Here is a 144,179-nt window from a genome sequence, read left to right as displayed (position 1 = left end):
GCTTCTAGAGCATCAATGCTGCACCCAGGAAGCGCAGTATGATTTAGACGCACTCACTATGATTTAGGCGCATCAATTCTGCACCCGAAATGTGCATAAAAGGTCCGGTTAAGTGCATAATTCCCAAAATAACCATCTGCACACTAAAGCTTTTTACTGTGACTTTTTGCGCAATTAAGAAAAATATATTTAGCATACTTATTTGATCAAACGTGTCTATTTTATTTTCTCCTAAACACTGCATGGTTAATAATTACTTATGTTCTTGTAACTTGTAAATCATTTTAAATTATTGGTTTTTACATTTAAAAGTATAATTATATATAATATAATTATATTATGCTAGATTTAGCAGAAAGCACTATACACATTTATATAGTGTGTGTGTGCGTGTGCATGTGTGTCTGTGTGTAATTTAAATTGTTCAAGAAAAATACAGTAGTATCGGATCGGCAGATATCGGAATCGGCCGATACTCAGAATTCGGGTATCGGAATCGGATCGGAGATGGAAAAAGTGGTATCGGTGCATCCCTAGACACAAGTCGGATCTGGGGCATTTTGAGTTATTCATAGATTCTGAAAGTGCAGTTTCTAAGCTTTCTAACGATGTGTAACACATGGAAATCTGATAAGATTTGGAGAAGTTGTGGCCATTTGAATGTAACACATTCAAGAAAGAGAATGCTGAGAAATTTGAGAAAGAAAAAAGTTAACACTTTCCCTTTTCCCTGGCTGGAGAGACAATAGGGCTCATTTACATCTCATTTAGCTAAGCCATACCCCCTGTAAAGTCGTTTTGAGATACAGATTTCTAGCATCATATGTAGTATGTTATTACAGAAGTTCCGAATGAACAACATGCAAAAATAAACAGGACTTTTAACTTTGTGGGGATCACAAGTCGAATCCAGTCTGTTTCAGATGTGTGAATCATCCAATGATTTTTGTCCACAAATGCGTATAATCCGTGAAATATAGATATATAGTCTATTGTTTACATCAGATTTCGCATGAACTTCTGGTACAATATAATATACAATTTGAGGACTATTTACATCGTAACATGTAAGGGTATATCAGATTACAGTCGGGTATTTGCGTTCCGTTAAACACATGAACCCGCCTTCAAATTTTGTATTTAAAATAGGGTCTCTGTGTAACTTATGAGTTTGACTTCATGCTGCGCTGCAAGACGTCAAAGTACTTTGACGTCATCCGACTGCGGCGCCCCATAAAGTCAGTGACGCGGCTGACGTACGATGCGGCTGACTGTTATTTGTTCCGCCCCAGCTTCTTTTATCTTTCTTTTGTTTTGTGCACCCGAGCTTCATTTACAGTCAGGGGAGACGCACACTACAAGTTTGAAAAAATAAATAAAACTAAGCAAACATGTCTGAGGAACAGGGCAGCCGCGTCACTACAAGTCACGTGACTTCACGCTCGAGCCGGAAGAGAAGACAATGCTAAATAAAGTCGTAATTCTTGCTATTTTTGGACCAAACACATTCTTACTAACCTACTGATGTCACATGGACTACTTTGATGATGTTTTTATTACCTTTCTGGACATGGAAACCGTACATAGATTTTCAATGGAGGAAACAGAAAGCTCTCGGACTAAATCTAAAGTTAAAACATCTTAAACTGTGTTCCGAAGATGAACGGAGGTCTTCCGAGTTTAGAACGACATAAGGGTAAGTCATTAATGACATTATTTTCAGTTTTGGGCGAACTATCCTTATTCAGTAGTCACGCTGTTCCCTTTGGGGGCGGAGGCGAAAACACAAGCTTATCCAGTATGTAAATATACACACAGACAATGACGCCCCCTGCTGCACGCTAGAATCTCCGGAAAACAAGCCTATTTCAACCGCAAAATGTACGCTTTTAAATATACATAAACTGCTATCTCAAACATGGAGAGGCTTCTTCGTGATCTCAACTAACAGATTCTGCAATAAAACGAAAATCACAAATTTTGAAAAAAAAAACTTTGATTCTCATTTTCTCGAAACTTGTGCTGCCGACTTGTGTCCCTGGTTTCTGTGACGGGTCACATTTTTATATGCTTTGTCATTGCGGTTGTTTCCAGAAGTTAATAAGGGCATTGCTGAATATTTAACATTGCTATTAAAACAGCAAAGTGACATCAACCCCTTCTTGCCGGCATAACAGTGATTAAGATGACTGTACGTGCAATGCGCATTTATACTAAGTGCAACAGAGATTAATGTGACCCTAATACACGTGACTCTTCCTGCGTTCCAGGCAGGTTTTTGAGCACGTAAATTACAACTTCAAAACCACGACTTGTGACTCTGAACTGGGAGTATGCATTTCCCGGCAGCCTGTAACCCGTGTTTTTACAACCTTCTACCTGTGAAAGTGCACTGGAACGGCAGTCAAACCCGTAACTTCCCACCCGTGAACTCGTACTAGATCGATGTACTCCCAGTTGAGAGTCATGAAGTCGTGGTTTTGAAGTCGTGATTTACGGGTTACAGGTTGCCAGGAACACAGCATCTATTTACAATGAATATCTTAATTATTTGTGTGGTTGAATTTTGACACCATTTCATTGTTTGTTCATAATATTTATAATTATGTCAGTTTTTCTAAAAGTATCAATATTTTAAAGAGATTAATGTGGTATAAAAAGACATATTTTAAAGTTAAAAAACAAAAATTTTGTAAAAATATTTTAGTATTATTGTTCTTAATATATTAAGAACAACAATATGACACATTTATATTGCGCTAAAATGCTTTACATATGGAAAGAGGAATTCTTCTTAACCACCACCAATAAAGTTTAAACATTATTCTTTAGAAAACTGATGTTTAAGCGAACAAGAAACCATATGCTTACATACTGTACAGTGGGCATATGATATTTTTATTTAGTTTTACATATTAATATTTATAATACTTTAAATAATACCTTTCTTGAGCATATAGACCAGGGGTGTCAAACTCAAGGCCCGCGGGCAAAATCCGGCCTGCCCCCTCATTTCATCTGGCCCGAGAAAGCTTACAAATTATGCTTATTATGTGGCCCGCAAGAGTTTACAAATTATTTTATTGTTATTATAAGTTTTATTTTTTGCAGGTTATTTCCTACATTGATTTTTTAGCAGCCACCAAAACGTATTTTTGTCCCGCCAAAGTATATAATGTAATTATAGTGAAAATGTTGATGATTGCAGGAGAGAGAACGAGCTGTGCCCCACACGCGCGCAGTCTACTTGAGTGGCCGTGTCTCAATGCGAAGGCTGCAGCCTCCAGAGGTCGGATTTCTAGGCTGCATACATCATCAAGATTTGTCTTGTCTTGATTCAGAATATTAACAATTATAAAGTTGATTGTTATTCTTAGTTAATAGTACATTGTTGTAATATGCTTATGACTTGCTAATGTAATTGTCAGTTAACTTAAATAAACCAGGCTTAATGACGTATGCACCCTGCGACCTCCACGGGCTGCAGCCTTTGGATTGAGAAACGGCCAGTATCTGCTGCTCTTTCTCTCTCTCCCGCTTGATCATCAAAACATATACAGGGTGGTAAATGATCGGAAGACCAAATCCTATTCAGCGAAGAATTGTTTTTCGTCTCGTTTACAGAAATGTTTTGCGATGTCCGGGCTTAGTTTACAACGCGTCTATTTTCGCTAAATATGCGAACCACTGATCTGTACAACACTTAAAGCAACACTAAAGACTTATTGCTCTTTGCTCCCCCTACAGGTTAGAAGCGTAATTGTTCATTACGACTGTTGTAAATATTGCAGCATAGCTGGCTCTGATTGGATTGTAGGTCTGCCGTAAAGCAAGTTTTTGTAGTTTTCACTCGAACTACAGGACCACTACCCGACGGTTGGAAACTTCTTTAGTGTGGTTTTGGCCGATAGAGGGTTGCAAAGCGAATGTGAAAGTGCCATTCACCCTGTTTTGAGTGAATGAACCACTGAAACTTTTTTGGAAACGTTATTTTAAGGTAAAAAAAACTCTTTGGTGTTGCTTTAACTCATGAGACGTCAGTAAATTAGTCAGACACTCAAAGCCAGGTAAAAAAATCAAAGTTTTTGCAAAGAGAGCAAGAAATGATGACAGCGAGATTATCTGTGTCTAATAAATGCATATTCTGGTAGAGATTGTAAAACTCTTTATTAGTATCTAAGAATGCCTATCATTTCATTACCTGCACAATGAAGGTTAACACAAAATTTTGAGTGTGCTCATATATAACATGTGTTTTTGTTACCACATTTATTTTTAAATAAATTGTACAATAGTTATACACTTAAATACATTTTGTCATTGCCTGGGCTTCTAATTGCAAAACTATGTATTAATTGAGTTATTAACAAAACCAATAGTAATCAAATGCAGAGAAAATTATGCAGTGTACAGTAATAAAAGAGTTGATTAATATATTCTTACAAGTACAACCGGCCCTTTGAGAGCAACCGTAATGCTGATGTGGCCCGGGATGAAATTGAGTTTGACACCCCTGATATAGACAGTGAGTGTTATGACTGTTTTAATCCTTTCAGCCGTAATTCATAACTGTAAAAAATATTCAGTGGCTTTGTAAATATCACTAAAATAATTGATTAAAGTAACTTAATAAAATCTCTTTATGTCATTTATGTATTTTTTTAGTTAGCCAAACCAAAATAAATTGAAACAGATATTTTTATTTGAACATATATTATATTCTACATCTTATAAAATAGCGAACAGGGAAACTGCACCTTTTATGGACGAAAAAAACCTCTGAAGTGTTGCGTTTATGAATATTTACACTTACAATATGTACTTTGTGAAATGTGTTTGTAAAATAATCAATTTAATAACATATGGCTGTATAGACAAACATGTCGCGTCTCCTTCCAGGTCTCTTATCTCACACATTCGCATTCAACACTTTTCAAAACTTATTTATATAAAATCTAACTTATAAATAAAAACAGAGTTTTAAGTTAAGAGAATAATAAATATGTTTATCTTTATTGAAAATAAATAGAAATAGAAAATGTTAGTTTGGGTATAGTTGATGCAAATACAGTGTAAATAATGTGCAGTATACAAACAATGCAAACTAATGATTTCTCAAAGGAGCAATATTTTAAAGAGATTTATGTGGTATAAAGAAAGAAATTAGAAAATTAGAGGAATGCAAAAGAGCACATTTCAGATATTGTTAATTAAAGCGGTTTTTTACACCTTTCTGCTTTGTTTAAATTGACAAGCATTTTATTTGCCACTGTCAACACGTTTTGTGATTGATTTACTGATTTATTACAGAAACTTGTCAGAAGCAAAGCTATTGTACTAAGCATCTTTATATATATATATTTGTTTGTCATGTCATTTGGCTGTGTACTGAACCTATTCACTGCTCCATGAATGTTTTATGTCAAATCATTACATTTCCTTGTTAAAATGTAGGTACAAGATGCCGTTCAAAACGCGATAAGCGCCGAGCCTATTTTTAGCCTAAACGCGATTTATCCTCTCGACCAATCAGAACTCGATGAGCGTTCGACGCAATCCAATGGCGGCGCTATGAGCAGTTGTTTGTTTATGTTCATTCATTACTCAAAATGAGGATTAATGTCATGTTAATACATCACCCGGAGAAGGTACCCGTTTGCAAGGCGATCTTCATCAAAGTGTTTGGTATGTACAACTTTCGTTTCAGAACTGGCTCGTTTAATACCGTTTTGTACGTTCGCGATAAAGTTTTTTTCCTGTGAAGAAGCCTGCTAACGTAACATGAAAAGTACTGAATAGTTCGATAGCCTGCTGATAGACAGACATGGCGTTTGATACATTGACCAATGTTGTGCAAAAGTACAAAATGTGGGTAGTGAACAAAGCAGGGACATCTGTAAAGTTGTGCTTTTTGGATTGGACATTATGAGCGCGTTGTTACATGGTATGTCATTAAGAACAGAACGAGCCGAGGGGAGCTCGCTGTGTGTGCGTGTGAGGTTAATACAAACTGTGTGTAGACGAGAGAGAGAGAGAGAGAGAGAGAAGTTTAAGTTCACCTTTATTTTAACAATTTAAAAAGACGTAAAAGCAGACATTTACAATTTACACTTTTTCACATCATCCTTTTAAAACATCAAAACCAACTCATCTTCATATAATGTACACAATATTTCATTTATCCCCCATATTTCCAAAAACATTGGCAAACCTTCTACTGATTTATAATATGCATACTCAACTTTAAAACGTGAAGCTACAAGTCCCAAAAACATAGGCAACACATTCATTGCTCCCTGCCCTAACATTCTGTTTTTTCTGGTTTTCCAGATAGCCAGTTTTGCAGTGCCAGATAAAAAATTTATTAAAACCAACACATTTTTTCTCTGTACTGAATATTTGGGTCCAAAAATAAACAACTGAAGAGAGAACTCTTCTCCCAAAGACAAATACCAATTACTTAATAAGTTAATAAGATCAACCAAACGTGAACATTGTGTAAAAAGATGAAAAACAGACTCAATCTCGGGACAAAAAGGGCAACCCACCCCAACACTAGGATTGAGGTGCACCACATGTCTGTTTGTAGCTATTGCTCCATGTACAATCCTCCACTGGAGGTCACCCGTCCGTTTATCAATCGGACGTTTGTACAGAGCACGCCAGCAGCCTTTAGGGGAAGAATTCAGTCCAAAAAACTCTGTCCATCTTGTTGAAGGAACCCCATTCAACAATTGTAGATTAGAGACCTTAACACATGTCAAGTAAAGAGACTTCTTTCCAGCCGTCTCAAAGTCCTCCAAAACTGGGGTACAGAAAGACAATAAACAGTTTTCATCTTCCTCCCAATCTTCTACAGCTGGGCTTACGATAATTGAGGGGAAAAAATAATCATGTCCTTCTTTCCACTGATTTAAAACAGCTGGGTTTTCCAAAAAAGCACGATAATCTGCTCTCAACCCCTTAGAAATATCTGCAACACTGTGTTGTAAAAAACGGACAGACTTCACCCCGCTTCTTTGACATAAGTCTTCCACATCACTTGTCAGTATATGTCCAAGCTTACTGCACCCAGCTGCCAACAGGCGTCTGCGCACATATTCTGAAGACAAAAGTCCAGAATATAAAAAGGGGTTAAAAAACAACGGTTCCTCCAATAACCAGACACCAGCGGATGTATCTACTGGTCTTGATATGGAGAAAACTTTCCAAGCCTCCAAAACAGACCTGTAAAACGGGGTAAGATCCACCATTTGATTCTCATGTAATTTCATTAAAAACAAATGTTTATCAAAACCCATTCCACCAGCTTTTTTTAAGAGAGTTTTTGCTGTGTCCATCCATGCAGAATTATTTCCATATAAAAGTCTTTGAGCTGTTTGTAGTCGAAAGGTCATGATTCTCGACTTGATGTCCACTAAGCCCTGTCCCCCTTCTTGCACTGGAAGGTGTAAAGCAGCTGATCGTATCCAGTGTTGTCCTGACCAAAAGAAAGACACCAATCTTCTTTGAATAGTCTGTATCAGTCCAGCAGGTGGCTGCAATACTCCTAATTTGTGCCAGAGCGAAGAAGCCACCAAATTATTCGCAACCAAGACCCTTCCCCTGTAGGACAACTGAGGTAGCAACCAATTCCATTTAGACAATCGGGTGCACACCCTCTCCTCTATACCCTCCCAGTTTAGCTTTCTGAATTCATTTGAACCAAAATAAATACCTAAGATCTTTAAACCATCTTTCTTCCATTTGAGGCCGCCTGGCAAATGTGGAAGAATATCAGATGTTGGACCTGCCCAATAAGCCTCACTTTTGCCCCAATTAACCTTCGCCGATGAGGCCTTTTCATACACATTTAGTATATTAGACAAAGCCAATGCATCCTGTTCATGTTGAACAAACACAGTCACATCATCAGCATAAGCACTAACAGTGATTTCAGAACTTTGAGAATGCCCAGGAATAAAAACTCCAGATAAAACCTTGCGTATATTAAAAAGAAGGGGCTCAATTGCTATGCTATACAACTGTCCTGATAAAGGGCATCCCTGTCTTATGCCCCTTGAGACTGGAATTGGACAACTCAGACCACCTCCTACCTTAACAATGCAAGTAGCATCTGTATATAACAATTTGACCCATTTTACAAAGCTTTCACCAAACCCAAACATTTGCAGAACATTGAAAAGATAATTATGATCAACTCGATCAAAAGCTTTTTCCTGATCTAATGATATAAGACCAGTATTCACATTATAATCTTTACAAATATCCAAAATGTCCCGAATTAAAAACAAGTTATCCATTATTGTCCTCTCTGGAATGCAATATGTCTGATCTTTATGCACAATTATATCAATATATTCTTTAAGTCGATTGGCAAGACACTTAGACAAAATTTTATATTCTGTAGTTAGCAGAGCGACCGGTCTCCAATTGCTTAAAACAGATAAATCACCCTTCTTTGGTAACAAAGATAAGACAGCACGTCTACAAGAAACAGGTAATAAGCCATCCTGGCTACATTCACAAAAAACCTCATATAAGTCTTTTCCAATACAGTTCCAAAAACGCTTATAAAATTCAGATGGCAAGCCATCAATGCCAGGAGATCGTCCAGTTCCAAGCTGACCGACTGCAGCAGTAAGTTCATTAAAGGACAGTTCCATGTCCAATGCAGCCTTAGATTCAGTGTCTATTTGAGGCAGATCTTGAAATAATTGTTTAGCACATTCAGTGTCACATTGATCAGCAGTATAGAGAGAAGAATAAAAAGTCACTGCGTGTTGCCTCATTTCTGTAATGTTACTCGTCACCCTCTCATCAGGAAGACGGAGACATACCATTTGCTTCTGCTGAGCGCTTTTACGCTCTAAGTTAAAAAAATAAGCAGTTGGGGCATCCATTTCAGTGACAGAAATAAAACGTGATCTTACTAGAGCCCCTTTCACCCTTTCATTCAAAAACAAACTTAATTCTTTTCTCTTTAGCTCCAAATTATATTGCAAATTAGGATCATACTTTTCTGCCAATCCCCTCTCTATGAGAGAGATATCCCTCTCAATAGAAGAAATGTTTTCTCTTAACTTAGTGGTAGAATTAGCAGTATGTTGTTGACAAAACAGCTTAATATTTGTTTTCCCTATTTCCCACCACTGTTTTAGACTTTCAAAAGTACCTTTACACAACTTCCATTGTTGCCAAAACAATTCAAAATGTTTACAAAAATGTACATCTTGAAGCAGTTTAGTGTTAAAATGCCAGTAAGAAGATTTCTTAGCACTTTTGGACATGCTTATAACAAGAGAAACCAAATGATGATCTGTAAAACCAACAGGAGATATAAAGCAGTCAATAATCCGACTGCTAAAATGATTGGAAGCATAAATTCTATCCAACCTTGCAGCACTGACTCTATTATTCAACACTTTAACCCAGGTATATTGTCTTAATTGTGGATGTTTGATTCTCCACATATCTAACAAGTCTGTCTCTTTAATAATTCTTGATAACTGAATTGAGGAAATTAAATGAGGTTCTTCAGTGGTACGATCCATAGTAAACTTTTCAGTACAGTTCCAGTCACCTCCCATAATTATATTGCTATCATCAGGACACTGTTTTAAAAGAGTACTCAAAGTTCTGAAGAAAACAACTCGATCATGCCCCACATTGGGTGCATAAACATTTAAAAAATAAAAAAGAATTCCTTCAATTTCAGCCTTAACTAAAACAAGTCTACCGTTCACAGGCTCTTCTATTTTTAAAACATTTACTTTTATATCTGGAGAGAATAGAACAGCCACCCCTGCGCTTATATTAGTTTTATGACTAAGCACATATTGTCCTTTCCACCCCATTCCCCAATCTATTTCATTGGCTGAATCACTATGTGTTTCTTGTAAAAAAGTAATATGTAAATTCTTCTGCTGTATTACTTCAAAAACCAAAGCACGTTTTTGTGCATCTCTCCCACCATTAATGTTGAGAGAACCAACCCTTAATGTTTCCATCAAAAAACAAAAAGGAAGAATAAACAGACAGACTGAGACAAAACAAATGAGAAAAACACCGTGATACATGGTAGGTCAGTTATAAAGGAGATTTTGACCTTCTCTTTTTTCCAGCTTTTCTACACTTTCGGATTGCGGTTAGATGTTTTTTAAGACGAAACCGCTTTTTCTCACTTAAAAGATCAACTCCCACAGATTTCTGAAGAAATGTCACTGACTTCACAAATTTCTCAACATCTGGAAAGAATTCCTTAACATCAATTTGTTTTCCAAAAGTATCATCCAAAAACTGATTAATTTCATCCAATGTATACAAAGACGGATCATTTTTTCCTTGAGAATTTTCCTCAAAGTCTACCTGAGAACAGGAATCATTTTCCTGTAAAGAGGCAGTGTCATCTGAAAACGCATCATCAGCCTCTTCCACCACTACTGTTTGCCCTTTCACTATACTACACACAATCTGATCAGCACTACTTGACATCACATTCATTTCACAATTGTTAACTTGTTTACACGCTGGAACATCAGTACTCATACCAGCATTGTTATCAATCTCAGTATTTGAACTCGTCGCGGTTACTGATACTTCAAGAGTATTAGCTGGTTCATTTAAAGACACATTACTCTCTGTGTGTCTTACCTCAGAGGGCCCAGCTCTCTCATCCGGCCTCGCGTGTATAGAAACAGAGGGAGTCTCAACATCTATCGCCGCATCGGTATTTTCGTTGGCTCGCTCTTTATGTGGGCAAGCAAGCCTTTTATGACCCACATCACCACACTCAAAGCACCTCAAGTTTCCGGTAGTTGCGTAAACCATGTACGAACCTCCCTCATGTTTCACGCGAAACGATACATTTAGTGTACGATCTGGCGACTCTAAAAACATAAAAACATGTCTCCTAAAGGACATGACATGTTTTAGCGCCGGGTGTTTACACCCCAGAGAGATCGCTCTAAACGGACTCGCAATCTTTCCAAAGCGCATTAACTCACGCTCTAACAACTCGTTAGAGATAAACGGCGGTACGTTTGAAATCACAATTTTGCTAGACATGTTATAAAGCGGCGTGACTTGCACCAACTCACCTTTAATAACAATGCCAGTCTCAATCAGTTTATTAACGAAATGCTGTTGTTTCAAAAAGACGACCACGGCTTTATTCATTCGAGAAGCAGATGAAATACTTTCATGACCTACCTCTTCTGCTACAGCAACCAAAACATCCTCCACCATAACTCCGTCGTCCGGCATGCATCTGAAACCATTCCGTAAAGAGAGCAACGGCGTCTCCACATGAGACGCCATTCTCCTAACCAACCACACTCGCAAAATGTAAACTAAAACCTAACCATGCAAAGATAATTCATGAAAAAGAAAAGTGAACATTCACAGCTTCACTCTCACCCAACACCACTCTCACGCACAAACTCCCAGCATGCACCACGAGAGGGAGAGAGAGGGAGAGAGAGGGAGAGAGAGAGAGAGAGAGAGAGAGAGAGGTGAAATATATTAAGCAAAAGGGGTTCCTAACGCCCTGCTAAGGAGAAAACTGAAATGGTGGAGGGAGTAATAGCAAGTAAGTTATGTGTAATTCTGTTTATTTCATACTGGCTCCAATGTATATCACAATCTGAATAATTTACTTATTCATTTATAGTATGAAGAGTCCCTGAGTATATGTTGCATATTCTCTTATTTGTTTTTTTGTTTTTTAAAGAAAAAACATACATTTATGGAAAAAATATATGGATTTGTAGCGTTTTGAAAAAAAATTAAATTAACTTTGAATTTATAATCAACAATATTGTTGTTTGATTTAATAATCATTATTCAACATGTTCAGATTGAGCAAAAAAAAAACATTTTAAAAGAATAAATTGAATAATCACAAAATGTGTGGGTCTAGGTAAAAAATGTACTTTTTCTGGAAACTATTGAAATGGATTTATAGCGTTTTGGAAAAGAGCTCTTCATATATATATATATATATATATATATATATATATATATATATATATATATGTTTTTAAGTTAAAATATTTTGTAAAAAATATCGTCTCGGTTACGTATGTAACCCTCGTTCCCTGAAGGAAGGGAACAGAGACTTCATGTCGTGACAGACGAATTGGGAACTCGCTTAGAGAGACCAATCTGCTTCGAATACTACTAAAACGCCAATGAACTTGGCATTGAGATATTTGCATAATGTTGGCGTCGCCCCGCCAGGTGCGTATATAAGCAGCAGGTGCAAATATGGAAATTAGCTTCTTTTTCGCTGAGAAAGCCGGAAAGTGTGACTGGCCGTAAACAGCAGGGAGCAGCCCTGTGGCGACGGGACGTGACGTCTCCGTTCACTTCCTTCAGGGAATGAGGGTTACATACGTAACCAAGACGTTCCCTTTCAGTCGGCCACTACGACGTCACGTCGTGACCGACGAATTGGGAATCCCTACCAAAACGCCACTGAGGGCTGACCTCTTCCAGTGTCAGCGTAAAGCCCTCCAGTTCCACTTAAGGAGAAGGAGAATTAGGTTTTAAAGGACAAGTTCGGTATTTTAGACTTAAAGCCCTGTTTTCAGATTGTTTATGGTCAAATAGAATGGTTTTGACTGAAATTTCGACATTTTCGGCTGCCCTGAGAATTTTCGCGTGTTTGTGTTTCAGCTCAGACCTCTACAATGGGTTTAATGGTGCACTGGAACAATCCTTCCTAAAATGCATTAATCTTTCGTTTACAAAGACGTGAAACTCATCCAAGTGGTCAGGGGTGTTCACTGATATGCTTACACAAAAATCGCTGCAAAAGATGCTTTCCAACAGCTGTTTTAGCATTCGTTGTTAACTTGTGGACCTATTTTCCCAAACGCCTCACACCCGTACATTCTTCCGCTTAGAGCTTGAATAATAAACACTCCAGCCCAGGTGGTGGCGCTAATCCGCCTTTGCCAATTGCAAGAATAGAAACAAAGTTCCCGGCGCAGAGTAATACCGTACCTCACAGGACATCTAATACAAGTCCATGGAGCTGGTAAAAACTACGATAAAACCTGTTGGAATGCGTCTTTTGGAGCGATTTTTGTGTGAGCATATCAGTGAACACCCCTGACCACTCGGTGAGTTTCACGTCTTTGTAAACGAAAGTTTAATACATTTTAGGAAGGATTGTTCCAGTGCACCATTAAACCCATTGTAGAGGTCTGAGCTGAAACACAAACACGCGAAAATTCTCAGGGCAGCCGAAAATGTCGAAATTTCAGTCAAAACCATTCTATTTCACCATAAACAATCTGAAAACAGGGCTTTAAGTCTAAAATACCGAACTTGTCCTTTAAGGCAGAAGGCCGGGCACTAGATGTTCCTTTAACCCCACAGTAGTGCCAGCGACTGGGAAGCGCCCTATCTGAGCGGGATAGGAACGCTGCGGAAGCCCCTTTAAGGGCTGTTGGTGGGCGAAAGTCAACCGTAGTTGAGAGATAAAGACAGCCGTGGCTGTGTAAGCAAAGCAGTGCTCTGCTGAGGGAAATGTGGGCTAGTAGGATTAACCCCACGGAAAAATACTCACAAAGGAACCCGGTGGGACGCATTGTGGATGCCCGAGTCAAACACATAGGTTCGCGAAGATGCAGCTAGTGAAAGGCTGGCAGCGGATGCTCCGCAACATCAGGCTGCCAAGGCAGCGGAGGAAAGTCAATCAAACCATTACGCATTTTGACTGGATGGCCTTCCATACTGACACTTATTGTATAGCGTCAGTCGGAGGCTGCAAGCCGACCTGCGAGCCTGTTCTCTGTGCTTCCCCTAGCGAGGAAAGGACACGAGAGGAGTCAGGCTCGACACGAACACTGTAAAATCTAATGAACGTATTAGGTGTCACCCAACCTGCAGCTCTGCAGATGTCTGTTAGCGAGGAACCACGAGCGAGTGCCCACGATGAGGCAACACTTCTAGTAGAGTGCGCTCTCAAGTTAAATGGACAAGGAATGCCCTGCAGATTATAAGCAAGGGCGATAGTATCAACTATCCAATGAGACATCCTCTGCTTAGTGACAGCTTTCCCTCTTTGCTGACCACCGTAACAAACAAAGAGCTGATCTGAGGTCCTGAGGCTTTGTGTGCGATCCACGTAGAGGCGCAGTGCGCGTACGGGACATAATAAAGCCATGGTTGGGTCTGCCTCCTCCGGGGGCAGCGCTTGCAAGCTCACCACCTGATCTCTGAAGGGAGTGGTGGGAACTTTGGGCACGTAGCCTGGCCTGGGTCTGAGTGTTACGCTCGAGACAGCAGGACCAAACTGAAGGCACGAGTCGTCGATGGAGATTGCATGAAGGTCACCTACCCTCTTAACAGAGGCCAATGTTAGCAGGGTCAGAGTTTTCATTGATAAAAACTTCAGACTCACAGACTGCAAAGGCTCGAACGGGGGTCCCTGCAGGGCTTTCTGCACCATGGACAGGTCCCAAGGAGGAATAGAGGGAGGGCGCGAAGGATGTAGCCTCGTCCTGCCTGACCTTGCACAGTGTCTGTGCGATTATGCTCACTGGTGGAAATTCGTATTTGCGCATCCCCCACGGCCAGCTGTGTGCCAACGCATCCACGCCGAGGGCGACAGTGGGTATCGTCCGGCGACGCAAACAGATCTATCTGTGCACGACCGAACTTCTTCCAGATAGACTGAACCGTCTGGGGGTGGAGTCGCCATTCGCCGGGGCGCGCAGCTCGGTAAAGCGCGTCTGCCGCTGTATTGAGCGAACCCGGGATGTGAATGGCACGAAGGGAACTCAGATGCTTCTAACTCCAAAGGAGGAGATGACGGGCGAGATGGGACATGTGACGAGAGCGCAAACCGCCTTGACGGTTGATATACGCAACGGTCGCAGTGTTGTCGGTGCGTACTAGTACATCCTTCCCTCGCAGCTCCGTAGCGAAGCGTACAAGTCCCAGATATACAGCCCACAACTCGCGGCAATTGATATGCCAGTGCAGCTGGGGTGCTGTCCACACCCCCGAGGCTGCAAGCCCGTCATACGTGACTCCCCATCCCGTGTTGGATGCATCTGTGTGTACAACAGCATGCCACAAGATCTGTTTCATGAAAAACCCTGCTCTCAGAAACGCAGGGTCTGACCACGGGGTGAATGTTAGACAACACGCAGGTGTAATGGTTACACGGTGAATGCCGGCGCGCCAGGCTCTCCTCGGAACTCGACCATGAAGCCAACGCTGAAGCGGTCTCATATATAGCAGCCCGAGCGGTGTCACAGCCGCGGCTGCTGCCATATGTCCCAGGAGCTTCTGAAATTGTTTCAGAGGGACCGCGTTCTTCCCTCAGAATGAACCGAGGCAAGCAGAATCGACTGGACGCACGCTTCTGTTAAACGCACCGATAAATCGATTGAGTCCAGTTCCATCCCGAGAAAAGAGATCCTCTGCGTGGGGCAGAGTTTGCTCTTTTCCCAGTTGACCCGAAGACCCAGATGGGCGAGATGCTGAAGCGTTAAGTCTCTGTGCTCACAAAGCGTCCGCCGAGAATGCGCTATTATAAGCCAATCGTCGAGGTAAGCCAATATGCGAACACCGCTCTCTCTCAGGGGCTTTAACGCCGCTTCCACTACTTTCGTGAATACACGGGGAGAGAGAGACAGCCCGAATGGTAGTACTTTGTATTGGTATGCCGAATGCAAAGCGGAGAAACGTCTGTGGCGAGGGAGAATGGACACATGAAAGTACGCGTCTTTCAGATCTATTGCTGCAAACCAATCTTGGGGGCATACTGACTGAAATAGAGCGGGCGTGGCGGGCTGCCAACGGCTGTTCCTCCTCCGATGCCTGGATGACGTCCTGGGGGGGGCGGAGGCAGCCGCGGCAGGGCGCCCTCGGTGAGGAGCAGACTGGGCAGCCGGTGCTGGTGGACGAGAGGCAGGCCTCTTGCGCCGGGGCATGATCTTGGAGATCGTTCAGTCTGCTTCTGATCGGCGGTGAACTGCTGAGCAAATGACTCCACCGACTCGCCGAATTGGCCGTTCTGTGACACTGGAGCGTACAGGAACTTGTTCTTGTCCCCTTCCGTCATGTCAGCCAGACACAACCACAGGTGGCGTTCTTGGACCACGAGTGTAGACATCGCACGACCAATCGCCTGCGCCATCACCTTCGTTGCGCGGAGAGCCAAATCAGTGGCAGCCCGGAGCTCCGAGAAGACGGGTGAGTCGTGTCCTCCCTCGTGCAGATCCCGTAAGGCCTTCGCTTGATGGACCTGCAGCAAAGCCATTGCATGCAAAGCCGAAGCCGCCTCTCCACAAGCCTGATGGGCAGCGCCCGTTAAACCGGACGACTGTCTACAAGCCCAAGAGGGAAGGGTTGGGCGGTCCTTCCAAGAGGCAGCGGTGGCCGGACACAGCTGCATTGCGACCCCCCGTTCCACAGGAGGGATCCCCGTGTAACCCTTAGCGGCTCCGTTGGTGAGGGGGGAGGGCTGAATCGGCCGTAACCGGGTAGAGTACGGCAACTTCCAAGTCCGTGACAGCTCCTTGTGCACCTCGGGGAAGAAAGGTCCTGGTGGAGAGGGCTGTGAAGCCCGGGCAGCTTCGAAGAACCAATCACCCAGGCGGGACGGTTCGGGCTGAGGGGGGTTAACCCACTCTAACCCTATGGTCTCCGCCGCTCGAGCGAGCACGGCCACCATCTCCGGGTCAAACTCCAGCGTCATGACCCGACCAGAGGGAGGAAGTACGTCGGAGTCAGCTTCGGAAAGAGGGGCCCCACCCTCGGGTGTTGCGGTCGAAGCGGATCCAGAGGGAGGCACAATGGATTCTACAGCCATCGTAGAACACGACGCTGCAGTCTCCATAGGCACCTCTACCGGCTGAGGACGGGAAGGCTGAGAGCCGAAGGACGAATCCACCGACCGGCTCAGCACAGTTAGACGCAGATCGTCCTTAGAGAGCTTCACGGCCGCTCTGTGGCGGCGGTCAGAACTCACCAGACGCGGACGCCGTTCCCGTAGAAACGACAACCGCCTGCGTAAATCCAGAAGGGACATCTCCTCGCAGTGAGAACATGCACCCCCAGCGAACGCAGCCTCCGCTTGCTCGATGCCCAAGCATGACAGACAGCGCTCGTGACCGTCCTTTAGACCCATGTACTTGCCGCACCCAAGAACACACGGATGAAAAGCCATTCTGAAAAGAACGCTGATCTCCGGATATACGATAGAGTGGCTGTCTTTAACAAGACACAGAGCTCTCTCGTATCACTCTTTTAGGGAAATTCACTCTAGATGCTCAGTTGATGATGCGCACAGGGATCAGCAACCCACTCACAAAAACTCAAAACAAAAAAGATGCAGAGTAGTGGAAAAACTGCGGCGTCCGCTGTGGTACCGCTAGTCCAACAAACTTCAGCAATTGTTTCCCACCAGAGCAGAAAGTAGCTTCTCAGTAGCAGATACTTCCGGCTTTCGAAGCGATAAAAAGCTAATTTCCATATTTGCACCTGCTGCTTATATACGCACCTGGTGGGGCGGCGCCAGCATTATGCAAATATCTCAATGCCAAGTTCATTGGCGTAGTATTTGAAGCAGATTGGTCTCTCTAAGCGAGTTCCCAATTCGTCGGTCACGACGTGACGTCGTAGTGACCGACTGAAAGGGAAATAAGTATTCTTATATATTAAGAATAACAATATGATACATTTATATTGCGCTTAAATGCTTTACATATGGAAAGAAGAATTAATCTCAACCACCACCAATAAAGTTTTAACATTATTCTTTAGAATGAGATTTTGGTTACTCAACTGCTTTTTCCTATTTTCAAACAATTGTCGCTTCGGTTTAGGGTTAGATTTGGTGTTTGCGTTAGTAGGTCACTTTAAGTATTGGTTTATACTGTTTTTTCTGATGTATTCTTTTATATTTTCTTAACTTTAAACAATTGTCGCCTGGCGTTGAGGTTAGAGCTGGGTTTGGGTAGGGATGTAATTTTATGTAAATCTAACCCTAAACCGAAGCAACAATGTTAAGAAAATAGGACAAAACAGGTGAGTAACCAATCCGTGAGAATGCCTTGGAAAAATGAGCAAAAATTCTGTGACTATCCCACGGAACTTTGTGAGATCATGTTAGTTGGCACTCATTAGATGGGCCTGACATATAGGAAACCATTAAAAAGTCAAGAATGAGGAAAAGCACAGTGGCTGCTGCAAAACTGTGTGAAATGTAGCAACGTGCTGGAACTCAATGTTTTACATGCTCCAGTACATGGTAAAGATCAAAGACCTTTGGTTTCCAATGCCAACATTAACAATCCAGGAGTGAGAGACTGTGATGTCCTTCAACCTTTTGAAGAAATCACGACTGAGATGAGCTCAGAGGTGTATACATATCATTTTAAGTCAGTTTTTTTCTACACAAACTAAGTGAATATCTTCAGTAAAAAGTCAGTATTTGTTAAAATAACTTTTTATAAATATATTTAGTAGAAAGTTGAAATTGCATAACAATAAATAAAACTCACTGATTATTACTGACAAATAACCATTGATTATTTTCAATTTTCTCACAGTTTATGACAGGCTCAAAAGCTATCCTGATTGCACGAGGGCTACAACGATTCACTGCCCATAAACAGTGAACCCCCCAAACAGTGTAACAGTTTTGGACCTTATAAATAGGCTTGCACCCGAAATGGATAAAGACTTTCACTGCTGGAAAGGGTCCCAGTACTGGCTAATGCCACCTTTTTGGACCCAAGGTTTAAGTAGCATTCCTTTTTTAATGACAGGTATGCAGGTGAGGCTCATGCTAGAGTGGAGATGGCCACCACATGTGCAGCAACACCATCATCAGCTGAAGTTGAAGAAGTTGAAGCTGCCACCCCAGCTGCAGCAACTGCAAGGACTTCAAGTCAGCCTGTGTCTTTGATTTGGGCTGATTTTGAGGAGAGGGTGACCAGTTTGAGGCCAAATCTTCAGAACCCTCATGCAGAGTCCTTGCTTGAGGTCAAGGGTTTTCTGTCAAAACAGCTCATTTCCCACACAGCTGATCCCTTGGAGTGGTGGAAGGTGCAGTCACTGGTGTACAAAACTTGTGTGTGATGAAGACCAGGGGCCCGTTCTTCCTACGTCGCTAACTCAGTTCAGCTGGATTTGATTGTTGAGGATTTGGCATGATCTTGGATCGTTTGGTTCTTCGAAGCTCATCCTAGACTTGCTGTCATAGCAACAGGTCTGTAAACTCAAAACTGCTTGGGAGCAGGCTTATTTCATGTAAACAGGATTAGATTGAGGCTTTATAAGCGGAGGAGATAGGGAAGTCTGTCGCAGCCATGTCTTGTCCGTTTTTACGCGAGCAACCTGTTGCGGAATGTGGAAGCAAAATGTCCAGGATCAGTGCATGATTCCAGAATTTTCAGAGTCACATTTATGCACATTATTTGAAAGTGGTAAGGGAACATAAATGTCAAGATCACAGTATTACACACACACTTATGCTGAGCCTAACAAAACTGCATTTTGATGGGATCCTGCTTGGAGACAGGGGCTATGCCTGCAGGCAGTATTTTATGACGCCCTTCCCTGACCCAAACCCTGGACCACAAACCTGTTACAATGCAGCTCTAGCCAGGACAAGGGCACACATTGAAATGACCTTTGGGCAACTAAAGGAAAGATTTCAGTGTCTGAAAAGTCTGAGGGTTGCACCTATGGGCTGAAATATGTGCCACCAGAAACTGAATTTCAATCATTTATATTTGAATTTGAATCGCTAAACTTGAATAATTGCATTGAAAAACTGAATTTGAATTGTATCATTTGAAATTAAATTTATTAGTTTGAAACTGAAGTCTAATAAAATTTGATCCTCACTGAAAATTAAACTCTCTATATATCTTCACATTCACTTCTCATAATTCAGATTCAGTTCTCAAATTCAATTTTAAGTTACTGAGACAGACATCCGGGTAGTTGGAGAATGAAGGAAGAGCAATCGAGCACAGATCGATAGATAGCGTTCATTGGCGCACAGGACTCAAAGAATAAATGATAGAAACATCTACTATGGACAGCACTTACGCATTTAATTTGTCTGCTACTTTTTGCCAGCCCACTCTCCTGGCTTTTGCAGACTTTGAGGTGTTCCCTGTCATTTTAATTAAAGGGACACAAGGCAGCATTTTTATGTTAATAAATCATCTTCGTAAGTCGGTATATGGTTAAATGACTCATTACATGACGAATGAAGACTCTCATGCCCGACCCTACCGTCTGTAGGAAGAATACCCCACTTGCAAGTTCGCTGTATCCGACCCGGTGTCCTTCAGTCTTGTAAAGTCTCAGATGTAGAAAGCATTTACTCCCAGACACTAGGGGGAGCTAGTAGAGAAATAATACTTAGACTTGCCTTGTGTGCCTTTAACAGCATAACCTTCCATTAAAAGCTCATGTTCTGCTTGTGAGAAAAATTGGGCACGTTCTTTGGCCATGCTGAACAGCCAATAACAGCGTTGCTGATCAATGTTTCTACTATCAATACATATCCCCTTTTAAACCAACACATGAACGCGCAATTATCTCAGATAACTCAATCCAGCGATACTAATCATACACAACAGGTGTGTTCGATGAACCCAATTAGCCGGATCATGATTAGCACAATGATATCATCTTGGATGTGTCATTTGATCTCGGATGTGATAAGCGACGTACGAAGAACGGGCCCCTGGTTGTGCATAGTTGCAACGTCAGTGCCCTCAGAGAGTTTTTTCTAACAAAAGGGCAAATCCTGTCAGAGAGGAGGAGCAACCTGACCACCACCAAAGTTAGTCAGCTGGCATTTTTGAATGGCAACCTTAAACACACAAAAAAGTAATCTCTACAGGGATATTTTTTCATACCAGCGACCTTTTAAGTTTAATCATGTTCATACATTGCTGGTACATTTTGCATTTTATTTGATCATAGTTGCCATTATTTTACAAAAAATACCATTGTGTTTTATTTTTGCCTCAAACCCTTGAGGGATTTGCACATTTTGTAACAAGTTTTGTTTGCAGTTTTTTATTATTATTTACTTAAAGAGGCTAGTTTAAAGTTCATACAGTTTACCTTATATAATTTGGCTATTTAATAGGATTTGTTTACATTTGTGATATTTAAGGTGTGCTTATTAATGTGTGTCAGTGTGTGTGCCATTTAAAATTAATATGTTATGCATAACATAGCATAAGACTCAGAACTCATCTTTTGATCTATTAACCACTCTTCTTTCATTTATGGGAGACACTGACTCACCTAGGCTAAAATAGCAGGTGAGGGCATGGCCTGTGTATAAGAAGTTTTTATTATTATTATTAATGTCATTGTTAAAGGAATAGTCTACTCATTTTCAATATTAAAATATGTTATTACCTTAACTAAGAACTGTTGAATCATCCCTCTATCATCTGTGTGTGTGCACGTAAGCGCTGGAGCGCGCTGCGACGCTATGATAGCATTTAGCTTAGCCCCATTCATTCAATGCTGCCATTTAGAGATAAAGTTAGAAGTGACCAAACACATCAACGTTTTTCCTATTTAAGACGAGTAGTTATACGAGCAAGTTTGGTGGTACAAAATAAAACGTAGCGCTTTTCTAAGCGGATTTAAAAGAGGAACTATATTTTATGGCGTAATAGCACTTTTGGGAGTACTTCGACTCGCCTGAAAAGTCCGCTCCCCTTCTCACTCTCATAATGGGAGAGGGAGGGTGTTACTGTGCCAAGCCGAAGTACTCCCAAAAGTGCTATTACGCCATAAAATATAGTTACTCTTTTAAATCCGCTTAGAAAAGCGCTATGTTTTATTTTGTACCACCAAACTTGCTCGTATAACTACTCGTCTTAAATAGGAAAAACGTTGATGTGTTTGGTCACTTCTAACTTTATCTCTAAATGGTACCATTGAATGAATGGGGCTAAGCTAAATGCTATCGTAGCGTCGCAGCGCGCTCCAGCGCTTACGTGCACACACACAGATGATAGAGGGATGATTCAACAGTTCTTAGTTAAGGTAATAACATATTTTAATATTGAAAATGAGTAGACTATTCCTTTAAGTGGAAACACATGACTAGGAACAAGTTTCTTTATCACTTGGGAAATTATGACCAAGTGAATCAAGTCACTCGCACAACCCCATCACATTAGTGAGTGACTCAGAATAACCTGAATCCTTAAAAAGATCTGGGTTGACCATCACTACTAAATTTATATTTAGCTGCTGTCGTTTTTGTCCATGGGATTGCATCTGCATTAAATATATATAAGGTTCAGTAGAGTCCTCAATTTATTTAGCTTTTATATTTTTACAGTGATAAAAAATTAAACGTATGTATTGACTCAACCAGCAATTTCCGACAACAACTCTTTTCTTTAAAATATAAGTGTATTAAACGTTTATAAAAGATAATGAAAGTTTTTATAATCTATCGTCCTCCTCGTTTTCCTGCACAACATAAACGTAACAGAAGATTGGACCCAAACAGTGTCCTGTATCAGTGTTTTTTGTTTTCCATCTACAGTTATCGTGTTTAGTTTTTGCCCCTTACTGTCATGGACATCCCTGCGGTGCAGTTATAGTGTCTGGAGAAGGGAAATTGCTCCCTCAAAGAACACAATTTAGACTTTCTAAAGTTGGTTCCATTTACCACCTTTCTGGACAGCTGCCTCTGCACTTTTTTTGCTCGCTGGACTAAACACCACAATATGAGCTCAGCTGTCCGAGGAGGCCTGGCAACTCCACCCTGGGGCTTCATCCTGGCTGGTCTCTGGCTGTTCATCAGTCTCCTCATGGTGCAGGCTCCTCCCACCTTCGTCACCACCTAGGTTCCATTGTCTTTTTCGTTGTTGTTTAGTTTCCCCCCTCCAACCACTTCGGTGTAGTTTAAGTTACGGTGCGGGATGCGCCTAGGGACACGGGGGGAAGTGTTAGATTATAGTCTTTGTTTAGTTTTTCCTCATATATCATTGTTTGCACCTGCTCTTAATTAATCATCCTCACCTGTTCCTTTTTTATCCTCATTTACCCTTGTGTATTTTTACCCTTGCTTTAGTTCAGTCCTGGTCTGATCTCTGTTTGCATACAGTTTGTATCCAGTTAAGGTTACACGTTTGTTTGTGTGTATTATCATTAGTAGTTTATTAAAGTTATATGTTTTTGTAATCTATTGTCCTCCTCGTTTCTCTGCACAACATAAATGTATAAAATTTAATGAGGCATGAATGCTTCAGGACCAATGCTTTGTCAATTTTTTCACTGGGGTATGCTGGAAAAGTGTATATGGACTCATTTTCATATTTTTTCCAGGATGCCAATCTTCATTTCACGATTGACATTTAGAGAATGTTTTCATTTTTTTCATATTCTTCATTTCCTTTTCTTAGAATTAGTTCAAGGTCATAGGAAAAGGTTGAAATAGTAAAGTTGGCTGGCCATTGCTGTGAACGTTGACACTGGTTGAAGGAAGCTTTGGACCCAGAAGACATGCTGGCAGTGTTGAAATTGAAATCAGATATAGTTTCTTCTTGAACTGGCATTAATCCAATCTCCCAAAACACTTTAAGAGTTGTTTTGTCTTTAAGTAGGTAACTAATGTCAATCAGATTACAGAGTTGACTGTCAAATGCAGGGTCTTCAAACTAAAGTGTAAAGCCATGGGCAATCTCAAGTTTGTGACAGATTTTGTCCTTCATCTCTTGCAGTGATGATTGCTTTCCAGGAAGGTCAACCCTCTGAATGTTGTTTTGGTCCAATATCAAAAGGATTGCACAAGGATACCTATAGAAATATAGAAGACAGTATCAAAGAATTAAATTAATTAGATTATCATCTAATCATAAATAGCAGTAGTAGTGTCTTGGTGTATATGTGCACATAACTTACTAGCAATGGATAAACCTCTTCAGACACACCAGAAGCCTTCTCCCAACTGTATACCCAGTAAGAGGGTAGACATAATTTACTTCTTTAAAATGTTTTACACATAGTTTTCTATTCTTCAAATAACCTCAAAGGCACGAAAAAGTTCAATGTACCATAATGCCATGCTTTTTAGGATCAATAAAACCTCACCATAAGTGATCAAAATATTCTGAATCATGCTGAACTCTGGTAAACCAGGACATGAATCAACAGAGACAATCAATCCCTTTGTGTAAGTTGTTCCATGGACAGTGTGTCATAGCAAAATAAAGTGTTTAGACACCCAAGCTTTCGTTCAATGGCAGCCTTCAGGTTTGGTTCAAGTAAAGCTGCTCTAATGGTTTTCACCTTGTTGACTTTTATCATTGGTTTAAAAAGGTGAATCTCGAACATACGGTGAGGAAAATAAGTGTTTAAACACTCTGTTATCTTGTAAGTTCTCCCACTTAGAAATCATGGAGGGGTCTGAAATTGTCATCGTAGGTGCATGTCCACTGTGAGAGACATAATCTAAAAAAATCCAGAAATCACAATGTATGATTTTTAACTATTTGTATGATATAGCTGCAAATAAGTATTTGAACACCTGTCTATCAGCTAGAATTCTGACCCTCAAAGACCTGTTAGTCTGCCTTTAAAATTTACATCTCCACTCCATTTATTATCCTAAATTAGATGCACCTGTTTGAAATCATAAGCTGCATAAAGACACCTGTCCATCCCATACAATCAGTAAGAATCCAACTACTAACATGGCCAAGACCAAAGAGCTGTCCAAAGACACTAGAGACGAAATTGTACACATCCACAAGGCTGGAAAGGGCTATGGGGAAATTGCCAAGCAGCTTGGTGAAAAAAGGTCCACTGTTGGAGCAATCATTACAAAACAGAAGAAGCTAAACATGACTGTCAATCTCAATGCACTACTCAATGATCATATGAAAGTTGAGAAATCAGCCCAGAACTTCACGGGAGGAGCTAGTCAATGACCTAAAAAAAGAGCTTAGACCACCGTTTCCAAGGTTACTGTTTGTTTGAAATCATGGTTTGAAATCATGCATGGCACAAAAGGTTCCCCTGCTTAAATCAGCACATGTCCAGGCCCGTCTTAACACTCTGGGGTCGACGGCGGCGCAGGCGCCGCAAACTCTTTATTTTTCAATCACTCCACAAAGAGACTTAAATTACTCTGCTGATTTTTGACAGACAGATATGATTTATACATCATTTAAAACGTTTAAGTGTCTACTTTTTTTCTGTCCACTCCCAATAAAAACAGAATGTTGTGCTTTTCGCAAAATTAAGAAAATAAACATGATGCGCATTTTGTTCTCTCTCCCTCAGTGAAGTCCTTTCAGAAACGCGTCAGAAAAATAAACTGTAACTTAACGAATACTTGTCGTAGAAACAAAAGATAAATGTCTACATAATGCTTGGAATGTCTCCTTTTAAATTATGTAAGTGAGATTGAAAACAGATATTGTCATTCGGTGTAAACTGTATGAAAAGGACGAGAAGTACCGTATTTCTCCAGTTACCTCATTATCTGTAATGAGAAGAGATCACCACACCCCCGCGCCATTGAAGTGAACGAGCAGAAACATCCATATGCATGACTCGTGTCTCCTGCAGTCAATGGATATGCAATCCACAATCCAGTCTCTCCATTCCTTGTATTTCCATCCGATTGCACCAAACATGACATCTAAATCTTTATTTACTTGCGTATGTGTGTCAGTATCTCCAGACGCGAGTGTTTTCTTTGTTCTTCCGTCAAACAGTTCACGCGATTGGAACGCACATACACAAACACGCGAGTCAGGAAACTCAACACGCTTTTTGGTATTCTTATAAAATACGCGATTGCAAATAGTACAATCCTTATTTAGTTGAGTCTAAGCGCATATCTCCGCACAGCAAGTTTATTAAACACAGGATCACTCGCATGTGCACACATTCACTGCTTTCATGATCAACACGTGAGGTAATGGCGGCAGCTGTAAACAAACATTGATAAGTTTATCACGCGTGTCCCTTGTTGTGTTTCTACTATAATGATTACAAAAACACAAATAAGAGTCCAGACAACGATAGGCAGTTGTTCTTTTGAGCTTTTTACTGCACAAAAGGAAACCTCTCGCTGGCCAACCAAACACAAACCCTGTGTTCACTTTAAGATGGCCAAACAGTACCTTTACCATGATTAGGCTACTATGGTTTTTAAAAGTTAACTTATACTTGTGAAATTAATAGAAAATATTTCAATAGAAATTATATATATATATATATATATATATATATATATATATATATAATATGTGTGTGTGTGTGTATTTACATTATATTGAAAAGTAAACCTTATCATGGTTTTACCAAGAGGAAGTTACATTTCTGTTGAACATCCCCACAAGGCTCATTATGTGGCTCATTATTCAACTCTTTTGTCTCTCAGCTGTCAATCACTGATTATTCAGGAGCTTTCCCGCCTCCACGCATACAGCCTTTCCCAAGCAAAAGTGTCTTAGAAATTGTAAATCAATATCTTGCTTTATGTGATTGAGTAGGCCATATGATTTTCACATCATTTTGAAGAAAAAACTCTAGACTACTAGATCCTGTTTTGAAAAGTCTTGGGAAAACATGTTTAGAATGAGTTTTGTGGAGTTATATCAGTGACTTAAAAATGTTGCTTTTTCAAAAACCACGCATAAACATTTTTCTCTCAAAAATACAAACATGTATATACATGTTGATATGATATTGTAGCCCAGTTTGTGATGAACACAGTGTTATGAGACTTTTGCCATTAATATGTTTTTAAGCAACTGAAAAAAGCACAAATGTCAGTGCATGTCAAAACTTAGACCCCAGAGGGTTAAGGTTGCCAGTGACCATTTGGATGATCCAGAGGAGTCATGGGAGAAAGTCATGTGGTCAGATGAGACCAAAGTAGAACTTTTTGGTCATAATTCCACTAAACGTGTTTGGAGGAAGAAGAATGATGAGTACCATCCCAAGACGACCATTCCTACTGTGAAGCATGGGGGTGGTTGCATCATGCTTTGGGGGTGTTTTTCTGCACATGGGACAGGGCGACTGCACTGTATTAAGGAGAGGATGACCGGGCCATGTATTTTGGGGAACAACCTCCTTCCCTCAGTTAGAGCATTGAAGATGGGTCGAGGCTGGGTCATGACCCGAAGATCACAGCCAGGATAACCAAGGAGTGACTCTGTAAGAAGCATATCAAGGTTCTGGCATGGCCTAGCCAGTCTACAGACCCTAACCCAATAGAGAATCTTTGGAAGGAGTTCAAACTCCGTGTTTCTCAGCGACAGGCCAGAAACCTGACTGATCTAGAGAAGATCTGTGTGGAGGAGTGATCCAAAATCCCTCTTGCAGTGTGTTCAAACTTGGTGAAAAACTACAGGAAATGAAGTGTTTCTTTGCAAACGAGATAAATCTGTTTTTAAATTTTTTGTCAAAACATGTTTATTATTATGTTATCATGCTAATATTTTTGTTTTATGGTGCTTAGTGGCATTCTTTACGTTATGAAGGTTTAAATCAAAACAAACCAACTGCAGTTGAATTGATATTAATTGGAATGCACAACCAAAAAACAAGATTTCTGAAAAATTAAAAAACAGAGTTATCTCGTTTTGCAACGAAACTCTTCAAATGTCTCACCTCTATATTTGCAAACAAAAGCTACTGTACCAAATATTAACATTCGAATTGGGAACGCGTCTTGCGGGACCAATCTACTTCAAGAAACGTCTAAAACGCCAATGAACTTGGCATGCAGGTATTTGCATCTGCTGGTGCCGCCTCGCCGTGCGAGTATTTAACGAGAGGCAGGTGCGAATATCAAATCACTTTTTTCGCTGAGAAAGCCGAGCATCAGTGCCCGGCCAGTATCAGCAGTGGAACAGCAAACTGTGGCGACGGGACGTGACGTCTCCGTTCCCTTCCTTACTTCAGGGAACGAGGTTACATATGTTACCGAGACGTTCCCTTTCAGTCGGTCACTATGACGTCACGTTGTGACCAATGAATTGGGAATCCCTACCAAAGCGCCACTGAAGCTGACCCTTCCAGTGCCTGCGTAAACCCTCTGACCCTCCTTTTTAGGGAGACAGAAATGGGGTTGGAGCAGAGGCCGGTCACAACTTGTTCCATAACCAACGATAGTGAACTAGGTGAACTGGGAAGCGAACTCGTCAGACGGAACTAAGATCGCTGCGGAAAGAGTACCCTCTAGGGGTCAACCACTAAGATGATGGTTTAAAGACTCACGGTCATAACATGAACTCCATTAGTAATATCTCGTACTAGAGAGGCGCGGAGCGAGCTCCGCTAAGGGAAACGTGGTAAAAAAAGAACTTTCCACAGAAATACTCACATAGAAACCCTCAAGGGGGACGCAATGTGGACGCTAGCCTCACCCAGGTTGGGAACGCGTCTTGCGGGTCTGATCGAGCATTCCCGGGGGTCTTCTCATTGAGAAGTACACCATTCAACAAACAGGTTCCAATTCAGCGTATATGCCTGTCTCGTAGACGGTGCTCGCGCTGCAGAGATGGTGTTAGATACCGCCTGGGGTAAATCACCTAGAACCTCCTCGCCCTGTCCAGAGACCACACATGGAGGTCCCACAGATCGGGTGCGGGTGCCATAATGTGCCCCCTTCTTGAGAAAAGAAGGTCCTTGGGGAATCTGCCAGGGAGGGGATGTCGTGAGGAGGGTGAGCTCTGGAAACCAACTCCTAGTGGTCCAATATGGAGCAACTAAAAGAATGTACTCCTCGTCCTCCCTGACTTTGCACAAGATCTGTGCAATGAGGCTCACTAGGTGAAAGGCGTATTTGCGCAGACCCCGCGGCCAGCTGTGTGCCAGTGCATCCACACCGAGTGTTCCCTCGGTTAGTGAATAAAACAGGCGATAATGGGTTGTCTCTGGAGATGCAAACAGATCTATCTGTGCTATGCTGAAACGTTTCCAAATCAGCTGAACCGGCTGGGGGTGGAGTCGCCACCCACCGGGGCCCGCTGCTCGTAAAAGGCACGAAGAGACCTCAGATTCTTCTGACTCCAAAGAAGGAGAAGACGGGTGAGATGTGACAGGTGATGAAAGCGCAAACCGCCTTGGCGATTGATATACGAAACAGTCGCAATGTTGTCGGTGCGAACTAATACATCTTTGACTCGCAACTTGCTGCTGAGATGGACGAGAGCAAGATATACAGCCCACAACTTGATGCAGCTGGGGTCCCGAGGCTGCAAGCCCACCGTACGTGGCCCCCCACCCTGTGGTAGAGGCATCTGTGCACACAATGGCATGCCTGGAGACCTATCTCAGTGGTACACCTGCCCTGAGAAATGCTGAGTCTGACCACAGAGTGAAAGTGAGGCGGCATGTCGGTGTAATTGTTACCCGAAGTAACCTGCTGAGCCACACTCTCCTCGGGACTAGGTCGTAAAGCCAATGCTGAAGCAGTCTCATATGGAGCAGACCAAGCGGTGTCACAGCCGCTGCTGCAACCATATGCCCCAGGAGCCTCTGAAATTGTTGCAGTGGGACCACTGTCTTGTCTTTGAACGTATCCAAGCAAGTCAGAATCGACTGGACACGCGCATCCGTTAGATGTGCTGTTAGACCGACCAAGTCCAGTTCTTTACCGAGAAAAGAGATCCTCTGCACAGGGCAGTTTGCTCTTCTCCCAGTTGACCTGAAGACCGAGACGGGCAAGGTTTTTGAGCACACAATTTATGTGAGTACAAAGCACCTGACAAAACTGTGTTATTATGAGCCAGTCGTCGAGATATTCTAGGGTGCGAACACCACTCTCTCTCTCAGGGGTCTTAAAGCCCCCTCCGTGACTTGTGTGAAGACACGGAGAGAGAAAGGAGCCCGCCCCTTGAACACCATGAAGAAACGTTCTGTGTTGGGGAAGTATGGAGACATGAAAGTATGCGTCCTTCAGGCCGATGGCTGCAAACCAATCCTGTGGGCGGATACATAGATAAATGCATTTAAAAACAGCATTCTAAAGTGCTTGACTCAGTACACGCAGGTCCAGGATCGGCCGCAACCCGCCGCTTTCTTGGGTACAATGAAATAAGGGCTGTAAAACCCTGACCTCATCTCGGTTGAAGGGACCGGCTCGATCGCGTCCTTCGCCAGTAGGACAGCAATTCCTGCACGTAGTACATGCATGTTGGGGCTTTTACCGTAGTGAAGCGTACAAATTTGGGGTGAGCCGGGTAAACTGAATTACGTAGCCGAGAGGATCGTACGTAAAAGCCATTGTGACAGGCTGGAAAACTGTTTCCAAGCCTCCAGACACCGGACGAGAGGGATTAATGACACAATCGGTGTACCTGCGGCGAGCGGAGCAGAGGTGAACGCGAATGAATGCTCTTTGGCCACATTGACAAAAGTGTTGTATAATGCAATACTCACCTGGCTCCGCTGATGGGTGGCAGAGCTGGAGAGACTCCATAGTATGGGTCCCAGGCAGCTGTGACACCCGCTGGCGGTAGGGGAGGACGTTGGGTTATGAGCCGGTCCGTAGCTCCCGTGTACCTCTGAAGGCCTGGAGAAGAGTTTTTTTGTGATTCTATGGCTATGATGTTGCTGTACATGATAACACATTTTTGTATGACTGTTCCTTTGTATTTTATTTTGTATGGTGAAGCACTTTGGTCAGCAGAAATGCTGTTTTACAGGTGCTATATAAATAAAGTGACCTTGACCTAACTCCCTGAGGGGGCAAAGGAAAGCTCCTGAATGACGAACAGGAGTTCGCTATTGGCAACATGGTGATTACTGACAATGAAATAAAACTGAAGGACATCCAGTCTAGAGTTATAGAGAACAACAGTGTCTTTAGGAACATTGCAGTAATCAGCACAACATCCATTTCTCAGACTCTAGCTAAACGCAAAGAGTTCAAATGAAACAATTACAGTTTTTTCAATTTTATAGCCGAAAATAAAAATAATAAATCATTTTACTAAATCATAGCTGAAATTCCCCCCAGGTGTTCTGTCTTAGTTATAGTAGATTTAGTAAAATGGGATAGATTGGAACTGAATTTGTTGGCAAATATGGATCAAAGAAAATGTTTTCCTCTTTTTTCACCTTTTCGTTACAAATGATTTCAATAAGGTGAAAAGGTGCTACAGTATTCTATACAAAGAACTGATTTATGCAGAGAATCATTCGAATTTAAAAAAATAAAAGTATAAAAGTAGATCATGTATGTAATGCATTTTTAGTGTGTTGTGAATGAAATGAGTGTTTCTGAATGAGAATTGTTGCAGTGTTATGTTAGTCTGAGTGAGTTTTGGAGGTGAGAGTAACTGTTTGATCAACATTAATGCTGGTAATGCAGACTTTGTGAAGAGTTTTAAAAACATGGTTTCAGTATTGAACAATGCTTGTTAGCAACTGAAAACTGTATAGAAAGTTTCTTTTGAAAAGGAATGGTGAGCACAAAGAACTCCTTCACAAATATGTCGAGTTAAGTTTATGCAATACAGTCATTACTTTACTGTACATTGTGTGTTTTGCAGTAAACTACTCTATAAACATGGAGTACTTTAGGACATACAGTAGATATACAGCAAAGCGTTTACTTACACTGTCTGATTACTTTCAGAGGGTCATGGAGTTGGAGACCAATTAAATCCCACATTTAATTATCTATGCTGACAAGGCTGGCTTTAACTTAGCAAAAAGGTGTCTGCGCAGAAGAAACATAATTGGCAAAAGGGCCACAGTTACTGTGCCGGGCCAGAGAGGAGCCAACATCATCATGTGCGCCACAATCTCCAGCAATGGTGCACCCCTATAATACCGACCGCCTTCTCCTGTTTTTAGAAGACCTTCACTAAAAACTTGTACCAGAGGTAGAAAGGGGACAGGTGAGAGACCACTTGCCAATATACATGATAACATGGGACAATGTGTCATTCCACTATTCCCGTGCAGTCACAGCATGGTTTGATGCCCATCCTAGGATGATGTCCCTTTTTCTTGCTCCTTCTCTCCTTTCCTCAACCTCATTAAGAAGTTTTTCTCATCCTGGAGATGGAAAGTTTTTGACCATCATCCACATGACCAAATGTCCCTCCTGGATGCAATGGATGCTGTGTGCCAAGACAACACAGCTGAACATTGGCAGGGGTGGATAAGGTATGCCAAAAGATTCTTTCCACGATGCCTTGCCAGAGAAGATATCAGGTGTGATATGCATAAGAACATGTTGCCAAATGCAGAAGACTGGGCAGATTAGATTTTATTCTTCTTATTGTTCTTTTTCCGTTTGTATTTGTTGTGTTTTCAAATAATATATGGCAGTTATATTGCATTTTTTTGTTATCTTGCAGTAATATCCTTTTGCAAACAAAGTCAATTGCAGCAATTCTATCTCCATCTTCGTTTTATCATTAACCGTAATTTCTATAAAGCACTCTGAGATGGGTCTTTTTATTAAATTTCTGCAGCAAAAGACCCCTAATCCCAACAAAACAAAAATGTAGAGAGGCTTCAAAAGAAACTGCAGTGCAAAACACATCTGTTGTCAATGCAATATACTGTCTGGACACATATAAACTAATGCAGTTTCTGTAATTACATCTGATGTAATTGCATCAATTACAGAACCTGCAATAACAGTTTCTGTAAGTATTGCGACTCGGATCATGGATGGACTGCAGCGCGAGAATCGGGCTGCATGTGAGTGCCTTGGATGAGGCGATGCATGCTTTCATGGCAGTTTTCGAAAGTCTCCAACCATGCCAGAAAAGATCGCTAGATTTGTCCTAGTCGCTTTTTTAATAAAGTCGCTAAAGGGGTCTAAAAAGTTTCTTAAAGAGCACCTATTATGATATACATGTTTTTAAACATCCTTTTGTGTGAAAGTGTGTATTAGTACATGCTAACGATATTCAAAAAGCACATACCTCAAAGAAAACGATGACGCGAGTTATCGTCTCTAACGTTCGAGGACTACAAAAAACACTCGGATTGTAGGCAACAGTTTACTTCCTGGGATTAGTGACGTAGATAAGACCAACATTATCATAGTTCAGCCCTCTCTGCTTTGCTTGGGTACGCCCTCAAAGACGAGGGTGGGGAGCGCCGAGTCAGAAGAGAGCTAAAATGGCGGAGGTTGGGAGTCCCTGCTTTGACTCTGTTTGCAAACTCTTGTTTCATTGTTTAAGCGATTAAATCTCTCGAGTAGACGCTGTCTCTTTAGATGCAAGGGCAAAATAGCACTTTATGGACTTACACAGAGGACATCATGTTTAATACGGTTCCGGAAAAATCCAGTCAGAAGTTGTTCACGGAGTTTTCACAATAACTGCTTCTTATGAACCGAAGCTGGATTTGCGCGACGTTTCCTCCTGAAAGTTGGATTACCGTGCACTTCTGGATCACAGGCTGTAAGTATTCATGTTTATTATTTGCCTTTACTGTAAGTTACGTTACCGGTAACCAGAGCTTAACATTATGTGCTTGTAGAGCTCAGATATATATCTATGTGTAGAGCTAGAGCTAAGCTTGCAAGCTAATTGTTTTGTGTTGTAATAATGTATTTCATAAACAACGTACCATATTTACACATGTGTATGTTGAATTATGCAGACTATCGTTTTTATCGATGTTTATTTAGATGTGTTTACAAACTTGCTAAGCTGTTCCAGCTAAACTGTTACCGGTAAAGTTTGTTCTCATGATCAAACTCAAGAAACTCTAAGTACAGATGATTTGTTTAACGTTATATGTATTTTACTGTTGTTTTTACTTGAAGCTTTCTTAGATTTTGAAACGAAGTAAACTCGTAATGTGTGTTGCTAATGTTGGGCCATGTAATATGTAATACATTAACGTTTTAATGAATAGTCTAACGATTTATAATCGTTGTACTCTATTTGTTAGGACTCTGCCATAATCTTGTTGGTAATTATATCTAGTTTTGTATGGCAGGGTTCTAACAGTACAATGTTTTGTGTGGGAGAACGTGGTTTTGGTATTGTCATATTAGACCACGTTTTTCCCGTGTCTTGTGACTTCTTCCCCGCTCCCTTGTATTCTCTTGTCATTGTGTGTTATTTTTTCCCCGCTCCCTTGCATTTTCCAGTCTTTGTTTTTATGTCTTGTTTAGTCGAGTGTTCTGTTCATGCATATATATATTTATATATATTTATATATGTTTATATATATATAAATATATTTCTGGTTTTGTCTTGTTGGTACTGTGGTTGTCTGGTGTTTGTATGTGTTTTACAGGTTCACGTGTGCTTCCCTCACAGGTGTTCCTGTTCAGTGTGATTGCCTCCTCTCGTCTTCCTCACCTGTTGCTTGTTATCCTCTCGTCTGATCTGTGTATTTAAAGGTGCTCTAAGCGAATTGAAGCGTTTTAGACCATAAAACATTTTTTGTTACATACCGGAAACATCTCCTCACTATCTGCTTGCTGCCTGTCCGCTGATCAAACTGTAAAAAAACGCGATCTCTGTAGATAGCCCAGGCTTCACAAACGGCAATATCAACAAATGGGCAAACCTAGCCAGCACAAAACAAAACAAAGTATTCCAGCCAATAAACGGCAAGAAGGATTTGGGGGTGGGGGTTGGGCGCGTTCATGAAAGCACGGAAGGGAGGGGGAGGGGAGGAGTTAGCTACGCTCTGTCTGTTTGAAAACAGTTCAAACATCAACAGGAAGTGACGTCGCACATTATTCGCTTAGAGCGCCTTTAATCCCTGTGTGTCTAGTGTGTCTTTGCAAGTTCGTTTGTCAATATCAGTTTGTCAATGTCAGTACTGTGTATTAGTGATGGGCAGAGCGAGGCTTCGTGAAACACTGAAACAGTTGAATCAATTGTGTCGAGGCTTCGAAACATGGATCGAAACCGCCTCCACAGTGACACCTAGTGGTCATTTGCACGTATTGCCATAGAGCAGCCTTGACAAGGTTTTAGACGAGCACTGACAAATTGTATCCCACATGTTGTGTAATAGATATAAGTGATCAGGTGGGAGAGTGGATAGTGTCCTAGACTCTCATGCAAAAGCCCTTTGGATCGAACCCCGGGAAACGCATTGTTATTACCGTCGTCACAATTAAGTTACATATTTTTTGTTGTTGTTTTAACATCTGTTTGACAACTACATGAGCTTTTAGGCTCATCATTGTCAATAACTATAAGCTGGTCTATTTAATAAATAAATTGAATAGAGATAAATACCACATAAACAATAAGAAATTAATAAAATATATCAAGCCACCATGTCACATATAAATATCTGCTGTGTGTGGAAGGACTTAGCCTACTTCTTTTTTACAGATAATTTCTCCAGCCTTTGAAAAACTCCTCTCACAAAAACCCACAAGGTCAATATGCGTTTATTTCACTTTTATACAGATGTGCGATTGTGTTGTCTGTTCCCGACCGTGCCAATCAAACGCTGATTCGGCAGACCACACCTGATGAAACATTTAATGAAACACTTCGAGGCTTCGTTTGGTCATAGTCACGTGACATGGGTGTTTTGAATCACGCTTCGGATCAGTGTTGAGACACATCTGCGCTTCGGGATCTCGCAAAGCTTCGGAACGACTGTTTCGCGTCAGCCATCCCTACTGTGTATGTACTCGCCCGTTACTAGCTTTGCTAGTTTCTAGTTTAGTCTTGTTGTGTGCTTTTGATACGTCTAGTTTGTTCATTTATTGTTTCCCTTATTCTGTACTCACTGCTGCCCAGGAATCATTCTCTAGATACTGTTTCTGTGATCGCTGACTGTTATAGAGACTGCTTTCTCCATCTTCCTGTTTAAGGACTGCAGTGCTATCTTCCAAGTTGTCCACTGCTCTGCTCTCCTCCTCAGCTCCGACTGCCAGTTGGTTGGGCGCTGTCCAGCGTACCCATTCAGGGCCTGCAGCCGCGGTCCAGCTTGGCTGGTGTATTCACCGCGGCATTGGTTCATCTCACCCTGTTTCCCCTCAGAGGATCATTTACCCCGTCAGTAAGCAGTGGAACATTTTGTGGTGTTGTGGAATTAATTAACTGTTGTACTATACTCTCTCCCACCGTTCGTTTGTCTGGCCGGAGCCCGAACGTGTGTGGCTTGTCTCCCCAGTGTCTGTGTGTGCTCCTCGCCCTAGCCGTCTGCCTCGGAGTGGCCTTTGCGCCCAGACGTGCCATTGTCTGTTTACATTCATTTTCTGTTAAATAAACATTTTTGTTATCCGCACTGGGATCCATTTGCCTGTTTTCCCCCACCCTAACACTATTGTTATAATATGTCTTTTTGACTGAATACATGTTTGTTTTATTTGTCTATATCCTAGATTCGCAGCTGGACACATCCTTCTAACTAACACTGTATGCAAACATGCAACATCATTACACACAGTACAAGCAGGGTTGCTGCAGGTTTCACCAAGTCAAATTTAAGACTTTTTAAGACCTTTTTAAGACCATTATGAGTGAAATTTAAGACCAATGCGACACAATGATCTCAGAAATTCTCAAAACATATTTTTATTTTATCTTTTTTTTACAAATAAAATCCACTAATATGGGAAGATCAGTATGGTCAGCTGCTGCTATGTGCCTTGTTAACCTGTTATAAACTTTCTCCACCCATACGTTATATGCATAAATATGCGCTATACCGCCATCGCATTTATTCGCCTCTCTAATTAAAAAATAATTAAATGAAAAGGAAATTTACCATTTAAAGGCTGTTCGTGGTTTGTTTTGTGTTGCTAACAAGGCCGTTTCTAAATCCGAAGGCTGTAGCTCCAGAGGTTGCATTTGTAGGCTGCATGTGTGAAAACTGTGTAACACTAAAGTTGACTTCTTGTTGGTGGCTCGGGACTCGACAGCTGACTGTTTAAGTTGATTTTCAATAAAGCAGTGTTGATTTTTTCGCAGGTAAGCCACGGGCTAGTTGGTTAAATTAACACAGAAAATATTTTTGCTTATAAAAAACTGCATTTAAGGTTTGTTTCTCGCCAAACCTACAGTATACAGTCAGATCACAACACCTGAAATATAGCTTATGGCATGAATTGCGTGGATTATAATAGCCTACATTCGTATCCTCTTTAAAAAATAATGATTAAAAACTGGATTGAAGTGACATTCAGTGACACGCGAAGTGCAGAACATTTCTTTTTAGAGGCCCACCCATCAAATACTTTCTTCCTCCGTCACTGATTAGTTCTACAGCATTTTAATTTACTATTTTATTTTTTTTCAGACAATTCTTTTCGGGAATAAATGGAGGTAAGAAATTTAAGACTTGGGTTAATTAAATTTAAGACCTAGGATGAAAATCTGGCCATTTTTAAGACTTTTTATGGCCTTAAATTTAACTTTCTAAATTTCAGACTTTTTTAGACTTTTTAAGACCCCGCGGGAACCCTGACAAGGAGTCAGACTGGCATATGAGGAGCAAAGTTGTGTAACACATATGATGTATTTAACTAGTGATACCACTACCAGTCTTAAATGTATAACTGATGATGACAAAGTTTTTTTTCTCTGCATAATCATAGGAACCCAGGCAGTAGCATCGTTTCACAATGTTTCCATCACCATCATCAGTGAATGCCTTTGCCGTCCGTACCCTGAGATTTCAGATTTGCAGCAAAAAAATTGACTTTCCCATTTATTGGAATGCTGTGCAGGTATTTAAGTATTTTAGTAACTGTGTTAAATAAAGTAGTATTTACTTTTACAATAAATGTATTGCTTGTTTATATTATTAAAGGTTGTACCTTGCAGCCATCCATTACAATGTCACCAAGCCGTAACAAAAGCAGGAGAGGGAAAGTACAAGGCTATGTTCCCAAAACACACAAGTGACATACCGTAAGCAGTAATGTTTTATTTCAAATACATTCATATTTAAAACTTAATGTATGAAGCAGGGAAATAAATGATCAAAACAAAAGATTTATTGACTGCAATATTTCTACAGTTATGTGGAGGATGTGATCAGGCTTGTGTTTGATGAGGTATTTGAAGATAAGCTGAAGGAAACCCCGATTCCAATGGACCTGGCATCACAGTTTGAGAGACCTTCAAAGGAGGACGTGATTGCATGCCATCTTCAGTGCAGGGGTCGTCGGAAGCCAACATTCCGATCAGGAAGCTCCAAGCATATCTGGAGAACAACACACGACAGGATGATAACCCTAAAGTGTCGTCTTAGATAGCACCAGCTGACAAAGCTTTGATATGCCATTTATCTGAATAGATGGCTGTAAGAAGTGAATTGAACAATTTTTGAAAGAAGAGCACAATATGGTTACTAAAGTATGTTTATTTGTATATTGTTTAACATTTAAATATATATTTGTAATAAATAAACTTTTGACTGACTACTATATTTTCTTTAAAGTTACATCTTTTGTTCTTTTGGGTACTTTGTTACTATAATAATACTTTAGTGTTATTGGTTTAAAAATGTAATAAAACTTACTCTAGTCCTGCGCCTCAAAGGCTTATAGTCGGTACAATAAATGTTCTGTGTGTAGGGATTTAGACAATTTGTGCAAAACCTGGATGATGAATCACGCAGGTAAGAAGCCCTGGAACCTGTTGCATTCTCCTTAAAACCTAATAAGTAAAAACATAGCACTTTTAAGTAAGCAGTCTTTCATAATAAAGTTTACCATAGTAAAATAATGTAGAACTAACATTCATTGCAATTAATAATTTTTTTGTGCTACATTTGGTGTTTCCATATAGTTTGCACAGTAAAATAGCATGTAAGCAGTCTTTTATAATAAAGTTTACTATAGTAAAATAATGTAGAAATTACCAAGTGAAATCGTTTAATAATCATTTCAACAAACACTTTCTATGTGCTACATTTCGTGTTTCCATATAGTTTGCACAGTAATATAGTATGTAAGCAGTCTTTTATAATAAATTTTACTAAAGTAAAATAATGTTAACAAGTGAAATAGTTTTATAATCATTTCAACAAATACTTTCTATGTGCTACATTTGGTGTTTCCATATAGTTATGTAGTACGTTATAATTACCTTTTGGATTTTCGTCGTTTAGCATTCTGGCAGAGCTAAGGACACCTAAAAAAGTTAAATCCAATCGCATTCATTGACGGAGATCGTTTATATCGTAACGGCCTTCTGAACTCTCTGGATCGAGCTCGAAGTGGTAAGGCAGTACAGCCACCATCGTTTATAGAGAAATATAACGCTTGTTTACGTTGCCTCTGAGGCGGTGACTCTCCCACGCGTAGTCAGGGGCGTAACCTTTCAAACACATGCCGAACCCAGCTGACCAATAACAGTTGAGTAGTCATCTGACCAATCCGATTACACTAGACATTTTGGGAGGCGGAGACAGGAACTAAACCGAGCGTTTTCCAGACAGTGGGAAATCGGTGAGGTATGTAAGCAATTTATAAGACTCACAATGCATTAGTTCAAGTTTTAATAACATGTATGTACTATGGGATATTGCAATAACGTGCTAACGTGCCAATTTATTAGCATAATTGGTGCTCTTTAATCTAGCGACAAAATCACCAAGTTGGCAAGACTGCGCTGACTTTTTAACACTGTTGAGACTTTCTGCTCGGACTGACTGCGTGCTTGTCTATGAGCGGGTATGAACTCTGCTACCTCTGGTTGGCTAATTATGGAAATTAAGCCAATCATCATCAGCTATGTGGTTGTCCCACCCCCTCTAAGACACACACACCAATCATCATCAGATATGTGTCTCCCACTCCCAAACATTGCCTTTCTGGCTAAAATAGCCTACTCGGGTATATATATTGGGATACCAGCGCTGGGGTGGCAATGCTTTTTTTAGGGTGGCAACTGCCACCCCGGTAGAGCCGCCCCTGCTCCCAGTCCCACAAGCACTGCACTATTGCATTCCCAGTCAGCACTGCACTCACAGTAATTTCTTTACACTCATTTGGGGCATTCACTGTTATCACTAACCCAAAGAACGTCTCGGTTACGGATGTAACCCTCGTTCCCTGAAGGAGGGAACGGAGACGTCACGTCGTGACCGACGAATTGGGAATTGGGAACTCGCTTAGAGAGACCAATCTGCTTCGTATACTACTAAAACGCCAATGAACTTGGCATTGAGATATTTGCATAATGCTGGCGCCGCCCCGCCAGGTGCCTTTATAAGCAGCAGGTGCAAATAGGGAAAATAGCTTCTTTTCGCTGAGAAAGCCGGAAGTGTGACCGGCCTTAACAGCAGGTGGCAGCACCTGTGGCGACGGGACGTGACGTCTCCGTTCCCTCCTTCAGGGAACGAGGGTTACATCCGTAACCGAGACGTTCCCTTTCAGTCGGTCACTACGACGTCACGTCGTGACCGACGAATTGGGAATCCCTATCAAAACGCCACTAGGGGCTGACCTCTTCCAGTGTCTGCGTAAAGCCCTCCGGTTCCACTTAAGGAGGAGGAGAATTAGGTTTTAAGGCAGAAGGCCGGGCACTAGATGTTCCTTTAACCCCACAGAAGTGCCAGCAACTGGGAAGCGCCCTACCTGAGCGGGATAGGAACGCTGCGGAAGCCACCACCCGTCTTAAGGGTTAATGGTGGGCGAAAGTCAACCGTAGTTGAGGTAAAAATGACAGCCGTGGCTGTGTAAGCAAAGCAGTGCTCTGCTAAGGGAAACGTGGGCTAGTAGGATTAACCCCACGGAAAAATACTCACAAAGGAACCCGGTGGGACACAATGTGGAGCCCGAGCCAACACGTAGGTTCGCGAGGATGCAGCTAGTGAAGGCTGACAGCCAATGCTCCGCAACAAAGGCTGCCAAGGCAGCGGAGGAAGAACAATTCAAACCATTACGCATTTTTGTTCTGAAGGCCTTCCATACTGACACAGTTATGAAGCATCAGATGGAGGCTGCAAGCCGACCTGTGAGACTGTTCTCCGTGCTCCCCCTGGTGAGGAAAGAACACGAGAGGATACAGGCTCAATACGAACACTGTAAAATCTAATGAACGTATTAGGTGTCGCCCAACCAGCAGCTCTACAGATGTCTGTTAGCGAGGAACCACGAGCTAGAGCCCAAGATGAGGCAACGCTCCGTGTGGAGTGCGCTCTCAAATTAAAGGGGCAAGGAATACCCTGAAGATTATAAGCCAGGGCGATAGTATCAATTATCCAATGAGACATCCTCTGCTTAGTGACAGCTTTCCCTTTCTGCTGGCCACCATAACAAACAAAGAGCTGGTCTGAGGTCCTGAGGCTTTGCGTGCGAACCACGTAGAGTCGCAGTGCGCGTACGGGGCACAACAAAGCCATGGTTGGGTCTGCGTCCTCCGGGGGGCAGCGCTTGCAAGCTCACCACCTTATCTCTGAAGGGAGTGGTGGGAACTTTGGGCACGTAGCCTGGTCTGGGTCTCAGTGAGACAGCAGGACCAAGCTAAAAGCACGAATCGTCAACAGAGAATGCATGTAAATCCCCTACTCTTCTTCATGGAGGCCAATGCTATCAGGGTCAGAGTTTTCATTGATAAAAACCTCAGACTCGTAGACTGCAAAGGCTCAAAAAGGGAGACCTGAAGGCTTCAGCACCATGGACAGGTCTCAGGAGGAAAGAGGGAGGGCGCGAGGGGTTTAGCCTGCGAGCGCCTCTTAAATGTAATAATTAAATCATGCTGGCCAACTGATCTGCCGTTGATAAGAGAGTGATGAGCAGAAATAGCGGCGATATCAACTTTAATGGCGGAGGGACAGCCTACCATCTAACCTATGTTAAAGATATAAAAGCACAATGTTAATGGGCATTCTCTGGGGTCCTCGCGTTGCGAAGAGCACCGGGTGACGAGAAAGGTTTCTTTAAGCGCGTAAGCCCGTCTTGTGGACGGTGCTCGAACCGCGTCGATGGTGTTAGATACCGTTTGCGATAAATCACCTAAACCTTGCGCGCGCTCAACGACCATACATGGAAATCCCACAGGTCGGGGCGCGGGTGCCATAATGTGCCCCTTCCTTGAGAAAGAAAGTCTTTCCTCAGGGGAAATCGTCAGGGAGGGGCTGTCGCGAGGAGCATTAACTCTGAAACCCAATCCAGTACGGGGCGACTAATAAAAGGCTCTCCTCGTCCTGCCTGACTTTGCACAGTGTCTGCGCAATAAAGCTCACTGGAAGGAATGCGTATTTACGCACCCCCCGCGGCCAGCTGTGTGCCAACGCATCCACGCCGAGGCTGCCCTCGGTTAGTGAATAAAATAGGCGACAGTGGGTATCGTCCGGCGACGCAAACAGATCTATCTACGCACAACCGAACTTCTTCCAAATTAGCTGGACCGTCTGGAGGTGGAGTCGCCATTCGCCGGGGGCGCAGCTCGGGAAGCGCGTCCGCTGTATTGAGCGAACCCGGGATGTAAATGGCACGAAGGGACCTCAGATGCTTCTGACTCCAAAGGAGGAGATGACGAGCGAGATGCGACAGGTGACGAGAGCGCAAAACCGCCTTAACGGTAAATAACGCAACAGTCGCAATGTTATTGGTGTCGGCTAATACATCCTTCCCTCGCATCTCCATAGCGGAGCGTACAAGTCCCAGATATACAGCGCACCGCTCGCGGCAGTTGGGGTGCTATGCACACCCCTGAGACTGCAAGCCCGTCATACGTGGCGGATCATCCCGTGCTGAGGGCATTGCAATATACAGAATGCCAGGAGACCCCTCAGGGGCATATCTTCTATCGGAAATGCCGGGTCTACCACAGGGAAAAATTTAAATGACACGCAGGTGCAATGTTTACACGGTGTATGTCGGTGTGCCACGCTCTCCTCGAGACTCGATCGTAAGCCAATGCTGAAGCGGTCTCATATGAAGCAGCTCGGGCGGCGTCACAGCCGCAGCATGCTGTCATATGTCCAGGAGCTTCTGAAATTGTTTCAGAGGGACCGCGTACTTCCCTCGAATTAAACCGAGGCAAGTCAGAACTGACTGGTTGCGCGCTCTTGTTAAACACGCCAATTAGTCGATCGAGTCTTATTTCCATACTGAGAAAAAGGATCCTCTGCACGGGGCAAAGTTGCTCTTTCCCAGACGACCTGAAGACTTAAACGAGCGAGATGCCGAAGCATTAACTCTCTGTGTTCGCGCACGTCTGCCAAGAACGGGCTATTATAAGTCGACGTAGAAAAAGCAGAATGCGAACAACGCTCTCTCTCTGACATCTTAATGCCGTGACTACACATGGAGACACGGAGAGAGAGAGAGACAGCTCGAATGGTGTACTTAGTATTAATATGCCCACCCCACGACGCAGAGCGAAAAAACGGTCTAAAGCGAGGGGAGATGGACACATAAGTACATGTCTTACAGGTCTAAGGCTGCAAACCGATCTGAATATTGAAATACGAGCCTCGGCGTTATCATCCAAAAAGAACACCTTCGTAGAGCCGGTGCGTAAATCAAATCGATCGTAACCCGCCGCGTATTTTGGGTACTATGAGATAAAGGCTGGAAAAACCCTATCATCATCATCATCTCGGTAAGAGGGACCGGCTCGAACATCCTTCGCCAACAGGATATCGATTTTTGCACGCAGTACATGTGCATCGGACGCTTTCACTACAGTGAAACGAAAGCCCGAATTTTGGGGGTGTGCCGGATTCGTAACCGAGGCGGATCGTGCGTAAAACCCAACGAAACGGGCTGGGAACTGAAGCCAAGCACCCAGGCACCGTACGAGGAGAAATAACGACCCTACCGAAGTACCCGCGGTGGGGCAGCGAAGCGAGACAGGTGGGACTGCCGGTGCGTCTGCTGTGACAGCATAAACATCTACAGTATGTGTGTGTGACACTGACCTGAGCCCGCTGAGGGTAACGGTCATCTGGTCTCCTCTACGGAGAGCGCAGACTCCGATGAGGGTGCTGGTGGTCCGGTCTCCTCAGCGGAGAGCTCGGACTCCTCAGGTCACCCGCTGGCGATAGAGGAGAGGTAGGGGAGCTGGTGTGTACCCGCTCACGGCTCTCTCGATCCTCCGGAGACCTAGAGAGGGAAGAGGAATGCACTCTTATGTGTGGTTAAGTGGGTACCGGCGAAACAGCCGGTGGAACATATGTAAACCAAGGATTTTCCACCCGACCCTCTATCGGGGGAAGGAGCTCCATCTCCTGAAGAGTGATCCTCTGCCAATCCGGGTCGCCCTTCACTGGCCACTTAAACTCCCGAATTTCACGGGAAGCGGCTAAGCGGGCGGGGCGAGCTGCTGACGACCGGTTCCCCTGCGCTGCCGAGATGGGGTCCGAGGAGGGGAACGGAGGTGGTCGCCGCAGGACGCCGGCGGCGAGAGGCAGACTGAGGAGCCGGCGTGGCGGACCAAGGGCAGCTTTCCTTCGCCGGGGCATGACCTAGGAGATCGCCTCAGTCTGCGCAGCGGAGCTGTACGACTCCACGGCCTCGCCGAAGAGGCCGGTCTGTGAGACAGGAGCATTAAAGAAATTGTTCTCGCCTGCGTCCGTCATGTCAGCCAGACACAGCCAAAGGTGGCGATCTTGAACCACTGTGGTGGACATCGCACGACTGAAGGTCGCGGCCTCCCTCGTAAATCCTTGGTGAGCCTGCAGCAACGTTATTGCGTGCAGGGCCGAAGCCGCCTCTCCGGCATGCCTGATGGGCAGCGTCCGTGACCGGACGACTGTCTACAAACACGGGAGGGAAGGGTTGGGTGGTCCCTCCAGGAACGCATCCCGCTCCACTGAAGGGGTCCCCGCCCTTAGCGGCTCCGTTGGTGAGGGAGGTGAGGGGTGAAGCTGAACGGCCGGACGGCCGCAAATCACGTCAGCTCTTCGTGCCGTCGGGAAAGAAAGGCACAGGAGGAGAGGACCGAGAGGCCCGAGCAGCTCCGAAGTACCAATCATGTGGGCGGGACGGTTCGGGCGGAGAGGGGTTAACCTTTCCAACTCTACCGTCTCCGCCGCTCGCGGGCACGGCCGCCATCTCCGGAACGACTCTGCCTCGGAGGAAAAATGGACACCCCTCTGATGCTGCAGAAGTGACGGGACCAGAAGGAGGTCCAATGGATTCGGCAGACATCGTAGAACACGACTCTGCAGTCTCCACCGGAGCCTCAACCGGCTGAGGATGAGAAGGCCGGTAGGTGGAGGACGCATCCTCCGTCCTACTCAGCGTAGTGACGCGAAGGGCGCCCTGCGAGCGCTTGACAGCCGCACCATGGCGGCGTCAGCACTGCAAAGGCGCGGACAGCGTTCCCGTAGAAACGACAGTCGTCTCCGCAATCCAAGAGGGTTATGCTCTCACAGAGAGAACAGAAACTCTCCACGAACGCAGCCCCGGAGTGCTCGATGCCTGAGCACGAAGACAGCGCTCGTGACCGTCACTGGAACCCTTATACTTCTCGCATCCAAGATCGCACGGCGAAAAGCTATCCTGAAAAGGACGCTGATCTCCGCATATACGAGAGAGTGGCTGCCTTTAACAAGGCACAAAGCTCTCTCGTATCACTCTTTTAGGGAAATTCACTCAGATGCTTAGTTGATGAGCGCACAGGAAGGCAACGCACACACTAAACTCAAAACAATAAACAGATGTAGAGCCGTGGAATAAGCGAAGCGTCCGCTGTGATACTGCTAGTTCAACCAACTTCAGCAATCAAATCCCAACAGAGTAAAGTAGCTTCTCAGTAGCAGATAAAGCCGGCTTTCGAAGCGAAAAAGCTATTTTCCCTATTTGCACCTGCTGCTTATAAAGGCACCTGGCGGGGCGGCGCCAGCATTATGCAAATATCTCAATGCCAAGTTCATTGGCGTTTTAGTAGTATACGAAGCAGATTGGTCTCTCTAAGCGAGTTCCCAATTCCCAATTCGTCGGTCACGACGTGACGTCGTAGTGACCGACTGAAAGGGAACTACTGAATAGTTGAACACAAAGTTGTGTATGTGTGAGTTGTGTGTACATAGGTTAACACAAGCAAAGTAAAATACTTTATTTAATACACAGGCAATAGAAAAAGCCCACACCATGACAATTTGGTTGCTCAGAATGAATAGATTTGTGTGCGATACATTGCTTTGCACAGCAGGTGTCACTAGAGAACACACTGTTTCATGAGGCTTCGGGTAAATTAACCTTTTGGCAAACCAATGGGCTGGAAAGCCTCAGTAGTTCAGGAAGGCTCAATTGGCCATCACTAACCAGGTGTTTCAAAACTTCTTCTAAACCTTCACCAGTTTTATTGGTTTTAACTAATGTTAACAAGATTTTAATAAAGTATTAGTAATTGTTGAAATTAACATTAACAAAGATCAATAAATGCTGTATAAGTGCAGTAAGTTCATGTTAACTAATGTAGCTAACTAATGTTAACTAATTAACCTTATTGTAAAGTGTTACGTAATATTTATATCACAACAGTTAGACTATATATTTGTCAGCATGGCACATTCAAGTACACAATGACACTAGACTAAAATTAAATGGGTTTAAATTTAATGTAGATGTTGTAGGCTAAAATCTCATGGCATGTAGTTGAATAAAACTAGACTAAAACTAAATCAAATCAGATGACAAAAATATGACAAATTAAATAAAATTATAGTCAAAAGAATGTGACTATGTTTAATCTGTGTTTGTGCTGCCAGGTCAAAAGTTTGAGGTGTTTGATTTCTTTTCTATATTAGGAAATAAACCTCAGAAATAAACTTTCTTGTTTTTCAATGACCTACAATATATCTTTGTGTTGAGGACTAGTGCATCTTTGAGCCAACATTCAGTATGAGTAAAATACTTAAGTACTTTAAATTGGGTTACTTTAAGACTTTTACTCAAGTCGTATTTAAATTGGTGACTTGTAGCTTGTAGTGGCGTAATTTTTACAGTAAGGTATCTGTACTTTTACTCAAGTATGGCTTTCAGCTACTCTTTACACCTCTGACAGGAATAAACACATTACATTCACATTTAAATACACAGACTAATCAGGGAGAACAAGACACACCTGGGGAACAATCAGCACACAGACCAATGAGCAAAATAACTACTCAGGACTACAAAAATGGAAGACACAGACAGAACTTCAAAATAAAAGACAAGACTAGGGAAACACAGAATAGGATTATGATCACTGATCTATATAAATGACTGGATTGTGCATGACGTCACAACTGTGAGGCCCCCGCGCCGCCATGCTGGTATACCCAAATATTCTATTAAATCAATGGACGTGATCAGATAATGATAAAACATGACTTTACTAGTCTCTGTTTTTATGTCTGAAGTCTCCCTGTACATTATTACAACGCAAACGTCCTAAGCATGTACATAGTTATTTACTGAACGTTGTACATTTTGCTTTTTAAACAGTTAATATACATTCATCTTTGATGCAGTATCAGATCAGCAGACAGACCGCAGCATATTTAGTATAAATGACAAACGTGCTTATTCTGAAATCTAAATAAATAATCATGCTTTGTACTATATGTGCACGCAATAATTTAATGGTTTTGTAATTATGTTATCTTTACAAGTTACCTAAACTTATTCAGAGAAATAACGCTGACCGTGTAGCTGAATGTCAAAAAAACGTTATTTATACCCATGTCATTAACAGAATACAGCAGAATTAACTATTATTTTACGTACTCATATCTTAAAAATTAACCTTGTGTGACTGATACGCTGTAAAGCGGGTGAAATTAGATCATGATTTTGAATGGAAGTCAATGATGCCCTCTGCCGGTTGGGTATACCAAGATGGCCGCTCAAACTCTGCACTGGCTTCACCTCAAGCTGTCACGTTATGTGTTCTATGCGCAATCCAGTCATTTATAAAGATCATTGATTATGACATTAGTGATGGGCAGTCAGACTCTTTTCATAGATTCTGCACTTCTGGCTCTTATGCTGCGTTCCAGGCAACCTGTAACCCGTAACTTACGACTTCAAAACCACGACTCACGACTCTGAACTGGGAGTACATCGATCTAGTACGAGTTCACGGGTGGGAAGTCACGGGTTTGACTGCCGTTCCAGTGCACTTTCACCGGTAGAAGGTTGTAAAAACACGAGTTACAGGCTGCCTGGAACGCATAGGGTCGTGAGTCGTGGTTTTGAAGTCGTAACTCACGGGTTTACATCCTGCCTGGAATGCAGCATTAGTATCACCGGGAGATTTATTTTTTAGCCCAGTTTAGCAATTGTGAATGGTTTTTGTGTTGGTATGCAATTTTTGTATCAATAGTTTTTTTTATAAAAATAAGGCTTTTATGAGTTTTTTGTTAGAACAAAACATACAGTTACTATTATTTAGCATTATAATAAAACTTTAATTACACAACTGAACAATGAACACAGAACCACAGCAAACAAACCAAATAAAGGCAAAATTTTTCGGTTTTCACTCATGACTTTCTTCTTCTTTTTGTAAATGCCTTAAAGGATAATTCCGGTATTTAACACTTTGAGTCTCATTTCTGGTTTGTTTTGGATGAACTACAGTGATGGACACTGATATTTTGACAATGGGTTGTGTCTTTACTTTTTGACTCGTTTAGAAGCGTCTCTTGACTGCTTCAGAATGGAAGTCAAGGGCCATGCACAAACATGTCATTAAAACAACACTTAACGTTCATTTTCAAAACTGTACTACTCACCGAGTGGTTTGTGGTGTTTGTTGATGGTTAAAAACAAAAATATCGGTGCAATGTATGGTTTTGATCTGTGTTATTTGCTATAGTGGATCTATTTTTTCACTTGATGGCGACAACCACTTTGCCGTATAAGGACGCTAAATGGAACTCGGTGTCTAGCGTATAGACAGTCACAATCGAGCTCAACTTCAAACCTAAGGCTGGTCACTGAGCCATCAAATATTGGAAAAATGTCCTTCTGAGCCTTCTGAGAGAAACCGAGCGAAAAAACTACAACCACATGTAAACAGACCCCTTTTCCGTTTCCGGCAGCAGAGTGATATATCAGCGAGCAATGAGTCTTCCAAGAGAAGTCAATGAAATTAACAAAATGCAAAATAAAAACCAGACAGAAATGGTATTTTGCTACACTACTTGTTTTTTATCATCAACGAACACCACTACACAGTGAGTAGCACAGTTTTGAAAATGAACGTAAAGTGTTGTTTTAATGACATGTTTGTGCATGGCCCTTGACTTCCATTCTGAAGCTGTCAAGAGACGCTTCTAAACAAGTCAAAAAGTCAAGACACGACCCATTGTCAAAATTGTCATTGTCCATCACTGTAGTTCATCCAAAACAAACCAGAAATGAGACTCAAAGTGTTAAATACCGGAATTATCCTTTAAATTTCTCCCAACGCACTTACATTAACATCCATCTCTCTCTATCGCTCTGTCAACCTGCCTTGTACACTGGCTTTTTTGAGTGTCTATCCCCCTTTCTTCTTTTACATGATGGTATAATTCTAGTCTGTCTTCCCATTTAATTGGATGCATTGTGTGCCACATACAAGTCCTGCCCCAATTGTGAAAATCAAATGAAAAGTTTCATGCTACCATGCATGCTGGGTATCAGCATAGTACGAACTCTGTGGGCTTGTTCGACTTCATGCGGCGCCGCAAGAACCGACAGCTGGATTATGTCAAAGTACTGCCAGAATGATTCGAGAAATCATACAAGTCTAATTTTCGTCTCGCTCTCGTGGTACTTTGACGTCATCCGCCTGTCAGTTCTATCGCCGCCACATAAAGTCGAACAAGCCTAATCATGACTCACAGCATGCATTGCATCATAAAATAAATTATGCACATTAACTATTTTCCCATTTTCTTTGGTCGCCATAGTTAAAAATGTATACATACAACATGAAACATGAATCAAGCATCCTGGTTTTCTAAAAAAGATCCCCGACACGCCCCCACTTTTGTTATGCCCCGTGAAAAAAAAGTATATTTCTGGATGTAAAGTAAATTATATTGTACTTCTATTATTGTTGGAAACAAGTTTTAAAATGAGATGAACATTAAAAGGTCAGTCTACATCACAAAATGTTCAATAATGTGATTTCAATTTAAAATTCAAATAGCTTATTTACATTGAAGAATTGTTTTACATCACTGGCCACTGTATAGGGCTCTGTGTTTGTGTATTAAAATGTGTCTATGTAAATGAGCATTACTGATGTCATGCCACATACTAAGTGTGTCCACTAAACCAAAACACTTATAATTACTTAGCAGAATCTAAATAAAGAAAATCAAAATAACATATCAGACATGTTTTAAATTTCTTTAATTCAAAGACTGTCCATTAAAGATGTGTTTAAAAACATAGATAAAATTGACAAAGTAATTAAAAATAACAAATGTGTCAAGTCCAAGCAGTTAGTACATATGTGCTAGTATGCACATCTTGAAAAAAGTGAGAAGCTCATGTGCATTTCAACAATATCAAATCCTATTTGAACCTTGTGCCATGAACACGCACATCAGTCCGGTCACATTATTAAATGTTAATGTAAATGCTATCTTACGACTTATCTGAATAATTTAATTTTGATTGCGACAAAAGGTTTCCATGTAAATGTAGTTACCGAGTGCACCTTTAAAAAATTATTTTGTTTCCCCACTGTCAGTGTCCATGTAATTCAGGATGACTGTGCATTTTTGTGTGCCTGAGACACTCTAGGTCTATAAGAATGTGTTTACGCACAAAAGGTTTTAGCATTTTAAAACTTTTCACAAACACACAATTCAATTCAATTTGTGCATACACAATACACAGGCATCATTTCCAATTTAGACTCCTCCTTGAAAATGTCTTTTTATTGTGCACTGTATTTGATTATGTTTCCACATGCCTGCTGTAAGGCTGTGGATTTATTTAATAAGACTTAATCCCTTCTGTGGTTTGTTTTGCTTCAAAGAATGCAAATTCATGCTCCATTTCCATTAGATTTTTCCTCAGGCACATGAGGAGTTTGCATTACACTAGCACAAAGCACAACATGTTCTGTTTTTTTAACATGTTGAGCTATCTTAGTCCCAAACTGAAATGCGTGTTTAACATACCTGTCAGTATTTTTTTTTAAGTTGCCATCAAGCATTTTTTTGCGATTTTCACAGAAGTTTCACAAAAAAACGCCTTCCAGGAAAAAAATATAAACATATATATTATGTAAATACATCAAATGAAAGAAGAAACCCTCTGCTTTCAAACAAACAATAAACAAACAAACAAAAAAAGAGAAAAATTCATTCTATCTATATTTTTTTTTGCATAAATATTTTGTCGTTGCATGCGATTAAAATAGGGATCACAAAGACGGTAGGTGAAAAAAACCACAGGGATTTAACAACAGGATAAATTCCCCACACAACAATCTACAGTAAAATGATAATAAATACAAAACCTTAGCATAAGTAAAGACATAAAACATTACAAAATAAGAACAGAGCGGGCTAATTTGCATAAATGTAATGACGTGATGGCCCTTGCCGAGGTGTGTCTCATTGCGCATGCTTGCAAATGAAACGTTCTGGATTATGGGTAATGTAGTATCGTATGACAATGCAATGTTTACGTTACATCTTTAAATAAAGATACAAAAAATACTTATTTTAGTGAGGTTGCGGAGGTAGGCTTTGGCAAACTATGGCATTAAAACGATACCTTTTAGGAGCTGAAGAGAAAAAGAGGAAAGCAGAGAAAGAAAAGCAATCACAAGGTAAAGGTTTTTTCTGCTTTACATTGTTTAATGCCTATGCTAATTTAAAAACATTAGAAAAATGTCCATCACCCTTTCTAAACTAACCCACATTAAATAAAAACTATTATACTATATCATTTACTGCAGTGAACTGTATAGTAAAATTCTTAGATACTAAACATATACTATAGTAGGGTTCAAAAACAGTATACAGAATACTGTATCATCATATAGTAATTATTTTGTATTAATATTCATGATATTTGTATTGACACATACAGTACTGTAGTTCTGATGCACTACCGTTGTTGCACTAACAACATTGCTTAATATGTTTCACTTAATAAAAACTTCTACACTTAAATATATACATTTTAATTTTTGTCTGTTTTAATTTCACTTGTCAAAATTACATTGCTATGAATTTTTTTTACACCAGTGGGGTGTTACACCATTTTCAAGGTCTCGCCTAGGGCCCCAAAACCCAAGATGGAGTACCATTTACTAGACAATTCCGTAGTTCACTGACAATCGGGGCAATTTCACATTAATTATTGCGAACGTATTGCCTGCAAGTCCTGCATTTTATTTTCAAATTATTGCATGTTTTAAAATCGAAACCAAAAGGTCAAACGTGCATGTGGATGGACGCGCATCTTTGTAGTATTAGGTTAAGCATTTCGGATGCCCTTTCAGAAAACGTACAAATAAAGATAGTTTTAGATGTTTAATTACTTATCAGTAGCCTGCTAACTAAATAAATGCTTTGCTTTAAACAAATGCATCTATTTTTAAATGTTTTTTTTAATGATACCCTGTGGATATGGTGAGATGAGAAACATTTTCAGTAATGCTTTTTAAAAATCCCATGGCACTGTCCGAGTGCTGAAATGCTTCGGCTCTCCGCACGTTTGTAAATTCTTTTTTTTTTCTTGTTTGTGGTTAGGTCAGGCTTGTAACCCGAGAATTGCTGGTTTGAGACTCACAGCCGGTGAGTAAATAAATGCTTAAATGTGATGTACAGTATTGTCCGCACTCTCAAGTTTGTTAGTTTAACGAGCTGCAATACAGTGATGCATAGGACTTAGACTCAAGCTATATGGGGCTTTGAAAATGAGAAGTGTGTTTACTGTATTAGTAACAAGAATCAAGTTAATTGTATTTTATTAACATTTTGTATTTTTTATGATTTTTTAGAAAGCAAATTTGCATTTAAAATGCCATTTTCTTGTAATTTGAAAACTTCCGGTTTAAGCCCCACCACTTCTGATTCCGTCCAAATACAAATACAGATACAAATATTGACTCCACAGCACACCCCCATTCTATATGCATAAAATTATAACTATACCTTGTATTTTTAAAGATATTAAGCATGTTAGAAAAAAGGAGAAGTATTCTAGCATTTAAATGATATCATTGTCACATTTCTGCATTAGTGAAAAGAAATATTGTTTTGCTTATAAACTTGAGCACAGTTAAAACAAAATTATGTGACTTTTTTGTAATATTATTATTGGAGTATAGTTTAAAGTTCAATTTTAAGAAGTACATTTACAATTAGTTCATATTACATTTGTAATTTCGATTTGCTGTGCGTTTGCCAGTCAGATGAGAAATCTGTCCAGCTTCATCCTTTCTCCAGTTTATGCTCTTAAAGCCTTTAAGCCCCAAGGCCTTAAGCTTTTCACGTATCTTAAAGGCCAGAAAGAATAAAAAAAAAACACTATTAATTATAGTTTATTTATAGGCTTTATATCATTCATAGTACTCCTCAATTAAAACAACAATAAAAAAAAAATTTACATTAAAGGAAAATGATGCATATCTTTGCAAAATTCACACAATGCTAGGAGTTGTGGGTGGTTTCTAGGCAGTTGCTAAGGTGTTACTAAATTGGACAAGATCAGTCTCTAAAGAAGGCCCCAGACACATTTTGGGACCAAAATACCCTTAGAAATTTTGATATAAAGAGAATTATCCTGTGTGTTTAATTATTGGTTGATATGTATTAAAGGTGCTGTGTTGCTGTTTTAAGCCCTTAGATGCATGACAGTTTAAACACATCAAAAGCTGTTTACTAGACTGAAACCCTTAAATTATTAACCCAGGGGCCTCATTTATAAAGCATGTGTACGCACAAAATGTATATTAAATGTGCGTAAGCAATACATTTTGACCGTGTCTGTGCCAAACAAATACAGAGCACCATTTACCTCATATCGAACAAATCTTACTTTTATAAAATTATAAAACAATATATCAACAAATGTTAAAATTTGATCTTCTTAACCCTCTGGGGTCTAAGGGGTTTTTAGGGCCCTGGAGAAGTTTTGACCTGCACTGACATTTGTGCTTTTTTCAGTTGCTTAAAAACATAATGGGCTCTATCATACACCCGGCGCAATGCGCGATGCAAGTGTCTTTGCTAGTTTCAACCCGGCGCAATGATAATTTTCATAATTTTCACATTTAGGGACATGTTGTTTAAATAGCAAATGCATTTGCGCCCATGGGCTATCTGGACTGAAAATTAAGTGTGTTCAGGCGCATTGTTGACGCATTGCTATTTGGAGGCAACTAAAAAGGTAAAACGTAAAAAGCTGCTTCACCTGTAGCCTGGTAAGTAAATAAATGCTTTGCTTTAAACAAATGCATCTTTTTTTAAATGTTTTTTTAAATGCTAACCTACGAATTTACTGTATTCTCCTTCTAATACAGTTTACACAAAATGAGAATATTTGTTTTTTATTTCACTCACATCATTTAAAAGTAGACATTTCAAGCATTATTTAGACATGTATCTTTTGTTTGTATGACAATTTATTTGTTAAGTTACAGTTATTTTTTCTAAAGCGTTTCTGAAAGGACTTCACTGAGGGAGAGAGAACAAAACGTGCCTTATGTTTATTTTCTTAATTTTGCTAAAAGAACAACATTGTGTTTTTATTGGGAGTGGACAGAAAAAAACTAGAAACTTTAATGTTTTAAATTATGTATAAATCATGGCCCGGTTCCCCAAAACGTTCTTATCGCTAAGTAGTTCTTAACCTATTCCTTAACCTCTCTCTTAACTCTATGGCACGATTCCCAAAACGTTCGTACGCTAAGTCTATCTTCTGTAAGTCACATTTTCGTAAGGTTGGTCTGCACCATTCGCAAGCACTGTCTTAGTGTTGTTTGAGTGCAAAACGCTATTGCCACCACTCTGCAGAAGTCTTTAAAAATCAGCGCAGTATAAGTCAAACTATGTTGACAATGATTTTATGTTACGAACATTTTAAGACTTATAATAAAATATGTTTGCAATGGATACAGGACTATTTATGCAGTTGACTTTATTTGGTATCAGAACTAATGAATAAAAGACGGCGCCGGTGTTTGTTCCCCATCGAAGTCTGTTTCCTCGTTTCCTCTATGTATATATCGTTTTCATCATGTTACATTTATAATTTATTTAGAAAGATTAAAGGTTTAAATTGGTTATACTAAAAAGCAATAATATCATGTATTCTATAATACAATGTATTTAAATATTTCATACATTTGACAGTTTTATACTAGGGTATGTCTTTTAACATATTATTACATTATACTGTTTGTTTTAAAAAGTTATGTTTGCATACATAATACATATATATTATACATATAATATGATTCAGTCTGTAAAAATAATTGAATTATCATAAAGAACAATAAAGATACATTACATAAATGCACACATATACATCTCAGTAAGTGCGCTAAGAGTGAGCGTTATCATGGAACCGGGCCCATATCTGTATGTCCAAAATCAGCAGAGTAATCCAAGTCTCTTTGCAGAGTGATTGAAAAATAAAGAGTTTGCGGCGCCTGCGGTCGACCCCAGAGAGTTAACTTTAGATCGCTTACCAATAAAGAACCTATAATCAAAAATCATTACAGACCAAAACTTGGATGTGCTTTGCTTAACAGAAACCTGACTTAAAACGATTACATTAGTTTGAATGAATCCACCCCACAAGACTATTATTATAAGCACAAACCTCGCTTAAAGTGTAGAGGGGGTGGTGCTGCTACAATCTGTAATAAGATATTCAAAGTAAATCATAAATCTTAACAAAAATGTACTTCATTTGAACTGACTTATCACAAGAAACAGCTTTCTTTCGTCCTAGCTACTATCTACAGACGATCAGGCCACCGCACAAACTGCAGATTTCCTGTTTGAGCTACACTGTAAAAATTACTCGGGAGGGTGTTAAATACTACCCATGAAAAAAGTTATAGTTAGCTAGCAAGTAAAATACAAAATAATGGTACATTCGACCTACGTTATCTATTAGTAACACTTAAAAAAGTAAAATATACTCTTAAATTTGAGCTTTGGCACAGTAAAGTGCGCATGCGTCAACATTCAGGCGGAACTCGAATCACCATTTTTCATGTCATTGACACGGTGGATCATGAATGGAAATGTTAAGTTGTTTAACGGTAAAATCTAACAGAAGATTAGTCATTTGCCCAGGTATTATATATATATATATATATATATATATATATATATATATATATATATATATATATATATATATATATATATATATATATATATAGGGCTGGGACTCGATTAAAAAAATTTATCTAATTAATTAGAGGCTTTGTAATTAATTAATCGAAATTAATCACATATAAATATTTGACCTGAGAACATTAAGAAGTTATTTTTTCACATGGATTTTTAGTATATCACGAATAATGACTGAATACATAAGCTTAAGCAACAAAATATTGTTTATTTTTGTTCAACCAAGTCGTTGTACCCGGAGTCGGGCTAACGTCCACGCTAGCTGCTATATGTTTTGCAATGAGATGATACTTGAGGCTCGATGTGCTGTGGGTGATATGTGAATTCCTTTTTGCATAGATTACACACAACCATGCTCTTATCGACGCTTCCATCCGTTCGTTTTTTATAAAAAAATGTCCCATCCACGGGGCCAACCAAAGCGATCTCATCAGCTTCTTCGTTCATGTTCACTTTGTTGTCTAAAGTCATGAACGCTAGTTGGTGCTTCAGTATAATCGGTCCGCCGAAACTCATCCAATGAGAAATGTTCCGCTGTAAAAATAAGTGCGATAAAAATGTGTACGCGTTATTTTTTGTGTAATTAATTAATCTTAATTAACGCGTTAAAGTCCCGGCTCTAATATATATATTTAACATGAATGTATTCAGTGTTTCAGGAATCATTAAATGAGAAACTCTGCAATGAGTCCCGCCTCGGTAACTCACATCGTAATATGACTTAAACTGGCTTAACTTTCTTGAGTCCCGCCCCCCTAACCTACGTCACATTATGATTGGTTTTGTCTTTACGTGCTAAACCTGTGATGCAGGTGTGACATAAGCTCCATCCGCTTGTAAGAAAGCGGCAAAGCTTAGTCTGAACATGACGCAATGTGAATGATTATGCAGGCAGGCTACCGGTAAGTGAGTGAGGAAGAAAGCATTCTTATATTAACAGTTTAGCCCAAAATACGGGACACTTTGTGTTACATAATGATTCAGGGACAGTGTTTTCCATGACAATCCCATATTAACCTGAGTTGCAAACTTGTTACAGTATAGTAGTGTTCATTTCGTCAGACGACCTTTTTATTTTTCCATGACTAAGACGAGACGATGACAAGACTGCACCGATGTCCAAAAACGCTGACTAAAACGAAATTAACATGCATTATTGTTGACGAAAAAGCCTAGACTAAAATATTTTGCTTAAAATAAAAACTAAGATAAAATCTCTCTTCATTTTTGTCTACAATCGTCTATTAGAGATAGAATATTCAGCCGTTAGGTTACGCCTTAAAATAAACTGAATGAGTTGCGCTGTTGCTCAAGTTAGTACAGGTCTCAAACTCCTGTTGTTGCCAGCCTTTTAACTTAAACTTGGGAGATATATTGAGTTTACTTTTGACTAAAACTAGACTAAAATGACGACACTTAGTCGACTAAAACTTGACAAAAAAAAAGATATGTGAATGACTGAATATGACTAAAACTAACAAGGACATTTGGCACAGGACTAAGACTAAATTAAATATAGGTGACAAAATTAACACTACAGTATAGTGCACACTGAGCTGTCTGTATGTAGTTTTACTAAAGAAAGCACCAACAACAAAATAATAGCGAACTACAGTAGTTAATCATTATAGTACATGTGTAACTTTAATAAATGACACCCAAGAATAAGGTAATGACATTATTTAAGTACCACCAATGTCAAAATGAAATTTACGCCCTTGCCTTAGCTAATTAACTGTACTCATTATTGTTTAAAATGTTTATTTGTAGACCTGTTCGAGTCATGACTCACTCGGATCTTTCACCCGGATCTTTAAATTAACTCATGAGTCGCGAGTCTCTAGTATCATTAACCCGGATCAGTTGAGTCCTACCACAATTCAATGTAAAACCATAAACAGCGCCACCACACACACAAACCTCTTTCAACATTATTAATGAGACTTCGCTCGCTCTACAGATCCACCTGTAACCGGCTGATCTGCGCGAGAACTGACCCGAGATGCTCACTCAGAGCCGGAAACATTGCAAACTCGAAAGACCTGCTGATCTGCGCGAGCCGCGAACTGACCCGAGATTCTCACTCCGAGCCGGAAACAATGCGGACTCGAGAGACATGTGAATCTGCTCTGACTCAAGAATCTCTCAACTCGTAACCGGCTGATCCGCGCGACCTGACCTGTCTCTCGAATCAGAGCCGGAAACACTGCAGATTCTCAGATCTGCCGGAAACATTGCAGACTCGAGACTCTCCGGCTCGGGTGGCTACATAATCAGGACAGTTTTTTTCTATATTTTCTCTATATTATTATGCTATTATTATTAGGCCTATTTTTTAAATGGTCGACCATACACACCAAACCTAAAACCTATAAGCATGTTATTTCAAAAGTGAAAGGCTTTTGTTGTGGATTTGCTTTTGAGGAGACTAGTCGCTCTATAGATCCACTAACCGGTTAGTGGATGTGTAGACCGAGTGAAGTCTCATGAGTCCCATGGTCTGTGAGTCTGCAATGTTTCCGGCTCTAAAAATCTCGAGTCGCGTGGATCAGCCAGTTACAAGTGGGTCTGTACTGAGTTTCCTTGGCGATTTAGCAATACTGACTCAAGTGACTCACACAACCCGGATCACTTTAGTGAGTGACTCACAATAACCCGGATCCTTTAAAGGAATTGAGTTTGCCAGGCCTATTTATTTGCAAAGGAAAGTTAATGATTTTATTTATTACTGTGTTCATGTTCATTTAAAGAGGACTTATTCAAGTAGGTAAATTCAGTTATTTACTTATGAGCAGTTTGTGGCCTAGCTGTATTTCAGTTTGTTTGCTTAATGTCAGCTTGATAAAGTTTGGCCCTCATAAGGGGACATTTTTTCGGATTCGGTCCTTAGCCTAAATGATTTTGACCCTGCTATAGAGGATATATTATGTACTATGTGTCTGGCTGTCTTTCAAGGGTTTTTTCTCCCAAGGATTTTTTCCCCTATAAGGGGGCATGCACACCAAAACTTTTAAACTTGGCTGAAAACGCCTGGAGGACACAGAATGCCAACTGTTTTTCAGCTGAGTGCTTTGGTAGCCCTAATACTTCAGCTGTTAGCCGGTTGGTTGTTGTGGTAATGTCCCGCCCCTCCTCCACTGTGATTTAATTTACATTAAATTAAATGTAGACAACACTGTCTTAAAGCCTGTGAGTAGCACTTTGTCTTTTAGAAACTTTGTTTGGCAAAATAACAGAAAAATCGAAGTGTCTACATCACTACAATAAACGTTATAACCAGTAAGATGATGAAAACTTAATGTGATGCTTTAGGACATTTTATAATGTATGCATTTTATGTGTCCTAGTTTTCTTATTTTCTGATTTCATATTAGGAAACACTTAATGTAGCTCCCTTAAGCATGTTAAATCTATATTCATCTGCTTGCCTGTGAATAGCTTTATTTTTTGTGCAGATGACAATATGCATAGTAAAACTCGCCGTTGTATGCTCCATATATGGTTTTTTCAAGGAGGAGATGCATCTTCCACTAACTGGAATTTATAAAGCGAATTCGGGCAGTTTCTGGAATACGCCTTGTTTTGTAAATCCAAAATCTGCTTTATATGCGTACACACACTTTAAGGACAAAATATATGCAAAGTTTTATAAATGAGACCCCAGATCATTATTCATGAGGATCCTAGCACAACCAATCACATGACTGTTGTTATACTTGACTCTTGACTATAGAGTTAATATAACTACTGAGTGTTTTACGAACAGGCAACATACTGCAGACTGAAAATTGAATGATGGGTATTCAACATATTAACATGAAGGTAATGAAAGTATTTAAGACAAAGACAAACCTCATTCAATGTGGCGTTCTGTAGTGAAGGATCATTTAAATTGTATTTTTCATCCTGGGCCAAGTTTAATCTGACAATCTGTCTTTTTACAAACTTGTCCTCTACAGAAATACAATTTGATATTTATTAGTCAATTTCAATAATACACACCAAATGTGATTATTTGCTTGACATAATTGATATTAATGCATTAGGCAGGCTTTATTATTAAAAATGTTGTAGATGCATTAAAAATCAACTTTATTAAATAGTTTTGTTCACTGGGCTTCATACCCATGACTTTTGGGCTACTAAGTAATTAATTTGTTAAACTTACCTCCATAGCAGATGAAATGGTACTGTTGGTTACAGCTGTATTGAACCCATTTCCCAGATTCAATTGTTGACATGGCTGCACAGTCACCAAAACTTATGAATGGATGTCCTGCTGCCCAGTTTCTAAAGGTGAGGTTCCACTGATCAGACCACTGCCAAGAGTCTGAGTACAGACCGATCCAGACCCATGCCCACTGATCTACAACAGCTGCATATAGTTGCTTCTGCTCTTCAGAGTTGTGGATGGTGGCCAGATCAGTGTGATACTGTCTGCAGTAACTCTGAGCATCTGTCCAGTTTTTCCATACATATATCCTGATGTATCCAGTGCTGTCTATTAAGAGATCCAAAGAAAATCTAGACTCAGATCTTTGCAGTTAGACAGAATATTAACAGTCAATAAAGTGACTACTTACCATTGTAGCACACAAAGCGATACTGGTTTTGACAAGGAAAATCGTACCAGACATTATAGGCAAAAAGTACACAATCTTGTCCAAAAGGTCTTCCTGTGGCCCATGCATTGTACTGTGAAATGTTATCTTCACCATTTGACCAAACCCAACGACTCTGTACTGCCTTCTGCAGTCCAATCCACACTGATCCTCTGTACCCATCCGTTTCATTCACTAAATGTATCATCCTGTTCACATCATCCATTGAGTCTACAGTAGCCAGATCAGTGTATTTCTCTCTACAGTAACTCTGAGCATCTGTCCATGTCATACTAATGTTTATGTACTGATACTCTCTCCAAAGACCAGAAGCACTGCACAGAAGTCCTGTTAAAATAAAGATGTTTAAATATATGCATGTGTACACATATACTTGTGAAAACAGATTTAAATTATGACACCAACCTGACAGCAGCACAAACAAACTCATGTTCATAACTGCTGTCACACAATCTCTCTGATGTTTCACCATCACTGCACACAGATCTGCTTTAATAAGAGAAGATCAAGAATTCAATTATGAAATGATTTTCTGTAGCGCAGTGTTGAAAGAAATGGTTGTGGTAAATGAGGACACTACGCTTCAAATTTACTTACAGGCACAGGTTTTTATTTTTGGGTTATTCAAAATAAACTCAAGGGTAATGAAGAAGCAGATTTATAACACTGATTCTTTTGAAAAGTGACAAACAAAAAATCGATACTACATTAATTTGAAGTGGATATCTTCATGAACACTGGTCTCATCTATCATACCATGAAAAGGAACAGTTTTTTTGTTTAACCACTTTTTATAAAAAATTTACATTTACTCATTTAGTAACTTGACATTTGTCAACTCTGTCTGACACATGAAAATATGTTTTTTATGTGTGTAATCAATTCAACAACACTGTGGGCTCTATCTTCAACCCGGCGCAATGTAGCGCAATGCGCAACGCAAGTGTCTTTTGCTAGTTTCCACCCTGCCCAATTATAATTTTCAAATTTAGCGCCACGTTGTTTAAATAGCAAATGCATTTGCGCCCCCTTTTGCGCCCATGGGCGTTCTGGTATGAAAAAACGATGTGTGTTCAGGCGGATTGTTGGCGCGTTGCTATTTTGAGGCAACTAATATAGGCGCAATATGTTTTTTTGTTATTTAAAGAGCGTATTTAAAGATAGTAATATGCGCCTATAAACAGGACGACAACGCGGGTTTGCTTATCACATACATGAATGCGCAGCAGCACAAAAACGCTTTTAAATATGAAAGATTAAAGGATTGAATGTAAAAGATTATTATTGAGTCTCTTGGACATAAATGAGGACCAATAATGAGACGTTAGAAGGCGCAAATAGCTGCTTCACATGCAGCCTGGTAAGTAAATAAATGATTTGCTTTAAAGGGGACAGAGAATGAAAAACCATTTTTACCTTGTCTTTGTTGAATAATTGTAGTCTACCCGCATTCACAAACATACAAAAGTGCTAGACATGCTAAACATCTCAGTCTCATAGAAATTCCTCTTTTAGAAATGTCAGCCAGAAAACTGCCCAATCTGAAAAACTGATGCTTATGACATCACAGGCATCTAACTGCCCCTCCACTTTAAAATAATTGGCTACATTTTTTGAGTGGCAGCAAAGTCAGCCAATCAGTAATGAGATTGCAAGTTAAACCAGTAGGGGGAGCCAAATAGGTGCAAAACCACTTGTTTAAAATTCCCCACCCTAATAGAGTTATTTGAGAGAGGTATTTAGGAAGCTTCTAAGGCATTACAGACCCAAACAAAATTTTTTTGGTCTACATGTCACATCACAGAACAAGGATAAATACCCCGTTCAATCATTCAATGTCACCTTTAAACAAATGCATCTATTTTTAAATGTTTTTAAATGCTATCTTACGGATTTATTGTATATGATGACTCTGTACCTGTGGATATGGTAAAATGAGAAACATTTTAAATAATGCTTTGTAAAAAATCCCATGGCGCTGTTCTAGTGCTGAAACGCATCGGCTCTCTGCACGTTTGTAAAATCTTTATCTCTTATTTGTATTTTTAGAGTACAAACCTTTCCTTGCATATATGCAAATTATTTTATGAGATTACAGTAATGTAGGATATCAATACATTTACAGCAATTCAAAGCCTGTTATTTGTACTTCTATGACTGAAAGAAAAAGGCTTTTAAAGGTTTTAATAAAAAAAAAAAAAAATGAAAACAGCAAATTTTTAACATCAATCCTAAACTGGTGGTCTTCTTCCTCCGCTTAGTTTTTCAGTTTACAAGGTCCTTCATCTAAATAGGGATTACGCACAGCCCCAGCGCAACTGGCTTTTAAAGGGCATTAGAGAGATAAGAGGGGATGAGAGAGATAAGAGATTTTACAGTCGTTAAATTAGCAAAAGTGGCGTTGGACACGCCCATTTAGACCGTGCGCTTTAGACCAGTGGTTTTCAAACCCTGCGGAAATTAAAAACTGGGTCGCCAGAAAGATTTCAGAAAAATGTTACAAAAATAATTAATTCAATTTTATTATAAAAATAATAATTAAAAAAACACACTTGAATAAAAGCACAGTGAAAAAATCTTTTAAATACACGAAATAAAAATATACTCCACAGCTTGCTGTATTAAATTGCGCGTGGGGTCACAGCCATTTTCAAATTCCCCCTTGAAATGATGCAAAGACTTCAGTGACATTACTAGACCATCTTTATTTTATCGTGAACATGAGTAAGCAAAAACATACAATTTATGATTTTTTTCGAAAAAGAGGGCCTGAAACCGAGACACATTTAAACGAAGCAGCAGACAATTCCGTCAGCCGTCCAACCCTACAACCCAACAGTTCAGTCAAAACGGCAAAGACGAGGCATGCGAACAGCTGAGCAGTACGGCCCAGCAAAGAAAAAACAAAAATCTGCAGTAAGGCCATATAAAGATGATTTTTTGAAGTTTGGGTTCATCAACTGTTCTGATGCAGCCCATGTTGCAATACCAATGTGCTTAATATGCGGTGAAAAGTTGGCAAATGAAAGTTTAAAGCCAGTGAAGCTGGAAAGACATTTAAGTACGTGCAATGCCGATCTGAAGGACAAACCACTAACTTTTTTTTCAGAGAAAGGCTCAAGAAATTCAGTCATCCGCTCAGGTACTCAGCAAAAGTGTAACACAAAATCACAAATTGCACTTGGCATCTTATAAAGTTTCATATCTTATTGCCAAAGAGAAAGTGCCATATACAATGTGTGAGAGATTAATATCGCCTGCTGCAATAGACATAGTTAATACACTTCTGGATGACAAGGTATCTGAAAAGCTCAAACTAATTCATCTTAGTGACAATAATTGCTATTCAGCTGGATGAGAGCACCGATGTTTCATCAAGTGCTACGTTACTAGTTTATGTTCGGTACATTTGGCAAGGGGAATTTGTTGAAGATCTTCTGTGCTGCCTAACATTGCCTTCTAGCACGTCAGGAGCTCATATTTTTGAAGAGTTAAATGCGTTCATGACAAAATGTGATCTGGATTGGGCCAACTACAAAGGCATCACCAGCGACGGAGCGGCCAACATGACTGGCAAACACAGCGGAGTTGTCAAACTCATTAAGGATGCAGCAGGACAGGACATCGTTTGGAATCATTGTTTTATTCATCGCAAAGCTTTGGCATCAAAAGGAATCCAACCTGAACTTGAAATAGTAATGAGAGACATTGTGAAAGTTGTGAACTATATTAAAGGCAGTGCACTTAATAGCAGACTTTTCGAGGCATTGTGTACTGAAATGGGAGCCGAGCACACACATTTACTCTTTCATACAGAGGTGAGATGGCTGTCGAAGGGCAGGGTGATCAGCCGAGTGTACGAGTTAACATTGAAAACTCGTCACAAAACAGAAAAAATGTCTTCATTCTGGATTGGCCTCTCCTCCGAGTATTCCATGTTGAGCAAAGCAAGCATTTTATTGCTATTACCCTTCACCACTATCTATGTGTGAAACTAGATTTTCAGTTTTAACCAAGCATGCGTGTTGCCCTTTCATCTTGTGAACCGTCTTGGGACCAGATTATGCAAAATAAGCGGGCCTGCCCTGTGAGTCACTAGTGCCCTCCCTGTACGAGCCTGCGGTCTGCCTTCACATGTCCACCAGCTTCATGTCATGCACTTTTTTATCAATAGGCTATTGTTATTAAAAGTTATTGTTTTGTGTATATATATGTAAATAACTCCTAAATAAAAATAAAAATGTGTTTGGTCTGATTAATATATATATATATATATATATATATATATATATATATATATTTTTTTTTTAAAGGTATTTGATTGGTTTGTCGATAGTGAGTGTGGAAATGTTTGGTTGTTTGCTAAGCATAGCGCCACCGCTTAACGTTAAGAGACGACTTGCTGCAGTGAGACGGACACGTTATTGTTCTGCTGTTATCTTTGAACTATTTTCGCTGCTTAAACAACAAAAACAGATAACATTGCGTCTAAAATGTAAGTGACTAAATATTAATTGCTTGTTTAGTAAACTGTCATATGAAATCTGTAAATTTTCAACCGTAATGTGATGCTGCTTAACTGTATCATGTTATTAAAAACTTCACATTTTTACCGCATTATTAACCAACTTTGTAAACACACTGTTAACTCATTTAGTGTTTGCTGCGCTTATTTGTTTAACTTAGCGTTATTATGGACTTTCGGTTGCCATTAAGCCTAATGCAGAATCATTATCGTGTTTTGGCGTTATTGGCGTTTTAATCTAACACTTGTCCCTGATAAGCGGACAGCGTTGATGTCAAGCCCTGCGATGTGTGTTTTTAGACTGCTAGGCTAGGTCCAATCTTTACGACGACTTTGTTGTATTGCGTATGTTCTTCCTCGTTTTTTGTCCATTATCATAATTAATAATATTATTATGCATTGCAGTGCGGTTGATCTCATTTGTGCCCCTGCCCCCCTGAAAAAATGAAATGCCTGTCAGTGAATTTGGGTCTGCTCATTAGGTAAGTTATATATACATAAAGAGGCACGCGTGCACGTTTCACCGGCCTCACTCCACTCTGACGGCCCAGAGTGTGTATGTGAAGTTTTAGCTCAAAATACTCCACAAAAAATAATTATAGCATGTTAGAATTACCACTTTGAAGGCCTGAGCAAAAATATGTCATTTTGGGTTGTGGTAGTGGCAGTGATGTGGTTGTATAGTGCAGATTAAGGGACGTTATTATTGTAATAAGCCTTGCTACCTACCTCAAAAAACAGGCACAATCTGACTGAATTTTTTCACATGCTTACAAAAGCTTACCCAAACAAAGTTACTGGGTTGTTTTTTTTTTTTTCACGTTTTCTAGGTTGATAGAAGCACTGGGGACCCAATTATAGCACTAAAATATGTAAAAAGTCAGATTTTCACACTATTACCCATTTAAGGCACACATGAACATGTCAAAATGTTCCTGGTAAAGAAAAAAGCAAATGTAACTGGAGCTTATCTATATTTAAACCAAATTGTAATTGTTTCCAACAACTGATTTGAAAGAGGACTGAGAACTAACTTAGAAAGTATGTAAAGTGTTAATAGTGCAGGGCTCCAGACTAACTTTTTTCACTAGGAGCACAGTGGCCCCCAACTGAAAATTTTAGGGGCACAACCAGAAATTTTAGGGGCGCACATGAGTGTGTGTGTGTGTGTGTGTGTTTGTGTTTGCGTGCGTGTGCGCTCGCATCCCATTGATTATTTCATTGCTCATTTTATTGATCATTGACGTGCCCCTTCCACGTTTAATGTATAAAAAAAATACGAAGGGTGGGGGAGGCAAATTTACTGGTCGCACATGTGCGACTGGATGTAAAATTCAGTCGCACACTTTCAAATTTTGGTCGCAGTCTGGAGCCCTGTAGTGTACAAATGTTAAAGTGTAACAGGATGCAGAATTCTTCCCATGCATTTCCTAACTACTTCCAAAAGCTTACTGAAAAAATTAAAAGTGAATAATTTTAGTGTTACTTAATGTTACAGTGTTAATATATCATATTATCATGTTATGTTGTTGTTATACATTACTGAATGAGTATTTGGGAGCACTTTTTCACTCCGTCAGCTTACATGTCAACACTGTCAGACACAATATCTGACAAAGTTGACATCTGACATGATCTGCCACTAAACTAAACCAAAATACCAACTTTTATTTCAAAATTCCTGATTAAAATCATCCGTGCTTTGAAGACACTGTTGACACATGCAAGCTGTGACCACAGAAATTTTAACTTGTTTGCTAAATATAAAAAAAGTTAAACTTATGAGGCCATGTATTGGACTGCTGTATCAATCAACAGAAAAAAAGTCAAAGGGGGTCCTCAGGGTTAAGGCTGACCAAAATATGCCTGATTTATTTCAAATTTGAAAAATATCTGACAGAGTTGACGTGAAGCGATGACATATTTTAAAAGGCTGTTGTTAATGTATAAAATAATGCAATGTTCATTTTAAGTATTTTGTGATAATTTATTAAGTCATCCAATTAACCTCATATTGTCACTTAGTGAACCTCCTGCAATGCTCCTCAATCACTAATGTTATCATTTGGACTTCATTTCCCAAAAGCCCCATTACTGCAATATAAAACTTTTTTTTGTTTATGTGTGGCAAGTGCAGGTTTATATAGTGGCCTGACTAAAACTGAGTTTTTTAACATGATCAAAAATAAATAAAAACACATAAATGATACTTTCTTACCTCAATGTAGGATCCTGTCTTCTAAACTCTTTATATGTATACACAGCTATACACTTCTGGTGTCAACTTAGATGTATTACAGTGAATCCACCCCTACAGTTACATAAACTGGTGCTAACTCACTATTACAGCACTCTCTAATCTTTTAGTCTGACCCCACCCCTACACAGCACATCAAAACAAAGCAAATCACGCTTTTACTAACATTTAAAAAAATAATAATTTTCATAGTGAAGGTTGTCATAATGAAGTTAAGCCTGCATCATTACACATATTCTCTAAAGCAGTGGTTACCAACATAGAGTCTGTGAGTTGCCCGTCAAACCACATTCTATAAATAGTCTCATTTGTAACATTTATTACATATTTTTTATATTAGCTTTCCTTCCTTTATGTATGTTAACATTTTAAACAATAATAAAACATATTAACAAAAAAAATTTAATCAACAAGTAAAACAAAAGAAAGAAGCCCTCCAGATTGTTTTATCTATTGTGGTAGCCCGTACTCTAAAGCAAAAGTCAATATTGTGACTTAAACCATTCATTTTAATTTATTAATAGTTTCTATCTAAATTAAAATTTTCAATTTGAATATATTTTTTGCAGGACTGATACAAAAAATCATATGTGATTAGAGAAACCAATACATTTTTTAGGGGGTAAGCACGCTGAAGCATAGTAATTGTTTTAAATGAATGAAAATGTAAAGAACATTTGATATTCAAATAGCTTTGCTTTACATGGATGGTCACTCTCGCTTTGTGTATTAAAATTGTGTTTTTTCAAAAGCGCTTTGCTGTTGTTAGGTCACAAGCATATTAAAAGGTAGGCTACAAATAATCACAAAGCGTGTATTAGTCTAATGGCCCTGAGTTTTTCATACACTAACTGATAAAAATACATTAATTTGCTACCTGCATACTGACTGTAATGATACTGCTAGATTCAACTTATTGTTTAATTAAAGCATAATTAAATCGAGTGGCTTTTTGGACAAATTCCTAATGTTAATATGCCAAAGTTCAACAATGATTGTCACGGTACAATTGATGAGAAGGATGTGCAGGTTAAACAGTTTTAATAAACATAATTAAAGCTCACAGTAGTACAAATTGTAGACATTCCAAGGAGTAACACAGATGGTGAACAGGAGCAAACAACCAGTGACAAAGAACAACGATCCCACATAGACACAACCCAGGACACAGCATTTATACAAAAGGTGATTTCTTAAAGGTGCAATTTGTAAAATATTTGCAGTAAAATGTCCTAAAACTAGTGATGGGGAAATGAAGCTTCGAATGAAGCACCGATACTTCTCTTACTGTTTCGAACCATGATTCGAAGCCTCAACGAGGGTGTCGAAAACAGCGCCATCTTTTGGTTAATAAAACATATAGCAGTTGCTTCTGGAAAAAGCTCCGTCAATGAAACAAGAAGCTGATGAAATTCAGATGAATATTAATATTATGTGTGTACAAATAAAGCTTAGACAACATGTCTGTAAATGGTCAATATAATAAATGTATTTAATCATTAAAGTGTGGCAATAAATTCCAGTATGAGTTAATATTCATATGATTCAATACTGTATTGTACAGAATAATGTTCACACGCATATAATAACAGACGCGCACACAAGTATAAGTAAATACAATACCATATATATAGTATTATGTGGGACAAAAATGTGAATAAGGCAAAAAACTCATAAAAAACCTCTAGGGTTCGAACCTTCTGACACGAAAAGCGAAGCGCGCATGTGACTAAGCAGAAAGTGAAGCTTCGTTTGTCAGTGGTCACGTGATTTCAACGTTAACAACACAAGCTTCGAATCAAAGCTTCATCTGGCACGCCCACTTTTGCTCGATACAAGCTCCGAAGCCTCGCTTCAAAAGTAACATCACTACCTAAAACCACTAGGCCAGTGTTATATATTTTGTCCAGCTGATTACTATCAATATCTGTAATGTTTTCAACTACTTGTAAATCGTGAGAAAATTGCCATTCAAAGCGTTGACACGGGGGAGTGTAGTCTCCTGTCAATGACGTTAATATCCATGTGACCCTTTGTCACCGCCTTTACTGACGTAAAAACGACATGACAACAGTGGTCGAGTTCGAAAAAATAAAATGGCGGCCAAGGAAGCGACTGGAGCACAAATTTAGTTTAAATAAACGTATATTTTCACTTTTTACACATTTTAATTGCATTTCTAGCAAGAAATTAGTATTGTAGTTTTCAAATATGAGATTAGTTATCACAAAGGCGCTCTTTCAAACACGCTGCCTTTGAAGTGCGTCTGAAAGCCTTTCTCTGAGCTGCGTTCATGCCTCCAAAGTCATGGCCTCATGAGGCAGTGAGGCAACAAGTCTTGTTTGCCTTGAGTTTTCGGACGCAGCGAGCCAGTGTTGTGGACAAATGCGGAACTATGCATTAGCGCCTGTCGGGCTACGCGCTTGCTTATGGACTTATGGATTACTTTTTAACCGTCTGTCGCTCGTTGTGTCAGCAAAGACAGCTCCCGTAAGCGTACGGGCCAACTAAACGACCCAAGAAGAGTTTGGAACAAAACGAGAGAGGCTCAAGTTGTTGTTGCATTATCTGGATGGAGAGAGCTTCAAGACAACATTTAACTAGACCGATATTCTGATCCTGCTTGTGTTTTACGCGATGGGTGAGTTGTTTTGATTCGTAACCCTTCAAAAACGTATGCTATTATATTGATCACAACATTAGTGTGTAGATTGTAATCAGCGCGTCTTCCTGCGGACGATATGCACATCAAAAGGTATTGTACAGCAATATAAATGGTCATTTTAAGACACTTCAAAATAAGATTTGTACTGTCAATACATTATGTGAAAAATCATTGTAGATTGTAAGTTGAAAACTTAATTCTGTGCTGTGTTAACCATCGAATTTGGACTAATAGTGTAACATCTATGACTAACAATTTCGTTTTGAACATCACATATAAACTTACATAATGAAATAAACAATGTCATCAAACGCAACATTAATAAGACTTGATTACCTCATCCATCAACGTGATTTCTCGTTCGCGTCTGATTGATGGCCATCAGCGGTTGAGTTAAAAACTACAAATCCCATAATTCCACGCTGCTTCAGAGCATCATTAAACAACATCATTGTTATTGATTTGATCTGGCGCCATCTAGCGGCGCAAAAATACAAATTGCATCTTTAAAGGTGCCTTTTTTTTCCCAAAAACAAAGTCTTTCACACAATCCCTATACCGTCCTAATTCTTTCCCCGCCATTGACAATTTAACTCGTCAATTAAGCAAATGCCAATGAAGAGTATTTCCGGCTTTCCCCAATACTGTTATTATCCACAATGTGGCGCTTATACAATCCCGGAAGTATCACCCTGGGGCAAACAGGTGCATGTCTGTGTAAGTTTTGAAGATCGCTCTGCATCTAATCTCTATCAAAAGTCCTTCACAAAAAAACCTCAAAATTTTGTGTTTTTGAAGAAACCTACCCATATTTGAGAGGTGATAAAAACATAACTAATGAAGTTGAACAGAGGGTCTGTTCTTTCTTATAATATATTGTATGTTTATAAATTTAAAGAAGAACATTTTCTGTAAGGCATTAAACTTTTGTGAAAATCATGAAAAATGCTGGTGCTGGCAGGCAACTTAAAAAAAAAACACTGGCGGGGAAAGAGTTATAACAGACTGATGTCTTCTTGTTCTGTGAAGTCCCTCCTTCAGAAATATGTAATGAGTTCTGATTGTGTAGCTATTCCAGTGTGTTGTTATTGTACAGCAGCTTAGCGCACCGTGTCTGGAAATGTCATGCCAGATTGAGGAAGTTTTTTGCCTTGGGGATGAAAATACCATGTCGACAAAAACACTCTACTAACGCAACTGTTCATCTTCTCTGTGGAAGTGCAACAATGCTACATGATAACAATTGTTTATTCACATCTTCTAAGCATTCAAATTTACATATCTTCAGACTGGTTATGGCCAATTGTAAATATTATAATAAAACCACAGTACCAATGCCAGGGAGATGTTTAAAAAAAAACTGGACCATTGCCAGGGAGATAAACAGAAAATGATCACAGAGATCGGCTCGATTGAGATGAAGACCACTGAGTTCATCTGAAGTATGGCAACGAAGGCCACAGAGCTTGGCAGTGTCCAGAGAAAAGCTTAGTCGGGGAATATTTTCATTCCAGAGTTAAATCCCCTTAGTTTGGCTGAGGTCAGCTTCCTCAATCTGCCATGACCTTTCTGGACAAAGTGCGCTAAGCTGCTGTCTTCAAATCACAACTTACTGATCACTTTAAAGAAGTACTGTATACTGAAGGTTAGTTTCTATCACATTTAGGATTTAAATTTGCTGTGAGGCTGCCAGTCAGATGAAACACCTCTCTAACTTCATTTGTTCTCCAGATTATGCTCTTTAAGCCTCCCACCCCCAAGGTATTTAGCTTTTCACGTATCTTAAAGGCAATACAAAAAAAACATGACTTATGTGTAGGCTTTATATCATTCCTAATCATCAATTAAAACAACATAAGAAAATATGATTTTTACTTTTTTTTAAAGGGATAGTTCACCCAAAAAAATGAAAATACTATTTACTCACTCTCATGTTGTTACAAACCTGTAGAAATTTCTTTGTTCTGATGAACCCAAAGGAAAATATATTTGTGAGGAATGTTTGTAACCAAACCGGAAAAATTATAATATGGAATTTCATAAATGGTTTTGTTACAAACATTCCTCAAAATATGAAAAGTTTTTGTCCCTTACAATTAATATAGATCGAACTGTGGTTGGTTTGTTTTAATTCAGGCCTTCATAACTAAAAATACAGCTTAGTAGCACAATAAAAACATGATAAAATAATAATAAACATGTTTTGATAACATTTTTAAAAACAACAAGTTTTAACAAAAACAAAAAAAAGTTTTAACAAAAAAAATTTTAACTGAGTTATCTCGTTTTGCAACCAAACTCTTTATATCTTCCTTCGTGTTAATCAGAACAAAAAAAAAATTACTACATGATGCTAGAACTTTCTTTTAAAAGTGGTGCTTGTCCGTGCTAGAGAATTGGGGGTTGCTGCTAGGCAGTTGCTAAAGTGTTACTAAATGGTTGTACATTAAACCAAATCAGTCTGTAAAGAGGTCCCCCAGACACATTTTGGGACCAGAGTGCCTAAGTCCATGACATTTTTTCAGCTTTTAAGCCTAACCCTCATGCCATCCTAGATGTATGTGACTTTCTTCTTTCAGCCAAACACAGTCAAGGTTATATTAAATAAATAACATCCTGGCTAATATCAGGACCAACAATGAAAACAACAAAAACAGAGAACATGTTCTGGAAATGTGATGACAATGTTACTTTACGGGAGCGATCCCAGATTGCACAGAAGGCATTCTGTGTCAGTTATTGACATGGCAACACAGTCACCAGGAATTGTGAATGGATGTCCTGCCGCCCAGTTTCTAAAGGTGAGGTTCCATTGATCAGACCACTGCCAAAAGTCTAAAAACAGACCGATCCAGAAATTCCCATCTCTGACAACTGCATATAGCTGTTGCTGGTCTTAAGAGTTGTGGACGGTGGCCAAATCAGTGTAATACTTTCTGCAGTAACTCTAAGCATCTGTCCAGTTTTTCCCAGCAGTTATTTTGATGTATCCAGTAGTTTCTATTGAGAGATGCAAAACAGAAATTAAGTCTCAGCTCATCTTAGATAAACTGAATGTTGACACACTCAATAAACTGACTACTTACCATTGTAGCAGGCAAACTGTAATGCGCTTACACACGAATAAGTGCTCAAAGTTTTATTTGAAAATATACCACAACGTTGTTTAGTAGAAGGTTGTCCTGTGGCCCATGGACTGTACGTTGAAATGGTATATTTTTCATGAGCCCAAATCCAACGACTCTTTAAACTTACTTGCAGTCCAATCCACACTAATCCTCTGAACCCATCCGTTTCATGTACTAAATTTATCATCTTGTTTACATCATCCATCGAGTCTACAGTAGCCAGATCAGTGAATCTCTCCCTACAGTAACTCTGAGTTTGTGTTCATTTCATACTTATGTTTGTGTACTGACACTTTCGCCAAAGACCAGAAGACCTGCACAGAAGTCCTGTTAAAATGAACATAATAAAATATACAGTGCTGTAAAAAAAATTGAACCCTTCCTGTTTCTTTTTACATATTTGTCACATTTACATGATTCAGATAATCAAAGTAATTTTAATATTGCACAAAAATAGTATAGTAAACACAAAATTAGTTTTCCAAACCAAGTTTGAGTTTCAACGTGTCCTCCACGACAACTTTGATTCTTTGTACCGATTCGAACGGGATTAAAATTCTCAGTCTATTCCAGAGATGCAGATCACGTGCTCTGGATACGCGTGTTTGTAATGTTTGATATTTTGCTTTAAATGTAAAATTATTACAGAACATGTAATTTATAAATTTAATTTTAACAAATCAAAAGAACTTATACCAATCCTACTCAGTGTTGTGTGTAACAGTAACAGTAATGTTCGCTGAATTCTGGGTTTATATTTTAAACTGCCGCTCCAGTGCAGTATAGCCACAAAGCTATTTAACAATGAGCACAATCTCCTGAGACACTACAACATGCTACTAATAATTCATTAATAAGAGCTGTTTTCTTGTACACAATTAAATATTTTAAGTTAAATGTACAGTGTTAAAACATGTAAAAAAGACAAGATTTTAACAATGTCAAGATCAAATGCCTGAGTAACAGGGTATTGTGTGTATGTGTTCGTGTGTTTGTGTGTGTTTCCAAAATATTTTCAAAATACAGGCAACATAAAAGTAACGCAAAAGTAACGAGTAACGTAAAAAGTTACTTTCCAAAGGCGGTAACTAAGTAAAGTAATGGATTACTTTTTAAAAAGTAATGAGTAACGAGCAAACACTACTTTTTTAAAGTAACTTCCCCAACACTGATCCTACTAAAGTAGCCTACATGTTTTATATAGCTGGCAGCTTATAATAAACCCAAAGAAATAAAGAAAAATATTACAAAATAATAATGATAATAAGGTGTGCATCCGTTGCATCTCGTGTTAAACGTGAATCCTGGGGCTTCAGAACCAGGACAACTTGCTAATTAAATGAACTATGAATTCTTCACTCTACCACAAAATCCTGAAGTGAAAATATCCAGCCATCAGATTGTGACTTCAAACTCAAGCGCATTTGGGTTATGCAGCAGGACAATGATCCGAAACACAAAAGCAAGCTAAATTAAGTTTTTTTTGGGTGGCCTAGTCAATGTCCGGACTTAAATTCGATAGAGATGCTGTTGCATGACCTTAAACAGGCGGTTCATACAAAAAATCCTGCAGTTTGCCTGAAATAAAACAATTCTGCAAAAAAGTGGAACAAAATTGCTCGACAGCAATGTGTAAGACTCTTTGCCAGTTTGACTGACTGTAGGATGGCACAACTGGTTATAAGGTTTACGGAGCAATTACTTAAAAAAAAAAAAAAAAAAAAAAAAAAATTTAAATTCTCTCCATAGACTGTAAAAAATATGGACGTAGTGTCCTTGACGTCACCCATTGGTTTGTGATGATCGTTTTTGAAGCTTAAAGTAGGCGTTCCCCGCGGTCGACATCTTGGCCACGTGTCACAGCGAATCACTCACAGAACACAAAAAATGGGTAAAGAGGCAGGGTGTGGGTGAAGCTGAGGTGGCTGGTTGCTGCTTGTTTAACCATCACTCAAGCTGCCACACCCTTAATTATGCAGAAGTTTATGGCTTAATATAATTTAAACAGATGAGTTATAAAAACATTCACTCCCCTCATAGTTGTCATGAAGGGCAAAATTTGCTATACAGACCAAAAACAATTTTTGTACCAGGCTGTAAACATATTATTTTCTACTGTAAAGTTGGGCATTGTAACATGGAGGTCTATGGGAATTGACTCCCTTTTGGAGCCAGCCTCGAGGGGTCAGTCGATGAATCGCAGTTTAAGTCACTTCCTTATTGGCTTTGAGATCGGAAGGTTGCCCCTTGATTCTATCATCATGTTACAAACCTGTATAAATGTTGTTGTTCTAATGAACAAGCAAGAAGATATTTTGAGGAATGTTTGTTACTATTATAAATAAAATCATGACAGGTACAGGTTTTTTTTGTGATTCAAAATAAACTCAAGTGTAATGAAGAAGCAGTACTGGATGAAAGTTGTTTAGGATAGTGACATCTAATATTTAACAGCTAATCAAAGATGTATTTTCCACAATTTAATTTCTTCTCTTACATACGACATACTTAATATACAGAGACCGATGTGTGGTAAAATGTATTGCAAACACTGCCCGAACTGCAAGTTTATAAAACATTTAATTTCTATGTGGCAAAGTTTTATATACGGACCTGTTTTGTGCAACCTTTCTAAGTTTAGTAGAAATACATTTATTTTTTAACATGATCACAAATAAATAAACACAAATAAATTATACTTTCTTACTTCAATGTAGGATCTTCTCTTCCAAACTATTTATATTCATACACAACTATACACTTCTGGTGTCAACTCAGATGACTAAGTATTACAGTGAATCCACCTTTAAAGTTATATAAACTGGTACTAACTTACTATTACAGCACTCCTTCGGTGTGACCCCACCAGAGGAATATTTTATTCAGATGAATAATTAATTAAAATGATTACTAATGTAATGAACATTTGATATCCAAATAGCTTAGTTCCATGCCTTACATGGAAAGTCACTCTCGCTTTGTGTATTAAAATTGTGTTTATTCAAAAGAGCATTGCTGCTGTCAAGTCACAAGCATGTAAGGTGCAGTACAAATGAGCACAAAATTTGTTTTAATAGCCCACAGCTTCCATACACCCACCGCAGAAAACTGCTGTGACATAAAGTGTTACCTGCTCACTGTAGTGACAATGCATGTAATAATTTTTTTTTAAATGAAACAAATAGAACAAAACTAGTGGCTTTTTGGACAAAACTTGTTGGACAAGGCTTGCTAAGTTTCTGAGATGCAAACGTCTAACAACACACCAGTCATAAATCTGTATTTTAACACCGCACTGCTTATAGTCTTAAATTCTGTGTAAAGACATTTCAGAGAATTGTTTCTAAACACATTATAAATGTTAGAAATTAAAATGTACCATTAAACTGTTAATATCATTCCATATGCCGAGGTAAGGGAGAGGGGACTCAGAATGTTTCTAAACTTACACTTACCGGTCACTTTATTAGGTATGCCTTAATAGTACCCAGTTGGACCCCATTTGCCTTCAGAACTGCCTTAATCCTTTATGGCATAGATTCAACAAAATACTGGAAACATTCCTCAGAGATTTAGGTCGATATTGACATGATAGCATCACACAGTTGCTGCGGATTTGTCCATGATGTGAATCTCCCATCCCAAAGGTGCTCTATTGGATTGAGATCTGGTGACTGTGGAGGCCATTTGAGTACAGTAAAATCATTGTCATGTTCAAGAAACCAGTCTGAGATGATTCGCGCTTTATGACACGGTGCGTTATCCTACTGGAAGTTGCCATGAGAAGATAGGTACACTGTGGTCATAAAGTGATAGATATGGTCAGTAACAATACTTAAGTAGGCTGTGGCGTTGACACGATGCTCAATTGGTAATACTGGGCCCATAGTGTGGCAAGAAAATATCCCCCACACCATTACACCACCACCACTAGCCTGAACCGTTGATACAAGGCAGGATGGATCCATGATTCCATGTTGTTGATGCCAAATTCTGACCCCACCTTCCGAATGTTGCAACAGAAATCGACCAGGCAATGTTTTTCCAACTTGTATTGTCCAACGTTGATGAACCTGTGCAAATTGTAGCCTCAGTTTCCCGTTCTTAGCTGTCAGGAGGAGTGGCACCCAGTGTTGTCTTCTGCTGTGGTAGCCCATCCGCCTTAAGGTTCAACGTGTTGTGCATTCAGAGATGCTCTTCTGCATACCTCAGTTGTAACAAGTGGTTGAGTTACTGTTGCATTTCTATCAGCTCGAACCAGTCTGGCCATTCTCCTCTGACTACAACAAGGTAATTGCGCCCACAGAAATGACGCTCACTTGATATTTTCTCTTTTTCGGAACATTCTCTGTAAACCCTAGAGATGGTTGTGCATAAAAATCTCAGTAGATCAGCAGTTTCTGAATTTAGATGCTGCCATGTGATTGGCTGATTAAAAATTTGCGTTAACGAGCAGTTGGACATGTGTACCTAATAAAGTGGATCAGTGAGTGTACAACGCATTTTTTGCCCCATTTTTATTCATATTGTTTTACTACTAACATAATTATTTAAATATGTGACCCGGCACGGAAACCAGTGACACAAGTCGGCAGCACAAGTTTCGAGATAATGAGAAACAAAGTTTTTTTTTTCAAAATTTGTGATTTTCGTTTTATTGCAGAATCTGTTAGTTGAGATCACGTCTGTTAGTTGAGATTACGAAGAAGCCTCTCAATGTTTGAGATAGCAGTTTTTGTATATTTAAAAGCGTACATTTTGCAGTTGAAATCAGCTTGTTTTTCCAGAGATTCTAGCATGCAGCGAGGGGCGTCATTGTCTGTGTGTATATTTACATACTGTGTGGCTTGTGTTTTCGCCCCCGCCCCCAAAGTGAACAGCGTGACTACTAAATAAGGATACCGTAAAACTTAAAATAATAGCCTAGTCCCAAATAGACGCCTGTCTCTTTTAGACGCCTGGTGTGACAACAGGTTTGGGTAAATAAACGCCTGTCTCAAATAAAAGCCTGGTCTGTTTTTTAGTTTCGGGTTGTATTTAATATTCTAAAACCCATCAGATCGTCTGTTTAAGACAGTTCTATGGTGCAGACACGCTAAAGTTTTGATTACCGGTAGATGTCACGTGACAGACGCAGTCCTTCCGTTACTCATCACTATGACAACACAACAAGGTTCGTCGTCAGGATTGCAGCGATGATGACAGTAGCGAAGTGGCAATCGGAGGGGTCGGGACTTTTCCGGGTGGGCCGGTAGTGTTTTGAGGCCGCTATTAATAGCCCGTAACACATTGTATTTCTCACGCAGAAACACTATTTTTCATATTTAATATACTGCAGTGCCCAAAATGTATCTGGCCGCACTGCTCTCTCTATCAAGCCCGTCTCCCCTGGAGTTCTAGTCGAGCGTGCCAATCCAAAAAAAAGAAAGAGGCTACACAATAGCCAATCAGAAAATAGCACTGTTGTATCTGGGTAAGATTTCACGCAACAACCAATAAAAAAAGCATATCCTCGTATGCTTTATTTATGCTGCCAATAATTTAATACTGTCATTCTTACACAAACTACTTTGTTAAACACATTCAAATTATAAATAAACCGTAAAATGTGGTAACCTCCTGCTGTCATGCTGGAACAATTAAATTAAAAGCCTGTCTCTTATAGACGCCTGTCTCTTTTAGACGCCTGGTGTGACGATAGGTTTGGGAAAATAAAAGCCTGGGCTATTATTTGAAGTTTTACGGTAGTTCGCCCAAAAATGAAAATAATGTAATTAATGACTTTCCCTTATGTCATTCTAAACTCTGAAGACCTCCGTTCATCTTCGGAACACAGTTTAAGATGTTTTAACGTTAGATTTAGTCCGAGAGCTTTTGTCCCAACCATTGTCTTCTCTTCCGGCTCAAGCGTGAAGTCACGTGACTGTAGTGACGCAGCTGCCCTGTTCCTCAGACATGTTTGCTAAGTTTTTTTTTTTACTTATAGTGTGCGCCTCCCCAGACTGTAAACGAAGCTTCGGCGCACAAAACAAAAGAAAAATAAAAGAAGCTGGGGCAGAACAAATGACAGTCAGCCGCGTCCTACGTCACTGACTTTATAAGGCACCGCGGTACTTTGACGTCATTTCTTTGTCAGTTCTTGCAGCTCAGCATGAGTCCAAACACACATAAGTTACACAGAGAATTCGTTATATAATTGGCTACATGTTTTGTCTATCAATATTTTCCATGAAGTCATTGGCTGATGGAGGAACGAGCGAGCGATTGGCAGTGCTGGGCAGTAGCTTTACTACAAGTAGCGAAGCTAGTAGTTTAACTACATTTTTCAGTAGCTTGGCGGTAGCTTAGCTGCTTTCTAAATCAAATAGCTTTTCAGTAGCTAAGGTCTTTTTTTGACCAAGTAGTGAGGTAGCTTCCACACAAGCTACAATTTTCCAAACATTTCTGAAGTCGTCCTGAATTTGAGAATAAGCGCGTCATTTGAATCGACACAGGACGTCATTTGTTCCGTATTTTCGAGTTGTGTAGCCTTCATTCATACAAAACATTACTCGTGCTATACCTCTGACTGAGTTATGTCACCAAGCCAAGCTAATATAAAAACATGTAATAAATATTACAATTGAAACTATTAATAGAATGTGCTTTGGCGGGCACCTCACAGACTCTGTGCAGTCTACCTGCTGCCTGCGGGCCCACGTTGGAGACCCTTGTGTTAAGATATGTCAGGGCCAGGTGTTTTTGAATAAGGCAGCTCAAACATGCATTTTATTCTAGGAGTAGGATAAGACCTGTCCAGCAAACCGCCCCATAATGTGAAGTACCTAGGCCTACATTATGCTTGTATAGCCTTTAATTACCAAAATGATAAATTGAAACTGAATAAATAATTACATAATAAAACTGGTTAAAAATAAAAAAGTAGCTTGGATGTAGCAAGCTACTATTGATGTAGCTTACCTTGCTACATTTCCCAGGGGGGTAGCTTCAGTGTAGTGAAGCTTCATTTAATGTGAAGTAACTGGTAGCTTAGCTCACTACATTTTCCAAGTAGCTTGCCCAGCACTGGCGAGTGGTAACATCTCTAAAGGATGTCACGTTTTCGATGGCGCTGTTTGGATTATCTATTATACTACCTCCCTATTTTAAATACAAACTTTGAAGGCGGGTTCATGTGTTTAACGGAATGTAAATTATCGGAGAGTAATAGCATAAACCCTTACATGTTACGATGTAAATAGTCCTCAGATTGTATATTATATTGTATTACCAGACAATCATGCGAAATCTGATGTAAAAAATAGACTATATATCTATATTTCACGGATTATAAGCATTTGTGGACAAAAATGGTCATTGGATAATTCACACATCTGAAACAGACTGGATTCGACTTGTGATCAACACAAAGGTAAAAAGAGTCATATTTATTTTTGTATGTTATCATTTGGACTTCTGTCATAAAATACTACATATGATGCTAGAACATCTGTATCTCAAAACAGCTTTACAGGGGGTATGGCTTAGCTAAATGAGATGTAAATGAGCCCTATTGTTTCCCCCACCTATAAAGAAGAGTCCATTTCGTCTTGATTTTCTCGGTATGAGTTTTTCTGAGTTCCTATATTCAAATGGCCACAACTTCTCAAAATCATATCAGATTTCCATGTGTTACACATCGTTGGAAAGCTTAGAAACTGCACTTTCAGAAACTGTGAATAACTCAAAATTGCCCAGATCCGACTTGTGTCACTGCTTTCCGTGACTGGTCACATATTATATAATTAAAATACACTTTATTTTTAATCATATTTTTTCGGGGACAACCCTCAAATGCATCCCTCAGAAGGGGCCAAATGAAAGAATGAAAGCTGTCTTCCAGAGATTCTTAAAATTGAGAATGTCCTTTGACAGAACTTGAGGACATGGTACCCAAAATAATTAGCCTTCCTAGAATGCAGCCTTTTGTTAAAGAAACACTCATAGCCTTGGGGCCAATACTAAACAGGGCAAATAAGCATGCAAGCTCAATTTCAAAAAGCGCCACTGGGGATGGAAATTTCTATGGGTTGGTAAATCTGTTGGCCTAATATTTAAATATGGCTTTTGATCTACAGTTCTGGCAGATGTCTCATGTTTGCTGGTATGGCATAGGACATCATGTATAGGACAAATTTGACTTACACATATTTTTTTACAATTTATTCTGTTATGATGTTTGGTCCAAGTGATTTCTTTGATTGTTTTCTATGAAAATTGTTTTTAAAAAGTATTGAAAATCAAACCTGTTCTTTGTTTAAAGAACTTTAAATTAGCAATTCACACACTTATCACTTCTCACCTTGACTATGGCAACTCACTTTACTATGGAGCTAACCCAGTGGTTTTCAAACTGGGGGCCGCGAGATGGTGCAAGGTGGGCCCCAGTTTTATGAGATTTTATGAAATACTTTAATTCTGTGTAATTAAACCTAAAAAAATAAGGCTACTAACCAAAAGCACTACTTTTTTTGTATAATTTAATGTTTTTTATTAAAATGTTGAGTTTTAGAACAGTTTTTTGTCACAAATTTTCTTTGGGGGGCCGCGAAGGAATGCACCGTACACAAGGGGGGCCGCACGCTTAAAAAGTTTGGGAACCACTGAGCTAACCAATCATTTATTGAGCATCTTCAAATGGTGCAAAATGCTGCAGCCAGACTGCTGACTGGTAGTCAAATCACGTTATATCACAACACCGGTGAGGTCCTGAGTTGGGGTAATGATTTCTTCCAATCCTGTCTCATTCCCATCCAAAAATATTTAAAATCTTCTCCCATCGACTCAAGTTACGTTGCGTTCCAGGATGTGTTCAGTAAACAGCTATCTACAAAGTTACCACCACACCGTCCATGGGACTGCGCCATTAAACTGCTACCTGGAGCCACATTGCCCAAGGGTCGCATCTATCCTTTGTCCATCCCAGAGCAAAAGGCAATAGAGGAGTATGTCAAGGAAGCCTTACAGCAACATTTCATCCGACCGTCCACTTTCCCTGCCGCTTCCAGTTTCTTCTTTGTTGGGAAAAGGACTGAGGTCTCTGACCGTGGATTGACTATTGCCACCTCAATTCTCAAACGGTAAAGTTCAGCTATCCCCTTACTCTGGTTCCCGCAGCTTTGGAAGAGTTATGTGGAGCTTGCATCTTACCCAAATTGGATCTGAGGAGTGCCTGCAACCTGGTTCATATCAGATGTGGAGATGAGTGGAAAACTGCCTTTGTTACCCCTTCAGGCCACTATGAATCCCAGGTCATTCCCTTCGGACTCTCCAACTCGCCAGCCGTTTTCCAAGGGTATATGAATGAGGTCTTCTGTGAGTGCCTTAACCGATTTGTAGTGGTCTACATAGATGACATCCTCATCTACTCTTCCTCCCTGGCAGAACATAATCGTCACGTGAAACTAGTCTTGGAGAAATATAGAGAACATCAACTATATCTAAAATTGGAGAAATGCGTGTTCTACACCACCAGTGTCCAATTCCTGGGTTATATCATCACCCAACAAAGAGTGCAGATGGATCAACGTAAAGTAGAGATGATCCAGGACTGGCCCTTACCTTCTTCTGTGAAAGATCTACCACGTTTCCTGGGTTTTGCTAACTTCTACAAAAGATTCATTAATAACTATAGTTCAATCAGTGCTCCCCTTACGTCTGCCTTAAAGGGTCATCCCAAAACACTAACCATGTCTCCAGAAGCCATCTCAGCATTTAATCTCCTCAAGGAAGCTTTCCAATCTGCACCAGTCCTGATTCACTCTAATCCAGATCTCCTTTTTGTTGTTGAAGTCGACGCCTCCTCCACCGGAGTCGGAGCTGTACTATCTCAGCAGCAGGGGAATCCTGCTAGACTTCACCCATGTGCTTAATTCTCCAGGAAGTTGTCTCTGGCAGAGTGGAAGTATGACATTGGTAACAGAGGACTGCTCATCATCAAACTCGCCCTCAAAGAGTGGAGGCACTGGCTGGATGGAGCTACACACCAGTTTGGAATTGTCATGGACCATCACAATCTGGAATATCTTTAAGAAGCCAAGAGACTAAACCCCCGACAGACATGTTGGGCTCTCTTCTTCACACACTTCAATTTCATAATTTCCAACCGACCAGGTAATAAGAATTAGGGGTTGGCAAAAAAATCGATTCTTAGATGAATTGCGATTCGGACGTGGGCCGATTCTGAATCGATTCACAAATGTCAAGAATCGATTCTTAAATGTTAGTTTACAAAATAAAGGGTTCAGCCCTACGTTATCAGTAGGGCTGAACCAGAAAATTCGAATATTCGAATATTCGTTCCGTGGGTTGACATTCGATTTTCAGTTTTGAGATTCGAATATATATATATATATAAATATTTTTCAACGTTAATGCAGAGCTTTTGCCAAGCAGGAAGTGCGCTTCATGCTCCCGCTCTGTAGGTGGCGCAGAGAGACCAACATCCATAGCCAACAGCCACCAAACGGCACTAGTGGAAGAGATCGCCTCAAACAGAAAGCACGCTTCCTGCTCTGGCATTCACGCTAATAGTGTTGTAAATAACGTTCAGTTTCTTGCAAAAACTGATTGATTTGCTTCACAAGACGTCAGTATGTCACACGCAGTTATGGGGGATTACTTTTGTATTGGATATATATGCTTTAGCTCTTAAAGTGTGCGGATCGGTTGACTTGCATGATGGAGCACTGGGGTTTCTGCAAAATATCTTCTTTATTGTTCTGCTGATGAAATAAACATATTGGATGGTGTAAGTGTTAGTAAATAAACTTGATTTTGAAAGTATGCTACCGTTTTATTACAGTTTGTTGAACTTCGTTCATTTATTTTCGTTGCTTTATTTAAATAGCCTACTCTACCTTGTCAGTAATTACTGTGCTGCTAATTTCTGATACGGGAATGTTTGTTTGTTAGAAAAATTTGTTTTGCTCTTGTGTTTGCTCTTGTGTTTTGTTTCTCTAATGCTGTTCTCGCATGACGCGTGACAGGCACGCCGCTTCCGGCTTGCGCTGTTCTGTAGTATTTTTAAAGTTTATTAATTCTAAACGTGTCACATGTCCATATTGCACGAAAAAAAGGCACTACACTCCCTTGGGTCCGCAGCAACACATCCGTCACATAATAAAACTGTAGATAGACAGACACACACAAACACACATACACACACACAAACACACATACACACACAGAGATTCCTGCCTGTATTGAAGAGAAAAATATGTTCAGCCCCTCCTTCCGAAGCTTTGAATATTCGATTTTATTTCTACTAGAGCTTCGAAGCTCAAAAAATAGTATTCAGAACAGCCCTAGTTATCAGAACCAAAAGGCGGAACTCAACTGGAGGAGCGGTGATGCACACGGACAACTTAAGAGAGCGTGCACTGTACGAGCGCATAGCGGAGCTTACAAGAGCAGAAGAGAAAGAACACTTTAAATGCTTGTAGGACTATACTGCATAAATCTCTACATTGAATTTAGGGCTGTCACCATTACTCTATTCTTTTTGAGGAGTTTTTCAAAAAATCCTTGAGTACATGTCGAGTCCTCCTTAAAATAGCGGATATCCGGTTTAGTGAAACAAACAGTATCAGAAGCATACATATCAGCTCTATGCTGCCTCTCTCTCCCTCTCGTTTGCTCGCTCACACACACCGTGCGTGTGAATCAGCAACTGCGTGAGGCAAGAATGCGCATCCATGTGAATTTTGGAAGTTAAAGACGACTGAGCTGCAGTGGCCTGGCAAAACACATTTGAGAAGAAAGGCGCAGCAACTCAAAAAGACCTGCATGTTTCACAATTACTCCAAAAGACCATAATGACAATTTTGCGCGTGGAGCAGCAGTTGCGCAAACATTAACCTGGCTTTGAAAGCAATGCGACCTAATGACGTCACAGATATGCAAATTAGTATGTCAAGAATCGATTCTGAATCGAATCGGGACCCTAAGAATCGATTCTGAATCGATTCATGAGGGTCCAAGCGATTCCCACCCCTAATAAGAATGTCAAAGCTGATACCGTCTATGTATCCATAGTACGTCCTCTGATTACACCTTGCCTGAACCAATCTTACCTCCCACTGTGTTCGTGAGTCCAATCGTCTGGGATATCAATGAACAGATTAACCAGATGAACCTACACCATCCTGCTCTGCCGGAGACTCCTGAAGGCCTCATGTTTGTACTGAACTACTGGACTCAGTGCACTGTGCTCCGGGCTCTGGACATCCAGTTAGCAAGCGTACCCTCTCGCTCCTCAATCATCAGTACTGGTGGCCTTCCCTCTCTAAGGATGTTTCACGGTATGTCAAGGGTTGCTTAGTCTGCGCCATCACCGACACCTCCAGAAGACTCCCCGGGGGTACATTGGTCCCTCTTTCCATACCTCAGCGGCCCTGGTCTCACCTAGGTGTAGACTTTATGACAGATCTGCCAAAATCATACCTGTATTCTAGTTGTAGTGGACTGATTCTCCAAATTAATTCCTCTGCCCAAACTCCTTACCGTTTCCGAGGCCGGTGAGGCCCCTTCTATCATGTTTTTCACAATTTTGGTATTCCGAAGGATATTGTTTCTGATCGCGGCCCTCAATTCATTTCCAAAGAGTGTCGCGCCTTCTTCAAACTCCTAGGAGTGACTGTGAGTCTGTCCTCAGGATACCACTCACAAACCAATGGCCAAGCTGAGCATAAGATCCAGGAAATCAGACGACACCTATGCACCTACTCTGCCACCAGTTCAAGGACAGCTGGAGCCACTTTCTCCCCTAGGTAGAATACGCCCAGAACTCCCTGCACCAATCTACCACCAGTCTCACTCCATTCCAGTGCATCCTGGGATACCAACCTCCTTTTTTCCCCTGGTCCGGTGAGCCCTCAGCAGTTCCAGCTGTCAACCATTGGTTCCATTAGAGCGAGGGGGTTTGGGACTCGGCCTACGTACAGCTCCAACAGGCTGTGCAGATGCACCAGGAACAAGACAATCCAATCGTTCCGACACTCCACTTTACCAACTCGGACAGAAGGTATGGCTGTCCACCAGGGACATCCGCCTCCCCTAGCCCTGTTGAGTCCTTGACTCCTTTAAACCTTCATTGATCCTGTTCCTTTTCCTCCCACAGACTCCAACCCCAAAGATGTATCTCCTTCTCCCATCCCTGTAGAGGAGGAATCCATATACTGGGTCTGTACCATCTTTGACTTCCGATGACGAGGTCCCTGACTAAAATATCTGGTTGATTGGGAGGACTACTGTCCAGAGGAAGACTCCTGGGTTCCTGGGACCCACTCATTTACACTCTGACCATCCGGACCATCCCACTCCTCGACCTTGGGGTAGACCTCGTCATCATTCTCTCCCCTTTCCATCGCCATCAAGAGCCGCCTCGGGAGGAGGGGGTACTGTTAGGACTGCATCTCCATCATCCTCATTCACTCCATCCACTCGCTCCTGCCCCTGAGTATTAAGCATCATCTCCTGGACTTCATCACTCTCACCCTTTATATTCAGATCACTCACTGCCACTTCTTTTTCTGGTCTGTCAGTAATTATACGACTAAACCTCTCTACTTACCTCAAAGACTTACCTGTCAATCCATTGTCGTCATCCTTCCCTTGTTTCATTCCTCATCATCTTCTCCGGATACTCACACCTCACCTACAATCAAGACACTATAAGCCACATCTAAGTTCATCTGAAGAACTATTATACTGCTTATCATTATCCTTTTGATTACATCTGTATCTGATTGCCTGCCTCTCTGTGTGTGTGTATGTGTGTGTGTGACAGTTAGCCAGAGTATTACAGGAAAACTTACATTTATCTGAAGCAGTGGTCACAGGTCCATCTGTGTTTGTAGATCCCATTGTCTGCCATAACGAATCACAACACATACTTTAGACAACAGAAATATATTCTTCCTTAACATTAAACAGATGGCAACAAAACAATACTAAATTGTATTAAGAATGCAGAAAATGCTGGCATCTCTTGACTTCATTGACCACTCTTGTCTCCCACTCCATGTACAGAAATGGCAGACTGATCTCACAGAAAGTCGTGTTATAGTCACACAAAATTTTATTAATTTATTTGTGTCCATGACATAGAGAAATTCAGCTTTTTTCATGCCTTAAGCACGAATGTCTTTTTCGTGCCATTCATTTTCATTTCATTTTATGTATTGTTTTCTCATTGTTTATTCCTATTTTCTTACCATTGTCACTTGAGGTTAGAATCACTTTCTGTTATATTTGTAGATATCCTAACCCAAACCCCAACTCTAACCCCAACTCCAGATGAGAATAGTTTTAAAAGCGTAAAAAAAACAAACATGTAGAAACCAATACATAAAAGTACATCCTAACCCAAACCCTAAATCTAACCCCAAGCGACAATGATTTAAAAATAGGGGAAAAAATGAGAAAACAATACATAAAATGACATGAAAAAGAAAGTTTAAATTAAATGAAAATTTTGCATGACAATAACACGACTTTCCGTGAGATCATCTGATCATCGGAAATGCACCTATAGGGAAGGACATTCTTTGTTTTACTGTTGAGGCCAGATTTCAGATGTACCCAACTAAATACAACCTGTCATTATGGTTTTCTAAAAAGCACCACCCTTATTGCATAATGCATTCTGATCAGAATTGTGAATCAGTTGCTCACATGGTTAAAGGTAGGGTAACACATTTTGAAAAATGCTAACGGTAGCCGCCTAGCAATGAAATTCCGATCCCACCCTCAAGTCAAATCGCCATCCAAAGTCACGCCTCTTTCAACCACATGAACACGCACAGATCAGACGGTCACATCTCATGTCTCATTCACCAGTGAGAAAACTTTGCAGTACAAAGTGAATAACACTTCCAAAATAACCAACATACCGTAAAACTTCAAATAATAGCCCAGGCTTTTATTTTCCCAAACCTATCATCACACCAGGCGTCTAAAAGAGACAGGCGTCTATAAGAGACAGGCTTTTAATTTAATTATTCCAGCATGACAGCAGGAGGTTACCACATTTTACGTTTTATTTATAATTTGAATGTGTTTAACAAAGTAGTTTGTGTAAGAATGACAGTATTAAATTATTGGCAGCATAAATAAAGCATACGAGGATATGCTTTTTTATTGGTTGTTGCGTGAAATCTTACCCAGATACAACAGTGCTATTTTCTGATTGGCTATTGTGTAGCCTCTTTCTTTTTTTTGGATTGGCTCGCTCGACTAGAACTCCAGGGGAGACGGGCTTGATAGAGAGAGCAGTGCGGCCAGATGCATTTTGGGCACTGCAGTATATTAAATATGAAAAATAGTGTTTCTGCGTGAGAAATACAATGTGTTGCGGGCTATTAATAGCGGCCTCAAAACACTACCGGCCCACCCGGAAAAGTCCCGACTCTCCCGATTGCCACTTCGCTACTGTCATCATCGCTGCAATCCTGACGACGAACCTTGTTGTGTTGTCATAGTGATGAGTAACGGAAGGACTGCGTCTGTTACGTGACATCTACCGGTAATCAAAACTTTAGCGTGTCTGCACCATAGAACTGTCTTAAACAGACGATCTGATGGGTTTTAGAATATTAAATACAACCCGAAACTAAAAAACAGACCAGGCTTTTATTTAAGACAGGCGTTTATTTACCCAAACCTGTTGTCACACCAGGCGTCTAAAAGAGACAGGCGTCTATTTGGGACTAGGCTATTATTTGAAGTTTTACGGTAAACAACTGGTTTACATCAGAATTAGTTTAAGCACACGTTTGGTTGTGTAGACGTAGTAACTATATCGTTATGCTAATCCTTAAACTAACACAAATTTCATAAGCAACACAATGTTTCATCAAAGTAGAATATCTGAATCCATCTACATATATATATATATATACATATACAAACATATAGCGTACCTACCTTACCAAAATAAACAGTGCAACTAGGGATGCAACGATTATAGACTTTGATGGTACGGTTATAGTCTGATAAATAATCACGGTTGTACGGTTATTACGGTTATTATGGACTCAATTATTTTACAACATTAATGTAAAAAATCGCATGGATACATTTTTGAACAATTGCTAAATTCTTTTGTATTTTCAGTTTGTGTATTTTTTGTCCAATTCTTGGACAAATGATAATAATAATAACCTAGCAGGCTTTGACTTAAACAGTATATGTGCCTTTTGAAACCTGTAGGCTATTCATTTTAATGATCTTTGGAATAAATGTAATTTTATATTTGGACTGAATAAATGTATATTATTTTGATTTGTTTGAAGTATTAGTAAAATGATAAGAGCCTCTCAAAACGAATAATAACACAGGGTCATCCTGGAGTGGGTACTGCGAGTCATTTTGGACTGGCAGCATTAACGTGTTAACTCATGCTATTACTTCATAAATCATTAACGCGTTAAAATAATTCAACGTAATGAAATGCAGTCAGACCACCAGGAGCCCGCCCGGATTTGATCCCCGAGGAGGAGGTTTTTAATGCTGCACAGACTGATTGGAGTGTGGCTCTTTCACGCACCCGTGCAGGCACACACGCACACACACACACACACACACACACACACACACATACATTGTAATATGTATATAAGACTCTATATTGCATGTCACAACTATATAGCCAATTGCACACAGACATTCTGGAAAATGCACGGAAAATGCAACCAGGATTTTTCTGGGATTGTTTGATTTTTTTTGTTCATTCACACTGCCAATGATTTGCCAGAATCTGTGTGTGCCTTCACACAGATAAGGTCCCTGAAAGACATGTGACCTGTTTAAAGTCAGGTCACCACTAGCATGCATTTTTGTAGTGTGTGACGTGCCTGGTGAATGATCTCAACTTCAGAGTGGATTTTTGAAAAGCTCCCTGATCTTTGCTTTACTCCAATTTGCAGACATTTCTCATCGTGATTGTTAATGTGCATTTAAAACCCCCGTTTTGAGGAGCTAAATGATATATCTTGTTTGGATGATGCACAGGCATTTTTGTTCATAATAAGCTCAAGTGACATAATGTTCTTTTATTCTGCTGAATGAGCTCCGCTTCAGCGCATTAAGTGACGAGCTAACTTACCTCATATCTGCTTCAGTCCAGTTTGCTGACATTTCTTGTTGTGAATGTGGATCTGCATGTAAATCCCTGACTTTAAAGAGCTGAACCATAACTTCATGTTGCCATGACACCCACGTCCTCACACTGCGGTGATCAAGCTTTTGCAATTGTTGGTCCTAAACTCTGGAACAACCTGTTTATATCAATCCGGATGATGTCATCTCTTTCCTCTTTTAACTCAGAATTTAAAACATAATATCTTAGTGTGTGTTTCTGATTTTAAGTGCCTTTTTTGTTTTTTAGTGATTTTGTCATTTGTATTTTCCATTTGTCTATTTTTGACTTGTACAGCACTTTGGTCAATCTTGGGTTGTTTTTAAATGTGCTAAGGAATGAATGAATAAATGAATGAATGAAGAGGCATTAGCAACACATAAACATACAGTAACAAGCAAGTCGGGAAATAGATTACAAATGCAGAGGTTAATTTAAACAAACAACGCAAACAATTCAAAAGGGTAATCCAAAAAAAAGAGTAATCCAATGAAACATGCAAAGGGTCATAACATGGAACATGAAAACAAAGGAAACACAAAATATGAACAATAACAATAAACACTTGGTATGTAGATAGACTGACAAAACTTCAACCTGAACATGAAGCCAGTATGGTTTAAATATACTAACAAACAGGAAGAGGATGTAGAGTGTGAGAAAGTGAGATCATAGTCTAGACCGGGAGAGGGTGCTCTGTGGTGGTAGGATGAATGGTGCACACCTATTTGTTACAGTACCCCCAGCTTCTCAATATTAGAACACTAAATAAAGGGGTGGGCTGGGTGGGTCAATGTCCTTGGTGGAGGAGATGTGGTGGTGGAGCTGTGGCTGAATAGACGTGGCTGTGGAGCTTTGTTGGGCCTGGGCCGTGGCAGGATCGGCCTTGGGCAATGGCAGGCCTTAGGAGACTTAGCTCATGGGCTGGCCCAATCTATGAGGAAAGTGAGGAACAGGGAACAGATCACACACACACACCACAGAGCTGTTGCCACTACAGGAAGAATAGCAGACATGTGACATACATCAGGAACCTCTGTGACTACTGGACTTGGGACGACCAAACTTGGGACCTTTAAGACACAGGCTGCCCACACAGATACCAGTGGAGTATCAGCCAGGCTTGATATCAGACTCTTGATCCTCGATGCCGGCATCTTGTCTGCTGACACTGGAGAGGCGGCCATGTTGTCTGCTGACACTAGAGAGGTGGTCATTTTAAAAGATAACAAAACCATTAAATCCCTTTGTCTTAAATGGAAAAAACTTTTTACAAACTAAGGTATTTTTAATCAAAATTTGGAGTTTCCATCACTCGTTTTTGATGTGTTACTTTAAAATGCGCATACAATAATGGTGACGGATTCATGGCTATTGCAATATAAACAGTTTATTCACATTTTCAGGTCACCGGATGTATGAAAGTCACATAATTATTATTTTAAGATGACGCGGTATGCACTAAAACCTCAAAAAACTAAAAAAAGAACCCCTTAACAAACACACATGCGTGCGCGCACATCCTCGTCTCTCTCATGTGGCAGTCAGACCAATCATGGCAATGCATTGTTGTCACATATGCTTAAACTTTTATTAAGCGACGCAACAATAATTTCGGCATGCATTCACTGTACACCGGGACATGTTGTGTTGCTAGATTACCATAGCAAATAGGCTCACCCCAGAAATTATAAACTATTTGTTAGTAGCCTAATTGTAAATGCTACAGGTGTACACTGCATGAAAAGAGGTGTATCCGTACTAGGAAACTCCTGTAAACACCACTGATTTTCGGATGTATCTACTAGTTCCACTGAGGGTAAACTTCTAATTCCACCAAGTTAGGAAACTCCCGTAATGATACCAATTCGGATGTATCTTGCTGATGGGATATTCCTGTGGTACATGCAGCCATTTGTTGCCATGGCAAATAATCCCATTGAAGATTTTGTCAGGGGACATTTTCACACCTGCAGAGGTACTGGGATTTCACACCTTTGCACAATTCTAGTGTCTTCATTGGTGTTTAATCTCAACACTGATTGGTTGCTTTTAAAACCCCCTCCCAAAACTCTGACAACTATTGGGACACAACTTTGAAACTTTCCAGTTGAGATCATTTGATTGGTTACACTTTGTATTAAGCCCAACCCAAGCCCTCATAGCTTAGTGACTTGATTGGTTATTTGCCTGCTATGCAGATAGACTACAATCCCCCCACTATATATATATATATATATATATATATATATATATTCATATTTATATTCATATACACCCCAAAACCCTTATGTAAAATAAAAAACTTGAATTGAGTTTGAAATGTTTATTTAATAAAAAACTGGACAATTCACAATTGTCACAATAACAAAATAATATTATACACAAATATTAAAAGTTGCATACATAAACAATACTATTTAAACTCATAAATATACAGACAGAGAAAGCAATATTAGAGTAAAATAAAACAAAATAAAAGCAACAATAAAAATTACATTCAAAGAAGTATAATGTAATGTAGCAGTGGCGGCTCGTGACTGCTCATCCAAGGGGTGCAAATTCAAAATAAGTGTTCGGAGTGTCATGTGTGTTGCTTGTGTTTTTAAAATGTGTTTGTTGCTTCATGTAAACCATGTGCATCACGGGTTTAGTCAAAACACGTGATGCACATACACGCAGAACACATATTTTGAACCACACAAATGACTGGCTATATACATGTTGTGACAAACTTTGCATCGAGTGCTCACAAAAAAAGAAGTCACCACCTGCCACTGTAATGTAGTAAATATCTAAATAAAATAAAGCAAGATCAATATAGTTGTTGTTCAAGAAATCAGTCCTACACTGCAAAATAATGACTTTCTTACATAGTATTTTTGTCTCGTTTTCAGTAGAAATATTATTTAAATAAAATGCTTTTTCTTGATGAACAAAATGACCTAAGAAAATAAGTCTAGTTTTAGACAAAATAAATAAATGCACACAATTTAAGTGAATTTGTGCTTAAAACAAGCAAAAATATCTGCCAATGGTGTGAGAAAAAATCTTAAGTTTTCTTTTTTCTTAAAAACTTAATTCAAGCACAATTTTCTCACCCCATTGTTAGATATTTTTGCTTGTTTAGGCACAAATTTACTTAAATTGTATATTTTTGTCTAAAAACTAGACATTTTCTTAGGTAATTTTGCTCATCAAGAAAATACATCTTGATTTAAGAATTTTTAGTTTTTCTACTAAAAACAAGATAAAAATCCTAAGTTAGAAACTGATTTTTTGCAGTGTAGATACAATTGCAGAGCTCTGTCTTGGAATTATTCAAGAATTTCTCACTGTAAAACCTAAAAGTTAACTAAACTCAAACCATTTAAGAAAACCGGTTGCATTAAACCATTTAAGTTTTAAAACACATAGATTTGAGTACTGTGAACTTAAACAAATTGAGTCACATGCAGTTATGCACTTATATTTAAGTTCACACTAACTAAATATAAGTGCATTATTGCACAAGACTTAAGTTCACAGTACTCAAATGTATGTTTTTTTTTTTAAACTTAATGGGTTAAGGCAACCGATTTCCTTAAATGGTTTGAGTTAAGTTAACTGTTAGGTTTTACATTGTAAAGCATATACTTGTCAGCAAAGGTAACGTTGATGCACCCTCATCTGGACAGACATCTCTTTGGAGCCCTTTGGAAATATAAAAGTACATATAAGTATTTGGCATAATACTAATACACATACACACGACAAATCAAATGACATAGAATTAAAGTTGTACATTTTAGAAAGTTAACATTAAACCAGTGGTTCTTAACGTAATTCCTGGAGGCCCACTGCCCTGCATGTTTTGTATATCTCTTTTATCTGACAGACGTAGTTCAGTTCATGGAGATCCCTTCTAATGAGCTGATGATTTGAATCAGGTGTGTTAAATAAGGGAGACATACAAAATGTGCAGAGCAGTGGGTCTCCAGGAATAACGTTAAGAACCACTGCATTAAACTGTACAAAGATACAACGATATATGATCAAAGAACTTCATAATACTTCATAAATCTTCTTACTTAATTTTCTGTGTTGATGTCCTCAGAGTCTCTGTGTTGTTCTGCAGCTTCATTACAGTAGGTTACTTCAATATAGTTGTCTATCAAACACAGAATAAAAAAAATAGAATCACATACATCATAACACATCTATTTACGATTTAACCTTTTTAATTTAATAATTTAATTATTAAACTTACATCATTTTGGCCCGATTGCAGTGACATCAATTTCTTCAGTGTCTGGATCAGTCTGATGTTTTAGCTTTCACTGTTACTTCATTATATTTCTCTGGCAAACACAGAATTAAAAATCAAAATCACATATCACAATACATCCGTTTACTATTTAACATGTTTGATTTTAATTTTATGTAATCATTGAATGATTAAACATACATCAGCTTTACCCAGAAACCTCTTCATCGTCCACAAAGTTGACCACAGTGTACATGACCTCTGTAAACACAAACATGTATAGACTTCATATTTAAAAAGATGAAGAACAGCAAACATATAACGTTTAAATATATTATGACTCCAAGCTTCTTTACAATTAGCATCTAGGTTCTCTTAAAGTGAAGCTGGCTTTGTTACAAATCAATATAAAGCTATTAAAACAGTCTTGAAAAATAAGCAGCATCTACCAGAACTGAATGAGCTTTTAAAACAACAAAAGATCGTCAGTAGGGCTGTGACGGTTAGGATATTTTCTCACCGCGGTGAAGCATAAAAAAAATCATGCGGTTATGCGGTTAACCGCACGACAGTAACCCCCAAAGCCCAAAAGCACAACCCCCCACCCCCGCAAAGCATTATTAAAACAACAAATTATATTAGCAATAACAACATAAAATAATATTTATTTCCATAGGTATAATATAATATATATAGCAATACATATATATATTTTTATAATATATATAATAATTATATAATTTTTTGTCATCGTTTATAACCCATTTTGTATAATACATTTCATACAATAGTAACCTGAAAAAAACTAGAAAGAACATGTCGAGCTTAACATTGTTTCTTGTAAGCAAAACCTTGATTCCAATTTCTTTAGACATTTTTAGAGTGTTTTTCGGGTAACACTCCGTGGATATAACGCACTCCTCAAAACGCAACGGGTTGAACGTTAAATAATTTATTGCACAATAAAATGGGTTACAAACAATGACAAAAACTGTTCCATAATTCATATTAAACTCAAAAGAAATGCAAATAAATACTATTTCATGTTACTATAGTTAATATGTTTAATTATAATTTTTCAAAGCAGATATGAAACGAAATAACGTATTGCATCATCCTGTAAATAATTGCGCAAAACTTATGGATACTCCAATCAATGCTTTAAATTACTGCTGTCCATTTACATAATCAAGAAGATAATAAAACTTTTTTGATCCCGAGCTGGAGAAATTAGTTTACAGCATTAACGGGTCACGCGGTCAGTAAGCCCTCACCTGCCTGACTGATGTAACTATGGTACTTTTCTCCTCTCGCAAAAAAAGTCTTGGAGATTTCCAACTGTCGTTGCTGGGCTGAAGTTTTATGCTTTACTAAAGGTATGTTTGGTGCTCCCAAGTCCGACAAACGCCACATGATAGTTAATCATCACAAGATGTGATTTTAGATAGTGGCTTTTCCTCGCTACGATAGTCAGACATATAGGTCTACAGCCGACCGCGCTAGCCTTCATAACTATAGTTGGCATGTTTGACCATTATAGTTTTAAATAATTATGCTATTATTATCAGTACCAACGCGCATTTCGTGCTGCCCGGTGACCTTCTTGCACCTGAATAATGTAATGCACGTGGCTGTGAGATTTCCTTGCACTTGAGATTTTGTTATTCGCGCAGTGAGTGAGTTGGTACAGTTCCATGGCATGCAATAAATATCAGAGCACCTGGGCATGACGCGCTTAAATTAATGGCTTCATGTTTAAGAAGATTGCGCCCGTGACAGTAGGCTATTGTGTGTATTTAAGTACTGAAACTAAGTAATTAAATAACAATTATAAGACATGCGCACATAATAAACACCTATATATGTTTAATGCACTGTCCCTTCCCCTTGTGCGGAAAGCAGTTTTTTCTCTAGAACCCTTGAACACAGGATGGAAGACAGTAAATTATGATTAACAATGACTTTTGTGTATAGTTCATATCATACACCATATGACTTCTGTAACTTTCACCAGCAAAATAAAGAAAATATAAAAAAGTGCGGTGATGACGATGATGAACTCAGCACCGCGGTTGGCATCTCATTACTGCGGTGATGCGGTGACGCGGTTATCGTCACAGCCCTAATCGTCAGTACCATTTAAAATAGCAGAGAGACACTTGCTAGCTGCTAACATTTCAAACACACGAGTTACTGTTGTTTTGTTTGTTTTAAGCAAATAACGTCTCATCTTGGCTTCTTTAAAGTTTTGTTTTTAAAAATTTAAACATCGAATTGATTCTTTTAACAGCCCGGTTTGAATGTTACTTCGCGTATTTTTAACCTCATGTTTACCGCTGTGTACCACGTATAACCTTAATTTTTTACTGTTTGTGGTTTAAATTCAAACAGTTCTAGTATAAAGACAAAAACGAATCATAGTTAATAACATAATATGAACAAATAGGCAACCGATCAGCGCGATGCAGACAAATGAATTAAATCAAACTTACCTTACTGTTAATGAGCAAACAAACAAATAAGAGACGGAGTAGTCCAGGCAGTAACGGTTCGCGATTTTGAATTTTCCCGTCAAGCCCACAGGTTGAGCAGTCGCACCTGAAGGGTGGGGGCAGATGAGTAGGTGCAGGTGCATTCTGGGAAATGTAGTCCTTTTCTTTAATATACTTTTTATAATCCGCGTTTTCACACTATGCATTGTTCTTTATACTTGATTATTAATAAAAAATAAAAAAGTTTTTTATAAAGTTTATTACGTTTACAAAACATGTTTAGTTGACAAACATGTTAACAGTTATTTGGAATGATGCTCAGATTTTCTTAAATATAAAATCTTTGTGAATCAGCAGCACCTTCTTGATGAAATACAAAACTCTTTAAACATGCCTCAGGAATTATCTCTGGGTTTAGTGGATTAACTGCTCATCATTGGAAACATTGAACGTATACCTAAATGAATTCTTACTTAAATATTAGTAAATATAAACTAATGCTGAGTTAAGACATGTAACTTACTGAACTTACTTAACTACAACATGAACTCAAATTAATTTATTGTAAATGAATGCATTAACTAACAATGAAAAACATGTCGTAGTTAATGATGACTCTTCAATAGTTTATTATTAGGATATGCTGTAACTCAGCATTAGTTCATGGTAAAGTAAAAATACATGTATGTCTTTTTTCACTGTGATATATGGACCCTTATTATATTATAAAGTCCCCATCTCTTTTGTTTAAATTGATTGATTGAAGACAAACATTATAATATGTGGTCTGACTTTGTGCAAGCATGCATTATCATATGCTAAAAGTTACCTCCTCAGATAGACTAGAACATTCATTGGTGCCCGAACATTTTCCTTACAAGGGCCAAACCTGACTGAGGGCCGTGGGCCAAAAGTAAATGTTGTTGTGTTATATTAAAATTAAAGTTGCCCTGATAACCCCTAATTTATAATTTTCTAATATTTTAAAAATAAATAAGCAAACATTACTCTGTTTATGCATAACTAATGCAGTTTTATTTTCCAAGGCTTTTTGTAGAAAAAAGAAATCGTTTTGCCAATCAATTTTAAATATCCTTTTCTCTGTGTGCCACTGCCGCAACCTCTTCATTTTTAGCCTATAGTACCTGAGTTCATTAGGTTTTGTGATGCATTTTATACACCTTCAAGTATGCATGAAACATAAAAAAATTTAAGGTCTTTTGTGGGCCAACTTTGGGCACCTCTGGACTAGAAGTACAGTAGCTGACAGGTATCTGCAGATATGTTTACCCGAGTTTGTCAGTCTGTTTCACCCAACATGTTTTGCATCCACATGTGAAAGACTGTCTTTTAGATTAAGGACCTGTCTATTGATATTTTTGTTTCTATTTTAAAAGTTTTAATGAAATGTTAGGGTAGAATTATAATAACAATAGAAACAGTGAACTTCAAATCATGAGACATCAGCAAAAATAAGCAGCTTTACATTTCACTGACTAATTTATCAACATCCTAGCTAGCAAAAATGAGTTACATGATGTCATTTGAACGGCTTCTTTTAAACGATGTATGCAGCATTGAGAGATACGTTCACAATATTCTGACCTAGGGCAGTTGGAGACATGTTTTCAAAGTGTTGGAAATATATATTCTGAAATAATATTTGTTACATTTCTTTTGAGTCAGAGACATAATTTTCACACATTAAAATGGTAATTGTGTCCATTGAATTTTAGTTATTTTGAATGATGCTTAGTTTCTTAAATAGACTAATTAAATTATATTAATAATAAACATATTTAGAAAACACAGTTTTTATGTACCACAATACTGTATGTGCTGTCTTAAAGAGACATGGTTAACCCCCCACCCCACTCAGCTCTGAAAACAAAGAAGACACCTCTACCTGTGGGTCATTAACATATAAAAAGCCGTTCACACCTCACACCCACCGCTCCTCACAACCAGCTGTAAGGATTCCTGGAAACTTCCACCAGTTCCTTTATACATCCACAAACGTAAGGTTTCTGGATGTTTCACGGGTTTACTTTGGTGTATTACCTTTCCAAGCACTCTGCCTCAAAAATCTGGCAAACCTAAAGTTTAGCAGGGATTTCCCATTCCGTATTTGTCCGTATACAGCTCTTTTCATGCAGTGGTAGAAATCTACATGAAACAGATATTTACTTTGATGTCAGGGCTAGATTCCAGAATGAAACCTGTTGTGCATATTAATAAATTTAATTGATTAAAGGGGACATTCCATGAAAATCAGACTTTTTCCGTGTTTAAGTGCTATAATCCGGTCCCCAGTGTTTCTACCAACCCAGAAAACATGAAAAATAGCAACCCTGTAACTTTGTTTTGGTAAGGCTCTCTCTGCAAGCATGTGAATATAGGTCATTCGGATTTCCCTCCCCGCATGACGTAGGTAGGGGATCTGATTATAATGATACCGCCCCTTCATCTGCGCTATCCAACCATGAACAGCCTCGCAATAGACAGAGAGAAAGAATGACTGACAGCACGACGCGTTTGTATTCCCTCAAACACAAACAGGAGCCAACAATCTTATAACTTGTCGTTTTAATAATCTTTCTAAAGATTGAATTAACGCTCTAAAGGATTAACCTTACCGTAGTGCAAGAGAGTAAGCGAGTGAGTGAGAGAGAGAGAGAGCGAGTGAGCGAACGAACGAACGAGAGAGAGAGAGAGAGCAACGCGACCGTTCACTGGTATGTTGTGTAATATGTTTCTGTGAAGTTTATATGAATGAACACGAGGATTAATGCACTGCACGAGACAGAGTGAGAGAACAACGTGTATTCACTATCATACACAATTAGCATAAATATGTTGTTTAATGTTTCTCTCAAGTTTCAAATGAATACGAAGAGTTACAAGATAGAGAGTGAGAGACTGACAGAAACGCGAATGTGTTCAATATGTGTACACAATAAACGTAAACATGTCATTTGATCTGTTTCTCTAAAGTTTAAGGGTAACACTTTACAATAAGGTTCATAAGTTAACATTAGTTAATGTATTAACTAACATGAACAAACCATGAGCAATACATTTGTTACATTATTTATTCATCTTTGTTAATGTAAGCTAATAGAAATAAAGCTTTATTTGCTTGTTCATGTTAGTTCACAGTGCATTAACTAACGTTAACAAAATTTTAATAAAAGTATTAGTAATTGTTGAAATTAACATTAACAGAGATGAATAAATGCTGTAAAAGTGCAGTTCATTATTAGTTCATGTTAATTAATGTAGTTAACTAATGTTAACTTATGAACCTTATTGTAAAGTGTTACCAGTTTAAGCATTAAACATGTTGTTTTATTACAGATCATTTAAATGCGCTCGTGTGGTTTGGTCAAAAAGAAAACTTTGAGTGTTTGTGGAAGTGTAATTTATTGTAACATGCTGAAAATCATTGTGCCTGTTTAAAACACTATGATACCTAAAAGTCTTTATTTTTTATTCCACAATGTTCCCCATCTGCTGAAAAACATGTATTTAGTATACATAAAACAGATGATTGACTTTTTAAACTTGTTAAATTATATAATGCTTAACATTGCTCACTAACTTCTTTCGTGAGAGAATCTTCCTTGATGCTCTATCTTCTCTACAGCGCGAGCGCTTGAGACTCCGCCCACCTGAGCGGCTCGTTTGGATTTAAAGGGATACACACAAAAACGGTGCATTTTTGCTCAGACCCATATATTGCCTATTTTAACATGCCACAATAAATTACCTATAGGGTATTTTGAGCTAAAACTTCACATATGTACTCTTGGGACATCAAAGATTTATTTAATATCTTAAAAACGTCTTGTGGAATGCCGTGGGGCGGCAGTGGCTCAGGTTATTTTCACATATATTGGTGCGAACCGTGGTGCGGCCTCGGAGCGCACCAAAATACATTGTATCATTTTTCAGTTAGTGCGGTCCGTGTTCACATATATATATTTTTTACTTTACTCGAAATGCCGCACCGTACACCATGTGACAACGGTCAGCGCTGTCATTGGTCTCTGACAGCTCTTACCGTCTCATGACCACCCCCACGTTTCCACGACAACCAGCTTGACAGAGAGAGCGCAGCTATCAAGATGTGGAGATAAACGATGCACGTCTTTGTGAAGTTTCTTTGCTTTAACGCGAAATTGCGTAGCTGTTCTATTAAAGCCTTTCTCACGGAGCCGTTTGCTAAAAGCCCGTAATGTCACTATTTGTGTGTGAAGGACAGCTATGCATTTATAAAATCATCAGCTCAAACGTAAAGGAGACAGCGAATCTCTATGCAACGGACCAGGATTGGCTTGTTTGTTGTTAACCCACAATATAACACCAGGCTCACGTCACAACGAAAGCCTAGTTGCTCAAACATGTGGAGAACTTCCTGTATTTGGTTCGGCCCGAGGTCCAGCAGTGTTCACACCACAGGTGGGTCGCCCCAGAGTTCGGCAACAGCCGCTCCGAGACCACCTGTTTAGAGCGGTCTCGGAGCGGTCGTTTAGTGCGACACGTCATTTGGGCCGACCTAAACAGTGTATATGTGAAAACACCCTCAGTGGTTCATGTAGGTTGTCTACAGACCTGCCAACCTTGGAATTTTTTTTTGAGTACAGTAGCATCGGCCGAAAGGACAGAACACGGGTTTTGAACATATAAGTTAACACATGCACGCGCACATGCACGCACACACACCTCTTGGTAGCTTTCAAGGTAACATGCTGCACATTGCACTCACTTTTTTCCCCATCCTGCCATAATCTGCTTTAAAAATAATTATAAATGTGAATAAAATCATGTTTAACTAAATTTGCCTTACATGGTGATTAATAACATTATTAATGTTAAATACTGTATTCTCCAAAGTTTAGCATGTCTGCACAAACACTGTTAAAAGTGATATTACTGTTAAATAGTGGGAGATGGTTAACACACAAATAACATTCTGTTATCATTTACTCAACCTCATATTGTGTCTAACCTTCAAGATTTCTTTCTTGAGTGAAACACACACAAAAAATTGAGAAAAAAAATTGTTGTTTTTCCCTGACTAGCAAAAAATACAATGGAGTGGGGACCAGACACTGTGGTTATCAACACTCTTTAAAATAACTTGGGTATCACACAATAAAGAAACTCATAAATGTTTGGATGGTCTGTTCTGTTATGTAAACTATGACTGAATTACATGTTTTAAGTTAACTATCCCTTTAAGACAGTATTTTAGAGTTAACACTGCTTTAAATTCAACCATAACTGTGACAGTAGTGCTGTTAACTGTATGTCTGTCTGTAATTTATTGTAGCTTTGTTTTCAGTGCAGTACAGTACAGCATAGGCACCTATCACGTGAGCGCTCGAGACACGAGATATTCTCCATTTATAAAACTTTATTTGATGTGGTTTGTATATGATGTTTTATTTTATTGACAATTATCAAGAGCGCGTTATTTCAGAACGCATTTAATCCGCTTCACTCGGATGTCAGGTGGATTCCCTTCACTGAGAGTGAACTTTCCGTTTTTTTACTTTTTCGTAAGCGCTCAATTATAAATTATGCTCATTTACAAATCAGAAGTAATGTTAGCGCATCTTGCGGTCAAGTGCACGTTATGAAACGGAGCCCGCGCGACCGTCGACTTCAAAGGATTAAGCTAATGCATTATTTCATTATTTGCACATCCACCCTGACCAGTTTACCTTAGCGGGTCAGACGTCTTGACTCTCCGTTGAAAAAGATGGTCAGAAACTGCGGGTGGAGGAAGGAGATCACGCTGGATTTTGTGATTCCATCGATAGCAGACTCTTGTTACTGATTGGCCATACGACTTGTCAATCATCCCCACTTTCTATGTGGTGGATGAGCCCAGTGCTATGATTGAACATATTTTTCTTTTTTCTGTTGCTTCTTTTGAGTACTCCGCGCAGCAAAGGGCGTCATCAGGTTTTTGCGTAGTTTAGAGTGACAAATCGTACCACCGTACTTTGAGGTCAAAATGAGTACCTGCTACGCAAAATGCGTACAGGTTGGCAGGTCTGTGTCTACAAACCGGAATGGTGGTTCAATCCCCGGCTCCACCTGACCAAGTGTCGAGGTGTCCTTGAGCAAGACACTTAACCCCAGCTGCTCCCGACAAGCTGGATTGTGTCTTCATGGCTGACACTGCCGTCGGCATATGAATGAGTGAGTGAATGTGAGGCAACTTGTAAAGTGCTTTGGATGGCCAAAGGTCTGTTAAAAGCGCTATATATAAATGCAGTCCATTTCCATTTAAATTGCTTAATTGTTGGCACTGGCACTAACAGTATAAACACTAAATGGGTAAAAATAGAAATAAATAGGCTTAGTTTTGGAGCCAAATGTTGGAGTTGGAATCAATACCTCTGTTTTTGTTAGAAATAAAAGCCAAATGCTTAATCAATTTACAGCCACATAATTTCACGTTAGGCATTATTTGTTTTGGTTGTTTAAAAACCCACACACAAAATTATCTGATGAATTGATCGATTAAGTGCTAGATTAATTGATTACAAAAATAATTGATAGCTGCAAGCCTAATTGGAACGTTTGGGACAGAACTGTAGGCAATGGCCAAACAACGCTGGAAATACAGGTTTTTGGAGAATGCATTGCATACACTGTTTTGAGAAGACTGATTTGTACATAGTATAGTAAAGGGGTGAAATTGTTGTTTATGTGTGAAGGTTGCTTTCTTGTATACACTTTAATATATATTAGTATCAAAAACTCAATGGACTGTATCCCATATTTTATTGTGTCTTTTGTTAAACTGAAGTTTAAGAGAGTTGTTACAACTCATCAGTCTGCGTTTCATTCTTGGCACATGTTATTCTCATAATTGTTTGGTCTCTTGCATGGTTTCAATAACATAGTGCCATCTGGTGGCTTTCCATGACCAGCTCCAACACACCTGCCTGGAAGTTTCTTGTTATCTAATTCTCTGATATACAGTAACATGCATCAAAGTTTGATTTCGACCATTAATTTTACCATGATTTCAATCATTGACATGATCTTACTCAGTATTAAAGACATCACCCTACCATGGTAATATTTAGGTTTTATTTTCACTCAATGTTCTTTACATTATTTGGTGATTTTACATAAACAAGTGAAGTACATAAAAATGACAAAAGTGGTGCAAACTGGTTTCTTCAGTGAATCTTAAACAAACTAAAAGTAGCCTAATTTGGAATGTTTTGTAACAACCCAAATTGAGAAGATGTGTATTATTGTTGTAGAATTTTTGTAAACAAGTATACATGATATAAATCAATAAAAAATGCCATTACTTTCAATAACGTTCTTTATTTCCATTACCTCAATAAACAGACAGGTTTGTAAAAATGTTATTTTAAAATTTAACACACAATGGTTATTTTACAATATATGCACTAAACTAATCTACATTATAGTTAAGTTTTAAATTATTTAAAATTAGAAATATTTTTAAATTAAATATTTAAATTTCAAATTAATCATTAGTTTTAAAAAATGTTGTGTACTGCACAGATTTACATAGCATCACCTAAAGTTGGGAATAGTACACACACTGTACCTTAATGAGTTTCCATCAAAATTAATGAGAATAATTTAAAGGGGACAGAGAATGAAAAACCCTTTTTACCTTGTCTTTGTTGAATAATGGTAGTCTACCCACATTCACAAACATACAAAAAGTGCTAGACATGCTAAACATCTCAGTCTCATAGAAATTCCTCTTTTAGAAATGTCAGCCAGAAAATGGCCCAATCTGAAAAACTGATGCTTATGACATCACAGGCATCTAACTGCCCCTCCACTTTAAAATAATTGGCTATATTTTTTGAGTGGCAGCAAAGTCAGCCAATCAGTAATGAGATTGCGAGTTAAGCCAGTAGGGGGAGCCAAATAGGTGCAAAACCACTTGTTCAAAATCCCCCACCATAATAGAGCTATCTGAGAGAGGTTTTTAGGAAGCTGCTAAAGGCATTACAGACCCAAACAAAAAAATGTTGTCTACATGTCACATCACAGAACAAGGATAAATACCCCGTTCAATCATTCTATGTCACCTTTAATAGAAAACATAAACTAGCTTTGAAAAGGAGTAAAATATCAGGGTGTGCTGTATTCATAGATATTATTTACTGCATAATCACATCAATCTCTTTGCGTTAACCTAAGACAATTGAATATGAAACATATTTTTTATATTTCCTTGAGGCTGCCTTAATTTTTAAGTGGAAGGTTCGTATCACATGTTGTATTTGAATTCACTGCACGTTTTCCAAGATGAAACACCTCTCCACCTTCCTCCTTTTTCCAGCTTATGTATGCGTTTTTCAGCCCGGCGCTCTTTAGCTTTTTATTTATCTGAAGATGAGAAAAGAAAAATCAAACAAAACTTGAATAATCATGACAGGCCAAGCTTGCACTAATAATCATAAATGGTAAATGGTACCAAAAATGATTTAGGGGGCTTAGGTTTTGATTGTGGCTTCTGGGGTTTAAGCCCAAAATGTTTTTTTTTTAAAGCCACAAATCTTTTCAGATTTGTCAAATGAATTCATCCAGTGCTAGGTGGTGTCATTCAGCTTTTAATACTGCAGTCCCCACTTCCAGAAAATGAAGCAATGTTTCAGAAACTGTTTTAGCAGTTGAGGATAAACTGTAAAGGTATATTAATCTCCCTACAGTAAACACATTTTCAAAGTATCCATCATTACAGTGCATTCGTTATTATTGTACTTTAATTTTGTTAGAGATCAGATTCAAATAACAAGATTCAAATAACCTTTTTGCTTCATTTTTTCATAAATTGGGCAAGTGGATCATTTAGTGGATAATCACAGTATTGCAGATTACCATAAAATTCATCAGAAACACTTTTTATGCAAATTTTTTCTCTTAATTGACAAGATAACTCGTCAATGGTGGGGAGTTAACCAGAGTGAATTAAAGCTTTGAACAAAAACCTTGTTCATAGCATATATCCTTTTTTTATATATGGATATATAATTATTTACAAAAAAACATCAGATGTAAAAAGCTGAGAAAGATAGTATAGAAGAGCACTTAATTTGCAGCACTTTGACCTTGGCGTGCAGTAACATCATCACTCCTGACTACTCCCCTTCTCACTCAAACTTCCGTCAATATTACTGCGCCTGTCGTAGAAGTGCTGCAAACTAAGTGCTTTTCTGCAATACAAAAATCAAATTTTTATTTTGTGCCACCATACTTGCTCATGTAACTATTCATGGAACAGTCTTTAAATAGGGAAAACATAGAAGTGTTTGGTAGCTTCTAAATTCATCCCTGTTTGGATACTAAGGAATGAATACATTCACGAAGCGCTGTGCTGTACAAAAATTAAGTGCACACATTCCAAAAATGCTTCCATTCATGTAGACATACTTTATATTCTCAATGACACATTCCCAGTTCCTTTGCATTGTTGTATTATCCCCATGATAAACACCTAAATATTTTTAAACCTGCTTTTCCCCAAATTGACCTGTCAAGGAGTTTTGGTCTCTCATTTGACCACTTACCCAAAAGTAATGCTTCACTCTTACCTCAATTAACACTTGCAGATGATGACTCTTTAGGGCGCACTGACATTATCCAAACCGAACCAAACCATGCCCCAGCGCGATTGTCACCCCTCCCTACTCCCCCAGGTGCACATGTCACACTGTACTTTTTAACGATTCGAGTCCGGGCGCGCTTTCGTCATTAAGATGCGATTGTTTTGAAAAAAGCAGGAAGTAAAGCTCTCCCTAAACACTGGAACCCACCGTAATGATAAGTCTGTGTTTTTTATTCAGAGTCGTTTGGTGCGTGATTTCAGACAGCCCTCTCACATGTCATCATATTGCTTAGTTGATCTGTCACGTGTGCAGCTCGGACATTCACGTAACCCCGCTGCCCGCATCAAAAGGTTTTTACGGAGGCAGATGAAGGTAATATAATTAATGTATCTCTGATCAAAGCCAAAGGCTTTTAAAACTCTCCACAAGTACAGTGTCTAAATCGGTCAAAAGTCTTCTACTGAACTAGTGAAATTAGACCGCAATCTAAATTAAATATTTTGGAAATTTAAAAATGTCACAAATCAAGTAAATATGATCAAAATTTGACTTATCGGAAACATTATATGTCTAATCTGGATGGATAACTCCCTCTATCACCCCCGACAATCTATTTGTTTATATATTAAGTTTTATAAAGCATCGATTGCTAGCACCTAATCTCTGTTAATCTCTATGGCAGCTTAAAAGCAACTGTCCCGCCATCAAACTTTCATTCAGTATCTCAAATCCTTGCCCAGTAATGTCCAAAAAGACTTATAAAAGTCAGCTGGTAAGCCATCAATTCCAGTAGCCTTTCCAGACTCCATTCCTTGGAGTGCCTTATAGGCTACACTTCTCCTAGACCCAAGGCACCTGAGATTTTGGTTTTAGCGTCCGGTGAGGATTGTGGTAAATTATTAAAAAACTCTTAAATTGTTCCCCCAGCTCATTTATGTATAAGTTCTCATAGAAAGAATGTGCCCTCCTGTGAATGTGAATTAAAGAAAAATTTAGATGGAACATCCATTTGATTCAAATTCTGAAACTGTGACCTGTTGAGACCCCCTTACGTCTTAAGGCCCAGCAGTTCAGCCAACTGAACTTTCTTTTTGACCAATGAATCTAAATAACAACAATCTCCAATTAGCTCAGCCAAGTCTTGAAGTTTTAAAATTTAAATCTCCAAGATATTTATATTAGAATTGGTCTCTCTTGTAACATTCTGAGTAAACTGTACACAAAATTATCTTACTTGGACTTTCCCCTAATATCACCACTGCACAATGATTTAAAATAACTCTTCTCTGTGTCTCATTTAACTTTCTCCTAAATCACATAATTCAAGTGTCTCTGCAAATTGAATTAATTGATTTTGAGAGGGCATGTGTGGTTCGATATGATTCCTATCCAAGTTGGAAATTGTGCATTAAAAATCACCGCCCGAGATAAGATAATCATCCCCACAACACCATTGCAAAACAGCACATAGAAAGGACATTCCATCCAACTCTCCTGCCCAATCAGCATCATTTTTAAGTCATTATGCTTTCTTGTAACATAATTACATCAAATTTTCTTTGTTTTACTAACTCAAATATTCCTGCAAACCGCTAATTCGCATAACCTTGAAGAGACCGAGAGCATTTGCGCAATACCATTAACTAATTTATCTAATTTTACATTTAGTTCCTTTTTGCATCTGAACGGTTTTTAATAGCTTTCACATGGTTGTAATGTGCCTTTCTTCATTGTTGTGCTTTTTATATTATCATGTTTCACTTCGCACTGGTGTTTCACTGGGAATTTGTATGTTATACTTTTAACTTAGGATAATAAGTAAATCAAATCTATTGCTTTTATTATCCACCATATATTTTTGCTTTTTAAATAACAAATATGGCTGTTTTAACACAAATTAAGTATTTAATTATTGGTAAATACAGAACGAGTAGCAATGAGGTGTAAGTTAGACGGTTTCACATTCAGACTCATTTTAGTCTGTGAATCTGCGGCACGCTGCTTTTTGCATGTAAAAAACATCAAAGTCTATTAATTCTAATTTGTGAATTCATGTTCTGCTTGCCCCAATGCCAAATATTCTGTTGTATTATTATTCCCATTTTATGATAAACCGAGTATAACTCCCAAGCTGAACACCTACAAAACTAACTACCGTTGTTTTGTCCAGTCTTAACAGTGATGATATATGATATTCAGCTCGTCTTGATTTAATTATTTTATTCCGCCGAATGGAAAAAACATCCATAGGCTATGTGAATGAATGGGACTCAGGAAGTACAATATACGCGCGTTAGTAAGACCTTTCTGCAGATCACGTTTGCCAAAACACGAAAAGAAACGCGTTTTCAAAAGATATTGAGAGCAAACACAGACCTTTGCATCCGGACGGGATAACATTTCTCAGATGACCTCTGTGTTTGCCGAAAAACAGTGGGTAAATTGCTCTGGAATTTACAGATTACAGAGGTCGTCGATTACAGAGGCTGCGCTCCGGCCCAATTTAACCTATGCTTACATCTTTCTTGCACTTCCACTAACTGAGTTATCCGTCCCATTTGCTGTCTGCCTGGTATGATTTTATTGGTCATCTAAGAATAATTTTCACTTTATCTTACTTAATGGGCCGCAGCGCAAACCTGTTGACCTGTGACATCACACTACAGCGAGATCTATTCAAAAGCATATGGAGTCATGTACTGTCTCGTGGTGCCAAGACGTCACATGCCGTCCGATGGGTCTGCGCGCGGCAGCAAGAAGCCAAACGAATGCTGAGCGTTGAGTCAAATAAGACAAGCGTCAGAAAATTACCGAGGTCCAGACGGCCATGTCAGTATCCTTTGTTATGCCTCAAAATGCAGACAAATAATGTTTTTAGTAAGGCATGTTTGTTAAAACTAGTTATATTTCCTATTTAAACTAAGGCTTAGTCCTGGCTTAAGATAAAGACCCCGCAAAAACCCTGCTACACCCCCTCCTAACCCAGATAGCAAAGTTTCTGGCACAAATCTGGCTTACATTGGGCATTCATGGCTAAATGTATTCTCTCTTTTGTTCACACCCTTGTCTGAAACAGCTTTCGGGGGAGTTGTGGAGTGAGGCTAGCCAGCCAAAAGCCAAAGGTAATTTTTTTGGCTGAGTCCTGGCATGTGTGTGGTCTGCCAGAAAACAGTAAATATCTGGCTGAGTTCTGGCTAAGGTTTGGTTGGCCAAAGAGTGAAAAAAAACACCAAAAAGTTTTTGTAAATGTAAAAAGTCTAAATTAAATGGCTTTGTCTGGTCAAAAAGCATTTACAATATTTATTTAAATAGCAGACACATTTCAAAACCTATTTTTATAAAATCATATGTACAATTGATAAAAACATCAAAGTTAATATTTTAGGCAATAATAAATAGGTTTATCTTTACTGAAAGACAAAATGTAGAAAATGTTATTTTGGGCAGTTAATGCAAAGGTGTCAATGTGCAATATACAAACAATGCAATAAACAGATAAATTAATAATTCATTCTGCACTAATATACATCAAACATAAGTATTTTAAAGGGACACTTCACCCATTTGCATTAAGCTTTGTATAGTTAGAACCCCAGTCATGTTTTTGAATGGTCGTGCATCATTCCCTCTGTTTCCCCTGAGACAGGAGAAATACGGATTTCAGTGTTGCACTTCCTTCTTTCAATGATGTAAAAATCGTCATTTTGCATCATTGAAAGAAGGAAGTCCTATATCTTTGTTGAGGGGGTGAGACAACAAACACTCCTATTCTCGGTAAAACAGGCACCAAATTTTAAATGTATGTTACATTTCGACTACAAATATGATCCACTTTTAATAAAGATGAATGTTTCCACGGGTGAAATGCTCCTTTAAGTATGTGTGCTTTTTTAAGTCTTTTTGGTTTTGTACTTTTAAACAGTATTTTTTATAAATAAATAAGACTTTACATTACATTGTGTTTACGATTTAAATATACAATTAAAGGACAAGTTCGGTATTTTACACTTAAAGCGAACCAAAAGAAAACGAAGAAAATCGCATTCATGACGATTTATGGTGATTTTATTTCCGTTACACCATTGCCTACAATGACGCTGATGCGGGATTCCCCTGTTTCAAGATGGCAGCTCTGTTTGATGCATTCTGTCCAATGAACTGCCGTAGCCAAGGCAACATCTAGTGTACATATCTATGATTTTATTGAAGCTTCCTCGGGTGCCGCCATTGCTTAGTGAAACCCCACCTGCTGTTAGCCTCCATTTGTCCCTTTATTATTTCTAAAGAAACGTATAGAATGTATAAAAAGCTCCATTACCATGTATCTTATGTTATGGCCCTGCGACTCTACTATCGCACAGTAGAGAAATTACCGTATGGACTGAGAGAGAAGCTCGCAGGCAATATTTTACTGTCTATGAGGCAATCGGGTGGACGTGGAGGCATAAAGTCAAGGGAGATTATTAATAAGAATACTTACCAAAATTTGCTCCTGTTCACGCTCGCCGTCTCTGCAAGATTCGGTGGGTGATTCAGATTTCTCGTTGCACGACTATTAGAAGACTTACAATTGTCAGACCGGTTGCTCACGTGACATCTACGTCATTAAGCTCAGTTTGAGTCTGCGCAGTACTCTCGACCCCCAGTAGAGTGCGTGCTTCTAATTGACTTCACTTTTCTCCGTTGAATCCAATGGGGTCGCTGTGTCCATTTCTTTTACAGTCTATGACACCACCAAGCAATGTTGCTTTTATAAATCACAGATCACCTTAAAGTATGTGTACGTGAATCTGCCTCATATCCCGCCCTGTACACGCCTATTTTTAACCATAAATAGTCAATGCAAATCACCTTCTGAACATATTAGTAAGACTGTTATCCAATTATTAGTTCGTAAGCTAAATATTCCCAACCAATAAAGGCAAACCATTGCAATAGCGCAGCATTACACCTGGGGATTACCGCAGCATTCATATAGTTTTTACAGCAATAATACTGTAGGCTACACCTTGCCAAATCACAGCATAAATGAGAGGTATCACTAAAATAAAATAGATATGTGTTTTCTGCTCCTTTTGTGCACGTGTCTGATATATGCGGACTGTTCTCCAGCCGCACAAGCTTTCTCCTCTGCTCTACAAAGAGCAGACATATAAAAAATGAATAATTTAAATTTAAAAGCATAAATAGTAATATCCTTTTACCTAACAGACTTGCATTAACTTGTAGACGTGTGAGTAAATATTTATTTTAGTGTAATAGGTGAACACATGTTTCTTCATGCAGGTTTTCTTATGAACATCATAATTAGGACATCGAAAACATAGAGAAACGATTGTCCGGGAGCTTGATGGTTGTATTTCCACACTTTGACATTTGATGATAAAATGCACATTAAATATTTGGTTATTTACACTGTGTTCTGCAGTTATCTAATGCAGTGGTTCTTAACGTTATTCCTGGAGGCCCACTGCCCTGCATGTTTTGTATGTCTCTTTTATCTGGCAGACTCAGTTCAGTTCATTGAGATCTCTTCTAATGAGCTGATGATTTGAATCAGGTGTGTTAAATAAGGGAGACATACAAAATGTGCAGGGCAGTGGGCCTCCAGGAATAACGTTAAGAACCACTGATCTAATGGATGCGTATTTGATGCTGTCCTGTATTCCATGTAGTCGGGCCATCTCGCGCTCCCGAAAGTGGACATTGTTACCGTGAGACAGCGCTGATTAAATATTTAAAATGATTTAAGTTTGAATTTTACAAGATGACTATGAAACAATTATCACTCAGTACAAGCACAAATAACACTGCTGGATTTCATCATCATGATAACGCGGATTTAACGTATGATATAGAGTGAAATTACATATGTGTGTTATCAATACTTATAATCGATTTGTCATATTTACTTTCTTCAATCTGATTTCAGTTCACTTTCTCGCCATCTCTGTCGCCAATTCCCATTAATTGTCTCCAAAGTGTGCGTACGCATGAATCAGAGTTTGCTTACCGGTGCGCATATTCTGCCATCAAGTTTTTCTTTATAGATCACAACCTTTGCGTGGGAAGTTGTGTATGCATGTTTTCAGCCCTGTTTTGTGCGTATGCATGCTTTATAAATGAGGCCCCTGGTCAGTGCAGTTTACAAGATTGTGTTGTTAAAAGGCCAGATTTATTTGCTTTATTTTATGGTGTAACATAACCAACCCTGCTTGAAGAATAACCACATGCTTTTGTAAAGGAATTTAATATGCAAGAGTCATGCATTTTGTATGTGTTTGTTTTAATCTTTTATTTTACAGTATAAAGTTTAATTTTGTCACACTTTGTCAACAATAAATTTTGTTTCTGCAATTTGGATAAAGAATAATGTGAGTAAAGAATAATAATTAGTTTAATACACTTAATTTAAAAACCTAACTGTTAAAATAATAAACAAATGTGCATGTGTTAAGATTTTTGACTCCTTTATTTAATAGATATTACTGCCTCTTGGAGAACAGCCGACCGTACTCCAGACAGAGACAAAGACATGAGTACATCCATTGCTTTTGGAAAGGAATTTTATACTAATAAAAAATAAAGTTATAAATGTTGTCTTTATTGTTTATCTTAATCTTTTATTTTACCTTTTTACAATATAAAGTTTACTTATACTTGTTTTTTTGTTTGCAGAAGTCCTATACCAGACTATGTTGTTCCAGCTGTCTGGGTAAAGAATGATGTGAGTTTAATACACTCTATTTAAAAATATATCAGTTTAAAAGAGTAAACATATGTGTGTGATTTGATTTTTGACTTCTGTATTTAATAGACATTACTGCCTCTTGGAGAACAGCAAACCATTCTCCAGACACAAACAAAGACATGGACATCAAAACAGAAAATGAAGTAAGATGATGTATATTATGTTCATTATTTATCTTTGTGCAGTTTGATTTGATGAATTACATTAATGAATTACAAATGCACAAGTTTTGGCTTAAAAGTGACACACCATGTTTTAAAAATGTTCCAGGTACTTGATCTTGGATTGTTTGGAGTGAACGCAAATAATAAAGCAGGAAATAAAAATGCTTGACCAAAACAATTTTTGTTCTTGGTAAGTGCTATCATTTTCACTTTTGTGTTGGGTTAACTCCCTGACCAGACCTCAGTCATTTTCTGACGCTCGTCTTGTTTGACACAAAGCTCAGCGCTTGTGTGGCTTTTTATCATGTGACGTCTTAGCATTGCGAAATCGATTTAACAGTAAATGACTCGGTATGCTTTTACATTGATCTCGCGGTAGTGTGATGTCACAGGCCAACAGGTCTGCGCTGCACCCCACAAGACCCTTTTACAGCTCACGTGAAATAGCCTGCGCGCGCATTTCGGCAATAGAAGTGGTGTTATTCCCCATTGATTCTAACGTGTTAGCAACTCAGAAAGTTTATCAAAATGTTTTTCCAGCATCAAAATGTCTGGTTGTTGCGTGTGGTTGCACTAATACTAATCAGGGCTTAAAGTGAAAAAAAATCCTGAGCCTGAACTTTCTGTGGCTCAACCAGGACTTTTACCAAGCCATTTTTTCTATTAACCAATTCTATGAGCAACCACACAGTCATATTTTCAACCCATTAACAAGTTATTGTGCCAAAAAACTATGCAAAAACAAACTCCAGGTTTCGGAAGTTTACTGAACCAAGTGCCTAAAGCTGGGGTCTCAAACTGGCTTTGGGCCATTTCTGAGATGGAAATCTTGTCGGAGGGCCGTATAGCTATTTTAACATAAAAACACATTATTTCTGTATATGTACTGCATTTAAATTCTATTATTAAACACATAATAATACATAAAAATATAAACAGTGCTTTCAATCTATTTTATACTTTATTTATAAGAGTAAGTAAATCTTTTCTAAGCCATATCTTAATAAATATCATAATAATAAATACAAACTTTTTCTATTAAAACCTTGCACTAAACCAGGGGTGTCAAACTCATTTTAGGCTGTGGGCCGGATGGTAAATAATGCCATGAAGTGCGGGCCGGATAATTTTTTTAAACCTTAGTGTGCTGATAATTGTGTTAAAATTAACTTAACAAACCAATTAGTTTGTTTAGCAAGAAACCCAGAGAAACACACAGCTCTGTGAAAACTACATTTCATAAGGTCACACTCATACTGTATATTATACACACAAATTTACATCAAAATCCACTGGCCTTATAGGTTGAAAAGCTTTAATTTAACTTCTTTTGCCTTAATGCCAAAATTATTTATAAACCATTCACTTTTCTTTGGAATATATTTGTAATGAGAACAGTCATTTAGAAAATGCTAGATGGGGCAGTGGCCCAAACCAAAAATGGCACTATGGGGGGTGGTACTATTATTATGGTTTTAATAAAGTATTATAAATATTATGTATTATATTACTAGCATCAACTTAGACAAGTGATTATAATGGGAAATATAATAAGAATTAAAGTGTGACAATCTGCTAAATATTCAATATGATTTACCTGCTGGCTTGATGGAGCTTTGAATCCATGTTTGCATTGTTGAACTGCTGCTAAAAGCCTCTCTTTCCGTTCTCTGTCGTTATTTTGTGAAGGCATTTGTGTTTTTTATATTTTTTGTCTACAAAGTGTGCCAACAACAGCAAATTTAGTGTTTATATTAACTTAGATCTGATCGGGAACATTAAATCGATTAGACAAGTATTGTAACGTTAATAAGAATGTGGATATTTTGTTGTGGTTTGCTTGCTAAATTGTTAGCACTTTTAGAACCCTGACAGCAAATCATTACCGGAAGAAATACATAAACATACTTACAAATTACTAATTCTGCGGTTTAACAACTGATATAATGTAATGAATCTACCTGTTAATGCAACGAACTTCGGAAACTGTCGTCTTCGCTCTCCAGGAAGAGAGTGGACACAGAGATGCTGCGGAGCGGGCGAGAAAACACGAAGTGGATCACCGGAATCAGTGGATCTTTAGCGGAGCGGTAACAATAAAACGGCAAGATTTTTGGGAACCGTAGTCTATGTTCCGCGTTTTGCTGCTTTCCGCAAGTCTATCATATTAAAAACGAACTAGAAACCCGCCTAAAAGGGTTTTTAAAATATATATTTAATATTTAATAATACTGTATAAATCATCACGCGGGCCGGATTGGACACCTTTGCGGGCCGTATCCGGCCCGCGGGCCGCATGTTTGACACCCCTGCACTAAACTAACAAATTAAATTCCTGAATACATTTATGAACTATTATAGCCTATATATTTATTTTGGACTTGAATATGTTCGATCTCTGTAAAAATTAATATTACTGCTCCATGTGTAACTGCATAGCAAGCAACATAATGATATATTAGATATAGTTTATAATTCACTTATATTGAGTTGAGTGAGCTGCATACATAGACTACTGTAGGCTACTTTTATCTTTTGCACGTTTCTCCTCATCTTTCCTCTTTTCATAACCTGGGCACTTTTTCCTCATCCGTAGTTTAATATGCGTTGCATTACGTCTCCCGCTCGCACTGCTTATGAGGTGTCCCCTATAAAAGCTGTGACTTGAACTAACAAACCCCGCGCAACTTTTCTCTGAGTAACAGTTGAGTAACCCCGAGTTATCCGGCCCCCTGCCGGAGTACTTTAAGCCCTGTCAATATACGTATATGTGTATCTGGCAACTTTATTTTTGGCCATCTGCTAACGTCTTCTATCCACTAGAAACCCGCCTAAAAGGGTTTTTAAAATATATATTTAATATTTAATAATACTGTATAAATCATCACGCGGGCCGGATTGGACACCTTTGTACACGGATCCGATAGCTGTGACAAGAAACATTACTGCAGCTGAGCCACATGGGTGTCCACATTTAATGCGCTGCCTTCACTCCCTTACAGTAATTCACTTTCCGTTATTACAAAATTCAACGCCACCATTTAATTCTTGAAGATATATTTTTACTGTATAATGACTATATTCACTGTTTTACTGGACTCCTGCTAAGCTTGAACTTGAAAACGCGATGCATCACGTGCGCGGTACAACACTTAATCCACCCGTAGCGCGCGTGCACAGTTTAAATGAGCTCATGTTCATCTTTTGGCTTGAACATTTTATTGCATTCAGTCTTAAAGCCTAATAAACAGCACCTGTTGAAGTCATTAAAGGTAATCAAATAACAAAAGAAGAGAAAACACTCACTGGTCCTGACTGTAACTTCTTCCTATAGTGTTGAGCTCTATTAGAAGTAAGTTTACGGTTACTGTGCATTTAGACCGCCACCGGCGAGAGCGTCAAAGTGGCCGGAAGTCATTTATTTTCAATGAGAGCCGGCAGCGAGCTCCGGCGAGCAGCGGCGCGTCATGTACAGCGTGAGCGTCCAGGAGAGTTGAAATCAGCTCAACTTTATGGTAATGAGATATGACACGGTTCGGCGGCAAACAATCGGAAGGCAGAAATGTTCACCGGCAACCAATCGGAAGGCGGAAACCTCCGCCTGAGAGGAGTTCAGAGAATGCATTCGAGCGTCAGAGCGTCCACTTCAACTTTTCTTTAGCGTCGCTGTCAGGGCAGCCAGAGCTTCTGTGCAGCTTCCGGTGGCGGTCTGAATGCACAGTTATTGTCACAGGTCGGAGCGGACCACAGACTTTGTGAGTCACGCCCCTCCCTAGGTTCCACCTTGAGGAGGTCCCAAAAGCACCCTAATGACCAGACACACAAGAGAGATAAGTAAAATATATAACAATCTTTATTAAATTATTTAAAATGAGTTTGGGAATGGGGAAAGGGAATCTAAAATATTTCTCTCTCTCTTCCAGGAGAAGATGGGGGTCCAGAGAAAGGAGAGGGGGGGATCCAGCCGACACAGGCAAGGGGTATACAGGAAAAGGACAGGACGGAGCTCCTTCGCCTCTAGGTCCACCTCCTGCGTTGCTGTTGTTCCCGTGGCGCCCTTCTCTTCTCCCGAAGGCAGATTAAAACACACAATGAGTATGAGGGAAGGCAGAGACCAACTACCTGGACCTGTCGACAGCGGTTCTTCTCGGGCCCGGCTCCTTCGCTCCAACAGTTCCTGTGAGTGCAAGTAAGGGGCAGGAGTCAGTTAACTGGGACTCAGCTTGGTAGGTGGATCGTGACTGACCTTACAGGCTCTTCGCCCCGGGTTTACAAGGCACACAAGGTAGGTTTAACCTAGACTCTATGGGTAGGTAAGTATCAACACATTCACAGGCTCTTTCTCTGAGCTTACGAGTTTCACAGGTTGGGTATAGCTTTAGCTCAATATAAGGTAAGTATCAACACATTCGCAGGGTCCTTCTCTGGGCTTACGAGTTTCCAAGGTGGGTATAGCTTTAGCTCGACGTAAGGTAGGTATCAATACATTCACAGGCTCTTTCTCTGGGCTTACGAGTTTCACAGGTTGGGTATAGCTTTAGCTCGACGTAAGGTAGGTATCAATACATTCACAGGGTCCTTCTCTGGGCTTACAAGTTTCCAGGGTGGGTATAGCTTTAGCTCGTTGTAAGGTAGATATCAATACATTCACAGGCTCTTTCTCTGGGCCTACGAGTTTCACAGGGTGGGTATAGCCTTAGCTCGATGTGTGAGTAGGTATCAACAACAGTGTGAACAAAACCATACGTCACCTCTCGGCTTCGTTCAAGGGCGAGAAGAGGGAGAGCTTTTACCAGCGTCCGGCTGTGGCTTGTAGAGCCAAAAATGGCCAATGGCACCTCAGTGACTGAATTCAGGTGGAGCAGCTATCGTGCGTCCGTCCTCCTGGGCTAACATGTCCTCTTCCCTTCCTCCTGTGGACAGGCGAAGATCTAGACAGTGGGGTGAGCAGCTCAGCACACACTGCCACACACAAGGTACACACACAGCAATCAGTTTTCAAACAGCACTCCCAACGTCCCCTCTGACGTTATGATTCCTCCCACAATGTTCTCACAGTACCTCACTCAACGTATGCAATCCACTTCCTCTGGGCTGGGGTTGTATCGGGCAGTTGGAAAGTTGGTGTCCACCGTCTCAGTAGCTCACGCTCGTTTCCACAGAGACCCTCCTAACCTGGGGCGAGTACAGACGACAGGAGACATGGCACAACACTGGAAAGCTTCAGGTGCACTCACGTCAAAACACACTCACACACTGCACGACACACTTCAGTGATTAATAAGGTCCGTACTCTTCACCTGGCCGGGATCCGCCCTGAGGGAGACTTGAGTTCGCTGCACCGAGCGATGTCCTACCCAGTCGTGGTAGCTCCGCACACAATGCCAGCTCGGCCTCCAAGTCTTCGGCTCGCCCACCCGTCCCAACACACACGGTGGGGCCGCTAAACAGCAGATAACACTCCAATACTGTTACTTATATCCGTCACAAAGATGTCTTGTACTTTGTACGCACGATCTCCGTGTCATTAACCGTTCTTCCCTTCTGTTCCTCTCTCCTTAGGTGACCCAGAGGATGCCCAGCAGCAATGTTTGCTTCGCCCAGACCTTCAATGAAGCACACACTTGGTAAGTATCAACTTTCTCCAATGTTGCTTTCTCTCACCCCTCTTTAGGATCTTTGTTCTCCTCTCCTTTCATTCGCATAGCGAATCCCCAACGGTTTCAGCCTGCATTTTCCCACACTCGTATTACAGCCCTTCGCTTCGCTCGCAGCGTTCCTTCCCAACACAACAGCGCACCTCTTCCTGTGTTTCCAATGCTCCTTTTATACTCCTTTCACTCGTGTGAACCACCCACTGGGCAATCGCCACATTGTTTACACACCTGCGGTTGATTTCGCTTGATAAGGGGGTTCCCGGGGATACCCGGAAGTGACGGTGTTTGTAGAATTCGGTCCAGGCAGAACATCATCTCTCACTTTTTGTTCCGCCCTAAAAAGTCACTCCGTGACATCATCATGGAATTTTTATTTCCTGAACAACGTTTACTGAAGTTACTGCAGTTAACATGATGCAGTTAGCCTATGTTTACTTTACTGACACAGCAGTGTGCCCAGGATGGTAAAATAATTATAACAATGTATTTCTAATGTCTTCTGCATACTGACATGGTTTGAAATCTATAGGTATTTGATTCTTTGGTTTTCTGATGTATTAAAATTCATAAAATTCATGCCCTACAAAAATACTCATATGGACCTCAGTATTTATAAAATCATGCGACGCGGCGTGTTTGTCTTTACAGTCATGTTATGTAATTTATTATTTTACACACACATTTCACAAATTATATTGTAAGTGTAAATATTTATAAACTCAACACTTCTGAGGCGTTTTTCTAAAGAATAACGTTTAAACTTTATTGGTGGTGTTAAGTATAATTCCTCTTTCTATTGTGGGATTTTTATGTTGTTTTATTAATCATGTTATAATTGATATGTGCCATTATGCTTTCTGTGCTGAGATATGTGAGTAAATGTCTGTGTGAGTGGAAAGTTACCAGCTTTTGTATGTGTGTAAAAGCTACAAGGAGCATATGCTGAGGAATTTACGTCTGGAGATTGTTAAGATAAGAGAGAGGCCTGAGGGAGAAAAGCAAACAGGGATAAAACATATACACAGGATAAAATATGCCATGTATTTCTTACTTAATCAGTATAAATCATTGAATAATTGATGTAATAAATATAAGATGTTGTCTTTGATAAATTTGTATTAACCAATTAAATGAAGGTTGCATACAGAATAACTTAATGGGGGCATGGCAGCTCAACCTTGAAGAAACAGAATCTCCTGTGTGTGTGTGTGTGTGTGTGTGTGTGTGTGTGTGTGTGTGTGTGTGTGTGTGTGTGTGTGTTTCTTTCCTAACAGATGGTTTTTAATAATGATTAAAGTGTTTGCTTAGAAGTAGTATTGCAGTAAAAGATTTAATATGTGTTTATCTATCTAAAGAAGTTAATGTGTGCCTTATTCATATAACCAATTTTACAAATAATGAAATGATGTCATGATATTGAAATATGTTTTACATAATAATCACTTTCATCTTACAGCTTATGTTTTTTATAAATGAATGTTTTATTAATGATTTGTTTTTAAGAAAGCATTATAACATGCTATGTCAAGTGGAGGAGTACTAGAGAAGAACTGCAGGGCTCCCAGGGATGAGAGGAGAACAGATTGTTTTTTCTTTGTCTATGTGTGTCCATCTTTGCCTACAGGCTGAAATTGGGTGTGGTAAGGGAGTCAGATTCACGAGGAAGAGCAGCCTTTGTGGGTGGAGATTTTCTGAAGAAAGATCGACGTCACATATGATATAAATAATTGTCAAAAAAGAGGCTGGGCGTCTTCGCTTACCAGATGTGGTCATGAGAAGATCCAGCGCGCTGTTAAACTTTTTCATATCTGATCAATAAATATTTGAACTTAGATATTTGTATCTTTTGCCTTTCCTCTAAATTATGAACATGCAATGGACGCCTTAAAGTCCAACACTATATGTAAAGACTTTTAGAGCAATATAAATGTATCATATTGTTATTCTTAATATATAAGAATACTAATATATTTTTTATAACATTTATAACACACACACACACACACACACACACACATATGTATATATATATGCTTAGTACAATAGCGTTGCTTCATAAAAGTTTCTGTAATAAATCATTAAATCGATCAGAAAACGTGTTAACAGTGGCGAATAAAATGCTTGTCAATTTAAACAAAGCAGAAAGGTGTATAAAACCGCTTTAATTAACAATATCTGAACGGTGCTCTTTTGCATACTTCTAATTTTATCATGTCTTTCTTTATACCACATTAATCTCTTTAAATCATTGCTACTTTTAGAAACAATTTGTTTGCATTGTTTGTAAAGCCTACTGTACATTTACATTTTATTTGCATCAACTATACCAATAACATTTGGTGATGGCAATGACAATGTTTATTATGCGCCACCTGGTGGATATTCTGTGAAGCGAAACACATTAAGGGAAAAGGGAAAGTAGCCCCCCCTCGAAAGCACTTGAGACGCGGGGAGAAAACGCGCGTTTTTAAAGGCCACATCTTTACATAAAATGAAATGTTTATGTTTTTTATGATCACCATGACTGCATTTATTTGACCATAAATACAGTAAAACAGTCCAAATTTAAAAGAAAACTAACAAATGTTCTGCTCGGGTAACTGTTTTTTCATGTGCTATGACTAAACTAGAAAATTAAAATGAATTAATAAACATTAAAAGAACAGCCTGAATGTTAGATAAATATAAAACATGATAATATTTTATTTATTTTTGTAACTGTAACATAGTTAATAAATAAGAACCATTATTTGTATTTTTATTAATAATATTAATACTACAATCAGTTGAATAACTCTTACTGTAACTGTTTTTATTATAAACAGTAATTTAATATTGAAGCATTTTAATTACAGTTTGACAATATATACACAGCAATTATATTAAAGTTAAGAGGTTTAATGCCTTAGCCACTATATACACTGCAAGAAAAAATCCACAGCGTTAGTTTATTTTTTAGGAATTTTTCTTCACTTCTAAAACACAACACAAATGAATGCCTAATTCAAAATACAAGTAAAAACAAAAAGCAAAATTCATATGTAGTGAACAGTACATTAGGTTTAAAGCTGACATAACACAAAAGTTTTTCCCCAATCTAATGTTAATCTTGCTTACCTCTAGTGTAGTATTTTATCCTTCATATGTCCAAAGAGTCTTTCGTGTTGTTAGATTGATAAAAAAAGCCTTTCAGACTTTTGGCGGAAAAAGACGAACACTTGAAGGCGTGCAGTAGGCGGAGATTAAGAGTTACGAGTATGCGCAGCTTTGAATGCTACTTTTGGATTCACAGCTGACATAGACGGAAATCAAACTTTAAAAAAACTTTTTTTAAATAATCAGCCTTACGTTTTACATATGTAGGCGACTGTAGAGCCCTGCACGGGCTCAAAACTCCAGCCCTAGCCCGGCCCTGACCCGACGTGTTCAAGCCCTACCCGACCCCAGCCCGACAATGCCTGCAATTTTTTCAGCCCGAACCCGACCTGACCCGAGACCAATATCAATTACTTTTAAGCTCTCTCTGACGCTCGCGCTCTTTGATGCGCGCTCTCTCTCTCGGACGCGCGTTCTCAAACATAATAAGAGGTGAAGTATATAGCTTTAGCCTACAGAAATGCTTATTGCTTTAATGTAGGGGGTTATAATAGCTCACTGTTCACAATTCATATTTATGATCTTATAGTCCATTTGAAAATTTTTGAACGAACTGACTGTATTCTTCAGAAAGCACTAAATAACTTTCCTTCCCTTACCTGTCGCTGTTCAGTGTGCAATTAATAAATAAAAATTAGTATGACGTTAATTTTTAAAGTGTGCGAGGTCCGTGCACCTCCTCCCCTAGCAACACAGAAATGGCAAAAAGCACAATCGGCTAAACGAGCATTAAATATTAATATGACGTTGATTTTTTGTTTTTATTAATTTATAGTCACAAAACTTATCAACAAAACAGCGATTAAAATTAAGAGACATATTATATGAAACTAAATTTATTTTAAAGTAGCAAGAAAAACTTAAATTAAACTCGGAAATAATGTCTGACCCATTACAATTCTACCTTCAAATTGACCTTTACAACGCCCTATATGGCGTTTAAAATTACGGTCTATCTTTCGTATTAAGCTAACTAAATTTAAACAAAACATAAACAACATTACAACAATATTCAAACACAACAATACTCAAACATAAATATAAAACAGATATTATCTATAAGGATACATAAAACAATCTGATATAGCGTTTATAATAGCTGGTTGGTAGATGTTTACTATTTTTGGCAAAACCTCCGTTGCAAACCTCCATTTACCTGAATAAAAGTAATTTTTACTTTGAAAATGAGCCCGACAGGCTTGCAGGGCTCTACTGCATATATGAAAAAAAACACCTAACCCTAACAAAATTCTAACAAAAGGTTTCTCAGCTGTTTTTTGTAGTATTAGGTGTCCCTAATAACATACTAAAAGTTTACCAAAGTTTGACCACTAAAAAGGTGTAATTTATGATGGCGTCCAAGACAGGCAGGAAGCCCTTAAAATATCCTAACTCCTTCATTATTTGAGCTAGCCAAGTAATCTTGGTGTCTAACCCCATGATTTATGGGTCTATGAATCCATTGGACTTAAAATTTCACTGACATGATTATATACTTTTTTTTGTGAGATTACTGTAAGGGTTTTATCCTTGTTTGGGGTGAACCAGAGATGTAAACGATGTAGCCTATGCCATGTAACTCCTACTCAATATGTGTTTTAGACACATACCCTTTTCATTGAATGTCACAGACTTGACATTCAATGTAAAATGTATTGCACCAAAAAATAACTTACATTTGAGTTGAGTTGTGTAACTTTGATCATAAACAACTCTAAATTAATCCGAACAGAGGCCTGTGTGTGAGCCCTCTAAAATGGTTATTCATTTAAATTTGAATAAGGTATTACATATCGTCGCTGTCGGACGGAAACCTCGTATGTCCAAATTTTGTCAATTTCATATTTTTTCACAAATCGATGCTCCCCACCTGGGTCTGTTACTTTTACAATTTATTAACCAATCTAAAGTCCTGAAAAAGCTTGAGCGCAAACCCAGGGTTTCCCGCAGCACTTTTCAATTCGGGCGGCCCACCTAAGCTGGGATACCCTACCACCTTAACAAGGTCGTCAAAAAAAAATAAAAAATTGCTGCACAAAAGGCCAAATTGCTGCACAAAAGGCCGTCAAGTGCGTCTCGGAGAATAGCGTGGATGCACTTCACACTGCGAGCGGGCACGCGCCACATGGCCGAAATGAGAGAAAGACATGGTAGGTTAATGTCTGGAGGAAAACTAGCCTGTTGATAAAACATTTAATTCATTAATAATCTAGTATGTGTTCATTTTCTGTCATAGTTTCTTCAAAATTGAGTTTTATTTGAGTTTTTTAAATAAAAATATTTTCATCATTATGCGTACGCCCCTTTGATTGCCACGCCCCTGGCCCGCCCACCTGCACAACCTTACCACCTTAACTAACAAATTTTCTGCGGGAAACCCTGCAAACCTCTTAACTCCATTGGACATTTCAACTGTCTGAGAAACCTTGTAACTCCACCTCTTCTTCACTCCGCGAGAGAGCTTCGCTAAATATTTCTCTTCAAGATGGAGAATCGCAACAAAATCCTCGTCGAGCAACACATCCACTCAGGTAAATGTCCTCAAAACACTGGTTATTTATGATTAAGTTATATGATTTATATAATAACAGTTTTTATATTATATATATAACAGTTTTATCTTGAAGTAATGGTAGTGCTAAAGGCTAATGTATCGTTTCTGAGGCTGCTAGATTTTTAGGAATATGGGGTCAATCAGTCATAACGCATACCCCCATTTGAAAAAAAACTTTCCGAAACTTGTATGAAAAAGGAGGCATGAGTTTTGCTCAGAAATACTCTTTTACAAGCTCAACTGCTTTTTTGACACTTTGCTTATGTTTAGCATGAGGGTTACAACTCTTAAACTTTGTTAATAAGTCAGAATGCATGACATAGCATTAAACCACCCCTTTAATGATTTATAACTCCATCAAAGGTTTTTGGCAGCTAAACACACCAGGCGTTGTTCTAACAACAAGCGATTGATATTGCTTTTTTAACACTAGTCTATTAAGTTATGTGCTTTATTTGCTGTAATACAAAACATTCCGGCAAGTACTGTCTTATAAGTAAATTATTTTGCTTAATTTGTTAAAGGTGCTCTAAGCGAATCTGTGTGATGTCCCTTCTTGTTGACATTCAAACTAAACGGAGCATAGCTAACTCCTCCCCCTCCCTTCCATGATTTCTGAACGAGTCATGAACGCGCCCAATCCCAAATCCTTTTTGTTGTTTATTGGCTGGAACACTTTATTATGTTTCGTGGTGGTAGGTTTGACCACTTTGTTTTTGTTGCAGTTTGCGAAGCCTGGGCTGTTTACAGAGACCACGTTTTTTTACAGTGTATTCAGAGAACAGGCAGCTAGCAGATAGTGAGGAGATGTTTACTTTATGAAACAAAAAATGTTTTATGGCCTAAAACGTGTGAATTCGCTTAGAGCACCTTTAAATTAATGCATATTTGTATTGTGGTAGCACGTGGTGTTATATATTGTAATAGACAAGCTTTATTAACTTTTATGCTGTTGTTCAGTAGTAAAGGAAGGATGTTATAGTTGGTCGGTGTCGTGTTTGTCCCGCCTCTCCTCAATCGTGATTGGACAGCTAGATGACTTTACCAAGTGTTACGTTTTGATAAATGCAGACAGAATGACCAGATTAACGATTGTTTTACAAAATATCTGATAAGAAACTAAATAAATATGTTTATTTGTTTTAGAATATAATATATATATTTTAATTCTTGTAGCCAATAGGGGGACCTGGCCCAACCGCAAGCTTACAGTACAAAGTTCTACCTATTGAGTTTTCCTCTCATAAATTACAGCAAACTGCAGACTATAACTTTAAATGATGGTTTGGATGGGCATTTAACACATTACCATGAATCTGATGACAGCATTTAACACAGAGACAAACCTCATTCAGAATGGCGGTCTGTAGTGAAGGATCAGTCAAGTTGTGTTTCCCATCATTAGACAAGTTCAGTCTCACAGTCTGTCTTTTAACTAACTTGTCCTCTTCATAAAACAAAGTAAAATTTATTGTGAAAATAGAAATACAGTAAAACATATCACAACTTCAGTTTATAAAAGTTATAACTTAATATTGAGAATTGTAAACATAATTTTAATGTATGCAGTTGGCAGACACGTTTGTCAAGAACTTTGTAGAATGCATTAAGGTAAACTTCTCTTAACTGTTATGTGTGTTCATTGTGATTCAAACCCATGACTTTTGTGCTGCTAAGTAATTCAGTTGTAAAACTCACCTCCATAGCAGATGAAAGGGTACTGTTGGTCACAGATGTGTTGAATCCATTTTCCAGAATCAATTGTTGACATGGCAACACAGTCACCAGAACTTATGAATGGATTTTCTGCTGCCCAGTTTCTAAAGGTGAGGTTCCACTGATCAGACCACTGCCAAGAGTCCAAAAACAGACCGATCCAGACCCAGTACATATCTCCAACAACTATATGTAGTTGGTTCTGCTCATAAGCATTGCGGACAGTGGCCAGATCAGTGTAATACTCTCTGCAGTAACTCTGAGCATCTATCCATGTTGTCATATTTTTTACCACAATGTATCCAGTAGTTTCTATTGAGAGATGCAAAATAAAAGTCATGTCTTAGCAATTCTTTTTGGTTGAACTGAATATTAACACTGTTAAAACTGACTACTTACCACTGTAGCACACAAAGTTTAAAAAGACCTCACATGCACAATCACACCAAACATTATTGGCAAATAAAACACATTCTTCTCCACTAGTAGGTGGTGCGTTCCATGCATTGTACTGTGAAATGGTATCTTCTCCATTTGACCAAACCCAACGACTCTGTGTCGCATTCTGCAGTCCAATCCACACTGATCCACTGTAGCCATCATTCACTGTATTTATAATCCTGTCCACATCATCCATCGAGTCTACAGTAGCCAGATCAGTGTATCGCTCTCTACAGTAACTCTGAGCATCTGTCCATGTCATACTTATGTTTATGTATTGATACTCTCGCCAAAGACCAGAAGCACTGCACTGAAGTCCTGTTAAAATGAACATGTTTAAATATATTCATGTGTACACATATACTTGTGAAAACATATTTAAATGATGACACCAACCTGACAGCAGAAGCAGCACAAACAAACTCATGTTCATGACTGCTGTCACAGCTCCTCTCTGATGTTTCACCATCACTCTACACTGATCTCTTTGGATAAGTGGAAGATTAATAATCAACAATTTTAAAGTAATACTTTAACTGGGCAGTAAATGCTCAAATCACAGATGTACTGTGGCTACACATTTCATACAAAGAATTGCACTTAATGCAGACAGTCTTATTTGTTTTTGTACAGTACCACACTGCTGCACAATTATTTATTATTTTTGCAGCTAACAATGAAGTTGTATTAATCTTTGCAGCATTTGACTGATATGCAAAGCTTGCAACCGAAAACTGAACCACCATAGAAACTTCTGAGGTAAATTATATGAGGCTGAAACATTTCATGTAAATCTAACCCTAAACCGAAGCAAAAATGGTAAGAAATAGGACAAAACGCTTAGGTTACTCACGTAACCCCGGTTCCCTGAAATAACGGGAACGAAGCATTGCGTCAGTTAGCTGACGCTATGGGGGAAACTCCTGTTTACTCCGTGACTGAAGCCTATTGGTTAACGTCTGTACAAAGTACAGACCAATGACGTTTGAACCCGCGCGCGGGAGGAACGCGTCCTTATATAAGCGCGGTTCAATCGTCAGGAGCTCATATTATTCGACTGAAGCGCGCAGCCGAATAACACTCGCTGCGTAGACGTTTGTAGCACGGCAAGAGACGCAATGCTTCGTTCCCGTTATTTCAGGGAACCGGGGTTACGTGAGTAACCTAAGCGTTCCCTTTCAATACGGTTCACTTCGCATTGCGTCAGTTAGCTGACGCTATGGGGGAACGTAATCCCATCACGCCGTGCATACACAACGTACTGAAGTGCCTTACCGGAGAGACACTGCGTGTGGCCCTATACCCGGCATATTCACAGCTTTAAAAGCAAATGTGTAAGCACCATATAAATTGTTGACGCGCACACGGTGGGGTTTTAAACGCACCGGGGGCACATAACATAGCACAAGACGGCGAGGTACCGAGCGCGCCGCGGCTGTGCGAGATAAGTAAATTCAGAGTCACGTTGGTGAGCTCGCTGAGCGCACCGTGGTGTACACATAAAACGCATGAGCGTGCATGATTGAGCCGAGAGAACCTGCGCTCGTAGGGCAGGGACGTCTAAGCTGTACAATCTGACAACGTAGACGGCGAAGACCAGCCGGCCGCGTAGCAGATATCAAATATAGATATAGATACCCCTGTAGACCAAGTTCATGAAGAAGCCAAACTCGCAGAGAGTGGGCTCTATATAGGACATAGCTCATAGAGGGGCGTGAGCCAGTGCGATGGTTTCAACGATCCATCTAAATAACCACTGTTAGCAACAGACATACGTAGTGAGTGATCTGCGAAGCTCACGAACGGCCGATCTGACTATAATATGCGGCAGAACGGTTCGTAGCGTGGGATTATACAGATACCACAATAGTGTGAACCCAGGTGCACCCTCGAGCGCATCGGGATGCATGTAGGTAGTATTATAGTGCACAGATCGGTGAGCTTTCCAAGCGCGCCATAAATGTGTATTGACTATAAATTGCACGGGCACAGGTGAACACTTGAATACATCGTGAATGCATATCAGAGTGTTATAATGCACAGGCCGGCAAGATTCTCGAGCGCGCCGTCATGTGTTCTGATAATAAATTGTGCGCACACGGGTGAACTCTTCAGTGCACCGTGAATGCGTATAGATAAATCAGTGCACAGAACGCGCCGTGAATGTGTACAGATATGATTGATGAACGTAACGGTGGGCACCCAACGCACCGTGAACGTACACAGATGAACAACAATGTATGTGTCACAAAGCATAACACAGCTGTGTATACAGGTGAGCTTTCCCAAGCGCATCTTATTGTATACCAAAATGTTATAGCGTGTACATGTGAGCTTCTCTAAGCGCACGGTGGACGCATATAATTAAAAACCATATTGTGCATACAGGTGAGCTAATGGGCGCACCTTTAATGCAACAAACCTCAGTAGTGCGCGAAGCAGGGATGTCGAAGCTGTAAACTGACAACGTGGACGGCGGGGACCAGCCGGCCGTGTCACAATTGTCAAATGAGAAACCTCTACCATGCCCATGCTCTAAGACAAGTGAGCATAATTGTCACGGGAGGTGATAACGTCAACGATCCATAAATAGCCTGTATTGACAGGTGCTCTAGTGAGTGATCTGTGACGCAGATGAACAGCTGATCGTCTGATGTACGTCAGACGTATCTGTCATCCAGGACCTTGGACAGTTCCAGAGCGCTGTGCCTCGGGCACCGTCCACATCTGAGAAATGACAGGCTTATGAATAAAGTGAATGGCCAGCCGTAAAAGCATGGTTCGCTGTTACCGCCGCCGTCCGCATCTGAGAGATGACAGGCTTGTGAATTAAATGAATGGTCGGTCGTAAAAGCGTGGTTCGCTGTTATCACGGCCACATAGATATAGGTAGGGGAGAGAGCCGCCGTGCCTCTGTAGTGAGGAGAAAAGTGTTCCACCCACGATTCGCGGGGGGTATTGACTTTCAAATGTCACTAGACAGAATGGATCAGACTTTGCATAAGGACGCCTCGTGAAAGGGGTCCTAGCAGCTTTTGTCAATGTGTCATAAGGCACGTAATGTAGGTCGTGTCCCACGGATGCCATCTCCGCACGCCCATCGTAATGGGTTAATATTGGTAGTTTAAGCATGAGATGCGTATCACTCTGATTGAACATAGCTTATAAAGCGATGCAATGAGTTTATAAAGGAGATGACTCGTCAGCTTGTTCAGGGGGCGAGATCTCAGTCTGGTTCGGTAAATAATGAAACCACCGTAGATTGCCCGACCGCATTATCACAATAACACGGTCGAGAGTGCTGCAGTGCTAAATCATCCTCTTAATGTACCGTATTCACAGTACAAGGTGATTTATATGAGACAAACGGCGTTCCACGCGCCGAAGGCTGATTGCCGTCGTAAAGCGTGTTCAACCCACAGCAAATGCTGGGCTAGCTCGTAATGACAGCACTTCATGCAGCAGTGTGTAACTTAAGCAAGCTTCCCGGCCGTCAGCTCGGGGCGGGACCTTTGCTTAGTCAAACTGAAGTGGACTTATGAACAGAATGCCACGATATTCAGCTTTCTGAGGCTCGTTAGAGGGGTACGTGCGCCCGTCTTAAACGAGATGCCGCGCGCGTCTGACTGTGCGCGCGCTTTAAGCTTTGAAACTTATTGTGGCGGGTAGCAAGCTCACTTGAGGTTGATATTACCCTTAATATCTCCGAGTATTGGAGCGGAGGTGTGAGCGTCTTCGGATCCGCTAATATAAATCAGCTATATGGCCGAAAAACGTCATAAACCGCTTGGCTGTAAGCCTTTGAGTGGCCGTCCGGAGAGGGCGCGATTCAAACGCTTGGAGCCATGCAAAAGTCTGAGGCTGTCCTTTCTCTAGGAAGAGAGAATAACAGTCGTAAGACCGTGCTCGTTTGCGCCATCAGCATCGTAGCGGAGAAACCGAGGTGGGCTGCGAGCGGATTTGGCAGAAAGGTGTTAGAGACACCGTACAGTCGTGGGGTGTCAATACACAGTATATGGCCAAACCGGGGTTTTTTCGGCTAGCGTCGATAGAATTATGGACAGCGGGCCGTGTGTGCGTATTACTGATTGCTTGTCAGTAAGGCGATAAAGTGTTTAGAGACACCGTACAACCGTGGGTGTCAATACACAGTATAGTAAGCACGGAAATTACTCTTTTTAGAGGAATCAAATACCGTTCGCCACTATAGTGAGGTCGCATAGCCGACAGTATTACACAGTATGTTTGGATAAACAGCACACAGAAAACATTTCAGGGCAGTCCAGCCGAGGCGCGACATAACCTCTTTTTCCCAGACAGTTTCGTTCTCTGTTGATGCAGCTGTGCTGCGGAGACCAGAGCTCAGCCGTTCAGGTGCACAAGCCTCAGTAGTGACGGTGACCGAACGGCTCACGGAGCAGGGTAGTATGTCTAGGTGGTTAATGTCAGACTGAACCCATCGCAGAGAGGAAGTCTGCCGTGAGGCCCGCGGTTTTGCCGTTTATTAAAAAGGGCAGAAAAACCGGGTATATATATAAGAATGTACCAATATTCAGCGCACTGATATAGGACGGGACTGAATAAAGGGAGGTATTCGGGCCTCAGTATATTATAAACAAATTCGTTCTGCCTCTGATTCCGTCTAAACCAGAGAGAAATTACCAGGCAGACGAAAAATGAGCTATCTGAAGTGAGATCGGCTCAGGCCAGTAAAGCTCTATAATAAGTGTTTTAGCGCTCCAATAGAGGCGTGTCCGCCTTATCGAGCAGACGAATGAGATCGTGCCGCTCCAGGAGGGGAGGGGCATGAAGCTCTCTTATAATGAGTGTTCTTGGTGCTCCAATAGCGGCGAATCGGCCCTATCAAGCAGACGAATGAGATCGCGCCGCTCCAGGAGGGGAGGGGCATGAAGCTCTGTAATCGTTGAACACTGGACAGCTGCATTTAGAGGCAGCGAGCCGTAATACCGCGTGCTAGCTAAGCCGTTAAGAGACCTCACCACTGTGGGGAAAGGAGCGAGGGACTCCGCGAGCGTGGAGCACGAGTGGCTGTGCTATGACAGAGACAGGGGCAGACCGCCCGTGTTTGCTTGTCGTATGCATCTATCCAGGTCTACGGTTCCCCGCTTGTTCATCTCAACAAGAGAGGAACGGCAGAGGGGAGCAGCAACACAGACAGAACAGCCATGCGTCGTGACGGTATCACCCGATGCACTCGGGGGATTAATATATGTGCCAGAGATCTCGCCACTGAATGTGAGAGGAGCGAAGGGACTCTGTAAGCATGAACGGTTGCGGTGTGACAGAACACAGGGGGGGGTTAGTCCGTGTGTGCTTGTCTATGCATCCATCTAGTCTCATGGCTCGCCGTGTGTTCATCCCGGCGAGAGAGGAACAGCAGGGGGAGCACGAAACATGGATAAGACAACCAAAGCATAAGCGCGGTCCCGGCGTGGGAGGTGCCAGACCGGTAACGCGCTCGGAGGAAATTCATAGCAGAGAGGCTCACCGAGCCGCTGTGCTGGACGCTATTACAACAGCGCCTGCTCTTTTAGCTTATAGCTTTATTAAAAGTATTGATCTTACCGGGCGGCCGCAGGGGAGACCTCGTCAGGCGTGTGTCCGCTGCACAGGGCTCGTACCACGGCAAGCGAAGGCTATCTTCGGTTCTCGGCCGGAAAGCGGCAGGGGAAGACGCTAGACCTGGACTCTGCTATCTTCGGTTCTCAGCCGGAAAACGGCAGGGGAAGACGCTAGGCCTGGACTCCGCTGCAGGGCTTTTGTCAACGGCGAGGTAAGGCTTCTTCTTTTTCTTCGGAGCAGCGAGAGGTTCGCGCTGAAGGAGAAATAATATGAGCTCCTGACGATTGAACCGCGCTTATATAAGGACGCGTTCCTCCCGCGCGCGGGTTCAAACGTCATTGGTCTGTACTTTGTACAGACGTTAACCAATAGGCTTCAGTCACGGAGTAAACAGGAGTTTCCCCCATAGCGTCAGCTAACTGACGCAATGCGAAGTGAACCGTATTGAAAGGGAACAGTTGAGTAACCAATCCGTGAGAATGCCACGGCAAAAGACAGTCTGTAGCAGGGCCACAGAAAAATGCGGAGATCAGTGAGAATGCCACAGAAAAATTAGCAAAAAAAATTCCGGGACTATCCCACGGAAATTCGTGAGATCAGGCTGTAAATTTCATAGAAAGTGAAGTTTAATTTTTTCAAATTTAAAAATATATTTAGTTTTAATATTCATATAATACCAATTAATGAGTGCGTTTACATGCACAGAATAAGCGGATAACTATCAAAAATCTGCTTATTATAGAAAACTGTTTTCATGCGTTTACATGCAAATCAATAAACTGGTTATGCAGACAATCGTTTACATGTTACTTGGAGAATTATCAGTTTTCTCGCAGGCAGTGACGTCACCACCTATAGTACATAATAGTCGATCAAAAAGCCAACGGCATATCTGTCTTAAGCTGTACTGTTGTATCTCTTTTCGTGTCTACAGAACCAGTAAATAACATAAGCTTCTATTTTCAAAGTTTCTCTGCCAACTGCTTTAGTCAAGCGGAGACTTTTATGCGTTACTTTGCGCTTACTTCCACGTGTGACATTTATCTTTCATGCGGAGACATGCGCACATGGACAAAACCGTGAGAAAGCCGGTTAAGGTGTTTACATGCCACGCGAAATCGGCGTAATGAGCAAAAAACTACCTGTGCCGATCGGTTTCTGCTTACGCCGTTTATGAGCCTTCCCCGATTAAAGAAAACCGCTTTACGCGTTTACATGACCCCACGTGTTATCAGTTTATTAAGCATAATCGGCGTAAGATTGTGCATGTAAACGCACTCAATGTTGCACTCCTGTAGGTGATAGATAGATGTGTTTAAGAGAAGGACAAATACATTACACACTACCTAGGGTTTAAAAAATGGGATCAGAAAGAACGTGACCTTTTAAATGATAACAACCAATCACAATGTAGAATACCTACGACCAATCAAGATGAATGAATGAATGAATGAATGAATACCTTATTAACAACACGTCACAAAATGAAAACCACAATCATCTATTACCATAGCAAAAATGATAACTTCACATTAAATAAGGCTTTATCATTTATACCCATCAATGAAAATGTCTGCAGGGTAAAAATCCAAAACCACTCATGTCTCTGTAGGAGCAATTTAATATCGCCTCCTCTAGGTGGCAAACTCACTTTCTCAATCCTGTAGAAACGTAAGGAAGAAACATCATGGTTCAAAGACAGAAAATGGGAAGCAACTGGATAATTAACATTATCTCTTCTGATAGAGCTCTTATGCTCACTAATTCTGTGATTTAGTTGATGTGAAGATTTTCCAACATAACCCAAACCACATGGACACCAAATCTAATAAACAACAATTTTCTAGAATGACAAAAGTTCTAGGAGACAAAAAATATATGTTTTAGCTGTATTGTTACACTGAGCACAATTACCACAGTCATAATGATAATAAATTCTTTATTGATTTAATCACATGTGATTTAGGGGAATAGGTCATAATACAAGTAAAAGAATGCTTCTTTAATTTTTTTATCCTCTTTTTTTAACAATTCAGCATGTGTCTTTTGAAAAGTTATGTTTAATCTTTGTCAATCTATTCAGAAGGATAGCCTCTTTCTAAGAATGTCTTTATCATAATTTCAGATTTTTCAATAAAATCTCTGTCAGAATAACAAATCCTTGTCAGTAAAAAAATGGCTCTTAGGCAGGCCCTTTTTTTTTAGAGAAGTTGGATGGAAACTGATCGCGAGCAAAACAGTTATCAGTTTCTTTTGTAATAAGGTGGTAATAAACTGACCTTCATTCTTTTGCACCCATATGCAAATGTACTCTAGAAGCATTGACCTACAAGGTAAATTCCAAATTATCAACAAAATTATTGAAAACTGACACAAATTCATGAACCTCATTCTACAAATTCATGAACCTCATTCTAATCTAAAAAAAATGCCATCAATGTACCTATACCATTTAATAATTTGTGAACAAAAAGGATTTTCTTTTCCAGAAATAAATACATAATAATGCTCAAAACAGTCAAAAACAAGTTGGCATAATTGAGGGCAAAAATCAAACCCATTGCTGTCCCATTAGTCTGAAGGAAAAAATCTCAATCAGAAATTCTTTTGGTGGTATAACATCACCCCGTGCAGAGAGATAATATTTAAGAGCATCATCGTTTCTCTGAATTACTAAAACATTAAATCCCAAGCAGTCCTTACTGTTCTCCCCAATAAAGGTGATCTAAATGAAATTAAAAACTGGAGACCTTTGTCGTTACTGTTCTCTTTCGAAAGTATTAGCAACTAGACTTGGAAAAGTACTAGAATACATCATCAATCCTGACCAATTGTGTGTGCCAGGTAGATCTATATTTTATAATATTGTTTTAGTACGAGACTTAATTGGGTTGTCAAAAATGACTGGGATGAATTTTGGCTTGATTTCTATTGATCAGGGAAAAGCCTTTGATAATGTTGAACATGATTATTTGTGGGGAAACTTTAGATGCTTTTTGTAGGTGCAAAGTCCCTGATTAACTTCACCTATGGCAGGAAAAATTCTCATCATAGATGTCAGTCAAAAATCAAAAATATTTAATTCAAACATAAACACAAAAATATACAAAGATCCCTTTGTTTCTTGTATCGAATACAATATTACGATTGTTTAAACACAAGTTTTATCCACAAAAGACTGCAACACGGTAAGAAAATTGTTTATCCTTATTTTCTAGCCTGAATCTGCGCAAACTCTTTCAACAGACGTACACTAGTAATGCACTGTTGCAGTAACAACACCTGTTTTAATGTTAATGTTATTATAGGTAAGTAAGTGGTGTTGTTTAATAATATTTGGGTCAAGAATATATGCATGTTGGTGGTGAATAAGAATTAAAAATGGAGTTCATTTCTAACTAAAACTAGCATAGAAAATGTTTTTATTGTTATATAGTTATAGCTATCACTGTGAATGCTTTAAGCTTTAGATTAGGTGATGCAAAAACTTTGTAAATAATTTGAATATATATATATATAGACATAATTACTAACAGTTAAGAAAAATATACAAATCACATGTTACATTTATAAATAATGAATGGTTTATAATTTAGATAAAAGTATGCAGAAAACTATTGATTTGATTTATTCATGTGTTTACACATCACCTACTGTATACACATTCACAACACATTAAACACTTCCTAGCTTGTAAGTGTAAGAGGTGACTGGAGAGCGTATAGACCAGGGGTGTCAAACTCAAGGCCCGCGGGCCAAATCCGGCCCGCCCCCTCATTTCATCTGGCCCGCGAGAGTTTACAAATTATGTTAATTATGTGGCCCACGAGAGTTTACAGATAATTTTATTGTTATTATAAGTTTTATTTTTGCAGGTTATTTCCTATATAGATTTTTTTAGCAGCCAGCCAAACTATTTTTTGTCCCGCCAAAGTCTTTTTGTAATGTAATTATAGTGATAATATTGATGATTGCATGAGAGAGAACGAGCAGTGCCCCGCACGCGCGCACTACTAGAGTGGGCGTGTCTGAATGCGAACGCTGCAGCCTCCGTAGGTCGCATTTCCAGGCTGCATGCGTCATCAAGACTGCCTTGTTTCAGAATATTAACAATTATAAAGTTAAATATTATTCTTTGTTTATAGTAAATAGTTTTAATATGCGTATGACTTGCGAATGTAATGGTCAGTTAACTTAAATAAACCAGGCTTGATGACGCTGCTTATGCGACCTCCGCATATGGAAACGGACAGTATCTGCTCGTTCTTTCTCTCCCTCTCTCGCGCCCGCTCACAGGGATGTCCAGCTGGTATTAGTTTATTACGCGTCTATTCCCGCTAAATACGCGAACTAATGACTCATCTGAACCGATTACTTTTAATAAACGATTGAAACTATTGATCTGTAGCCTACACATACTGTACTCACATACAAAATGTGTTTTTGTCACCACAATTATTTTTAAAATAATCTGTAGAATAGTTGTACTATACACTTTGTCATTATTTGCCTGGGCTTCTACTTTCAAAGCTAGGTATCAATTGAGTTATTAACAAAACCAATAGTAAGCAAATGCAGGGAAAATTATGCAATGTACAGTAATAAAAGAGTTGATACATTCATACAGTCGTTCAAATACAACCGGCCCTTTGAGATTAACCGTAATGCTGATGTGGCCCGGGATGAAATTGAGTTTGACACCCCTGGTATAGACAGTTTCTCTGATGGTCTCTGACTGATGTGAGCTTTAGTAAAAGGTACAGTAAATCTGGTTCACATTATTGCTAGATCTCACACATTTCATACATCCAAGTCTGTGTCAATAAGTCAAAGTTTTTCACTTGACATGAATATTTCAATGATTTATAAGTGCTGTATCACTTACCAGTAATATATCAGCTAATAACTCAAAAAGCATCTACCACTGATCTGTTTTGCTATTTTTTAAGAACTTGCAACACATTCATAAATTGTTAGCATACTACTTATAAATTATTTATAACAAATGTTTTGCAAATGATAAGTTCATCATTAACTAATAACTTATGTATAACAACTGAATTAACAGACATTAATAAAATGTTATAATATCACTTATTTATCAGTATAAAGTCATTTATGAATATGAAGTCATGTTTTTTAAGGGATTAGTTCATTATTATTTGATTTACTCGATTGATTTTGATTAACGACTGAACATTTTAAAATAAAACACCGAAAACTGTATAGAGTTCCTGTATGTTGAAATTCGTGAAATTATGTAGGGAACGTCAGATGACGTGGCATGGGTATGTTAATGACATGTCATTAAGCGATTTATGTTCTCTAACATGTAAAAGAAAACATTAAAGGACTTTTCTTAAAGTCTTATTTCAGAATAAGGTCAAGAATCGAATTACTGCTATGCATGTAGACTTACTGTATGAGCTATAAAATAGTAAGAGTGGAACACGTGGAACAACATAATGTAGAGTAAATAATGTTATAAATTAAATTTAAAATTTTATATCCCTCATATTTATAAACATTTTTACAATTCAAATTATAAACCAAATATGACATTTAAACTTCTTACCTTAAATTAGATTTTTGTCCTGTAAATCCTGTAATTTTTACACAGTGACTTCTGCCCTAATAATTTAACAAATGAAAGAGCCTCTGGATTTTCACATCACATCTCTATGTCTATATGGGTGTATCTTTGTCAACAAAAGATGCTAGGTGGGCCAGACCTTTTGCTGTATAGTCAAATATTTGGCTACACGTATGATTTGCTTATACCCAACACCATCTTACAGAAATTTTTATGTATTTTACAATGTAACTAATTCTTATTAATTCATATGCCCACATTTGTACATTTTTTGTACAATTTGAGTTCGCCCCGTTACATTGTGGTTAGGGGTGGGAGTTTTATTAGTTTTTTTATAATAATCATATAATAATTTTATAATAATTTTGTACGATTCACTTAGTATGAATTCATATGAATTAGCCAACACGTAAAATAGAGGTATGTATGAATTAAGGAAGTTCAGGCTGTTTCTTTCAAGCAAAAGAGTGTATTAAGCACTATCTCACACATCTTTGTACATAATAATGTGTTTTCTTGTCAGTTTACTGTGATTTGTTTGTTAATGTGCATCTGGCTGGTCATAGCTCATTTCAATTGAGATTTATTTGCACATTTTTGCACATAGGTTTACGTCACTGGTCACTTTACAACACTTCAGGACTGTATTCAAATTACCCATAGTGGGAAGAGCACTAATGATGGCCTGTATGGAGGACTAGATATATCTGCCATTTAAATAAGTCAATGGTGTAGAAATGTTTTGCTTACACGTATATTGTAGTTCATCATAAACAAGAGCATGCAGATGGGATGTAAGAGATACTGTATTTGCTGTGTATTAAAAATCCATCATTACGACTGGAGTTTTTGTAAGATTGATCTAAAGTCATTGGCTATTTAGTTTAGCATATTTAGTTGCTTACAAGCATTGTTTAATACTGAAACCGCATTTTCAAAACTCTTTATTTTCAAAACTCTTCACTACCAGCATAAATGTTGGCCAAACAGTTAATCTCACCACAAAAACTCACTCAGACCAACATAACACTGGCAACAGTTCTCATTCATAAAACACACATTTCATTTACAACACACTGACCTAAAAAACACTAACAACAGAAAGCATTACATAAATGATAACATTTATATTTAAAAAAAAACAAAGTTGCAAGTGTACAAATCACTTTATTGATTAAATCACACAGTTTGCATAACTTTAAACACTTCTCATGTGGTAAGACAAACTTCTCATGTGGTAAGACAAACTTTTTGTGCCAAACTGTAAACTTGAAGCTTTTGTAACTATACCTTAAACACAGGGCCGGCTCTAGATATTTGGAGGCCCTAGGCAAAATTTATGTTGGAGGCCCCTCACACCCCTCTAATTTTCTGAATAATGTGATAATGTGTTTTTCTACTGCGTAAGAAATCAGATGAGCACTACTAATAAACATGTTTTTCCCGATTACTTTTACTTTTTATTAAGTTTTATCAACAAATTGATTAATTTATGCTAAAATGTAATTAGACATTATGCAAAACCACATGTGTTAAAAATTTTAAGGCAGTCACATTTATTAAAAACACCACCTTTTTGGGATAACACAGGATAACAGTTTTGCTTTCTCCAAAGAGTAAAATTAAAAAGACAACAATACATTGCAAAAACCCTAACCGTAAAAAAATTACAGGTGAACACCTCCTAGAAAACTTTTATTGTTTTTTTTGGTATAAAGAAGAATTTCCCTCTTACTTAACCAATATACAGTATAAAGTTATCTATCAGACTATTGCAATACCTTTTTATAAACTACCTTAAATATCCATACAAATCAGCTGCCACTGGAAGTTAAAGGAACAGTATGTAGGATTGTGGCCAAAACTGGTATTGCAATCACAAAACGTGTGGCTAAAACTGGTACTGCAATCACACAGCTGGTGGCCAATATACCAAACGACAACATAAACATCAGTTGAGGGCTGCAACTCCACTTTTTAAATGAGAATATCCTGGCCGGACCGCTGTTGTGAGTGATATAAACATTTGAAATGAAAATGATTTCTTAATGTCTAGTGACATTTCAGGGCCATTTAATGATTAATTGATATAAATTTCTTACATACTGTTCCTTTAAACAGACAAACTTAAATAGACAAACTACTTTCGTGATTTGAAAACTAAAAAAGTGTAAAGGACTTACAAGATATACAGACAGTTTACTTTAGGTAACGCCAGTTTTGTTTGCTGTTCGACTTTAAATGCAAACTTTTTTAAATACAAACTTAAAGGACAAGTTCAGTATTGTAGACTTAAAGCCCTGTTTTCAGATTGTTTATGGTGAAATAGAATGGTCTTGACAGGAAATTTCGACATTTGCTGTTGCCCTGAGAACTTTCGCGTGTTTGTGTTTCAGCTCAGACCTCTACAATGGGTTTAATGGTGCACTGGAACAATCCTTCCTAAAATGCATTAAACTTTCGTTTACAAAGACGTGAAACTGACCGAGTGGTCAGGGGTGTTCACTGATATGCTCACACAAAAATCGCTGCAAAAGATGCTTTCCAACAGCTGTTTTAGCATTCGTTGTTAACTTGTGGACCTATTTTTCCAAACGCCTCACACCCGTACATTCTTCCGCTTAGAGATTGAATAATAGACACTCCAGCCCAGGTGGTGGCGCTAATCCGCCATTGCCAATTGCAAGATTAGAAACAAAGTTCCTGGCGCGGAGTAATACCGTACCTCACAGGACATCTAATACAAGTCAATGGAGTTGCTAAAAACTACGATAAAACCTGTTGGAATGCGTCTTTTGGAACGATTTTTGTGTGAGCATACCAGTGAACAACCCTGACCACTCGGTGAGTTTCACGTCTTTGTAAACGAAAGTTTAATGAATTTTAGGAAGGATTGTTCCAGTGCACCATTAAACCCATTGTAGAGGTCTGAGCTGAAACACAAACACGCGAAAATTCTCAGGGCAGCCGCAAATGTCGAAATTTCAGTCAAAACCATTCAATTTCACCATAAACAATCTGAAAACAGGGCTTTAAGTCTAAAATACCGAACTTGTCCTTTAATTCTTGCAGTGGTGGCGCCGCATAAAGTTGAACTCACCTTAAAACTTTATTTAATGCTGTCAGTAGTGATTGTCGGCCCAGTGCACATGGACTTAGCAGTTATGGAGGCCCCCCTTCCAAGCTTGAGGCCCTAGGCATTTGCCTACTCTGCCTATAGCTAGCGCCGGCCCTGCTTAAACACAGTGAAACCATAGCTTAAACACATTGTCAACTTTGCACTTTGTTTGCAATTCTGTAACAAACGTATTGCGAAACACTACAGATGTTTTCTTTACATTAGAAACGTTGTTCAAAAACGAAATCACCTGTTATAATTGGGAAAACACACTGATCGAAATACTAAACTCATCTGGCACTTACTTGTAGGCACTTACATACACACCAGAAAACAGAACACCAATCGGTCTGAGCAGGGTGCGATTTGTGAAAAAAAACAGAGGGGGGGATGTTTTCATAGGCGTCGATTTCGGCGACGGTGGGTACCCACCATATTTCGTCATGAGTTATTTTGTACCCACCACTAGTTTTAACTTTTTTGACTGTTTTCAGTGGTTATGAAGAGCAATATGAGAGAGAAATTTGGTAATCATTGCCCGACATAACAAAAATCCATTATAATATTATTATTATTATTATTATATATTTCTAATTAAAATATTTCTAATATTCAGAAATGCGCTCTTCGCTCATGAGCTCTGATCGGAACAAACCCGAACCTCACTGTCTGCTGAACTTGCGCAGAAACATCAAAATATAACCAGCTTTTTAAAATGGTTTTAAAACTAAACATTTAGACTATTTTAGCGCAAATTATGAGCTTATTGACGATTTTTTTTATCATTCTTGACATAATGTGTATCTGTCCAGAGCACATTTCAAAACATTTTAATTCATAAAAATAAATCATGAGAACATGAACTTATCACTGCATTTGCAGGAATTGTAAAATCTTTTTTCTTATTAACTCATGAAGCAGCCTAACGCAATATTTTTACTCTAATAGCTTATCTTTCCCCACACATATGAACTGTGATCAAGCACAACACGCAAGAATTAAATCTTGAATGGCAAAACTGTATTGCACAACGCAGTGTCAACTTAAACATAAATATGAACAATGTATTGATTGCAAAGTTAAACCATTACAGTAGAAACAGCTTTACTGCTGCTTTTGAAGTAATAACATTAACTTTACACCACGATGCTGAGCTACAGTGAAATGATAGAAAAGACAGATGCATGTGTTAGTCAATTAGCCTCATTTGCGAAAACTGGACGCGCCCGCGCCTCGCTAAACGCCTCATCTGCGTGTAACTACGGCCATTCTCAGTGGTGTGACTGGGACACTAACTCTGCTTGTCATCATAAACAGATAATCAGATTGTGATGTTTATTCCCGCTTTATTAATATGCGGCTGAATATGCTGCCTTCCATCGTTTCGACACACAGCTCCATAACCATCTCGCATGTGTTGATAGGCTATTACTCGTTAGGTGTAACCGGGTCTGTAACCAATCAGATAGCGCCGTGGGCGGGACATTGAGCAAGTCTTCAGAGTGGTGAATACAGAGAGGCTGCACGGCAGCTGTATCAGAGCCAGCCAAAGCAGCGCATTTTAAAACAAAATTTACTTTAATCAAACCACGGATCCATGATAAGTTTTGTGATCCGTCTCGCCACTAGTGTAGCACTGATCACTTTGAGGGGGGGATAAAAATAATAAAGCAGAGGCAGGGATACATTTACCAGAAAGGGGGAAATCCCATGCATCCCCCCCAGCAAATTGCCCCCTGGGTCTGAGCCTTAGCACTACAAATAGGCCTCAGGTAAGCCATTATGGGAGCTTTGCAAGCATGGAGGCAATCAGAGTCAAAGTAAGAGAAGGAGGAGAGAGAGAGAGAGAGAGAGAGAGAGAGAGAGAGGAGTCGGAGGTGGAAAATGATGAGGACAAAAACGAGGACCGGTGCGGAGACATTTATCAGATGACATCAGGGTTACTCTGCTGGACCATGTGATAAGTCATGGGCTGTAAATGAGGGAGTTTTGAGTTTTACAGAAGACTGTGTCTGAGAAAATTACAATAAAAATAGAAACACATAGAGTGCAGTGTTTTATAAAAAGCCCATCAGTGTGTTGCTGTTGATATGAAATAGTAATTCAAATAGTGCTGGTGTGTATGGTTTTGTTGCAAGAATTTAATTTTTAAAGAAGAGCGTTAAGTTTTAATTTTGGCATAGATGTGATTTGTTTATCTCCAAGTGCTACAGTATGTCTGTTTGGCTTGTGTATAAAGTTTTGACATGATGAGACAAATTCGGCAAAAACTGTAAGTGACCATGCTCAGAGGCTTGATGCTGAGGCAGAATAATTCCAAGACATTGCTTGCTATCAATCTGCTGCAGATTTTGTTGGACTACATTTATATGTGTGCAGGATTGTGCAAGTACTTCATAATAAATATAGGCTGCGTCCAAAACCGCATACTGTATAGTAGGTACTGAATAAGATGAAGTCATGGCATC

General features: G+C 39.3%; 1 protein-coding gene and 2 long non-coding RNA genes across 3 annotated transcripts; 1 reads left to right on the top strand and 2 right to left on the bottom strand.

The window, feature by feature from the left end:
- Positions 1-37,574: 37,574 nt before the first annotated feature.
- LOC135767256 (uncharacterized) lies at positions 37,575-38,108 on the top strand. The gene is made up of 3 exons (XR_010541981.2): positions 37,575-37,681; positions 37,765-37,865; positions 37,975-38,108. It is a non-coding gene; the product is annotated as an uncharacterized lncRNA (long non-coding RNA).
- Positions 38,109-59,745: 21,637 nt separating this feature from the next.
- Positions 59,746-127,886, bottom strand: LOC141282317 (macrophage mannose receptor 1-like). The gene is made up of 8 exons (XM_073815047.1): positions 127,814-127,886; positions 127,376-127,735; positions 126,959-127,288; positions 78,325-78,344; positions 60,822-61,152; positions 60,407-60,739; positions 60,091-60,191; positions 59,746-59,772 (listed from the first exon to the last, which is right to left on the bottom strand). Exons 1-8 carry the CDS (start codon positions 127,884-127,886, stop codon positions 59,746-59,748), a joined length of 1,575 nt encoding a protein of 524 aa, XP_073671148.1.
- LOC135767247 (uncharacterized) lies at positions 93,173-95,342 on the bottom strand. Its single transcript, XR_010541970.2, has 4 exons — positions 95,062-95,342; positions 94,864-94,954; positions 94,685-94,764; positions 93,173-94,307 (listed from the first exon to the last, which is right to left on the bottom strand). It is a non-coding gene; the product is annotated as an uncharacterized lncRNA (long non-coding RNA).
- Positions 127,887-144,179: the final 16,293 nt, after the last annotated feature.

The sequence above is a fragment of the Paramisgurnus dabryanus genome, chromosome 6, assembly GCF_030506205.2.
Source record: "Paramisgurnus dabryanus chromosome 6, PD_genome_1.1, whole genome shotgun sequence".
NCBI lineage: Eukaryota > Metazoa > Chordata > Actinopteri > Cypriniformes > Cobitidae > Paramisgurnus > Paramisgurnus dabryanus.
Note: the sequence above shows the minus strand (reverse complement) of the source record. Positions and strands in the feature narration are given on the sequence as shown.

Excerpts from the sequence above, each read along its gene's own strand:
- LOC141282317 (XM_073815047.1), bottom strand. The coding sequence starts at position 127,886 with ATGGTGAAACATCAGAGAGGAGCTGTGACAGCAGTCATGAACATGAGT. Across the intron at positions 60,740-60,821 it reads TCGCTTTGTGTGCTACAATG|ACAGCACTGGATACATCAGG; the intron begins GTAAGTAGTCAC and ends ATCTCTTAATAG. Across the intron at positions 59,773-60,090 it reads AGAACGCCACATTGAATGAG|TTAGTGGAAGATGCATCTCC; the intron begins GTTTGTCTTTGT and ends TATAAATTCCAG.